This window comes from Magnolia sinica, chromosome 1 (assembly GCF_029962835.1).
Source record: "Magnolia sinica isolate HGM2019 chromosome 1, MsV1, whole genome shotgun sequence".
NCBI lineage: Eukaryota > Viridiplantae > Streptophyta > Magnoliopsida > Magnoliales > Magnoliaceae > Magnolia > Magnolia sinica.
In genome coordinates this window covers 11,355,785-11,499,963 of record NC_080573.1, presented here as the reverse complement: position 1 = coordinate 11,499,963, position 144,179 = coordinate 11,355,785, and the positions used below count along the sequence as shown (strand labels likewise).

At 39.4% G+C, this 144,179-nt stretch overlaps 3 protein-coding genes and 1 non-coding gene across 5 annotated transcripts in view; 1 reads left to right on the top strand and 3 right to left on the bottom strand.

Moving 5' to 3' along the window:
• LOC131239861 (ankyrin repeat-containing protein BDA1-like) overlaps nt 1–3,895 on the bottom strand; it is a 7,113-nt gene extending 3,218 nt beyond the window's left edge. Inside the window, exon 1 of the mRNA XM_058237756.1 lies at nt 3,282–3,895. Coding sequence (XP_058093739.1) covers nt 3,282–3,845 — 564 coding nt within the window. The 5' untranslated portion in view covers nt 3,846–3,895. The remainder of the gene's footprint in view (nt 1–3,281) is intronic.
• A 34,148-nt stretch (nt 3,896–38,043) lies between these two features.
• Nucleotides 38,044–133,214, bottom strand: LOC131239866 (ankyrin repeat-containing protein BDA1-like). Of its 2 annotated transcripts, none has more exons than XM_058237768.1 (2): nt 132,588–133,214; nt 38,044–38,958 (listed from the first exon to the last, which is right to left on the bottom strand). In XM_058237768.1, the coding sequence occupies exons 1-2, from the start codon at nt 133,185–133,187 to the stop codon at nt 38,272–38,274; spliced, it is 1,287 nt and encodes a 428-aa protein (XP_058093751.1). In that variant the 5' UTR covers nt 133,188–133,214; the 3' UTR covers nt 38,044–38,271. The 2 variants fall into 2 exon arrangements, with proteins under 2 accessions (XP_058093751.1, XP_058093757.1); XM_058237774.1 differs by lacking the exon at nt 132,588–133,214 and adding an exon at nt 43,436–44,028.
• On the bottom strand, nt 71,284–71,390 carry LOC131223409 (small nucleolar RNA R71). Its single transcript, XR_009160443.1, has one exon. It is a non-coding gene; the product is annotated as a small nucleolar RNA R71 (small nucleolar RNA).
• On the top strand, nt 92,480–93,603 carry LOC131239880 (fatty acid desaturase 4, chloroplastic-like). The gene has a single exon (XM_058237783.1). The coding sequence runs from the start codon at nt 92,510–92,512 to the stop codon at nt 93,419–93,421; it is 912 nt and encodes a 303-aa protein (XP_058093766.1). The 5' UTR covers nt 92,480–92,509; the 3' UTR covers nt 93,422–93,603.
• Nucleotides 133,215–144,179: the final 10,965 nt, after the last annotated feature.

Genomic DNA, 144,179 nt, shown 5'->3' with positions numbered 1-144,179 from the left:
ATTAGGGATGTGGATTTCCTCCCAAGGCTTTTCCACAGAAGTTGTAAGGAATCTGACTCCATCCCATAGACATTGGATCCATTCATTGCTGTCAAAAGTAGGCCCGGTCATATCAAATATAAAATTAGGGACGCATATTGCCTGTAATGAGTCTTGACTCTGTCATACATGCTGGACCCCTTTATTACCGTCAAAAGTAGGCCCGGTCATATCAAGTGTAGAAATTGGGGATGCAGAATTCCTACTAAGGCTTTTCGTAGAAGTTGTAAGGAATCTAACTCCATCCTACACGCGTTGGATCCATTCATTATTGTCAAAAGTGGGCCTGATCACATCAAGTTTAAAATTAGGAGTGCGCATGACTTGCCAAGACTTTTTGCAGCTGTAATGAGTCTTGACCCGTCGAACATGTTGGACCCATTCATTACTGTCAAAAGCAGGCCAGTCATATCAAGTGTAGAAATTGGGGACGCGGAATTCCCGCTAAGACTTTTCGCCGAAGTTGTAAGGAATCTAACTCCATCTTACACGGATTGGGTCCATTCATTACTGTCAAAAGTAGACCCGAACATATCAAGTTTAAAATTAGGGACGCACATTGCTTGTCAAGACTTTTAGCAGCCGTAGCGAGTCTTGACCTGTAGAACATGTTGCACCCACTCATTGCTGTCAAAAGCAGGCCGGTCATATCAAGTGTAGAAATTGTGTACACGGAGTACCTGCTAAGGCATTTTGTAAACTTTAGGTGAGGCTCTCTTAAGATAGATTTAAAACTCAAGTGGGCTGCATGAGAGAAAATAGTAGAGATTAAACAACCATTCTTGAGACATTCATGTGGTTACAGAGTTTTGTATATAGGCTCTTTTTTCTTTTATTTTTTTTTTTGTTTTTTTTAAATTCATCCCAATGAAAATGACTTTACAAAGTGTATGTACGTATTGGGGTGGACAACGGCTAGCTTCCCAATGCAAGAACTTTATATGAAAGCCTTTGCCTTTGTCAATACAGATATTGGAAGCGAGGCGCCACCCAAGTGCTCAGGAAAGCATGACAGCTATGACCATGGGATCTGTGATTTTATGACTAATAAAGTAGGGTATATTCCATTGAATGGTTCAAATGACTATATATATATATATATATATATATATATAGAGAGAGAGAGAGAGAGAGAGAGAGAGAGAGAGAGAGAGAGAGAGAGAGAGAGAGAGAGAGAGAGAGAGAGAGAGAGAGTCATGCTCCCCTGCGCACCTACGCACGTGCGCACCTTTGCACACGTGTCATGGGTGTCTAATCTGAACGGTCCATGTGATGCGTAATCCCATGAAACCGCATATGAAAAATTTTCACCCTAATCTAAAATTTTGGTGGGCCATAGCAAAGAGAAATGAAAATCAAGGGAGGAAACTATTTTAATTTTTTATGGCCCATAAAAGTTCTAGATCAAAGTAAAACTTGGTCTTAGGGGGTTTCACGAGGTGCTGCTTCACATTAACTGTTCAGATTTTGGATCTACATCACGTATGATGGGTTCTCAAAAAAGTTCGTATGTAATAGGTACGAACTAGTTCGCAGGTGAGCGTTTCCGTGTGTGTGTGTGTGTGTGTATATGTGTGTGTGTGTGTGTGCGCGCGCGCGTGTGCGTGCGTGTGTGTGTGTGTGTGTGTGTGGGGGGGGGGGGGGAAGGGTACTATGCGCTCGACCTCACGAGTCCGTCCCATAAGGTTGAGCTGTGTGGGCCCCACCGTGATGCGTTTCGAACATCTACCCCATCAGTCGGATGCACCATTCCATCGTGGGCCTAGGTCTCAAAAATCAAGTCAATCGGTGACTTGTGTGGGCCACACCACATACAGAAGTGGAGAGGGGCCGTGCACCATTAAAACATTTATAACCATTTTTTGGGCTCACCGAGATATGGTTTGCAAATCCAGCCCATCCATTATGTGTGTCCTACTTGGATGAGGGTTCAGACCAAGTTTCAGACACTTGCAATTTTTAGGTGAGCCCCACCAAGTGCTTTTATAGGTTTTAACGGTGTCTTCACATGATTTTAGATGGTATGGCCCACCCGAGTTTCGTATACGGCTGATTTTTGGGATATCCCATAATTTAAAGGGGACCCATCAAATGCATAGTGTTGATGGTCGACATGCATCACGGTGGGCCCCACACAACTCGACCTCATGAGAGCTTATCTTGAGGTCAAGCGCATAGTACCTTTTCCCTATATATATATATTCTGAATAATTTATTAACGAGGTCTCCGGCCAAGGACACGGATTGGCTACTACCCAACGAGGACCTGGCTGGAGATGGAACGGTCCAGTCAAGCTTTGGGCACTGTGAGGCTGGCTGTTATGTATGTGTTTTATCGTGATGGTTCACCCATTTTGACTGATTATTTCAGATGAACCAAAAATTGTAGTAGATCGATTACAAAGTAGACTATACTAAAGAAAACAACGGGAATTAAATGCTTACCACTGAAAATCTCTTGGGCCATAGAGTTTTGGATTAACCTAATATTTATCTTATCCTTTCATCTAGTCCTATATAACCTTATGAATAGATTGGATGGTAAATAAATATCATGGTGGGTCTTAGGAAATTTCTAACCAGGATTCATTGTAACCACTGATTCCTATGGTGCTGTCTATTAAAGCCCTCGGTCTGCCTTTTTGGAATCAAATCAATGTAAACGTGGACCAATTACAATGCATTAGAATATGAATTTTTTGTCCGTGGCTAGCGCAGAATCTAGATTCTTTATGCTCAAAATGGATTCACAACTTAGATAATAGACATATATCACAGTGGCCCTGCAGATGGGTTGGACAATATTAGGTGATGGTCCACCCAGTGAGTAATTTCTAGCTTATTAAGTTCAAGTAAATCTAATCCGTTCAATATATTAGCACTGCCACGAGAAGCAATTTATAAAAAAATCGGCCATATCCAGTCATTAAATGGTCCTTAATTGCATTTATCTATTTATCAATGTTATAAACTGTTTTCTATGGTGTGGTTCACTTGATGTGTAGATAGGGATAAACGTTTTGTATGAACTGATTCGCGTAGGGGGAGCAATCTTTTAGGAGGATTCGATATCACAAGAACTGAAAAGATTGGAAGTTATCCAGTGGTTGCACCATAAACAGTGGTCCAGCCAGTTGTACTTGAGATCTCTTCATCATGGAACTCATCAGCGATGCTGCTGGCTCGGCAGAAGAGAGATAGAGAGAGAGAGAGAGAGAGAGAGAGAGAGAGAGGATCCATACCGGAATATCCTTCTTCATTGCAGCGAGATGAAGAATGGTGTTTCCATTCGCATCCTTTCGATTCACAAGCTCTTTGTCATCGTCCAAAGCCAACCATTCCTTCAGTTCATCATCCTTATTATTATATTTCACATAAAGGTGTAGGACCGTCTCATCTCGATCCGTCATGTCTCGGATCCACTCGGCTTTGATTCCCTTGAACACCTTCAAGACATTGATATGACCTTTCATCGCTGCTGCATGGACAGGAGTCCACCCTTTTGAATCTCGATCATGTGAAACATCAACGATTAACGGCAAGAGCTCACTTACGATATCGGCAGACCCGTTTGCCGATGCCATGCGCAGAGGTGAGAATCCTTGGGCGCTCAATACGTAGGCGAGCTGGGGCTTCCGACGTAGGATTTCTCTGGCAAATTCGACGCTCCCACGTTGAATTGCAATGTGCAAAGGAGTGATCTGTGATACAAAATCAGGCAAAAACCTATCAAAAATGAGTTCATTTTCGTTTCGCAGGGAAGTCACGTCCCTCGTCTGTAATATTTTGTAGATTTTCGAATCCATCTCTCTCTCTTTATCCCTCCCTCTCTCTCTCTCATCGGTCGAAACCCTCTCTCTCTCACTCAAAGCCTTCTCTTTCGCACTGAAAACCATCTCTCTCTCTCTCTCTCTCTCTCTCTCTCTCTCTCTCTCTCTCTCTTTTACGTATATTGTCCCTGCATTAATCAGGTTTTTAAAGAATTCGTGGCGAGCAACGTAAGATGAATTTGGACATATAGCGTTCCCATCCTTAATTTGATACTCTGGCAGAGGGTGACAGTTGATATGCACGCACTTAAGACCTGTACGCAAAGTAGTGTGTGAAGTTAATTTACACCGTTCAGATTATGGGGGTTACTCTAAAAAAGTCATTAAACGGAAATCAAAATTCATTCAAAAACCTATCAAAAATGTGTTCATTTTCTTCAAGTAATTTTCCCAGGGAAGTCCCGTCCCCCGTCCGGGAAGTCCCGTCCCCCCTCGGTAATTCTTCGTAGATTTTCAAAACCATCTCTCTCTCTCTCTCTCTCTCTCTCTCTCTCTGTCTCTCTCTCTCTTTCTCTCTCTCTCTCTCCCGGCTTTTACGTATATCGTCTCCGGTTTAATTGGGTTTTTGTAGAATGCGTGGCGACCAACGTATGATGAATTCGGACATACGGTGGATATTTTTATAAAGCGTCCACACCCTTAATTCGATACTCCGGCAGAGCGTTATGGTTGATATGCAGCTGGCACTCAAAATTAACCTGTACGCAAGTAATGTGTGAAGTTAAATTACACCGTCCAGATTATGGGGCTTACTCTAAAAAAGTCATTAAACTGAAATCATATTGGTAAAATATCTGTGACCACTGATTTAAGCTAACTTGTTTGTTGAATTCAGACCGTTGGATGGTTTCCATTTTCACCTTCCACTGGAAGTCGACCAATCGAATAGCCAGTACCTACCCAACCAAACTAGTGTAAAATTTAGGTTCTGACCCGCCTAAATTGGACCTCAGAGTTTAGATTCTTCAGTTTTAGTAATTTAAGTGCTTACGTGTCAATTCTTTGTGCCTGCGTATCAACCATCACAGACGCCCGGAGCATAAAAAAAGTTTTTCTCAACCATTAAAAAAAGGCCATGATATTCTTCTGCTTTCGTGGAAAAAGGGCGGTCGAAAGCCGATCATCTAGTGGGTCCCACATAGATACTTGGTCAATAGAGCAGGCCACTCTGCCAATTAGGTGGGACTGACATAAAAGAAATGAACGCGGTTGAGAGAAATTGATCAGTGGTCCATATTTAGCGCACACGTGTGGCCTGCCTGAGCAGGGTATGTTCCTGGTGGACTCCATCTCATCGATGTGCAATACTTGGAACGTGTGCAGGCACACGTGTTTCAAAGGCCTCCATCCATCTGACGCTAGGAGATATTTAAGAGATGACCTCCGCATGTGCGAGATCTGTGGTAACTTGCAGGTGAGTCCTTCCAAAAACATTCACAGTCTAAGAATTAAGTGGGACCTACGGCGGAAACCAAACCGACAGATGTTGTGAGCCACAAATGCTCGCTGACCTAGAAGCATTTTAAAATGATCATTTTATATATCTTAGTTTGATAACTCATGAAAGGACTGAGATTTCTCTCTTTCTCATTTTATGTAATTATCTTGTATCTCTTAAGATAAAAGGAAATTTTTATTGGACAACTGTAACACCAGCCATGCCTAACGTTTTATTTTTATTTTTTTTCAAAACGGCTCAGGGGAGAGAAGATATTTGAGATGGAAGAGTAACAAGGCCAGAAACTATAATATTAGAGCTGCATGCATTTGAAATAATATAGTCATACCAATAATTAAACACATGCATTTGAAATAATATAGTCATACCAATAATTAAACAAACTAAGAAAAAGCAAACTTAGATAGTTTGGTCATATGCAGTGGAAACAAGATCAAGATCCATACTGGTTAGTTATGAGTTATAACTTTTTTCTTTTTATGTCACACTCACGCCATAAGTTATTATGAGTACTTATTTTTTTCACACTCATGCTACAGTGGGATTTCACCACCTATGGGTACTTGAACCCTTGACCAAGTGTTAAAACTCCTATAAGAGTCTACCACCGGTGCAAGAGCAAAGACCAGATGAGTTGTTGATGCAAAGATGAACGTGATGAGGATAACTACTCCGAATCCACGGAGCTTCTTTGGACTCCTCACAGAGACTTCTCGAATCCACGAGGAAAGAAAGCAGAAAATAGAAATAAATTCTAATAAATTTGAAATTGATTAATTAATGAATAAAAACGAGTTCACAACCCTTTAAATAAGGGTACAAAGCAATGTGAAAGAAATTAGAATCAAACTACAACTCAAACTCTTAGAATCCACGACTTACTATAAATAGTAAACTTACTATTTATAGACGGTCGTGATGTCTACTAGTGCGCAAGGTTTTCGGCCAAAAATAGTAAGTGTCCTATTTGGCTTCACCAAACCGTTCTCCTAATTATTCTAAGCTCTTTTCACGTTGGGCGCAACTCCTAAAGCCTGACGGATGAAGAGTTATAATCAAACTAAAACTTATTATTTATAGTAAAAACGAAATTAAAACGGGAAAACGACCATCGATCCAGGGGTTTTTCACAAATGCGGCTTGTGCAACCCTGCATAGCAGGGTTGGTTGGCTAAAGTAGCTCGTTCTACTGCAAAATCATGTATTTTATGCTCGATAACTCATTTCAGATTGTGAGATACGCCCATCCTTAAGTTGATCATAGTTTGGACATGATTGGTTTCCCGATTTAGAAACTTCATGAACTCGATCCAATAATCCTAGTATCCAACAAGTTTTAAATCAGAAGCCTATTCCCATTGCACACTCACACTCCTTATATGAGATAGGGCAAAGAGACCAACTCCTTTTGATGCCTGAAGGTGGGGACCTTACATATCTATTCCTCATAAGGCTTCTCACATAAGATGATCACATAACCTAATTAATTGGAATAAGGTTTAAATGATGAATGATGATACTTAATTCAACTGAGATAAAAGGTAAAATTAATGTTGTGTTCTACTATTCGTACTAGGGATGTAGTCGTCAAATTATTGTTATATTTCTTTGAAATTTAGGTTAGAATCTAATTGAACTACAATTTAGAGACTAAATGCCTAGATACTTGTTTCTTTGTTTTATTTTATTATTATTATTTTTTTATTTTTAAATGTCAATAAGCTAGTCACGGCATAAGTAGATCAAAACATGTCTAAAGTACATCACGGATTCATAAGGTCCTAGGGGACTAGATTATGTGTTTCCCAATGTGCAGCTTGGATGGATCCCAAACTGTGAGGTCCACCATGATTATCTACCTTAAATCTACTCCATCCATCTATTTTGACCGTTCATTTTAAGTTATGAGAATAAAAATTAGACAGTTCTAATACTCAAGTACTGCATCACAGGAAGCATGGATCATAAAACTCACTTTTGAAACTTCCAGGGGAGCCACCGAGATGTTTATTTGCCATCTTATAAGATCATAAGGTCAGATAAATGGAAAACACAAATATCAGCTTGATTCAAAACTTTTGTGGCTCAAAGAAGTTTTTAATGGACGGCATGGATAAAAGACATGTACTTATGGTGGCCCAACAGAGTTTAGTCAGTACGATGAAAGCATTAAACTCATTAGGCAATCCGTTTTGATTGGGTGAGCCGCACATCTCCACACCGCAGCCCTAGACTGAAATCAGTCGAAGATCCGGTCTTCTCATCAGGCATACCACAAGTTTAATAAATGGACATTTGACCTGAAATCCATTTTTAAAAAAATCAAAGTACCTGAATGTAAAATTCTAGGTTTTTATTTATTTATTTAATGTATTCCTTTTATTTATAAATGTTGTGCTGGTGTAGCATAGATGATGTGGCCCAATGAGATTTCAGGGCACACGAAATCTCTATGCCTTGGAAACAGACCATCTGAGAACTTTGAAGGACTAGAATCCTCACCAACTGGGAAATAAAAATTGTGAGATCCGCAAGTGGTCCACATCACAAGAAACAATGGGAATGGAACGACCAGCCATAGACTTGTGTGTAGGGCCATTATGGTTGGTATTTTTCCAAATGACTTAATAAGGGCTACTGACTCAACAGGACTAAGGAAAGATATAAAAATAAGCTTGATCCAAATTTCAGGTGGACTACACCGTGTTGCTTTTATCACATCCACTCCATCTATCATATGGGCCCATCAATGTTATACCAGGGCCCCAAAAACATACAATCAAAAACTCAGGTGGGCTACACATATGGGATGAATGTGGAGTGGATGCCACACTTAGGGCGTGTTTGGACGGGCGGATTAGGTGGGAGTGGGTTGTATTAGGGTGGATTGCATAGCTTTTAATGTCATAAATGAGTTTGTTAGTGGATTACATGCAATCCCACTGGATTGCTATATCCAGCGGCCCAGCTAGTGCCATGTTTGGACAGGTGGACGGGATGGGATTTCAAAACCAAATCAGTGCGTTTGGCCGGGCATGACATTGTATGGGATTGATATACTTGTGCCAACGTTACTTAGAAAGGGGCGGTTATAACCCCATTCACCATGACCTATACTTCTTTCCAAATTCTCTTTGTTTTTCTAATTTTTCTAATTTTACTTTTTTTAAAAAAATATTTTTTATATATGTTATAATACTCTTTTATTTATCATTTTATTGACTGGAAAGGATTTCAGAAACTCATGCTTATGAAATTTTAAACAATGTTTGAAATTATTGTCCAATACCCAAAGCTAGTTTTCGGCAGGGTAATAGTTATCTTTTTATTCATTGGTGCAAGTGAGAGGTTTATCATAAGTTTCTCTTATACTATACTAGAATTATAAGAGTTTCAATATGAGGTTATAGGTTCAAGTGCCCATTGTGGTGATATCTTAATGTGGTGTGAGTGTGTGGTGGGTATGTGCCATGTTAAAAATAAAAATAAAAAAATAAAAATAATAATAATAATAATAATGGGCCACAAGATCTTATGATACATATGTGATATTAGGGGCCTTCACAAAAAGTTTAAAATGCACCGCTTATGTCCAACATCTACATAATTACTATCGGAGTAAAGACTATGTATTCACCTCTTAGGATGACTCTCAAACATAATTATTGATTTAAATCATCTGAAAGCAACTTTAATGGATAATGAATATTTTTATGAACATCTCTATTTTGTAAGTCTTTCCAGTGGGATGCTTGAACAAGGATGTAAGCCTTCCCTTTCAAAAAGAAAAACTCAATCTCATTATTATCTTGAGAGGAAAAGTAAAAAGATAAAGCAGTGTTGTACCCGCTCGCTAGTAGACACGGACGCATGACAATATTATATTGCAAAGAGGGGAAATGATGACATTGACATGCCATTCTTCGGACCTACTACAGTGATAATTGAGGGAGCCCTGAGATGGAGGAAACGGTGGAATGCAGCTTTATGATTAGGATGACTCTCAAACATAATTATTAATTTAAATCATCTAAAAGCAACTTTAATGGATAAAGAATATTTTTACGAGGCTTTATGATTAGGATAACTCTCAAACATAATTATTAATTTAAATCATCTAAAAGCAACTTTAATGTATAATGAATATTTTCATGAACATTTCTATTTCGTAAGTCTTTCTGGTGGGATGCTTTAACAAGGGGTAAGCCTTCCTTTTCAAAAAGAACTCAATCTTATTATTATCTTAAAGGAAAAATGAAAGAGCGTGTTCGACCGCTTACTAGTAGACATGGACGCATGACAATGACATGCCATTCTTAGCACCAAGGTGGGTGGGACCACTGACAGTGGGGCTCACAGTGATGTATGTTCCTTAAATCTACACTGTCCAACCATTTTGACAACTACTTCTAGGGCATGATCCAAAAAATGAAGTTGACCTAAATCTTAAGTGGATCACACCATAGAAAATTGTTGTGATTGAATCCCTACCATTAAAAATTCTATGGCTTCCACTCGAATATTTATCTGTTGATAAGGTCACAAAGACCCAGATGAAGAGACCACATGGATATCATATTGGTCCAAACCTTTTGTGGTTTAAAGTTTTTAATGGTCAATTACCACTGTTTACTGTACCATGGTCCATCTAAGATTTAGATTTATTTCATTTTTTTAGATCATGTCCTAAAATGAGCTTTCAATATAGATGGACAGTACGGATGAAGTCACATACATCAAGATGGGCCCCACAGTTGGTAGGCACACCCAACCGAAGCCACGCCCGGAATGGTGACATTGAAGGGTTGTGCTAGAATTGTTGCAAAAAGCTCATAGAAGGCTTTGGCATGCATGTAAAAAGCTTTGCACTTTTGGATTAGACATGGAGACGCGGACATCACCGTGGGGCTGCTGTGGGGTTGTATGTTGTGCTACTAGTTTGTTTGGTGTCTCAAATATCTTGGGAAGTAGATTGCTTGTCCCTGTGGTGTGGTAAGACATGGGCAAAAGTTCTACAAGGCTCGCTGTGATATATGTTGTTTATTCACACCGTCCATCCATTTTACTACCTCATTTTAAGCATCAGCTCAAAAATGACATAGATCCAAAGCTTAAGTGAACCACTCCATATAAAACAATGGAGCACAGATCCGTTGTTTCCTGGAGTCAGGAACTCCCCGACTCCAGGGTTTTCATTGGTCGAGCTCCACCCTAGTGCCATGTAGGAAAATTTTTAATAAATTAAAAAAAAAAGAAAATTCTATCAAAATAGCGAACGTAGACTGACGGAGAGAGACGCCGATTGCGTCCTACCACCGCCCAAACATTACTGTGAAAATAGCTAATGAGGATCGAATGCCCCCTGTTGAAAGAAATTGATCAGTGATCAGTGGTCCATATTTATTGCACACGTGTGGCCTGCCTGAGCAGGGTATGTGCAATATTTGGAACGTGTGCAGGCACACGTGCTTCAAAGGCCTCCATCCATCTGACGCTAGGAGATATTTAAGAGATGACCTCCGCATGTGCGAGATCTGTGGTAACTTGCAGGTGAGTCCTTCCAAGAACATTCAGTCAAAGAATTAGTGGTACCTCTTGCGGTGGAAACCAAACTGACAGATGTTGTGAGCCACAAATGTTCGCTGACCTAGAAGCATTTTAAAATGATCATTTTATATATCTTAGTTTGATAACTCATTAAAGTACTGAGATTTCTCTCTTTCTCATTTTATGTAATTATCTCGATCGTATCCCTTAAGCTAAAAGGAAATTGAATTTTATTGGACAACTGTAACACCAGCCATGCTCAACATAACAGAAATTAGAGTGAAGATATTGAGATGAAAGAGTAACGAGGCCAGAAACTACAGAATTAGAGCTGAATGCATTTGAAATAATATAGTCGTACTAATAAATAACAAACTATGAAAAAGCAGACTTATATAGATAGTTTGGTCACATGCAGTGGAAACAAGATTAAGATCCATGCTGGTTAGTTATGAGTTGTTATAACTTGAAAGCTATATATAAAAGAGTAAGAGGAAGGACAAGGAGATTAATATAGTGGCAAGAAAAGACTTGATGACCAATGATCTAACTAAAGGTATGATCGCAGTCTAACAAGATTCATGTAGCTAACCCAATTAATTGGAATAAGGTTTAAATGATGAATAATGACTCTTCATTCAACCGAGATAAAAGGTAAAATTAATGTTGTGTTCTGGTATTCATATTACGGATGTAGTCTTCAAATTATTGTTATATTTCTTTGAAATTTAAGTTAGAATCTAATTGAACTATAATTTAGAGACTAAATGCCTAGATACTTGATTCCTTGTTTGTTTGTTTGTTTGTTTTTTTTTTTTTTTAAAATGTCAATAGGCTAGTCATGGCATAAATAGATCAAATCATGGCTAAAGTACATCACGGATTCATAAGTTCCTGGGGGAGTAGATTATGTGTTACCCAATGTGCAGCTTGGATGGATCTCAAACTGTGAGGCCCACCGTGATTATGTACCTTAAATCCACTCCATCCATTCATTTTGACAGCTCATTTTAGGACATGATCCCAAAAATTAAGTAGATTCATGGAGCACATCTCAGGAAACAGTGGTGATTGAATCCTCACCGTTAAAAACTTCTTTAGGGCCACCGAAATGTTTATTTGTCATCCTACCTTTTGATAAGGTCACAGAGACCTGAACAAAGGGTCCACACAAATTTCAGCTTGATCCAAAGCTTTTGTGGCTCAAAGAAGTTTTTAATGGACGGCGTGGATAAAAGACATGCATTCAAGGTGGCCTAACAGAGTTTAGTCAGTACGGTAAAAGCATACTAACTCATTAGGTAATCCGATTTTGATTGGGTGAGCTACCGCACATCTCCACACCGCAGCCCTAGACTGAAATCAGTCGAAGATCCGGTCTTTTCATCAGGTGGACCACAAGTTCAATAAACGGCAATTTGACCTGAAATCCATTTTTTAAAAATCAAAGTACGTGAATGTAAAATTCTAGGATTTTATTATTATTATTATTCATTTTATTTATAAATGTTGTGCAGGTGTAGCACAGATGATGTGGCCCAATGAGATTTCAGGGCACACTAAATCCCTATGCCTTGGAAACAGACCATCTGAGAACTTTGAAGGACTGGAATCCTCACCAACTGGGAAATAAAAAATTTTAGATATGCAACTTAAGTGGTCCACACCACAAGAAACAATGGGAATGGAACGACCAGCCATAGACTTATGTGCGGGATCGTTATGGTTGGTATTTTTCCAAATGAATTAATAAGGGCTACTGACTCAACAGGACTAAGGAAAGATATAAAAATAAGCCTGATCCAAAATTTAGGTGGACCCACACCGTGTTGCTTTTATCACATCCACTCCATCTATCATATGGGCCCATCAATGTTATACCAGGGCCCCAAAAACATACAATCAAAAACTCAGGTGGGCTACACATATGGGACGAATGTGGAGTAGATGCCACACTTAGGTTTTTCAGTGGTTCTTTCATCGTGTTTATATTCCATCCATCTTGGTCATGTGCTCTTCACCATGACTTATACTTCTTTGCAAATTCTTATTGTTTTTCTAATTTTTCTTTTTTAAAAATATATATATATATATATATATATATATATATATATATATATATATATATATATATATATATATATATATATATATATATATATATATATTTATATATGTTATAATACTCTTTTTATTTATCATTTTATTGACGGGAAAGGATTTCAGCAACTCATGCTTATGAAATTTTAAACAATGTTTGCAATTATTGTCCAATACCCAAATCTAGTTTTGGGCAGGGTAATTGTTATCTTTTTGTTGATTGGTGCAAGTGGGAGGTTTATCGTAAGTTTCTCTTATACTACTACTAGAATTATAAGAGTTTCAATATGAGGTCATTAGTTCCAGTGCCCATTGTGGTGATATCTTTATATAGTGTGAGCGTGTGGGGGTGTGAGTGTCATGTAAAAATAATAATAATAATAATACTAATAATAATAATAATAATAATAATAATAATGAGCCCAAAAGATCTTATGATACCTATGTGATATTAGGGACCTTCACAAAAAGTTTAAAATGCACCGCTTATGTCAAACATCTGCATAATTACTATTGGAGTAAAGATGATATATTCACCTCTCTTATTCTATGATTAAGATGACCCTCAAACATAATTATTAATTTATATCATCTAAAAGCAACTTTAATGGATAATGAATATTTTTATGAACATCTCTATTTCTTAAGTCTTTTTGGTGGGATGCTTGAACAAGGGGGTAAGCCTTCCCTTTGAAAAAGAACAACTCAATCTCATAATTATCTTAAAAGGAAAAAATAAAAATATAAAGCAGTGTTGGACCCACTCGCTAGTAGACACAGGCGCATGACAATATCATATTGCAAAGAGGGGAAATGATGACATTGACGTGCCGTTCATGGGACCTACTACGGTGATAATTGAGGGAAGCCCTGATATGGTGGAAAAAGTGGAACGCAGCTTTATGATTAGGATGACTCTCAAACATAATTGTTAATTTAAATCATCTAAAAGCAACTTCAATGGATAATGAATATTTTTATGAGGCTTTATGATTAGGATGACTCTCAAACATAATTATTAATTTAAATCATCTAAAAGCAACTTTAATGGATAATGAATATTTTTACGAACATTTTTATTTTATAAGTCTTTCCAGTGGGATGCTTTAACAAGGGGTAAGCCTTCTTTTCAAAAAGAACTCAACTTTTTTATAATCTTAAAGGAAAAATCAAAAGATAGAGCGTATTGGACCCGCTCGCTAGTAGACAGGGACGCATGACATTGACGTGCCGTTCTTAGCACCTAGTACGATGATAATTGAGGGAAGTCCAGGGGTGGTGGAAACGGTGGAGCGCGGCTTTGGTGGATCGGATCCACCAAGGTGGGTGGGACCACTGACTGTGGGGTTCACAGTGATGTATGTTCCTTAAATCTACACTGTCCAACCATTTTGACAGCTACTTCCAGGGCATGATCCAAAAAATGAACTTGACATAAATCTTAAGTGGATCACACCATAGAAAACTGTTGTGATTGAATCCCTACCATTAAAAATTCCATGGATTCCACTCGAATATTTATTTGACATCCAATCTGTTGATAAGGTCACAAAGACCCAGATGAAGAGACCACATGGATATCAAATTGGTCCAAACCTTTGGTGGTTTAAAGTAAGTTTTTAATGGTCAATTACCACTGTTTACTGTACCATGGTCCATCTAAGATTTGGATTTATTTCATTTTTTTATTAGATCGTGTCTAAAATGAGCTTTCAATACAAATGTATGGTATGGATGAAGTCACATACATCAAGATGGGCCCCACAGTTGGTAGGCACACCCAACCGAAGCCATGCCGGGAATGGTGACATTGAAGGGTTGTGCTAGAACTGTTGCAAAAAGCTGCATAGAAGGCTTTGGCATGCATGTAAAAAGCTTTGCACTTTTGGATTAGACATGAAGACGCGGACATCACCGTGGGGTTGCTGTGGGGTTGTAGGTTGTGCTACCGGTTTGTTTGGTGTCTCAAATATCATGGGAATTAAGTAGATTGCTTGTCCCTGTGTTGTGGTAAGACATGGGCAAAAGTTCTATAAGGCTCGCTGTGATATGCGTTGTTTATTCACACCGTCCATCCATTTTACTACCTCATTTTAAGCATCAGCTCAAAAATGACATAGATCCAAAGCTTAAGTGAACCACTCCATGTAAAACAATGGAGTGCGGATCCTGTGTGTTCCTGTAGTTAGGAACTCCCTGACTCTAGGGTTTTCATTGGTCCAGCTCCACCCTAGTGCCACGTAGGAAAATTTTTAATAAATTAAAATAAAAATCTATCAAAATAGCTAACGGAGACTGATGGAGAGAGACGCTGATTGCGTCCTACCACTGCCTAGACATTACCATGAAAATAGCTAATGAGGATCGAATGCCCCCAGTTAAAACTTCCCCAGGGCATTCAATCCTCCCTATTTTTCTGGGTCCACTTTAGCTTTAGATTTACTCATTTCTTAGCTCATAAAATGATGAAGCAAAATGGATGGAAGCATAAAACACATACATCATGGTGGGCTACATAGTGCATGTGCTCACTGCGGCAGGCACTACTGACAATCTACTTCTTACATCACTTGGCTACCTGATGTAAGTCATTGTGGGGCCCACTGTGCTGTATGCGATTTATATCCATGCTGTCTATTCATTTTTGGGGAAGCAGATCCCAACAGCTCTTTACACCACGTATCCTACATGTTGTGGGGTCACCACGCAATCTACTTCCATTCAATTGCGGGATGTAGCAAGGTAGCTATTGGTCGGTGCTCTATGGGCCCCACCATGATGTATGGGTTTTAACTACACTGTCCATCCATGAGCCCAAAAATGAGGTAGATCCAAATCTCAGATGGACCACATCACAAGAAAACATTGATGATTGAACGACCACCATTAAAACTTTCTCAGGCTGACCATAATTCATATACCGTGCATCCAGCCTGTTGATTAGGTCACTTAGACACTTGTTTTCTTCATTTAATTTTTTTAAAAGAAAAAGCTCCCACATAAAACTTTGATGGAATAGGCTATAGAACCACACTTGCAAGCACCAATAAATAAATAAATAAATAAAATTGGGCCTCAACTCAAATGTAAGCCTACAACTCAAACACTCAACAAATGGACGTCAAAACATCCACATGAAGAAATGCCTAAAAAACAACAAAACACTAAATACAATGCACTAAGGAGGCTCTTGGCCAGCTCCCAAACCTAAGTCAAAACATCCACATGAATGAATGCCTAAAAAAGAACAAAACACTGGATACAATGCACTAAGGAGGCTCTTGGCCACCTCGCAAACCTAAACTATCACATAACAGCCTCTGACATGCGACATAGCTATCAAAACACAAACCCTGCACCCTAATCATCATACGTACATTGCATCATGGCCAGGACTCCATTTACCTACATCACTAACCTTGCACCCCCAATCCTCATAAGCATTGCATCGAGAAGAAAACATACCACACCATTAAGCTGCACAGGACAACATGGATTAAACACGTACAGCATGGCTGGCCCACGGAGCACCAATGCAGCGTCAGCGGACAATCGGCATCCTCAACTGCAGGTCTCTGTGGATCCATAGGTTTCATTGTGTTTTGACGCAGATTGCTTGCGAGTTCTTGCTTTCAAAAGCTAGATGGGATTCAATATGATGTTTGTGAAAAATCCACCATGTCCATCCTTTTTTCCGGCTCATATTATTACATTAGCCAAAAAAATGAGGATACTCAGGTGGGCCACACAACAAGAAAAAATGGGGCTAAAATTGTAACGATCTTGATTTTTGAGGCCTATATGAGAATCGAACTAACCAAATTGATAAATTAATTTTGTAGTTATTGATAAAAACAAAGCACTTAGACTAGTCAGTAGAGGTAGCTTTGGTGGAGGGAGAAGTCAAAGGATTGACTCCTAACAGTATAAGTTTTTTTTTTTTTTTTCAAAAAAGTCGTAAAACCCTAATGGAAGTTTTTAGAACTAGAGCTCTCTCTATTTAAAGGGAAGAACCGCAGGAAATTCTTACCAAAAATAAAATAAAATTCCCAAACTCATAAGAGCAATCGTAAGAGGGAGAGAGAAGGTCTGTGAAGGAGAAATCCACTGGTAAGTTTCATCTTCCTTCTTTATTTTTCTTATTTTCCTAGCTAAAAGAGTCCCTACTCAAAACAATGATCATTGTTTTGAAATGCAAGAAAGTTTTGATGAAAGAAAGTAGTTTTTGTACAAGTTCCTGTAATACAAAAGATCGGCTATGAGAAATCAAGTCGTTTTCTTCTAGGAAATCAAATCAATTGATCTTAAGGCCAAATCATATTAAGTCCTCAAATTCTAGAGTAATCCGACTAATGGATTTCAGCCCTCAAATTCTAGAGTAATCCGACTGATGGATTTCTCACAAAGATCCACGAGTTTCGTAGATAATAATGGATTTTCACTAAAAGACACTTTTTATTGACAATATTATATTTCAGGTATTATGGATCCAAGTGAACCTATGTTTAATCTAAATTGGATGATGAGAGAAACCAATAGATTGGTTAGGCCCGAGTCCAAGGATCTATTAAAATCACAAAACTAAGAAAAAAATGAGAAACCTAAAGTTGTTTATGAAAAATTGGATAATGTAACAGGCAGAACCCGTCCGACTTCATTCGATCGTTCGAAGATGTCGATTTTTATCCAGTAACCAAAAGTTATATTTCATAACTTGGTTCGATTGATTGAACTCCAGGTTCGATTGATCAAGGGAATCCTCGATCAATCTCAATTGATCGAGCTTATTCAATTGATAACGGTCAAATTTGTCAATCAAACAAACTAATTTGCTTCAACCAAGCTCGATCAATCGATTGCATTGATCGACAGTTCTTGTTGTTTCCTAAATTTAAATTAAAGAATTAATGTTGGATCATCTTGCTTGAATCAAATGTGGACTCCTCTTGTTGGAATAATGTGATTGAATTGTGGTCTACTAAATAATCTTAATAGGGATTTAAAGCATAGTTTCTAAACAATTGATTATTTGAAAGATTCAACTATACTATAAATAGGTGAGTAAATCCCAATGTGTCTCATACTGACACGATTAAGATAGATGATGTGATTGATTGTGATTGTTATGTTTGATGTAGTTGCTATGTAATTATTGAAGTGCTGCATTATTTATGATCCTTGCTTTCCGATATATGCCTTGAAAGATTTTGTTGAATACTGAACATGCAAACATGTCAATCATTAACTAGACATGATGATACATAGATCTGTTGTTCCCCTTAGAGAGAGATGTATCTGATTGAATTTACATATCGATACATAGACAATAAGCATACAATACATGCATGCATCCATCGTGATTGCGTGCACACCTTACCACTTAAGTTCCTAGGGAATTTTCTTGGATGGTTATGTTTGGTAGATTTGTTGTCACGATAGTGGAAGCCTAATCATGGAACATATGTATGATTACCTATGCCTACCTAGATGAATGTGGTACATATTATATATGTTTATCTATGATGAATGTATGAAGGGTACAACTTTTGGGTTGATGGATATCCAACCCAAGCAAGTGGACGATCATCCCACTTGGCATGCATCTCATGACATCTTTGCATCCATGCTCATACTGAATACATATCTATTTATTTTATTTATGCTATCATATATTGTGTTACTTATGAACCATGTTGTATTCGCTCATTAGCCCGGCGAACTAACGTTGTGCATTAACAACTGTACAAATGCAAACGAGATAGGAAATCCAAGTTAAGTGCCAACAAATAAAGTTGGGTTGGAGGATGATGCTCAAAATCAATAGTCGCATTTGGCTTGAGAATTCATTAAGATATTTAACTTCCATTCTCTTTATTTATTATTACTTAGATTAAATATATTTTTTATTAGCTTGTTAGTACACCCACTGTAAGTTCCCACTTCACTGTTAGCCACCTACTTAGATTAAACATGAGAATTAATTATAGTGTGACTTTGTCGGGCTCTGATTGATTATTTTAATTAAATAAAATTCCAAATGGGTGGACGTAAACTGATTTTGATCATTTATCATATGATTGTACACTTAGTGCACAATTATATATGAATGCTATGGATTGAGAATCAACAAAAAAATGTGTAATCAAGTGAGTATATGAATGTTAACATGGTGACAACATACAATGCATTTAATTGTGCTTCAAAGTAACTGTTTGATTATGAGAATAATGTACACTTACTGTATGAGTCTATGAGTCATAGATTGTAACTCAGGTATGAGGTTGCACACTCATAATCCAAAGTGTGAGGTATGACAAAAATGGCCACCGTTGAAACATTAATGGACCACGAAAGTTCCATACCAGGCTAATATTTTTCAATTTTCAATTCTTCCCGGTATAAGTGACCTCATACACAGTTTAAATGGCATAGAAACAACAAGGTGGACCTTGAAAAGGTTTCAAGGGTAAGCATTACCCTCCCTACTCTTTTCCACTTGAGTTTTAAATCTACCTCTGTAACAACTCCAAATTTTTCCGATTCCTTAAATCTTTAAATTTTATTTTTTATTTAAAAAAAAAAAAAACAAAGAGATCAAACTAGTTGCAACCTCCCTTATCATTATCTTATCCATCTTATCGAGTAACTCTCTTTTATTTATAAGGATGGACATTTCTCGCCGATCATAAAGAGAATATATATATATATATATATAAAGAGAAAAGATAAAATAGAAAAGGAGGGAGATTAGTAGAAGAACGACTTGCAAAGATTAGTACTTATTTTTACATATGTGGCCCGATCAATTCCGTCCATTAGGTTCTAAGGATCAAAATATGGAAAACCTCCAAAAATCAGGCTAAATTAACATTTTGGTATGCCAAAATATACAAAATAGAATTTATGATGCATTCGCTGTTGAAATATCCATCAAAGCCGTAGGGAGTTCCGATGGAGATACCAATTATTTTGACCATTAAAAAATAATTGTGTAGACCAATGAACAACTTAGATCTTACATAGACAGTTAGGAGGATCTGAAATATGAAATGTATTGTTTTAATAGTGGAAGAACGGTCGGTGTTATTCATGGTAGTATGGCCCATCAGTATAATGAATCTACCTCATTTTTTTACCAATGTTCTAAAACAATGTGGGTAAAATGATGAATAGGATAAATCTTATGTACACATATTATGTATGGACCATCATCAAAAAATATAAAATGGGTGTAAAAACACTCTAGCATGAAGTGAAGTTGATTTATTCACGGTACCGGAATTAGTCCGGATTGATGGGCCTTCTATGTTGGGCTTTCTTGATGTAAGTTTCAAATCTGTACCGTCTAATAATCTTGTCACTTAATAAGAGTCATGTGGTTGAAAAAATTATTTGAAATAAAACTCACGTAGACCACATCGCCTTAAACAGTGAAAATTAAATGGGCACCTTTGAGTATTCATGTGTGCCACAAAAGTGTTATTTCGAGGAGATTTTTGGGCTCGTCTTTTATGAGGAGATTACCCATCTCACCCATGGTTTAGATTATCATGGGACCCATAAAAAAAAATTAAATAAATAAATAAGTACAAAAAATAAAGTTTAGTTTTCAGCGTTGAAACCAAGCGCGGTTTCTAACGATTAGAAACCATCTTGGGTCATCAGATTGTGGACTCACAATGATATATAGATTATATCCACTCCATCCATTTGATTTGGAAGGTTACTATGGGTTAAGAGTGTAAATTTGGGACGTATCCAAAATATATGCGACCCACACAGAAAGAAAATAATGGTAGTTATACAATAATCGTTTAGGTTATTACAGGTCCTATAAATTTCAGATTGGATTGAAAATTTTTCTCAATGGTTAATATAGTGATGGTAACCATATAATCAGTCCAGATCCCTGTAAGTGGGACTCACATTAAAAAAAAAAGTGTGTTAGATATATATGATTTAATGTATTTCCGCATTCGAATGCACGATAAAACTTATATAAGTTACATGCATGTTTAAGACAAAATATACATAGGCTAAATTATGTATCATTATGACATGCTATTAGAAAATCTAAGCCATCCATGTGGTGGGTCATCTTATAAGATATCTAGCGTGTCTTTTTTGCTGAGATAAATAAGATAAACCCTATCTATTAGGTATGTTACCTTGTAAAACGTAAGTATGACTCCCATGTATGACCTTAATTAGTAATTAAAACAAATCAAATACTTTATGAACTTTATATGTGTGTGTGTGTACTATTATGGTGTATTGCATAAGGATTATTTATAGGTATTCTCTGATCTGCTCCATCGGATTTCTCTCTAAATCATCAGGTGAGTAATCCCAACATGTTTCCTCTCCATATGATTAAAATAATTTGTTGTTGTGAATGACTTGATTGAATTGATTATAAACTGATTAATGTTGAAATATTGTTGGATTATGAATATGTGAAATACCTCTCACAGGGAGAGATGTATGTGACTGTTGATATGATTACTGTTGCAACAAACATTCATACCTAACATCATTAACACACTTGTGCAATTACCTAGGGGACAGCCCAGTGTACCCATTAGAAGCCCACTATATGTGGAAGCCTGCCCAATGGGGGGATGCGGGCCTTGCCCATGCCTACCAATGATAGAAGCCTGCCGAGTGAAGATGCGGGTTGTCGATATCCAACTCAAGCAAGTGGACGGATTCTATTTATACATACTTGATGCATGATCAAAATTCATTCACAGCATGCACTTTAATTACATTATTAATTTGCATTGTATTCTGATTTTTATGCTTTACTTTTATATATTATTTTAATTGTATCGTGCACGAACCATGGTGGGTTCACTCACTAGGCCTAACCAGCTAACGGTTTATTGATGTAAAAACCATACAGATGGAATTGAAGCAGATACAACAGCTCAAGAGCAAGAATATGAAGTCAAACCAGTGGATGATCTACAGGATCAGTGGCCATATTTAACTGAAGACGAGCTTACGTTGTTGGATCAGTAGAATAATTAAATGGGACATGTGTTTTCTATTATTATTTTATTTTTGTTTTAGAATAACTTTGAATTTAGATTTTATATTTATTTTTAAATAACTTGATGATTCTAATGACTTAATAAAAGTCTCAATTTAGTTTTCCTGATTTTCTTTTGATGTGTGGTGATGAATGTTTGCGAATGGATTAAGTTGACATGAATGTATTGATAGAGGTTAATGGGAACATAGAATTCAGATTATATTGTGACCCACTGGTTTAAGTACACTAAGTGTACGAGTCATGGACTGTAACTCAGGTCTGAGGGTGCACACTCAGTACCTGAATTTCAGGATGTGACAACCTCATTTTTTTACTATATTATAATATAAGCAAACAAATGGAGAAGATTTCTCACAAACATCACATTAGGCCCACCAAGATTTTGGATCACAGAAACTTACCCTGCACACGTGCGGTAGGCAATCTAGATCTTTACCCAACATGGTGCAGCCTTGACGCGGTCAGATTTGATTGGGCTCATTTTTAATAGAAGGTGCGTGGCTTACGAAGTGGATTGGCTGGTGTACCTCACACCAGATATGTAGCTGATGTATTGACGTCAGCAAGTTCTGTGGGTCTAATCATGAGGTATGTGTTACATCCAAACCGTCCATCCATTTGAAGAGCACGTCTCAAGGCTTGACACAAAAAATAAGACATATCTAACTATCAAGTGGACCACACTGCAAAAAGCAGTGGGGGATTGAATGTCTACCATTGATACCCTACTGGGGGTCACAGAAGTTTTGGATTATTATGATTTTTTTTTTCCTCTTCATCCAGGTCTTTGTGACCTTATGAACAGATTGGATGGAAAATTTGTTTTTCCATTGTTAAATGGCAAAGGCCAAAATCTAACTGGATAAAGCTCAACGTGGATGGCTCTTCCAGGGGAAATCCAGGACTTTCTGGTTGCGGGGGAATCATGAGAGATGACAGAGGCGATCTAATTTTTGCTTTTTCCAAAGCTTACGCCATAGGTTCCAATTTCCTAGCCGAAACCAAAGCAGTGATACACAACCTCAAACTCTGCTTAGAAAAAGGTTTCAACAAAATCAAGGTTGAGAGTGATTCTAGTTCGGTGGTAAATCTGCTTTCCAAGGAGGCCCCCTCCCCCTCCTGGATTATACATTATTGGAAACTTAATTTCGACCGCATAAAAACTCTCACCACCGTTTCCTTGAAGCACAACCCGAGAGAAGCCAACAAAGTGGCTAATATTTTGGCTCGTTTGGGCAGCGAGTCCCAATTAAACAGATTCTTCTATTCTCCAGCTGATTCGCCCCATCTTTCCCAAGGAAGCTGGTTATGGATCGTATAGATCTCAGATCAGTCAGGACCTCCTAAGGATCCCTCCCCTCTTTAGTCTCGAATCGTTTGGGTCTCTTTTTCCTTTTGTCTCCAGTTTCATTGTTTACGATAGGCAGGTCCCCTCCCTTTTTGTAATGGTGGCCCTACCCGAATGTGTATTTGGCTCTCATGCTTTTCTTCTTTAATGAATATATTTGCTCCTTAAAAAAAACCAACAGGATTTACCAATCCTATAACCGATCATAGGAGAATTATGAAGATTAAAAAGGATTCTATCACTCTACCATGCCTAAGAGATGATGGTGAACAACAGGGCTTATTAATTTCATAATCTCAAATCAAGAAAGGAAGATATTCAAAGCAATTGCAGATCTATTATAATTTGAGTCACAACAAACCATTAAACACTAAAAATATTCCTTAATAAATAACTAGAATCCATAAGGTTTAATAAAGCATGAATCAAAACAAAACAAACATCCCAATCACGCTACAAGCTTTACCCGCTAAGGGATTTAGCCAACCATAGACATGATTGAATCTAAAACCCTAGAAGAAAACATTAAAAACTGAGAAAAAGGGAAGAAGAACTATTGGGAAGTGGCTCCACCCTTTTGTTCTACTTCTCCAAACCGTAGATATCCTCCAAAGTGTCTAGGAAACCCATATTTATAAACTAGTTTCTACAAAATTGCAAAACCAGATCAAATTTACGCACTCTGCGTAACTTTACGTAACTCGTTCGATGACATTGAACTGCCTTCGATGTCATCGAAGGTGGCTTGAATTCGGAAGTCGTGCCCGCTGCGTAAATTCTTTTGCACTGCATAACTTTTCATGTCATCGAACATATCTTCAATGTCATCGAACATGTCTTCGATCAATCGAGAATGTGCTCAGAACAGTCCAACGAGTTGCTCTATAATTCTTCAGAAAATTCGATGCCATCGAACAGGATTCGATGTCATCGAGCAGCTCTTCGATGTCATCGAGGAAGTTTTCGAGTTATCGAGAAATGTCTTTAATTTGTCCAGCGACCAACTCGATTTCTATGCATAAATTCAATGTCATCGACTTGTGTTCGATGTCATCAAACGGCAGTTGATGACACAGTCAGTGTGATTTCTGCACTTGTTTTTTCAATTTCCTTCCTTCTTCACTTAGTTTTCTTGAATCTTGGGGTCTTGAAAGCTTCAATCTTGGTCTCCAAAGATCCATTATTTACCTTGGTAATTCTTAAGTATTAAATCAATGCTTTTAGCACTCTTTTCAATCTAAGCTCTTAAATTCACCTTGCAACACAAACATGAGTAAAATAGGACATTAAGCATTATTATGTTCATAAAACCAAGATATAAATAGGAGATAATATGTAATATTTGACCCTCAACAGTATGTGACACGAAAGAGAGGGAATACGGTGGACCAGATCACATTAATGAGCTATCTAGCCTCGCCAATACTCTGGCAGCACCCGCCTGGTTGTTGCTCCATGTGAAACGATTATCCCCGAACCCAACATCGATCAGACCTACATTGTTGATTGCATTTGAGAAGTCCACAGAATTAGATCTATCAGAATCTCTACGACTCCTTCTTTCTAAGGCTTCAACGATCGCATTGAAGTCTCCACACACTGCCCAAGGCCCCTGCACTGAAGTAGAGAAGGCTACCAAGCCATCCCAGAGGACCCTTCTATTATTCCTAATGCAGCTAACATACACAACTGTAATATGAATAGATGGCTGGAAATTTTGCAGAGTGACTACAAGTGTTAGGGATTAGTTAGACATATTTAAAACTGAGAAAGAGAAATAGTTCTTAAAGAAAACCCAGATCTTCCCACCCTCCTCTCCATTAGAGTAGGAGGAATGGAAACCCAGAGAGAGGCCTACTCCCACTCTCTTCTCTTCTCTAAGCATAGGCTCGAGGATGGCTACAATCCAGGGATTATGACTCCCGATTAGTCTTTTCGTTGTCCTTATGGTGCGCTGATTACTAATACTACGAGCATTCCACACAAGGATTTTATTCATCCGTGACACAACTAGAATTCACAGCCCTTCACTTTAGCCTACGCAATCTGGATTCCCAATCTCCCCTCGTGTAATGAATCTTCTTCTTTCTTAGAACATTCAACGTTGTCTTTTCTCGGGGGGTATGTTGCTGATCTGACTTGGAATGATTTAAGATTTCCTGGTTTTGTGCTGATTCATGCACTCTGGAATCTCTCTAACTTTGGGAAGGAAAGACTTCCAATTCATATGATTCGAGGGAGTTTAGAAGATTGTCCTGCACTTGCTGACTCCTGCGACGTGCTACTTCGAGGTTCGCTGTTGAATGAATCTCCTTTTGTCCATCGGGTCAGATGGAGGCTCCTGATGAGACCCCTGAACTGGATGGAGATTGAGAGATTGATAAACTTCTGCAGTTTCTTACGGTTGAATGAAGAGATCCCTCTAAATTTCTTCACCTTGATTCTTCCTAATCCTTGGTTGGTTGAGGGGAGAGTTTCCCACTGATCTTGAACGATGTAGGTGTCTTTCCTGTTTATCCTTCTCTGGGTGATATGCCTCAGCTGGCATAGCTAGGGTAGCCTGATCAGGGTGTGTTTTGGAGGATTCGCTGAATAGGATTTGGGGGCAGTTGGTATCTGTGGCAGTTGGAATTCCTATGTTGCTCATATTGGGAGGAGCCATTTGGATGGAACAATTTGAAATGGCTTTGTTGAATTTAGAGCAGCGATGGACTAGAATGGCTTGGCTGTTTCCCTTTATTTCCATGAGTTATCCTTTGATCTGAGGAAGGACTGCAACATTGAGCATTGGAGGCCTCTGCGATAACGTTGGATTCCTCTAAGACCTTGCGTTAAACATCTGGAGGGCGAGGTTGAATGTCAACTGATGGTATTCCACAAACCTCTGGCAGGTAGATTTGAATCTCGTCTGATGGATTTCCACAAACATCTGGAAGTCAGAGATGGTTAATTAACTCCAAGTCGTCATTGACCATCTCACAAACATCTTCCGGGTGTCTTATAATGCCAGAAGAATTTTTCCTTTACTTTCTCTCCACCCAATCTCTGGTACTTTCTGAGACTGTTGATTCTGTGAAAGGGGTGGGTTGGGCTGGAGGAGGGAATCTTGCCTTTACTAAAGATTCCATTTTCGCATGAATAGGGAATATGTAATCTGCCACATGTAATTTCAACACCCGCTTCAAGTTAGCCCCTAGGCGGAGGATGACCTTGATTCGAGCATAAACCTGGAAAATCCCGAACCTACTGATCAAATCTATCTGGGCTACACTAAACGTCTAGGATGACTAACTCCATCCACGCATGGGCAGGTATACCGAACAGCCTAAGCCAGATCCCCTCTCCACTTATCACCTCTTATGAGGACCACTTGATAACTGATTCTAACCCCATTTGCTTGTGTAATGAAGAATCATTCAGGAAGTCAATGAATTCGGGCTTCATTTTGAGAGTGATCAGAAACTTGATGGGAGAAATTCTAGTGACATCAATAGAAGAGGCGGCGAATCTCGATGCTCTAATGGCTCCGATTAATCTCAAGATGGAGATTCTTAGTCCTGTCGCTATTCCAATTAGCCCTAATTGGAGCTCCTGTAGTCTAGTAGCCACCGCTCTCGGGTCTACTACTGAAGTTATTTCCTCATCCGGCTCTGTCTGTTGAGTTAGAAGTTTAGCTGTCGGGGCTACCATTGCCAGGTAGGAGAGGCCAAAGGGCTTGACCAGCACATGTTTGTCCTGGCATTTCTGTATATTCTCGGTAGATGGAGAAGCCCTAGCTTTTGCCCTTCTAGCTGATACCACCCTACCATCTATGTGTCGGTCATTGAGGATATCCATGGCCGCCTTTGCATCTTGCTTATACCTGAATTGAACAAAAGCATATCCGCTTGGTTTCTTGGTGCCTGGGAGTGTTGGGATATAGACATCTAGAACTCTCCCATATCTATTGAAGATGACTGAAAGGAATATTTCCAACGAAAAGGTTAAAATCCTTATTGTTGGGTATTTAGGGAAAGATATTTCCAAATGATCTACTTCGCAACCTTGGGCCAACCGAGTTACGGTACCTGAGGGTAGCTCTTTGAGATGGAGCTCGATCCCTCTGTCTTCCGGGCGATCTTCCTCTCATTTGGGCGATCTTCCGAGCGATCCATTCGTCTTCCGTGCGATCTTCCTCTCTTCGAGATGGAGCTTGATCCTACTATGAAAATTTGAATAGACGTTGTGGATCTAAGAAATACATTATGTGCGGCTTATAAAAATTTCCAAGCAGATCTGCAGTGTGGACCATCCATGGAAAATAGTAGTAAATTTACTATTTATAGAAAAAATATGCGAATAACATGATTAAGCCATGTACGACACTTACTATAAATAGTAAATTTACTATTTATAGTAAGTTACGAATTTTACGGAGCTTTAGTTGTAGTTTGATTCCGAAACTTTTCCCACGGCTTAGTATCCCTATTTAAAGGGCCCTGAATTCATTTATTTCATTCATCGATCAAATTACGAATTTTATAGAATTTATTTCTATTTTTCTTACTTTTTTTCTCATGGATTGGAGAAGTCTTTGTAAGGAGTCTAGAGAAGCTCCTTGGATTCGGAATAGTTATCCTTTAGGAAAATGGTGATTGACTTCATCACATTCATCCCTGCGTTAGAACTCCACTCCATACTAGCCTCATTTGTTCTCCATATATGGTGATCCCATAACCTGTTGGGCATCCCATCGGCCCTTTAGGTGGGTCCACTATCCATATTCCCTGACAAGAAAACTGGGCCTACGCACACTTTATGGGACGCGGATCCGCATACCCATACTTAGGAGGCAAGGATCTACATCCCCTTTAGGCCAGCATTGAAAAGAAGGGGCTCCTTTTGAATTTCATTTTTTACTGGTGCTACTTTCTGATAACGCAACAATTCCATGTCCATATCCCCTTTTATCATGAGTTGGATCCCATGGCATTCATCTGTTAGGTGCGCAGACCATTGAGATTCCTTGGCTAGAAACCAATTGGACGTCAAGCTCAAAACAGGCTCTGACTCTGAGGGGCCTACTGTGATGTATTGATTTATCCACAGCTTCCATATATTTGTCCATGTCATTTTAGGACATAGGCTCAAAAATGATACAAATTTACAGTTAAAGTGGATCACAGTGGGGATTAAACGCTCACTATTAGAAAGTTCTTGGGACTGAAATTTGGACCGTGGGCCTAAATTACGCCCATTTGCCAGTTGGCCTGGTTTGGTCCATTGTTTAAGAGCCAGTCAGTCTAGCCCGTTCAAGCAGGAGTACTGTGACCCATGCTATCATTCTTAACCAAGGGAGGAGAGCAAACCAGGAAAAAAAAAAGGGGCAAAAAGGAAAAAGAAAATCTTACGCTGATCATAACAGATGGGTCCATATTTACAATATTCATATATGTGATTCCCTCATATTTGATTCTGATATTTCAAATTATGATTGATTTTGAGTTGTGTAACAACATAGATTGGATCACTATAGCTATAAATCCTAACAAAATGGGTCCACCGTATAATGCATGGCCCAAAACTAACAATAACCATAATATCATACCTATCCGATCTGGCCCAACAAACTTGGACCGTTGATCATCGGGTCCTTAATTATCCATTCATGACAACTGATCAGATTGGACTACATGATGAGTATGATTTCGTGGCTATATACCACCTAGAATGGAGACGGCCTGGATTGAGTTACATGTGTGCCCACTGTACGGATCATGATTGTGGGCATGGGATGATTCAAGGGGACTGCCTATGCTCCATCTCCACATCCGCGTATGGGGCGCCCTCATTCGGTGTGGGTCCTCCCGTGAACGGATTGGCTACTCCCCCTGCCACTAGCCTGGTGGTAGGTGCTTTGTGGGCGCCACCATGATGTATGTGTTTCATCCATGCCGTTCATAGATTTTTACAGATCATTTTATGGGAATACCAAAAATGAGAGGAATATAAATCTCAGGTGGACCACACCACAGAAAAACAATAGTGATGGGATATCCACCATTAAAATCCTCCTGAGGCCCACTGTACTGTTTATTTGACATCAAATCTGTTGATTAGGTCATACAGACCTAGATGAAGGAAAAAAATAAACATCAGCTTGATCCAAAACTTTTATGGCCCCAAAAAAGTTTTTAATGGTTGACATTCATACAGCACTGTTAAAATGTGGTCCATTTGAGATTGTGATATACCTCGTTTTTGGTGTCATATCCTAAAATGATATAGAAAAATAGATAGATGGCATGGATGAAACACATATATCATGGTAGGGCCACAGAGCATCGACCACCAGCCATTGGCTGTTGGCTGGGGAGTAGCCAATCCGTTTCCGGTCCTCCCATTACCACCTTCCTCAGCCATCAAATCAGTCGGTGTCCTCCTGCAGAGATGATTGGAGCTAAAAGACCAATGACCACCTTCCCGATCCACCCGATCAGTCTATATGCTCTGAAAGACCAGTAATCGAGCCGGCCTCATACCTGACTAATCAAAATCTGCACGTTTTTCAGAATTTGTTTCCTTATCTGATTATAACTCTTTTTTAATTATGTTGTAGAGTTTGTTTAAGATTATTTAAACATGTTAAACTCAATTTTTTTAATCAATCAATAAGAATTCTCAGAAATTAGTTTATTTCTCTTATGGATATGAGAAATTTCTTTTTGGATTCAAAAGAGCCTTATGGATTCATGGCATTTATTGATTGAGGAATATAGTGATCGACCTCCTCACGTCCTTCCCTATATGACAAGTACACCGTAGCACCAGCCCATAGAGTCCCAATCAGAGCTGGAGACTAGTGAACCTTTATAGGTGCAAGAAGTAGAGGAAAAGCTCCCGAGGAGCCAGATCTTGCACAAAAATGGCTGGCTGGGGCTCAGTCTCGGGCAATGTATAATAATTAAAGGCTGGGCTTGGCCTGTTTCTTTTGGCCCATCGCAGTCTTGGGCTGAGCCTAGGTTTTCCTTTCTGGGCCTGTCTTGGACTGATCCAAGTCTCTTAGATGCCTCTATTTGTAACAGGCATTTGAGAGACAATTCCCACTTGTAAAGGAGTCGCCATTGAAGCCCCAACAGGAATGGGCTTATGGGCCAAACGGCCCAGCCTCTGTGTTTTCAAAACTTGGGCATGGTTCTACTTAGCCATGGCCATTTCAGCAGAGATTGCAGTTGGAGCTACTCCCTTTTGCCTCACCAAGAACAGCCACTCTTCTCAAATGGACGATGGGCATCCCACGCTCGGAATAAGAAGGTAGGCTTAGAATTACCATGAACAGAGAGATGCCACACAATCACAATGATCCAATAGTGTGATCTAAACCCACGATCTTGTGGGCCCATTTAATTATAGAGGTACTACCTTGGACTCATGTTTCTCACTCTTCCCGTGTGTTAAAAATCTCCATATTTGGGTGATTCTATCCATTGTAAATCTGAATTTTATGACAGTAGGCCACTGATCTATGGGTTACAGTAATCTAATCTTGGAAATGTGTATGGAATCATCCATCAGTTGTTGATTAGTCCAAATCAACAGTAAAGATTCCCAAACCATGGGTCCTATATGTAGAAACAGTGCAGCATAACAATATTCATGTTCTTTCTCTCTTCTTTAAACTTACAATTACATGGTTAATATATTATATATTATTAATATTTTAATAGAAAGGTGGGAGCACACAACCTGAAACTTTGTTGATATTGGAAAAACAAGTACATCTCCTCAGGTGGGCTCCACAAAAACCAAGCCCCACCAATTGAATACTCAGCTATATACCATCTAAAAGAAAAAAAGGAAAAAAAAAAAAAAGAAACAGAAACTGTGAAACAAAACAAAGATGATCTAACCCCAATCTAGGATGCAAACAACAGATAGAAAAAAAATAAATTAGACTCCTAATCACCATAAAACCTTAGCATCAACCGCAGTGTCCACGGCCAACAGCCCCAGCAAACTGAGCCTCTCCCTCAGACACATCCCTGGCAAGTTTGAGAAACTTACTTAGTCCCATCTACTCTCCTTGTATTGCCCTTTGTTTGGTCCACTCCAACATTCTTGTATTCACCTTCTCATTATTAGGACCCTGCAATCTCTCACTTGGTCCATGGGTTGAGCTACCGAAATGGTCCCCACATGTGGGATCAGCGAACCTCACCGAGTGCTTGCCCTGATTCCACGAGGGACAAACCGCATATTGACCCAGCATTATGTATTGTAGGAGCCTGGTTCTCTGCAAGTCCTAGAATAAGCTATTGCCAAGTTCTTATTGTATGAGGCTGGTTCTCTGCTAGTCCTAGAATAAGCTATTGCCAAGTACTCCGTGTGTGGCCCACTCGAATATTCCCACCATGAACACCCCAAAATCCAATCTGATCTGACTATCATGTAGGCCACCGGGTAAATTCGAAGGAATTTTGAGGGTTTGTCAGGTACCGTATTGTATAAACTTTACTTCTATATATATATATATATATATATATATAGAGAGAGAGAGAGAGAGAGAGAGAGAGAGAGAGAGAGACATGCTTGCATGCCTGTGCAAACGTGTCATGGGTGTCTAATCCGAACGGTCCATGTGATGCGGCATCCCATGAAACTCCAACGGACTAATTTTCACCTTGATCTAAAACTCTAGTGGGCCATAACAAAGAGAGATGCAAATCACATGAGGAAACTGTTTTCGTTTTCCATGGCCCACCAAAGTTTGGATCAAAGTAAAAGTTGGGAATTGGGGGTTTCATGGAGACGGACTGCTCAGATTTTGTATTCACATCAAGTATTATGAGTTCTCAAAAAGTTTGCAAAGTTAGCCTCCCTGTTCACAGCTGAGCGTTTGATGTGATACAGCACCTCATGAAATCTCTAGGCCCAACTTTCACCCTGATCCAAAACTCCAGCTATAGCAATGAGAGAGGAGAAATCAAGGGAGAAAAATATTTCCTTTTTTCTTGGCCCACTAAAGTCTTGGATCAGGGTGAGAGTTAGGCTCTGGATATTTCATTGGGTGTTGGATCACACACACATAAGATATATTTTGTAAATTATATCTCAGCCAGTAGGTAGAGAAAGAAAATAGCGATGGACTGGAATCCTTTACAATTGTTGAATATAGCATGTAGAAAGGCACCCAAGTTTTGTGGTCCTATGTGTGATACCCACTCCGTCCGTCCATCTGTGCACTCTCTATCTACCTGGCATCTGTTACATCCACCAGGTGCACTTTTTTTTCTTTTTTCTTTTTTTTTTTAATGATAGCTAGGGAGCAAAAATTTAGTTAGATATGCAACTCAGGTCGTCCACGCCTACTGAAACAATGGGAATGGAATGCCAACCATAGACTTATGTGTGTGGCCACTGTGGTTCGTATATCTCATCAAATGCGTAAATAAATGAAAGTTATAAAAATCAGCCTTATCTAAAAAGTCGAGTCGTGACGTGGATCACTCGGCTTGAAATCTCCCCTTAGACAACGTCCCAAGTGCAATAGGTTTTCAGAGCAATCGACTTTCAGGATACAACGACTATGACGTGGTTTTAACGATGCACTCACTATACGCGGGCTTGAACCACCTGCCGTTTAACCCGAAAGTGCTGAGTTAACGATGAACTCAACAACCAAAACTCGTAGATCAAAAAACAAAGAGAGTTTTCACAAGAGTAGAAAAGATTTTCGTTATTCTGAAAAATGGAACAGAACTCCTTATATAGACTTCGAAATGGTGTATTAAGCACTCTTTCGAAAGGGTTTGCTCTATTGGATTTAAACCCAATATGTGCGACTAACCGATTGATCACATCTCTCTGATTTGAAATGAAAAGGCATGAGTACGGGTACACTTTGGCACAAATAAAGTCTCGCGAGTACTCATACACACACACACACACCCATACGAGTACACTCACACTCGCACCTGCACACCCGCAGCTCGACACGGCATGGTGGCATAACCCCATAGGACTAAATTCATTTGCCCCCTGAATGGGGCTCAAGTCCTAATGCAAAAAGCCTATGTTATATATAAGAAAATCTTCTTTGACAAATCGTACGTGTGACTATACCCGCAATTCAAAAGTAACAAAAATTTTAAATTTGGAGGAAAACCAGAATATTTAAAATTTTATTTTTTTAATATAAATTTTGCAACAAAATACAACATACCATACCTATTAGCTACCGTGGATAATTCATTCCCTGAAAAGCAAATAGGGTAACCGTTCTTAAATTGTGATCAACTGTCTTTTGAAATTAGGCCGTTGCTTATTTTTCATTTCAACCATCCGTTAAATATGCACCAATAATCAAGTTATACGATAGAGTCAAAATCACTTTTAGTTGAAAATCGATCTAAGTTCGGTACGATAATTTAGACTGTTTAATTTTAGTTACCCGTACGTGACATGTAAAATTTCTGAGTGCATGCGTATCAACCATCCCACTCTACCAGAGTATCAAAGCTTTTCTCTCAAAAGAAATGAATAGGTGGAAAAACCTTTTTAAGCCTTTCATTTCTTTATCACTCTCTGGCCCACTCGGCCATCAGGACAGAAAACAAAAACGAACGTGCCACGACTAAACACGTCAGAGCAAGCCGTAACAAAACCTAACACGCGCAAACCATCCTCAGACTCGAGTATTGAATTGCGATGACCTTATTTACTGTTAAGATTAGTCAACGGACGCGGATTGTATGCTAATACAGCCAGTCGAGAGTTGCTATTGGACGGTGCTTTGTGGGCACCACCAAAGATACTGACAATATGAGAAATTGACGATTGTAGACGCAACTTTTTATCCATTTTCTTTTCATAGAGAGTCCAAAACTTACCTTCCCAACTTAGACGTTGGACGTACGGACGAGCATTTGAGGACCAAAATACCCCCGCCTTCCTTTCGGAAGCGGATTGGCTGGTGTGCGAAAACGAGCGCTGACGCTCGTGGGCCCCACCATGATGTATGTTTTGTATCCATGTCTTTCATCCATTTGGAGAGATCATTTTAAGATAATATCCAAAGAACGAGTTAAACCCAAATCTCCAGTGGACTCCAACACAGAAAACAGTGGGACAGTGACGCCCACCTTAAAAACTTCTGAAGGCCATAAAGTTTTAGATCAAGCTGATATTTGTGTTTTCCCTTATTTCATGGCTTTTTTAACTTTTTAACAGGTTAGATTTCAAATAAACATTACGATGGGCCTTAGGATAGTTTCAACGGTGGGAATCACTCTCCCCACTGTTTTCTTTGGTGGGGTCCACTACAGATTTTTATTTGGCTCATTCTTTGGTTCATACTCTAAAATGATATCTCAAAATGGATGGATGCTGTGGATATGACACATACATCATAGTGAGCCCACAGATGACGTCACTTCAGTAGCCGACTCGCTGCAACCTGTCAGTATCTAATCCGCGTCGGAAAAGGAATGGCTACTCCCCCTGCCACCAGTTCCGCGGGCCCCACCATAATGTATGTGTTTCATCCATTCCGTTAATCCATTTTTACGTATCATGTTATGACTAGATCTCAAAAATGAGAGGGATATAAATCTCACGTGGACCACACCACATGAAAAAAGTGGGGATTGGATATCTACCATTAAAGCCCTCCTAAGGCCCACTATACTGTTTATTTGACATCCAATCTGTTATTACGCCATACAGGCCCAGATGCAGAGAAAAAACAAAGATCATCTTGATCCAAAGGTTTTATAGCCCCCAAAATGTTTTTAATGGTCCACCCTCATTCAACACTGTTTCCTGTAATGTGGTCCACATGGGAATTGGATATACCTCATTTTTGGAATCATGCAGTAAATTGATCTGTAAAAATAGATGGACGGCATGGATGAAACACATACATCGTGGTCGGGCCCACATAACACCGACCACCAGTCATTGGCTGGTGTCAGGGGGAGTAGCCAATCCGTTTCCGCCGCGTCCGAGCGTCATCGCTCGTCTTCGCACACCAGCCAATCCGCTGCTGAAAGGAAGGCCGGGGTATTTTGGCTTCAAATACTAGTCCGTACGTCCAACGTCTAAGTTGGGAAGGTAAGTTCTGGACCCTTCAAAAAAGAATCTGGGTAAAAAGTTGCATCTACAGTGGTCAAATTCTCCTGACAATAACGACCGGCATGTGCGGCTGTGATTTAAGATAGCTCATCATTGGGGTCCACGGGGTTTGATCAGAAGAAAGTTCTCCAGCAAATCTAGGCCGCTTATTTGTATTATTCTATCCATTTTCAGAGCAATAATAATAAAATCATTTATATCGTCCACTTAGCGTGTTGTTTGAAGCGTAGATCGTTCATTTTAAGTTCCATCTGATCAACGGACCTTCTCAATAAACCTTTATTTATCACTTGTTGGAACTATTCCTAAGCTGATCTGCATACCCTATTTTTCAAATCTTTTACTTCATTAAACGTCTCATGCATGATTTCAACATCCTTATCTCTTCAATGCTCATCCTTTGCTCATGCTGCAAATGCTGCAAATAATCCAAAGTAATTGTAATGCTAATTGATGGGGATGACCGAAAACAAAAAATAATAATAATAATTGAGTGAAATCAAAACTTAAAAAGTAAAGAGAATTAAGAGATAAGGGGCACCAAATATTTCTATAATTTGAGAAATTGAGTACTTCATACGATAAGCTTTTTTCTACACTAAAATACAAAATAAGACATAACTCTCCCACACTTTCTTATCTTATGCGAGAAACTCACTTGAGAAAGTCTTTGGTCTTTATATAAACTTCTCCTTTTAATGACAAAACATCATCCAAAAGAACATCCATGTAAAACTAAGATTAACACCTTTTAAGCAAAAAAAAAATAATAATAAAAAAAAAAATAATAATAATAATTGAAAAAAAATTTGAAAAAAAGTAAAAAAGAAAAAGAAAAAGAGAGAGATGGAGAGGCATTTCCTATTAAGAAAACGCATGTGTTGCATACACGTTTCACATGCAATCACCCCCACCTCAATGCACAATGTGCGTATGTGATTGATCATGCGTCTTGGTTCCTCACCAATTCGCTACGATTACATTTGTTGGCAGTCAAAAGAATTACTATCATTTGCAAAGAATTATGAGTTGTGGTGCACTGCATTCCACCTTTGCGATTGACTCTTATGATATCACTACCTTTTCTTCCATCAGTTTGGTCTGAAGATCAGGACATGCTACTTGCTTTCTTCATCCCACTTGATTTTTCTCTCTTGGGCTAGAGGAAGCATGGGACCACGGCATTCTTGAATGACAGGGCTAGGGTTATCAATCTGCAAAGCTCGCCCAATATGCTTTCAGGGCGGGCCTACTTGGAGCCAGTCTTGGGTTCGAAAAATAATTTCAGCCCCTTTAAAAATCAGGACAGGCTTAATTAGCTTCATTCAGATGCCTGTCAACTCTGCCGAGTCTGGTGTGGCCCGGCCCATCTTCAGCTTTTGCAAAGGTCCTGAGATACTGTAGACAATTGGATCCTATGGGCCCACTCATCCGGATCGTCTTTCAAAATCATTCATTTGAGCGGACGCTACAAAATTAAAACGGGCCGAACCTATCAAATACTACCATTATACCGCCCACAACAACAAATACACTCAAAGACTGAGGTCACCCAATCTCTGAATCCAGATGACAAGCAAGGCCTCAGCCAACACAAGTCCTGGACCTCCAAAGAAATGGTAGAGGTATATCCACCACACTCCATGGTTCCAACAAAGGCCACCAACATAAGAGCCTATGACCAACAAAACTGACAGTGAGGATAGGAAATTCTGTCATGCTGAATTGATTTGGATACCTCGCTTCACTCCTGCATTCCTCAAAGAAATTGAAACCTGTTCTTTATTCCAATAGTTCCGACGCCTGCTAGGTCTAGCATCAAAAGTCCCCACACTAATTTAGGAAACTCCTCTCTACTACTGTAAGTACCTGTTACATCCATTTCCATTGCCAATCCAAACAAGATTATCTGCTACTGAATTGCTTTCTCTAAGGATATGGGGTATTGTGAAGGAAATGGTTTCAAATTCCTGTTTTAATTCCCTCAAGATGTATCAAATCTTCCATGATATGGAATTGAGATTTCATTTCTTACCCAGTTCACAATGATTTGAGACTCGGACCTCCAACATGATGTTTTGGAGACCCTCATGAGATTTACAAAGCTTTACCCCATCCAGAAGTGTTCTCGCTTACGAGACATTATTAGAGACCCTGCTATATTGATGATGGAACGCATATAACAAGTTCCTTTTGTGATCTCGACAAACACCATCTGCCCCCATCTCCCAGGTTCTCTCTCACAGAGCCATCCTTTTTTAGCTTCACCCAATCAATTGGCGATTTTCCATCGCGTGACAGTGATTTCCCTTTTTCATTAAAATTTATAATTTCCCACAATTGCTTGAAGGCCCACAAGCTTCCTGAAAATGATATGATTATCCCACAATAAAGTGTGGAATGATTCACCCAACATTTTGAAGCATGATAATTTACCCTCTAAGTTAGTCCAAAAGCCACACACAATAACAAATTCGATCCAAAAGCCCAACGCAGAAGATCATAAAAGACTATAATACTTTAATAGCATGTTAAATCATAAGATACGACGTTGTGAAAACTATAACTTGTTTATTTCATTGACAATAAAAGAAGCGTACAGAAGATGTGAGACACTAGAAATTATAACAGACACACATGAATCCATCTAAATAACTACCCATGATACGTATCATGTACTCTAATAACATACATTATGGCAAGAATACGATGGATGGAAATGACATGATTCAAGAACGTTGCTGAGTCGCCAGCTCAACATTGCTGCCCCTGTTTCTTGCTACTGTCGCCTCAGCCAATAACATTTAGTCATCAAATAGAAAATGGAGACTAAGAAACAGATAAATAAAGAGCAAGCAAAGAAAATTAGATTCGACGCATTCAGTTCCCAGCCTATATCATGTGGAAGTCCTTTAGGTGTGTGAACGTTGTTGCAAAGGTAAATCATCACTGACACAAAAGAGAGTGCTAACAGTAGAATCTGCAGCATAGGAGAAACTACTTTTTCACGATATACAGGTTTTACGGGCGATGCGCCTATTAAGATTAGGAACAAGGACATGAAAAACACCAGAAGGTTGAATGACTGGAATGTATGGAACTGCTTAGGCTCCTTATCAGCCAAAATGGATGTGCCGGCGGTATGAGAATTTTTGTTATTTAAGGTGTTGTTGAAACCCATATTCAAATCATCTTGCCAAAGACCGCCTGGTGGGACGAGGGCTGCTTGGAAGGATAGGGTTGCAGTTAGTGTGCCCACCAATATCAATACATTCTTTAATTGGTTATCTGATTTTTCTGTGGACATTTCCCAGGATCTTTCAGCTCCTTTCTTTCGGAGTTCCTTCACCATGTCTTTGTCTGCTGTGTTACTAGAACAAGGTGCGAAGACATCCAAGGCTGTGAGACCATTCATGTTCATGGCGTTTATCTCCACTCCAGTCTCAGGGCTCAAGTACGTTATCATCTGCATTTTTTTTTATCATGTTGAATCAAGGAACGGTCTTATGGATAAAAAAAAGTTAAAAAAAATCAAAAATCAAAAATAAAAAATAATAAAAATAAAAATAAAATAAAAATAAAAGAAGAAGAAGAAGAAGAAGAAAGAACCGTCTTATGGCTCTGGCTTGTTTACTGGTGGGACATGCACCATTATTACGTGCATGGTTCATTCATCAGGTATGCCGCCGTTATAAAAAAAAAAAATGAAAACAAAGAAAATGAGGTTTTGAGCTAGGGCACATGGTGTGGTGCTTCTGATTAATGGTATGGATTTGCACACGTGTTACATTCTTCTGTGAGCAAGATGTTGCATGATTATTTACTTATAAAGGGCTTCTTTAGTTTTCAAATTACAATGGCTGTAAATGGGCAATGGTTATTTACTCTTGTTAATGTGTCGTGACATTACCTACAATATTTAACTACAATGATAATATAAAATTGATAGTTTTATATTATGAAAACGTAATGATTATAATTTATTATTTTACCTACTTCCCATATCCTATACAAGTGTATTTGACTCTTGAATAATGAGTTATGATTCCTATTTCAACAAACTCTTGAAGAATGTAATGATGGCTCATTTACTTTGTATTTCACACAAATTTGATTACCAAATACACCAACTCTTTTCATTATTTATTATTTGTTTATTTATTTATTGATTAACTTGCACTGACCTCATTCAACTGATGGTTTACTTTGATAAAGAAGTCCTCTAAGCAGTTATAATGCTTGTAGTTGCATTCGGACAATTAGACAGTCCAATCCATTGATCTAAATTGTTCATTGTCTAACATATATTTCATGGGTTGCCAATATGTAAACCTAGCACTAATCTGACAAACACTACCATTTGATCAATGACCTTTAATATATGGAGATTTTTTTTAAAAATCCAAAAATCGATCCACTCAACAATTTGATCTATGTATTTTAAGGTCCTCGTAAGAATTACTAATGATTCTAAAGAATCATTTTTGTTCGACAATGGTAACCAGATACATCCGTTGATTGGAAAAGCAATGATTATAGAAAATAAGGCAAAATCAAAGATGGAGTGGATGGTCGGATCAGTTTGATGTTTGCATGAAGTTCATAAATTGTTTAGAAGTTTTTTTTTGGGCACAGGCACTCACACACCCCACACACGCCGGTGCACTCACACCATATGAGTGCTCAATCCCATGACCTCACGTTGAAACTCTTGTGAGTTTATCACTGAGCCATAGGGTAACACCACAATTGTATAGAGGTTAATAGACAGATCAAATTGATTGATTGGACTGTCCAAGTGAAATTATTGCACCTAAGAGCACTATGACTTATAATGCTATCAAGAAATATTTAATTTACTGGGTATATACCACTAAAGTGTGATTATCATACAACGGCTAATTCATGGTAGGAATTGTGGATTGGGCACCCAGTAAACTTTGTGGGGCCTACCATGATGTATGCATCTTATCCACACTGTCCACCTGTTTTACCAGTTCATTTTAGGGCATGAACCAGAATTGAAGCATATCCAAATCTCAAGTAGACCACACTATATGAAACGGTTGGGATAATGACATCCACAGTTGAAACCTTCCTAGGCCCACAGTGATATTCATCTTTCATCCAACCTGTTCATCATGTCCCAAAGATATGGATGAAGGGAAAATTCAAAGATCAGCTTGATCCAAAACTCTACGTGCCCCCCGAGATGTTTTCAACGGTGGGAGTTCAATTCTCACGGTTTCCTGTTATGCTGTTTGCTTGAGCGTTGTATATGCTTAGGTACCGGGCTCATGCACTAAAATGAGCTGGAAAACTAGATGGACAGCTGGATAAGACACACACATCATGGTGGGCCCACAGAGTTTACTTAGCACCTAATTTGCATCCCTCACAGAAATAATAAAAATGTACGGTTCAAATAATTGAAAAATACAAGCATGTGGACCTGTGGGTGGCAACAGACAGCTGAATCCTGACTCATGGTAGAGGCAAAATGTACTATTTTATAATTTATTCTTTAATCCGAAGGTAGAAAGAACGAGGTGAACAAGGGTAATTCCGACTGGGTCTCACACACTATAGATCCATTCATTACTCTTAACAGTAGGCCTGGTCATATCAAGTGTAGAAATTAGGGATGTGGATTTCCTCCCAAAGGTTTTTGGCAGAAGTTGTAAGGAATCTGACTCCATCCCACAGACTTTGGATCCATTCATTACTATCAAAAGTAGGCCCGGTCATATCAAATATAAAATTAGGGATGCATATTGCGTGTAATGAGTCTTGACTCTGTACAACATGCTGGACCCCTTCATTATTGTCAAAATTAGGCCTGGACATATCAAGTGTAGAAATTGGGGACGTGGAATTCCTGCTGAGGCTTTTTGTAGAAGTTGTAAGGAATCTAACTCCATCCTACATGCATTGGATTCATTCATTACTGTCAAAAGTAAGCCCGATCATATCAAGTTTAAAATTAGGAATGCACGTTGCTTGTCAAGACTTTTTGCAGCTGTAACGAGTCTGGACCTGTCGTACAAGTTGGACCCATTCATTACTGTCAAAAGTAGACCAATCATATCAAGTGTAGAAATTGGGGACCCAGAATTGGGGCCGTGGAATTCCTGCTAAGGCTTTTCGCAGAAGTTGCAAGGAATCTAACTCCATCTTACACGCATTGGATCCATTCATTACTGTCAAAAGGTATGCCCGTTCATGTAACTTTAAAATTAGGGACGCACGTTACTTGTCAAGACTTTTTGCAATTGTAAGACAAGTCTTTTTGCAATTGTAACGAGTCATGACCCGTCCAACATATTGGACTCATTCATTACCGTCAAAAGCAGGCCGGTCATATCAAGTGTAGAAATTGGGTACACGGATTACCTGCTAAGGCATTTTGTAGAAGTTAGGTGAGGCCCTCTTAAGATGGATTTAAAACTCAAGTTAGCCACATGAGAGAAAATAGTAGAGATTAAACAGCTACTCTTGAGACATTCATGTGGTTACAGAGCTTAGGCCTTTTTGGAAAAAGAAAAAAAATTGTTTTCAATTCATCTCAATGAAAATAACTTTACAAAGTGTATGTACGTATTGAGGTGGACTCCGGCTACCTCCCCGATGCAAAAACTTTATGTGAAAGCCTTTGCCCCTATCTAGATATAGATACTGGAAGAGAATTAAAGGAGAGCAGCACCCAAGTCGGGCACAGGGAATCAAGACAGCTATGACCGTGGGGTCTGTGATTGTATGACTAATAACGTAGGGTATATTCCATTGAATGGCTCAAATGACCATTCGTTTTTTATGAATAATTTATTAACGAGGTCTCCGGCCAGGGAAACGGATTGGCTACTACCCAACGAGGACCTGGCTGGAGATGGAACGGTCCAGTCAGGCATTGGGCTCTGTGAGGCTGGCTGTTATGTAGGTGTTTTATCCTGATGGTTCACCCATTTTGACTGATCATTTTAGATGAACCAAAAACTGAGTTGATCGAATACTAAGTAGACCACACTAAAGGAAACAACATGAATTAAATGCTTACCACTGAAAATCTCTTGGGGCCATAGAGTTTTGGATCAAGCTAATATTTATCTTATCCTTTCATTCAGTCCCATGTAACCTTAAGAATAGATTGGATGGTAAATAAATATCATGGTGGGTCTTAGGAAATTTTTAACCAGGATTCATTGTAACCCGTGCTTCCTATGGTGCTGTCCATTAAAGCCTTCATTCTACCTTTTTTGGAATCGAATCAATGTTAGTGTGGGCCACCTACAATACATTAGAATATGAATTTTTTGTTTGCGGCAAGCAGAGAATCTAGATTCTTTATGCTCAAAATGGATGTACAACTTAGATAATGGACATTTATCACAGTGGCCCTGCAGATGGGTTGGACAATATTAGGTGATGGTTGACCCAGTGAGTAATTTCTAGCTTGTTAAGTTCAAGTAAATCTAATCCGTTCATTATATTAGCACTGCCATGAGAAGCAATTTATAAAAAAAATCAGCCCTATCCAGTCATTAAATGGACCTTAATTGCATTTATCTATTTATCAATGCTATAAACTGTTTTCTATGGTGTGGTTCACTTGATGGGTAGATAGGGATAAAAATTTTGTACTAACTGATTTTCACGTTTGGGGGGGGGGGGGGGGGGCAATATTTTAGGAGGATTGGATATCACAAGAACTTTTATCACAAGAACTTAAAAGGAGGGTTGGATATCACAAGAACTTAAAAGGTTGGAAGTAATCCAGTAGTTGCACCATAAACACTGGTCCAGCCAGTTGTACTTGAGACCTCTTCATCATGGAATTCATCAGCGATGCTGCCGGCTCGGCAGAAGAGAAAAAAATAAGAGAGAGAGAGAGAGAGAGAGAGAGAGAGAGAGAGAGAGAGAGAGAGAGAGAGAGAGAGAGTCCATACCTCCATATCCTTCTTCATTGCAGCGAGATGAAGAATGGTGTTTCCATTCACGTCCTTTCGATTCACTAACTCATCGTCCCGACCCACCAAACCGATCAACATCTTCAGTACATCAAGCTTATTATATTTCACACAAAGGTGTAGGACCGTCTCATCTCGATCCGTTATGTCTCGAATCCACTCTGGATTGGTTTCGTTGAACACATTCAAGACATCGACGTGACCTTTCATCGCAGCTGCGTGGACAGGAGTCCACCCTTTTGAATCTCGATCATGTGAAACATCAACGATTAACGGTAAGAGCTCTCTTACGATATCGACAGACCCGTTTGCTGATGCCATGCGCAGAGGTGAGAGTCCTTGGGAGCTCAATACATAGGCGAGCTGGGGCTTCCGACGTAGGATTTCTCTGGCAAAGTCGACGCTCCGATGTTGAATTGCAATGTGCAAAGGATTCTGTGAAACAAATTCCGTCAAAAACCTATCAAAAATGGGTTCATTTTCTAGAAGTAAGTTTTGCAGGGAAGTCACGTTCCCCGTCCGTAATATTTCATAGATTCTCAAATCCATCTCTCTCTCTCTCTCTCTCTCTCTCTCTCACGTATATTGTCTTTGGGTTAATCGGGGTTTTATAGAATGCGTTCTCTCTCTCTCTCTTACGTATATTGTCTTTGGGTTAATCGGGGTTTTATAGAATGCGTTTTCTCTCTCTCTCTCTCTCTCTTACGTATATTGTCTTTGGGTTAATCGGGGTTTTATAGAATGCGTGCGACGGTGGATTTTTTCTAAAGCGTCCACACCCTTAATTTGATACTCCGGCAGAGCGTGATGGTTGATATGCAGCTGGCACTCAAGACCTGTATGCAAGTAGTGTGTGAAGTTAAATTACACCGTCCAGATTATGGGGCTTACTCTAAAAAAGTCATTAAACTGAAATCATATTGGTCAAATATCTGTGACCGCTGATTTAAGCTAACGTGTTTGTTGAATTCATACCGTTGGATGGTTTCCATTTTCACCTTCCACTGGAAGTCCACCAATCGAATAGCCAGTACCTACCCAACCAAACTAGTGTAAAATTTAGGCTGTGACCCTCCTAAATTGGACCTCAGAGTTTAGATTCTTCGGTTTTTGGTAATTTAAGTGCTTACGTGTCAATTCTTTGTGCCTGCGTATCAACCATCACAGACGCCCGGAGCATAAAAAAAAGTTTTTCTCAACCATTAAAAAAGGCCATGATATTCTTCTGCTTTCGTGGAAAAAGGGCGGTCGAAAGCCGATCATCTGGTGGGTCCCACATAGATAGAGCAGGCCACTCTACCAATTAGGTGGGACTGACATAAAAGAAATGAACGCGGTTGAAAGAAATTGATCAGTGGTCCATATTTAGCGCACACGTGTGGACTCTATCTCATTGATGTGCAATACTTGGAACGTGTGCAGGCACACGTGTTTCAAAGGCCTCCATCCATCTGACGCTAGGAGATATTTAAGAGATGACCTCCGCATGTGTGAGATCTGTGGTAACTGGCAGGTGAGTCCTTCCAAGAACATTCACAGTCTAAGAATGAAGTGGGACCTACGTCGGAAACCAGACCGACAGATGTTGTGAGCCACAAATGCTCGCTGACCTAGAAGCATTTTAAAATGATCATTTTATATATCTTAGTTTGATAACTCATGAAAGGACTGAGTTTTCTCTCTTTCTCATTTTATGTAATTATCTTATATCTCTTAAGATAAAAAGAAATTTTTATTGGACAACTGTAACACCAGCCATGCCTAACATTTTATTTTTATTTTTTTTCAAAACAGCTCAGGGGAGTGAAGATATTTGAGATGGAAGAGTAACAAGGCCAGAAACTATAATATTAGAGCTGCATGCATTTGAAATAATATAGTCATACCAATAATTAAACACATGCATTAGAAATAATATAGTCATACCAATAATTAAACAAACTAAGAAAAAGCAAACTTAGATAGTTTGGTCATATGCAGTGGAAACAAGATCAAGATCCATGCTGGTCAGTTATGAGTTATTATGACTTTTTTCTTTTTTTGTCACACTCACGCCATGAGTTATTATGAGTACTTATTTTTTTCACACTCATGCTACAGTGGGATTTCACCACCTATGGGTACTAGAACCCTTGACCAAGTGTTAAAACTCCTATCAGAGTCTGCCACGGAGCAAGAGCAACGACTAGATGGGTTGTTATAACTTGAAAGCTATATATAAAAGGGCAATAGGAAGGGCAAAGAGACCAATATAGTGGCAAGAAAAAGACTAGATGACCAATGATCTAACTGAAGGTGTGACCGTCGTCTAACAAGATTCATGTAGCAAACCTAATTAATTGGAATAAGGTTTAAATGATGAATGATGACACTTGATTCAACTGAGATAAAAGGTAAAATTAATGTTGTGTTGTAGTATTCGTACTAGGGATGTAGTCGTCAAATTATTGTTATATTTCTTTGAAATTTAAGTTAGAATCTAATTGAACTACAATTTAGAGACTAAATGCCTCGATACTTGATTCTTTGTTTTATTTTTTATTATTTATTTATTCTTATTATTTTTTTTTAAATGTCAATAGGTTAGTCATGGCATAAGTAGATCAAAACATGTACTATATCCGGCGGCCCAGATAGTGCCATGTTTGGACAGACGGACGAGATGAGATTTCAAAACTAGATTGCGTTTGGCCAAGCATGGGATTGTATGGGATTGATATACTTGTGCCAACGTTACTTACAAAGGGAGGGTTATAACCCCATTCACCATGACTTATACTTCTTTCCAAATTCTCTTTGTTTTTCTAATTTTTCTAATTTTACTTTTAAAAAAAAAATATATTTTTTATATATGTTATAAAGGATTGCAGAAACTCATGCTTATGAAATTTTAAACAATGTTTGAAATTATTGTCCAATACCCAAAACTAGTTTTGGGCAGGGTAATAGTTATCTTTTTGTTCATTGGTGCAAGTGAGAGGTTTATCATAAGTTAATTTCTCGTATACTATACTAGAATTATAAGAGTTTCAATACGAGGTTATAGGTTCAAGTGCCCATTGTGGTGATATCTTAATGTGGTGTGAGTGTGTGGCGGGTATGTGCCATGTAAAAAAAAATAAAAAATAATAATAATAATAATAATGGGCCCACAAGATCTTATGATACATATGTGATATTAGGGGCCTTCACAAAAAGTTTAAAATGCACCGCTTATGTCCAACATCTACATAATTACTATTGGAGTAAAGACTATGTATTCACCTCTTAGGATGACCCTCAAACATAATTATTGATTTAAATCATCTGAAAGAAACTTTAATGGATAATGAATATTTTTATGAACATCTCTATTTTGTAAAGTCTTTCCGGTGGGATGCTTGAACAAGGATGTAAGCCTTCCCTTTCAAAAAGAAAAACTCAATCTCATTATTATCTTGAGAGGAAAAATAAAAAGATAAAGCAGTGTTGTAACCGCTCGCTAGTAGACACGGACGCATGACAATATTATATTGCAAAGAGGGGAAATGATTACATTGACGTGCCGTTCATGGGACCTACTACGGTGATAATTGAGGGAAGCCCTGATACGGTGGAAACGGTGGAACGCAGCTTTATGATTAGGATGACTCTCAAACATAAATGTTAATTTAAATCATCTAAAAGCAACTTTAATGGATAATGAATATTTTTATGAGGCTTTATGATTAGGATAACTCTCAAACATAATTATTAATTTAAATCATCAAAAAGCAACTTTAATGTATAATGAATGTTTTTATGAACATTTCTATTTCGTAAGTCTTTCTGGTGGGATGCTTTAACAAGGGGTAAGCCTTTCTTTTCAAAAAGAACTCAATCTTATTATTTTCTTTAAAGCAAAAATGAAAGAGCGTGTTGGACCCGCTCACTAGTAGACATGGACGGATGACATTGACATGCCATTCTTAGCACCTAATATGGTGATAATTGAGGGAAGTCCAGAGACGGTGGAAACGGTGGAGCGCGGCTTTGGTGGATCGGATCCACCAAGGTGGGTGGGACCACTGACAGTGGGGCTCACAGTGATGTATGTTCCTTAAATCTACACTGTCCAACCATTTTGACAACTACTTCTAGTGCATGATCCAAAAAATGAAGTTGACCTAAGTCTTAAGTGGATCACACCATAGAAAATTGTTGTGATTGAATCCCTACCATTAAAAATCCTATGGTTTCCACTCGAATATTTATTTGACATCCAATCTGTTGATAAGGTCACAAAGACCGAGATGAACAGACCACATGGATATCATATTGGTCCAAACCTTTTGTGGTTTAAAGTAAGTTCTTAATGGTCAATTACCACTGTTTACTGTACCATGGTCCATCTAAGATTTGGATTTATTACATTTTTTTAGATCATGTCCTAAAATGAGCTTTCAATACAGATGGACGGTACAGATGAAGTCACATACATCAATATGGGCCCCACAGTTGGTAGGCACACCCAACCAAAGCCACGCCCGGAATGGTGACATTGAAGGGTTGTGCTAGAACTGTTGCAAAAGGCTCATGGAAGGCTTTGGCATGCATGTAAAAAGCTTTGCACTTTTGGATTAGACATGGAGACGCGGACATCACCGTGGGGTTGCTGTGGGGTTGTAGGTTGTGCTACTAGTTTGTTTGGTGTCTCAAATATCATGGGAAGTAGATTGCTTGTCCCTGTGGTGTGGTAAGACATGGGCAAAAGTTCTATAATGCTCGCTGTGATATACGTTGTTTATTCACACCGTCCATCCATTTTACTACCTCATTTTAAGCATCAGCTCAAAAATGACATAGATCCAAAGCTTAAGTGAACCACTCCATATAAAACAATGGAGTGCGGATCCTGTGTTTCCTGTAGTCAGGAACTCCCTGACTCTAGGGTTTTCATTGGTCCAGCTCCACCCTAGTGCCACGTAGGAAAATTTTTAATAAATTAAAATAAAAATCTATCAAAATAGCTAACGGAGACTGATGGAGAGAGACGCGGATTGCGTCCTACCACCGCCCAGACATTACCATGAAAATAGCTAATGAGGATCGAATGCCCCCAGTTAAAACTTCCCCAGGGCATTCAATCCTCCCTATTTTTCTGGGTCCACTTTAGCTTTAGATTTACTCATTTCTTGGCTCATAAAATGATGAAGCAAAATGGATGGAAGCATGAAACACATACATCATGGTGGGCTACATAGAGCATGTGCTCACTGCGGCAGGCACTACTGACAATCTACTTCTTACATCACTTGGCTACCTGATGTAAGTCATTGTGGGGCCCACTGTGCTGTATGTGATTTATATCCATGCTGTCTATTCATTTTTGGGGAAGCAGATCCCAACAGCTCTTTACACCACGTATCCTACATGTTGTGGGGTCACCACGCAATCTACTTCCATTCAATTGTGGGATGTAGCAAGGTGGCTATTGGTAGGTGCTCTATGGGCCCCACCATGATGTATGGGTTTTAACTACACCGTCCATCCATGAGCCCAAAAATGAGGTAGATCCAAATCTCAGATGGACCACATCACAAGAAAACATTGATGATTGAACGACCACCATTAAAACTTTCTCAGGCTGACCATAATGTTCATAAACCATGCATCCAACCTGTTGATTAGGTCACTTAGACACTTGTTTTCTTCATTTAATTTTTTTAAAAGAAAAGGCTCCCACATAAAACTTTGATGGAATAGGCTAGAGAACCACACATGCAAGCACCAATAAATAAATAAAATTGGGCCTCAACGCAAATGTAAGCCTACAACTCAAACACTCAACAAATGGACGTCAAAACATCCACATGAAGAAATGCCTAAAAAACAACAAAACACTAAGTACAATGCACTAAGGAGGCTCTTGGCCAGCTCCCAAACCTAAGTCAAAACATCCACATGAAGGAATGCCTAAAAAAGAACAAAACACTGGATACAATGCACTAAGGAGGCTCTTGGCCACCCCCCAAACCTAAACTATCACATAACAGCCTCTGACATGCGACATAGCTATCAAAACACAAACCCTGCACCCTAATCATCATACGTACATTGCATAATGGCCAGGACTCCATTTACCTCCATCACTAACCTTGCACACCCCCAATCCTCGTAAGCATTGCATCGAGAAGAAAGCATGCACCATTAAGCTGCACAGGACAACATAGATTAAACACGTACATCATGGCTGGCCCACGGAGCACCAATTCAGCGTCAGCGGACAATCGGCATCCTCAACTGCAGGTCTCCGTGGATCCATAGGTTTCATTGTGTTATGACGCAGATTGCTTGCGAGTTCTTGCTTTCAAAAGCTAGATGGGATTCAATATGATGTTTGTGAAAAATCCACCATGTCCATCCTTTTTTTCCGGCTCATATTATTACATGAGCCAAAAAAATAAGGAGGATACCAAGGTGGGCCACACAACCAAAAAAAAAAAAAAAAAATGGGGCTAAAATTGTAACGATCTTGATTTTTGAGGCCTATATGAGAATCGAACTAACCAAATTGATAAATTGATTTTGTAGTTATTAATAAAAACAAAGTACTTAGACTAGTCAGTAGAGGTAGCTTTGGTGGAGGGAGAAGTCAAAGGATTGACTCCTAACAGTATAAGTTTTTTTTTTTTGCCAAAAAAGTCATAAAACCCTAATGGAAGTTTTTAGATCTAGAGCTCTCTCTATTTAAAGGGAAGAACCGTTGGAAATTCTTACCAAAAAAAAAAATAATCCTAAACTCATAAGAGGAATTGTAAGAGGGAGAGAGAAGGTCTGTGAAGGAGAAATCCCGTAGTAAGTTTCATCGTCCTTCTTTATTTTTCTTATTTTCTTAGCTAAAAGAGTCCCCACTCAAAACAATGATCATTGTTTTGAAATGCAAGAAAGTTTTGATGAAAGAAAGTAGTTTTTACACAAGTTCCTGTAATATAAAAGATCGGCTATGAGAAATCAAGTCGTTCTCGTCTAGGAAATCAAATCAATTGATCTTAAGGCCAAATCATATTAAGTCCTCAAATTCTAGAGTAATCTGACTAATGGATTTCAGCCCTCAAATTCTAGAGTAATCCGACTGATGGATTTCCCACAAAGATCCACGAGTTTCGTAGATAATAATGGATTTTCACTGAAAGACACTTTTTATTGACAATAGTATATTTCAGGTATTATGGACCCAAGTGAACCTATTATTAATCTAAATTGGAGGACAAGAGAAACCAATAGATTGGTTAGGCCCAAGTCCAAGGATCGATTAGAATCACAAAACTAAGAAAAAAGGAGAAACCTAAAGTTGTTTTTGAAAAATCGGATAATGTAACAGGCAGAACCCGTCCGACTTCATTCGATCATTCGAAGATGTCGATTTTTATCCAATAACCAAAAGTCATATTTCATAACTTGGTTCGACTGATCGAACTCGAGGTTCGATTGATCGAGGGAATCCTCGATCGATCTCAATTGATCGAACTTATTCAATCGATAACGGCCAAATTTGCCCATCAAGCAAACTAATTTAATTCAACCAAGCTTAATCGATTAACGAGCAGGATTCGAACAATTAAAAGAGGCCTCGAGCTATCTTGATCGATTGATTGCATTGATCGACAGTTCCTATTGTTTCCCAAATTTAAATTAAAGAATTAATGTTGGATTATCTTGCTTAAATTAAATGTGGACTCCTCTTGTTGGAATAATGTGATTGAATCGTGGTCTACTAAATAATCTTACTAGGCATTTAAAGCATAGTTTTTAAACGTTTGATTATTTGAAAGATTCAACCATATTGTAAATAGGTGAGTAGATCCCAACGTGTCTCATACCGACATGTTTAAGATAGATGATGTGATTGATTGTGATTGTTATATTTGATGTACTTGCCATGTAATTATTGAACTGTTGCATTATTTATAATCCTTGCTTTCTGATATATGCCTTGAAAGATTTTGATAAATACTGAACATGCAAACATGCCAATCATTGACTAGACATGATGATACATAGATCTATTGTTCCCCTTAGAGAGAGATGTATCTGATTGAATATACGTATCGATATATAGACATTGAGCATACATTACATGCATCCATCGTGATTGCGTGTACACCTTACGACTTAAGTTCCTAGGGGATTTTCTTGGATGGTTATGTTTGGTAGATTTGTTGTCAAATGCCCACGATAGTGGAAGCCTAATCATGGAACATATATATGATTACCTATGCCTACCTAGATGGATGTGGTACATATTATATATGCTTATCTATGATGGATGTATAAAGGGTATAACTTTTGGGTTGACGGATATCCAACCCAAGCAAGTGGACGATCATCCCACTTGGCATGCATCTCATGACATCTTGCATCCATGCTCATACCGCACATACATATCTATTTATTTTATTTATGCTATCATATATTGTGTTACTTATGAACCATGTTGTGTTTGCTCATTAGCCCAGCCAACTAACGTTGTGCAATGACAACCATACAAATGCAAATGAGACAGGAAATTCGAGTTAAGTGCCAACAAATAAGGTTGGGTTGGAGGATGATGCTCAAAATCAATAGTCGTATTTGGCTTGAGAATTCATTAAGATATTTAACTTCCATTCTCTTTATTTATTATTACTTAGATTAATTTTTTTTTATTTTTTTTCATTAGCTTGTTAGTACACCCACTGTCAATTCCCACTTCACTGTTTGCCACCCACTTAGATTAAATATGAGAATTAATTATAGTATGACTTTGTCGGGCTTTGATTGATTATTTTAATTAAATAAAATTCCAAATGGGTGGACGTAAACTGATTTTGATCATTTATCATATGATTGTACACTTAGTGTACAAGTATATGAATGCTATGGATTGAGAATCAACAAAAAATTGTGTAATCAAGTTAGCATATGAATGTTAACGTGGTGACAACATAGAATACATTTAATTGTGCTTCAAAGCAACTGTTTGATTATGAGAATAATGTACACTTACTGTGTGATCAGTCTATGAGTCATAGATTGTAACTCGGGTATGAGGTTGCATACTCATAATCCAAAGTGTGAGGTATGACAAAAATGGCTACCGTTGAAACATTAATGGACCACGAAAGTTCCATACGAGGCTAATGTTTTTCAATTTTCAATTCTTCCCAGTGTAAGTGACCTCATACACAGTTTAGATTGCATAGAAACAACAAGGTGGACCTTGAAAAGGTTTCAAGGGTAGCCATTACCATCCCTACTCTTTTCCACTTGAGTTTTAAATCTACCTCCGTGACAACTCTAAATTTTTCCGGTTCCTTCAATTTTAATTTTAATTTTAATTTTTTTTTTTTAAAGAGATCAAACCGATTGCAACCTCCCTTATCATTATCTTATCTATCTTATCCGAGTAACTTTCTTTTCTTTATAAGGATGGACATTTTTCACCGATCATAAAGAGCATATATATATATATATATAAGAGAAAAGATAAAAGAGAAAATGAAGGAGATTAGTAGAAGAACAGCTTGCAAAGTTAGTACTTATTTTATTTTATTTTATTTTAGATTTTTATTTTTATATGTTATTATGCCTTGGGTCTACATGATGGACGGTGTGGATTTATCATGGGTACAATGCATGTGCACATATATCATATGTGTGCATATGCATGATGCACCTTGGAGCACCTTGCGTATGTAACAAGAAAACAAAGGAAACATTTTTTGTTTATTTTACTTGAATTACATATTTGACTTATTTTGCATATGTGGCCCGATCAATTCCGTCCATTAAGTTCTAAGGATCAAAATATGGAAAACTTCCAAAAATCAGGCTAAATTAACATTTTGGTAGGCCAAAATATGCAAAATAGAATTTATGATACATTTGCCGTTGAAATATCCATTGGGGCCATAGGGAGTTCTAATGGAGATACCAATTATTTTGACTATTAAAAAATAATTGTGTAGACCAATGAACAACTCGGATCTTACATAGACAGTTAGGAGGATCTAAAATAAGAAATGTATATGTTTTAATGGTGGAAGAACGGTCGGTGTTATTCATGGTAGTATGGCCCATCAGAATAACGAATCTATCTCATTTTTTTTTTACCAATGTTCTAAAACGATGTGGGTAAAATGGTGAATGGGATAGATCTTATGTACATATATTATGTATGGACCATCATATAAAAATATAAAATGGGTGTAAAAACACTCTAACATGAAGTGAAGTTGAATTAGTCCCAATTGATGGGCCTTCTATGTAGGGCTTTCTTGATGTAAGTATCAAATCTATACCGTTTAATAATCTTGTCACTTAATAAGAGTCATGTGGTTGAAAAATTTATTCGAAAGAAAACTCATGTGGAACACATCGCCTTAAACAGTGAAAATTAAATGGGCACCTTTGAGTATTCATGCGGGGCCACAAAAGTATTATTTCAAGGAGATTTTTAGGCTCGTCCTTTATGAGGAGATTACCCATCTCACCCATGGTTTAGATTATCATGGGACCTATTAAAATAAATAAATAAATACAAAAAATAAAGTTTGGTTTCCAGCATTGAAACCAAGTGCAGTTTCTAACGTTAGAAACCATCTTGGGCCATCAGATTGTGGACCTACAGTGATGTATATATTGTATCCACTCCATCCGTTTAATTTGGAAGGTTATTATGGGTTAAGAGTGTAAATTTAGGACATATCCAAAATGTGTGCGACCCACATAGAAAGAAAATAATGGTAGTTGTATAATAATCGTTTAGGTTATTACATGTCCCACAGATTTTAGATTGGATTGAAAATTTTTCTTAATGATCAATATAATGATGGTAACCATATAATCAGTCCATACCCCTGTAAGTAGGACCCACATAAAAAAAGTTTGCTAGATATATATAATTTAATGTATTTCCGCATTCGGATGCACAGTAAAACTTATATAAGTTACATGCATGTTTAGGGCAAAATATATATAGGATAAATTATGTATCATACATGCTATTAGAAGATCCAAGCCATCCATATGGTGGGTCATCTTATAAGATATCTAACATGCCTTTTTAGTTAAGATAGATAAGATAAACCCTATCTATTAGGCATGTTACCTTGTAAAACCTAAGTATCACTCCCATGTATGACCTTAATTAATAATCAAAACAAATCAAATACTTTATGAATTTAATATATATATATATATATATATATATATATATATATATATATATATATATATATATATATATATATTATGGTGTACTGCATATGGATTATTTATAGGTATTATTTGATCCGCTCCATCGGATTTCTCTCTAAATCATCAAGTGAGTAATCCCAACATGTTTCCTCTCCATATGATTAAAATAATTTGCTGTTGTGAATGACTTGATTGAATTGATTATGGACTGATTAGTGTTGAAATATTGTTGGATTATGAATATGTGAAATACCTCTCACAGGGAGAGATGTATGTGACTGTTGATATGATTACTGTTGCATCAAACATTCATACCTAACATCATTAACACACTTGTGCAATTACTTATGGGACAACCCAGTGTACCCATTAGAAGCCCACTATATGTGGAAGCCTACCAAATGGGGAGATGCGGGCCTTGCCCATGCCTACCAACGGTAAAAGCCTGCCGAGTGCAAATTCGGGTTGTCGATATCCAACTTAAACAAGTGAACGGTTTCTATTTATACCCACTTGATGCATCATCAAAATTCATTCACAACATGCACTTTAATTACATTATTTGCATTGTATTTTGATTTTTATGCTTTTCTTTTATGTATTATTTTAATTGTTTCATGCACGAACCATGGTGGGTTCACTCACTGGGCCTAGCCAGCTAACGGGTTATTGATAGAAAAACCGTACAGATGGAATTGAAGCAGATACAACGACTCAAGAGTAAGAATATTAAGCCAAACCAGTGGATGATCTACAGGATTAGTGACCATATTTAACTGAAGACGAACTTACGTCGTTGGATTAGTAGAATAATTAAATAGGACATGTGCTTTCTGTTTCTATTTTAGAATAACTTTAAATTTAGATTTTATTTTTATTTTTAAATAACTTGATGATTCTAATGACTTAATAAAAGTCTCAATTTAGTTTTCCTGATTTTCTTCTTATGTGTGGTTATGAATGGATTAAGTTGACATGAATGTATTGATAGAGGTTAATGTGAATATAGAATTCAGATTATATTGTGACCCGCTGGTTTAAGTACACTAAGTGTACGAGTCATAAACTATAACTCAGGTCTGAGGGTGCACACTCAGTACCTGAATTTCGGGACGTGACAACCTCATTTTTTTACTATATTATAATATAATAAAAATGGAGAAGATTTCTCATAAACATCACATTAGGCCCACCAAGATTTTAGATCACAGAAACTTACCCTGCACACGTGCAGTAGGCAATCTAGATCTTCACTCAACATGGTGTAGCCCTGAGATGGTCAGATTTGATTGGGCTCATTTTTAACAGAAGGTGTGTGGCTTGCGAAATGGATTGGCTGGTGTACCTCACAGCAGCTATATAGCTGCTGTATTAAGGTCAGCAAGTTCTGTGGGTTTGATCATGAGGTATGTGTTATATCCGAACCATCCATTCATTTGGGGAGCTCATCTTAAGGCTTGAGACAAAAAATAAGACAGATGTAACTATCAAGTGGACCACACTGCGAAAAGTAGTGGAAGATTGAACATCTACCATTGAAACCCTTTTTGGGGTCACAGAAGTTTTGGATCAATATGAAATTTGTTTTTCCTCTTCATTTAGGTCTTGTGATCTTATGAACAGATTGGATGGAAAATAAACTTTATGGTGGGCCCTACGAATTGTTTAACGGTGAAAATCATTATCTCCACTGCTATTTGTGGTGTGGTCCAAATGATCTTTGGATATGATTCATTTTTTGGAGAATGCTCTAAAATGATCTCTAAAAATAGATGAACGGTGTAGATATGATAAATACATCACTGTGGGGCCATGTAACTTTGATCTCCTTTGAACCATTTGTACAACTCAGGTCCACGAGCGTTAGTGCTCGTCTTTGCAGAAGCGGATTGGCCGGTGTACCTCACACCAGGTATATAGCTGCTATATTGACGTCAGCAAGTTTTGTGAGTATGATCATGAGGTATGTGTTATATACAAACCGTCCATCCATTTGACGAGCTCATCTTAAGGCTTGAGACGAAAAATAAGACAGATCTAACCATGACCACACTGCAAAAAGCAGTGGGGGATTGAACATCTACCATTGAAACCCTTTTTGGGGTCGCAAAAGTTTTGGATCAACATGAAATTAATTTGTTTTTTCTCTTAATTCAGGTCTTTGTGAACTTATGAACAGATTGGATGGAAAATAAATGTTATGGTGGGCCCTACAAATTTTCTAATGGTGAAAATCATTATCTCCACTGCTATTTGTGCTGTAGTCCAGATGATATTTGGATATGATTAATTTTTTTAGATAATGCTCTAAAATGATCTCTAAAAATAGATAAACGTTATCGATATAATAAATATATCACTGTAAGGCCATGTAACTTTGATCTCTTTTGAACCATCCGTACACGACAGGTACCCACAGCAGCTATATAGCTGGTGTGAAGTACACTAGCCAATCTGCTTCCCTGACTTCGCACGACACGTACCTACAGCAGCTATATAGCTGGTGTGTGGTACACCAGCCAATCCGCTTCCATGGCTTGGGTGGATCCCCAAGGTAAGTGGGACCCCGACGTGCTTAAAATTTCTGAGTGCAGGTGTATCACCTCTCTACAAGAATGTGAAAATCATATCTCTAAAAAAAAATGGTTAGGTAGATGGTCGTTTTAAAGCATTCAATTATTTAGCTCTTGGTTAGGTGAAAAGTTCTTTCAAGGTCGTCGTTTGCTTAGCAGTGTCGGCCCACTCAGTCATCAGGACTGAAAAAGCAAAACCAACGTGCTACGACTAAAAGCACGTCTCAATCGCCATAACAATTAAGACTCGACTGCCCATGTGCCTGAAATACTATATTTCGGTACTGTAATGATGGGATCCAGTGCACATGTGGTGCGGGTTTGTGTAGGGTATGGATGTATTAAAAAATATAAAATAATAAAATAATAACAAACGGAAGAATAACAACTACCTAATACACGCAAACCTCGTACACACGTTGGCATTGTATTAACTGTATTTAATGATAGATTTCGGTCCACGGACGCGGATTGCGTCCTACCCCGCCCGTCTCTAGCCACGAACGGGCAGTTCTATGGGCGGGCTCACTGTGATGTATCGTTTATCCATGCCGTCCATCTCTTCTCTTGGAACATTTTAAGGTTATGCAAAAAAAAAGAAAAAAGAAAAAAAAGAAAAAAAAAAGGGCATATCCAACGCTCGAGTGGACGACACCAAATAATAAGGTTGGGTTTCATTAAATGCAAAAGCATAAAATGGTATTTGCATTAAATGCTAGAGTCATATGTGGTGTGGTCGGATCTGCTTAATTTTTGTGTTTGTACCTTAGAATGATCTGAGAGGAGTGACGGACGGCGTGGATAAACCGATGCATCACAGTGGGCCTGGCCATTGCATTAAATACAAAAGTCATCTGTGGCGTGGTCTACTTGAGCGTTGGATCTACCTCATTTTTGTGCTTAAATTATAATGATCCGAGAGGAGTGATGGACGGCGTAGATAAACCGATACATCACAGTGGGCCGGGCCACAGAACCGCCCGTTCTCTCCCTTTCATTACTGGGAAAAGATATGGTGCCTCTGGATGCACGGAATTTTCGTGCTTCCATATCATATACCATACATTTGGCGCATGTGTATGATAATCGGGACCATACATTCCACTCTCTCTGAAACTGATTGGCCACTAAGAAAACAATTGATTTGATGAGATTATCCCAACCATTTAATCAACTGTTCAACAGTGTATCTGAGTCGTTTCTGAATTTGGAATTTTCTTCGCTTACGTATTAAAGTAATAGGATTATCCATTTCTAAACAGCGGGATCATTTGCCTATCGTCAACTCCTGATTACAACTATTGAATGAATAGTCCTACTCTTGTCGCTGTGAGCTATGTGAGTGGCAATGACAGGAGACACGTCCACCCATTGTATTTTTTTTAGCTGGTAGCTTGTTAGTACACAACATCACTGATAGCCACCCCCACTTGGGAATCGATACCAAGACCTCGATGTTGAGACGAGGTATCTTTCACTCAGTTTACCGCTTGAGCTATGGATCCAATCTAATCAATGGTCCATATCCTGTTAGTATGTCTCATTTGGAAGACTTTGGATCAATGGTCCCCAAGTTTTTTGTATCCTTATGCCGGAAACGCTCACCTGCGAACCAGTTCGTACGTACTAGGTACAAACTTTTTTGAGAACCCATCATATGTGATGTGGATCCAAAATCTGAACCGTTCATGTGAAGCAGCACCTCGTGAAACCTCCCGGGCCCAAGTTTTATTTTGATCTAAAACTTTGATGGGCCATGAATGATGAAAACAGTTTCCTCCCTTGATTTTCATTTCTCTTTGCTATGGCCCAGCAGAACTTTATATCGGGGTGAAAGTTCTTCATACGGGGTTTCACGGGATTCCGCATCACATGGACCGTTCAGATTAGACACCCATGGCACGTGTGCAAAGGTGCGCACGTGCATAGGTGCGCAGGGGAGCATGACTCTCCTTGATGCAAATGTTGAGAATTTTGGCTAAAATGATATTTTTCAAAATTTAAAATTTCTCTCTCAAAATATTTTTTAAAAATAGTGAAAATACTTTTCTATATCACTTGGAGATGAAATAAAAAAAATTTAGCTTATAAAATATCTAATGGATTATTTACTGGTGAAATGGAAAGAGAACTTTGGGTTGCATTCTGCATTTGGAACGGTCGCACACCTAGTTAGCACACTTTGCACATATGCATTGCATCGCTATGTCATGAACCACCGTAAAATAGTCCATAGCCTACGAAGTCTGCCAGAGACAGAATATCTTATACGTGCTTCAGCTAGATTCTGATTCAAATAATAGCGAACTTGCAAAATGGATCTCTTTATATCAAAGAGATTCATTGTTCCTACACCTTAATTGTCATCCGACGAAAAGATCATAATCCACTTTTGGTAAAAGAGCCCGATTGTGGGTCCATGGAATTTTGAAAAATCCAAACATCTCAAATATATAGAAAGGTAAGAATTTGTCGAACCAACCGCATGCAGACTCGAATTAGGCACTAACCTAGTCAGTCCTTACTTAGGAATATTGGTGGGGTCTCTAAGGGGCTACTGTGTTGTACGGGTTTCGTCCACACTGTCCATCCATTTTTGCATATAATTTTAGGTAATAAACCCAAAAAATGAGGCAGATATAAGGCTCAAGTGGACCACACTCCAAGAAGCAACAGCGAAAATGACATCCACCGTTAAAGCCTTCCTATGGCCCACCGTGATGGTTAATTGCCATCCAATCTGTTCATAAGGTCGCATAGACCTGGATGGAGGGAAAACCCAAATATCAGCTTGATCTAAAGCTTTTGTGCACTCAAAAAGCTACAATGTTAGGTGTTTAATCCGCACTGTCTAGTCCACTTGAGCATTGGAACAGTCTGAATTTTGGGCTATTATAAAATGACATGAAAAAATGGATGGACAGTGGGGATAAAATCCATACATTACAGTGGCCCCTCAAAGCCTCTGTCTGTTCCTAGCTAGCGGCGGACACTTCAAGGGGACAAAACTCCCATCTTACACGTGATAGGTGGTAGGGGATTGAAAAGAACGTAAAGAAATAAGCGCCAAGAAGCATTTATTTCAACGATTTACCTACCATTTTACATCACTAAAAGAAGGAAAACAAGAGAAAACAAAGCATATCTTTTTTCCACTTTCTTACCTTATGCAAGAAACTCCCTGAGGAAAAACACCCTCTCACTACATGCATTTTCACATTTATAGACACCCAAGAGGAGAGCAGTTCTTAAAACAATGTGAGTATTTTCAATTTCAAGGTTAGAGCTATCCATGGGCCAACTGGCCCAATTAGCTTTTGGGCCTAGCTTGGGTTCGAATACTAGGTATAAGGGCAAGGACTGGAGTAGCGGGGTTGGTTGGCTAAAGTAGCTTCTCCTACCCCAAAACCATATATGCTACATTGAAAAACTCATTCCGGTTTGCAAGATATAACTATTTTGAGGTTTTGACGGTCCTGATCACTTTCGCCTCCGATCAGGCCTTTTCTGGTCCATTTTGGCCATGAAAATGTCCGCAACCCACTCTACATCTCATAAGGGCTAGGACCGAGCCTACAATTTAAACCCAATTAATAACTGGGATGGGCTGGGCTTTATACTGGTGCCCATCAGCCTAGCCCGAGTCTAGCCCGTTTAGAATTTCAAGGACATTTTGCATATATCATCCATGATGCGTACCCTTAACCAAAAGCCCAAATCTTATACCCAAATAGGTAGCAGGAATCGGGCTTGGGAGACATTATCATCGAGGACCAGGTGCAGGCCCGTTTGTTTGGGCCCATCACAGGCCCGAGCCTGACCCGTTGATATCCCTAGTCAGGGTTGAATATAGATCCACAATGACCAGAGCTAGTGAGCTACTGCCATTGCTCTCAAAGAGAGCTCACTACTTAGTATCAAGAGAACCATTTCAGCAGTTTTAACCTCTTGAGTATGTTGCAAATCTTTTCTCATGGGGCTAATGTTTGTTGAACTCCATATGAACAAATATACTATGTATATTCATTTGCATGAAGAAGATCAATTTGAAATTTTCATGAGGATAATTGAAACTAGTCTTTCTTATAATCAAGAAAAATCCGAAATTGAAAATACTCACCTTGTTTGCAACAATGACCCCTTTCAGTTTAGTAGGGAGCTCTTGAGAATTAAAAATTAAAATAAAATGTTGGAGTTGTTAGAACTTTCCAGTGTAGAGAATCAGATACGATTACATGTAACTGCCACTAAATTCATCACAATTGTCGCCTTTGACTATCTCTCAGCAATTTCGGGTTCGGTTTGAATGGCAGATTTGCAAAAACTTTTAGAGTCAGCTGTCCATTAAAAATTCCTTTAATTCATCCTCTCTATTTACAAAACTCAGTCGCCAGCATTGTCTCGCTAAAGGGCATGCAATAAAAATAGGGTAATGGAAATGATGTAGAGCGGGTTGTGGACACTTTCATGGCCAAGATGGACCAGAGAAGGCCCGATCAGAGGTGGAAGTGATCAAGACTATCAGAACACTAATGCCGGTGTATCTCACAAACCGGAATGAGCTATTTGTATAATATATGATTTTGAGGTAGGAGAAGCTACTTTAGCCAACCAACCCCGCTCTGCTGGGTTCCCCGCTCTGAATTTGCGAGATTCCATTAGATTGACAGTTGAAAGTCCTTTTTATTTTCATTTTTACTATTCATAGTAAGTTTTAGTTTGATCATAACTCTTCATCCTTCAAGCTTTAAGAGTAGTTTGCCCAACATGAAAAGGGCTTGAAAAATTTAGGAGAATAACATTGTTAGGCCAAATTGGACACTTATTATTTTTGGCCGAAAACCATGAAGTCTAGTAGAAATTATGACCGTCTATAAATAGTAAACTTACTATTTATAGTAAGTCACGTTTTTAGGGAGTTTGATTCTGAAAATTCTTCCTATGATTGATCTCACTATTTAAAGGATTGTAAATTCGTTTTTATCATCAATCAATTAATTTTAAAATTTCTTAGAATTTATTTCTATTTTCCCTTGTGAGTTCGAGGAATCTCCGTGAGGAGTCCGGAGAAACTCCATGGATTTGGAGTAATTATCCCCTGACGAAGATAGTACTTGACCTCATCACAACCATCCCTACATAAGGAAGGGAAGATGCCAAGTAAGCTACCAAGCACAAAGCACCCACAGACATGAAGGACGATGCTCTGATAGTTGCTGCATGAAATAGCAGGCAACACACAGATCATATTCACCAACCACCATTGACATGCCAACATAATCATGTCCAATATTGCATTTTAGCGAAGAGTACATTTGATTGCAACAAATACCATGCATGGACTTTCATGATTAATTAGTCTGTATTTGGTTACACGATATTTTTGTGGATTAATCAGTCTAATTTGGTGCATGATATTTGTTTGCAACCAAACTCATCCTAATTTGGTGGAAAATATCATGATATTTTGTGCAACCAAACGCACCCTTAATAATTGTGTATTGTCTGAGGAGGTAAATTTGCAATGAGTCGAGGTCTCTACAGCGTACACTGCCGGCGCCACACAAACTTACTACACACTGTTAAGATGCAAAACTCTACCTCATGATAGCGTAAACATGCTACAAAAGGAGAATTTTAAATTTTTGATAACTTGCACATTTAACTTACTCCCCTCCCTTTCACAACATTACATACATACATACCTACGACACACTGTTAACAAACCTACAAGAGCATACTAGGAGTGTTCCAATGGCAAACCCAAGCTTTTCTATCTCTATGTGATAAGTTGAGATAGGGCGTACACATTTGCTTTTCCCACTGCACACATGCACGTCAGTCTAGACTTCGTGAAACCTTTGTTGGAATGTTGGTCCCAAAGTGGTCAGGCGATCGATCATAGCCATCAAAGTTATCCTTTTTTGTGTGTCTGTCAAGGAACCAATGGAGCCAAATTGGACGGCTTGGATTGAACATATGTTATACCACAAAAGACTTTGCAGAAATTGTAATTTACATATTTTATTTATAAAAATAGGAATATATAGAAGAGATAAGAGATAAGTGATAGATTTATAGAAATTTACAGAGATATTAATCGATACACGGGAATCCAACTCACTAATTATCTATTGTAAATGTTGTACTTTAATGTTTTTTTCTAAAATTTAATGCACTCTAAGAGAAGTAACTTGGTTTTGAAAGGTACAGTGAGCATTTATTCAAAAGCAAAAGAAAATTTCATTGGTAATATTGTGAGATAATGATGAGTAGTATGAGAAAAGCTAATATTGTTGATATCTTCTGGGATATAAATCATTGGAACTTCTAATAACTTGCAGATGATCTACAGTGTCACTTCTGATATGCAGGATTTCAACCAGTACTGTTCTTCTGATGGATACATACTTTTGGTGCTGGGAGTTTAGCTATTGTTGGAAGTTTAACCGTTGCTCTTCCTGTTACCCTGTATATTCTTAGAGCAAATTAAAAACATATCTTACCATAAGGCCAATATGGTAACCAGGTCCGGTCCAAAAGACTGAAACAATAGACTAAAAGTATATTGGTCCAACACTATGTTAAGTCATAAAGTGACAACTTAGCTCTTTTTTTATTAATAATACCAGAAATATATAAAAGACGTGAAAGAGTTGTAAAGATCTTAGTAAATACATATGAATCCATCTAGCAAATATGTATGCGAAGAATATGATGAATGGTATGACATGATTTAGGAATGATGGAGTCTCCATCTCAACATTGCTAAATCTAGCTCTTGCAAGATATCTAGCTCTCACCAACCTCCCAATTAACAAGGCAATTTCACCCCAAGCAAATTAAAAGGAAAAGAAACACAATTATTGCAGCAAGGACACTCAAACAACTCGGTATATGGCGCATTCTTTTTGGTTCATGAGCCGTGTTGCAAAGATGGAGTAGGGAGGGACATGATGAGGTTGATCACCATCTTCCTCGGGGAATCAATACTCCTAATCCATGAAGTTCTCTAGACTCCTTAGAGAGCTTGCTTCCTCGAACACACGAGGAGTAAAGGCAGGAATAATTCTTTATAATTTTGAAATAATTTGGTTGATGTTAAAAAAATGAAATTACAACTCTTTAAATAAGGAGCGCAAACCTAGGATAGAGTTTAAAACTTAGACTCCAACTCAAACACTCTAAAAAACGTGACTTACTATAAATAGTAAACTTACTACTTATAGACGGCTTCTATTCCTACTAGACATCATGGTTTTTTTACCAAAAATAGTAAGTGTCCAATATGGCCCAACCACATTATTCTCCTAACTTTTCTTAGCCCTTTTCATGTTGGGCACAACTTCTACAACTCAAAGGATCAAAAGTTATACCTAAATTAAAACTTACTACTTATAGTAAAAATAAAATTAAATGAATCTCACAAATCCAACATGAGCAACCCGACATAGTGGGTTGGTTGTCTTAAGTGGGTTTTCCTACCTGAACCATATATAATATGTCAAAAAACTCATCCGACTGATTTAAGGTCCTGACAGTCCAGATCGTTTTCGCCTCTGATCAGGCCTTCTCTAGCCTATCTTTGCCATGAAAGTGTCTGCAACACACTCTACGTCAAAAGACAAAACATCACTGCCATTGAAAAGAGAGCAGGCGTAAGGTAAACAATAACTGTAGAAGACATGTCCCGGACAAATCTGCTTTTGCAAAACCATGCACTCATTAGGTTCATGCTCTGGGATGCCAAAAACACCATCTCGTTGAATATATAGAATGCATAGAACGGCTTGGGTTCCTTTAAGCCAAAATGGATGTGCCCGCGATGTGATTTTTCCCATGTGAGGTATCATTTGTGTCCACGATGATGTCATCTTGCCAGATTAAAGACAGCCGGAAGGGGTGATGGTCGCTTGGAAGGATAATATTAGGGTTAGTATGCCCACCACTATTATCATACTCTAAAACTCGTCAAACTGACTTCATGCCCAGCTCAGCAAGGATGGGTAGATTGCTTTGCATTGTAGTTGACAGTGCTGATGTGGTGTACTAAATTCCTGGACCTGATTAAGTGTGGGTTGATATCTCATGGTCTAGTCATCTCCCAAACTCTTCTAGCTCCCTTCCGTCTGAGGATCAACGCTATCTCCATGTCTCCTGATTCACTTGGATAAAGGGCTAAGACATTCAAGGCTATGAGACAATATATTCATGTTCATGGTGTTTATCTCCACTCTACCTAGCCTCATAGCTCAAAAACTTTGTTGTGGGAAAAACCGAATCGGTACCTATAAGTGATATGCCTCCAAGCTAAGGAGGACCCTCCGAGTTGGGGTGACCGAGGTCCGAGCAAAAGGGCCATCGGCATGGGACGAACAATTCCTCCAGCTCAGAGAGGAGCCGCTGAGTTGAGCTGTCAGATGAAGGAGCTCGGTAAGAGAGGACTCACCCCCCTAAGAATGTCTACGACAAAGGTAAGAAACCCGTGGGGAAGGAGCTTGGACTTTGAGCCCCGAGCTTCCAGCATCACAGACTGACTAGATCGACCACTGCTAGAGAGGCCGAAGAGATAATGATTCAGCTTGATTTCAGTTGAAGATCACTCCAACTTATTCGAGATAGGAATCCTGCCAAATTAGGGGGCCTCCAGCATAGCACAGTGGGATTCAGAGGTCCAAAACCTTCTCCCACACCTTATATATATGACCACAGACTGCAAACCAAGGGAGGAAAAAAAGAAGTGATGCATCAGATCTATCGGAGGGTGATAATAAGGCAATAATTAAGTCATCTCAGTTTTACATCAACCTCATCTATTGTACAGATTTAGACAATAACAAACTTCATCATTTGCATATGTTTATTTTTATTTATTTATTTTCATGTTGAGTCAAGGGAAGGTCTTGTATAATATGTTTATTGGTGGGAGATGCACTAGCAGTACGTGCATGTTATGAAGCAGGTTCACTCATCAAGTAGTCCACCATAAAAACAGAAAAAGAAAAAAAAAAGAACAAAAATAAACAAAGTGAATGAGTTTTTGGGTTAGGGCACAAGGGGTGGTGTTTCTCATGAATAGTATGAAAATTGCACAAATGTGACATTCATGCAACCAAACCTCATATACACGAAGCATTTTACTAATTTGTTTATTTATTTACTAATAAAGTTGTGCCAACCTTTGTTAACGTATGGTTTACTTTTGAGAAATGTTCAGTGCACTCAGAGCACTGCAAGTTATACTGCTACTAGTTGCATTGGGACACAGTCCAATCAATTGATCCAAGCTATTCATTAGGTCTTACAGATATTTCATAGATTACCATGTAAACGTAACGCAATCTGACAAATACAAACCATTTAACCAATGACAAGATTTCTTACGTACCCAAAAATAGTTCCCTCTCATGATTACTTAAGTTTCTAAAAGAATCATTTTTGTTAGGTGTTCACACCCCAAGTGCAGGGTTGTGATGTAGTAATAAACTCGGTAAGACCGAGGTCGAATCCACAGGGACTGAAACCTGTACGTTATCTGAAAATAACCAGATCTAGAACTATGCTAAGATGAAATCTAAACCAATTGTGATTTGAGGAATAATGGTGAAATATTAATCTAAACTTAAAGAATTCAGAGAAAGGGAACTAGGGATTCAGAGGATCCACTTGTAGAGATCAGGGATATCTGATGCCTGCTTCATGGATATTATACTGAACTTACTTAATATAGTTTTCAAGAGATGAAAGGTATCAGAATTAGGTATGATTCCATCACAAATCCATGCCTAAGAGACAAGGTAAACAACAGAACTTAGACTAATCCATAACCAACTAAAAAAATGTATGAGTGTTAGGAAGGATTCCATCATCCAACTATGTCTATGAGACGATGGCGAACAACAGGGTTCCGAACATCAAAATAAAAGGAAAGGAATTATTCAAGCCATCACAGATCTACTGTAATTTAAATCACAACAAACCATTAATGACTAAAAGAATTTCTTAAATCAAACTAGAGTCAATCAGTTCAGTTTAAATCAAACCTGTAGAAGCTCCCATCACGCCACAAGCTTCACCTCTTAGCCCTAGCTAAGAGGTTTAGCTACACATGGATAGACTAGATCTCTCAACAGCAAAGAGCGAAAAATAGGATATCTCATGGTCTAGTCATCTCCCAAACTCTTTTAGCTCCCTTCCGTCTGATTGATCAACGCTATCTCCATGTCTCCTGATTCACTTGGATAAAGGGCTAAGACATTCAAGGCTATGAGACCATATATTCATGTTCATGGTGTTTATCTCCACTCTACCTAGTCTCATAGCTCAAAAACTTTGTTGTGGGAAAAATCGAATCAATACCTATAAGTGATATGCCTCCAAGCTAAGGAGGACCCTCCGAGTTGGGGTGACCGAGGTCTAAGCAGAAGGGCCATCGGCATGGGACGAACAATTCCTCCAGCTCAGAGAGGAGCCGCTGAGTTGAGCTGTCAGATGATGGAGCTCGGTAGGAGAGGACTCACCCCACCAAGAATGTCTACGACAAAGGTAAGAAACCCGTGGGGAAGGAGCTTGGACTTTGAGCCCCGAGCTTCCAGCATCATAGACTGACTAGATCAACCACTGCTAGAGAGGCCGAAGAGATAATCATGCAGCATGATTTCAGTTGAAGATCACTCCAACTTATTCGGGATAGGAATCCTGCCAAATTAGGGGGCCTCCAGCATAGCACAGTGGGATTCAGAGGTCTAAAACCTTCTCCCACACCTTATATATATGACCACAGACTCCAAACTTTTGAGGGTCAAATATTGCATATCAGACCCAGTTATTGCATGGATTTACAATCATTGATACCGTTTAATAGCCTGATTTAATCGTGTTTGTGATGCAGAGTGTATTTACAAGCATGAACTGAAAAATGGTGCTTAAACCATGGATTTAACGCTTTGATGACACCCAAGGCAAGGGACGAACTCCAGGGGACCAAGATCGATGGAATTACACACCAGGGATCCGAGGAAATCAAGCCATTCACGTTAAAGAGGCCCGATAATGGTGAAAAATGCAAGATTACATAGTTCTCGCCATCTGATTGGCTCAAAACTTCATACATGGCCTGAGGGCCATAAATTAACCGTACATATCAAATTTCAGCCCTCGGATCACTATAGAAGTGCCCCAACTGACAGATCAGCCCATAAACCATTAATTCTAGCCCGCCTGATATCTGGATATACTCCAATTTTGGTCACAACCAATTAAATTAGATGGGAAACCAGATGGACAATGTGGATTTATCAAAAGAAGCAAGGTGGGTCCCACTTTACGCGTGTGTGTGTGCACAGCACACGTAGACCCGAGCCGCACCGAGCCAACAAACGCGGGTCAGTAGCGCTGACCCGCATCTCCTTCCCAAATACGGCAATTGCCGTTTCACGCGGCAAAACAGACGGACGCTGTCCGTTTTTGCGGATGCAAGTGGGCCCCACCCATGGCCTGTACGGATAATCCAATCCGTCCATCGTGTAGAGGGCCACGAATTCATTGAACCCATGCTGAACTTTTGGACCCATGCAATCATACGTGCACGATATAGAGGCCATAAGTGGACTACCCTGCAACGTTCAAATTGATGTTTGGATGATTTCTTCTCTGATTCTTAATCAATGGACATGAAAAACCATCCGTTTCTTATCGAAATTTCAAGGGCAATCTAATGGACGGGGTGGATTTTCTTGAAACACCTCTGTGGGGCCCACCGATTACGTCAGTGCTGGACGTGCGAAAGGCTACGCACGTCCGCGAAATCGGATTTTCCAGGCAGTTGTGGCCACCATCTTTGATCATATGGCAGATCTGAACCGTCCATCGTGTAGGCCAGTCAAAATACTTTCAAGAGACGCTGATTTTACAGAAATAATGCAAGGAACGCGAGAGTTATGGAGCCCCGAACTCGGCTCCGAAAAGGCTTTCGCTGCGCATGCGATAGCTTTCCAAATCCGATTTCCACCACTCCAAAAGCTATAAAAAGAGTTCCAAACGTGGAGAAGATGGTATGCTTGAACAGGGGACGTCAGATAGAGAAAGAGAGGCGGAGAGAGAAGTGTTTAGAATTTTTATGTATTTTTTCTTTATTTTTCTTCTTTTTCCTATGATTATGTTAGGCTAAATCCCTTAGCTAGGGCTAAGAGGTGAAGCTTGTGGCGTGATGGGAGCTTCTACAGGTTTGATTGAACTGAACTGATTGACTTTGTTTTGATTTAAGAAATTCTTTTAGTCATTAATGGTTTATTGTGATTTAAATTACAGTAGATCTGTGATGACTTGAATAATTCCTTTTCTTTTATTTTGATGTTCGGAAACCCTGTTGTTCGCCATCGTCTCATAGACATGGTTGGATGATGGAATCCTTCCTAACACTCATACATCTTTTAGTTGGTTATGGATTGATCTAAGTTCTGTTGTTTACCTTGTCTCTTAGGCATAGATTTGTGATGGAATCATACCTAATTCTTATACCTTTCATCTCTTGAAAAATATATCAAGTAAGTTCAGTATAATATCCATGAAGCAGGCATAAGATCTCCCTGATCTCTACATGTGGATCCTCTGAATCCCTAGTTCTCTTTCTCTGAATTCTTTAAGTTTAGATTAATATTTCACCATTATTCCTCAAATCACAATTGGTTTAGATTTCATCTTGGCCTAGTTCTAGATCTGGTTATTTTCAGATAACGTACAGGTTTCAGTCCCTGTGGATTCGACCTCGGTCTTACCGAGTTTATTATTACATCACAACTCTGCACTTGGGGTGTGAACAAGTTTTTGGCGCCGTTGCTGGGGATTGACGGCTACATTTCCTGAAAATAACTGGTTTTAGGATTAGTTTAAGATTAGGACTTTTCTGATTTTTAGGATTTATTTTAGAATTTTCTAATTCCAGGTTTTCCTTTAATTTTTAGAAATCTTCTATTTAAATAACTTTCTATTTTTAGATAGTTTTCCTTTTTTAGAAACTAACCCAACTTTCTTATTTTGTAGGATTCTGAGATAGGTTTCTAAATTAATAATTTCTCTCTTCCTTACTATTTCTAGATTAGGATTCCTTTTTAGTAAGTTTCTAATTCTAACTCTTTTAGAATCTAATTTTGTTTCCTATTTTATTTTTAGAAATTTTCTATTTTAAGACTTTCTGTTAAGAAACTAACTTTTCTGTTTTGTAGGCTTATTAGAAATTTCTAAATTCGGTACACTCTTTCTAAATTTCTACTTTCTAATTTAGGAATTCTTCCTTGCTTCTTTTATTTCTATATTTCTCTTCTTAGGAATTTTATAGGTTTGCTATTTTTAGAAACTAACTTGTTTTGTTCTATTTTGCAGGTTTCAATTTAGGGACTCCAATTTGGTAACTTCCTTCCAACCCTCATTCTCTGTTTAGATTTTTATTTTCCTTCTTAGGATTATGTTTAGAATTTGATTGAAGGCTGCGAGTGTTTCATGCCCAAGTGGACTCGTGACAACACTCGACGTCTCTTGACTGAAGGAGGATTAGTTGAGGGGTTAACTGTCCATCGTAGGACTAGACACCGCTCGAAATCCCCTGAGTTAATTGAGGATATGGCTGAAAATCAACCTCTTCTACCCTAACCTAGGGTAGAAGATCTTCAGGATGAGAATGAGGTGCATCAAGCACCCCCGCCTCGTACCTTATGAGATTACTTACAACCGGTGGGGGTGAGTATGCCCCCATGCATGGTTTTTCCTAAGAATGAAGGACACATGGATATCAAGCCGGGGGTGATCCAACTCCTCCCTAAATTTCATGGGCTTGAGTCAGAGAATCCTTACTTACATTTAAAAAAATTTGACGAGATCATAGCTACCTTATACTTTCTTAACGTGTCTGATGACACGGTCAGGTTGAAACTCTTTCCCTTTTCTTTGAAAGAGAAAGCCAAGACGTGGTTACATTCATTATGTCCTCGATCAATCGGCAGATGGAATGACATGACAAGGGAGTTCATTAAGAAGTTTTTTCCATACCATAAGACGAACACCCTAAGAAAGTCGATCATGAACTTCGCCCAAAGGGAAGATGAAACATTCTTCCAATGTTGGGAGCGGTTCAAAGATCTTGTCAGTTCATGCCCACAACATGGTTTTGAAACGTGGCGCATCACGAACTTTTTCTATGATGGACTGATCACCAAGTTAATCCTTTAATATCAAACTGAAACCTCAATGTGTAAGCGAGATGTGGCATGTGAAGTCATGACTCAATCAATGTTTAAAACTTCAAATCATGGATTAACAGTTCGAACTTAACTGTGAAATCTAACAGATAACTAAGTTCAAGAGTAGTAAATCACCAACATTCCGTATCCTGTAATTCTAAATCAAAGATGGCCGTCAAAATCACATCGAATTTACAAGAAATTTTAGAAAATTTTTGAAAAAATTTCACAATATTTTTGCTCAAGACCAAGAAAACATTGATTAGGTTACCTAATCTCCCACCCCCAACCTAAAATCTACATTGCCCTCAATGTAAACGAAATAAGCATACAATGCATATGGGACAACGAAAATGAAAGAGGAGTGATGGAAAGATAGTACATGGATGGAGAATCAAGAGGCTTTCTCAAAAATATCAACGTAAAAGCGAGTCAGCACAAGAGAGAAATCAACAAAAGCAAAATAACAAAAATAAAATCACAAAACAGATCCTACCTATACCACTTTCGCAGGTGCTCTCGATTGCATTTAGTATATGCAACAAGCCTTTAAACCCCTAGGTTGCCCCTAGTGGACGAGTTGTAGTTTCGTGAGGGTTTGCAGTAATGTTACCCACAAACATGGAACTAACTAACTAGAAAAATGAAATGAATTAAAAAGCTGGGTTGCCTCCCAGGAGTGCTAAGTTTAACGTCTTCAGCCAGACCAAAGCAACTACCCTAGTCCTATGCAAACAGAAAACTTACCTATACCTCCATCAGACTAGGAGATCATTCCTGATATCCTGAGATCAGTCAGAGGCATGGACATGTCCTCTGAATCAAATTTCTCGACAAATGGCTTTAAGCGATGTCCATTTACTTTAAACTCCTTGCCATTGTCGGGGTCTCTTATCTCGACGGCCCCATGAGAGTAAGCAGTGATAACAGTAAAAGGGCCGGTCCAACGAGATCGAAGCTTACCCGGAAAGAGATGTAATCGAGAGTTATACAAGAGGACTTTTTGGCCTGGCGTGAATGATTTTCGTAAAATATGTTGGTCATGAAACGCCTTCATCCTGTCCTTGTAAATTCTTGAGTTCTCATAAGCATCGTTCTGGATTTCTTCGAGTTCATTTAACTGAAGTTTGCGTAGCGAGCCAGCGTTGTCCAAATTGAAATTCAAACTTTTGATCGCCCAGTAGGCTCTATGTTCCAACTGCACAGGCAAGTGGCAAGCTTTCCCATAGACAAGTCTAAAGGGAGACATTCCAATAGGGGTTGCCCGCTTGTCTGTGGGTGGTATGGGGTGCTCACCTTATGAGAGATACCGTATTTCTTCATTAAACTCTCAAATGGTCTATTACAAAAGTGTGAGCCCCCATCACTAATGATAACTCGAGGCGTTCCAAATCGGGAAAGGATGTTTTCTTTCAGGAATTTAATGACCGTGCGATGGTCATTAGTTCGACACAGAATCGCTTCGACCCATTTAGTGACATAGTCTACGGCAAGCAAAATATATAAATTCCCAAAAGATTGGGGGAATGGCATCATGAAATCGATACCCCAGCAATCAAATGCCTCTATGATAAGAATGGGATTCAAGGGCATCATATTTCGACGGGATAATTCTCCCAATTTCTGACAACGCTCACAAGCTCTGCAAAACTCATGAGTGTCCCTGAACATAGTGGGCCAATAGAAGCCACACTGCAGAATTTTTACCATGATCTTTTTTGCAGAAAAGTGACCACCATAGGCCTGTGAGTGACAGAAGGAGATGACACTCTGATGCTCATCGTCTGGCACACATCTCCTCAAGATTTAGTCTGGGCAATATTTAAACAAGTATGGATTATCCCAGAAGAAGTTACGCACCTTGGTAAATAATTTCTTCTTATCTTGTGCAGTCCAATGTGTCCGTATGGAACCTGTGGCAAGATAATTAGCGATATCAGCGAACCAAGGCGAATGGGAGACTCTGAACAACTGTTCGTCAAGAAGCATGTCATTAATCTGCGTCGTCTCAAAGGAATTAGAGGGATTAAGGCGAGAAAGATGGTCAGCCACTACGTTCTCTACTCCCTTTTTATCTTTTATCTCTAGGTTAAATTCCTGGAGTAGGAGGATCCATCATATCAGGCGCTAGCATCATTCTTAGACAGAAGATACTTAAGCGCTGCATGATCAGTGTAAATAATGATCTTGGATCCAATCAAGTAGGACCTAAATTTGTCCAAGGCGAACACTACGGCTAGGAGTTCCTTTTCCGTAGTCGAGTAGTTCACTTGGGCAGGATTTAGAGTCTTACTTGCGTAATGAATAACATAGGGTTTCTTATCTTTTCTCTGTCCTAGAATTGCCCCAAGAGCATAATCAGACGCGTCGCACATAAGTTCAAAAGGAATGCTCCAGTCAGGTGGCTGTATGATGGGTGCACTAGTCAATATGCCCTTAAGCTTAGTGAAAGCTTCCTGACATGGTTCAGTCCACTCGTATGGTGCATCCTTTTGAAGTAGATTATATAGAGGACGAGAGATGAGACTAAAGTCCTTTATGAATCTTCTGTAAAACTCGGCGTGTCCTAGGAAGAATCGCACGTCCCTTATGTTCTTGGGTGGAGGTAGGTTAGAGATAAGATCGATCTTTGCCTTATCCACCTCGATTCCTTTGGATGAAATAATGTGTACAAGGACAATTTCCTTCTGAACCATGAAATGACACTTCTCCCAATTAAGTACCAAGTTCTTTTCTTCACATCTTTTCAGCACACATTTAAGACTTTCCAAGCACTCCCTAAAAGATGGACCGAAGACAGAAATCGTCCATGAAGACCTCTAAATATTGCCCTACCATGTCAAAAAATATGCTCATCATACATCGCTGGAAGGTGGCAGGAGCATTACATAGTCCAAACGGCATCCTTCGGTAAGCAAAGGTGCCGTAGGGACATGTAAACGTAGTCTTTTCTTGATTTTCAGGGGCGATCTCTATCTGGTTGTAGCCCGAATACCCGTCAAGGAAACTGTAATAGGAATGACCAGCTAACCTTTCCAAGATCTGATTAATGAAGGGCAAAGGAAAGTGGTCTTTCCTCATGACGGTATTTAATTTTTTGTAGTCAATGCACATCCTCCAACCAGTAGTGACTTTAGTCGGCACGAGTTCATTATTGGCATTGGCTACGATGGTGATCTCGGACTTCTTAGAAACCACCTGAGTTGGACTCACCCATTGACTATCAGATATAAGGTATATGATACCCATATCCAATAGTTTAAGAACCTTGGCCTTAACCACTTCCTTCATGTTTGGATTTAGTCTACGTTGTGGTTGCCGAGCGGTCTTCGCATTATCCTCAAGATATATGCGGTGAGTACAAATCGAGGGGTCGATTCCCTTGAGGTCCGCGATTGTCCATCCAAGGGCTCCCTCCTTATGCTCAACGAGAGTAGATATGAGCATACTCTCTTGTTCTTTCTCAAGGTGGGCGAAATCACCACCGGGTATGTCTCATCTTGACCTAAGTATGCATATTTTAAATTCAAGGGGTAAAGGTTTTAGGTCAAGCTTCGGTGGCTTGAGGTTAGTCGGTAGAGGCACTTCATCGGTTTGGGGTAACTCTTAAATGTGGCCTCCACCGGTTAACTTTAAATAGTGTAGTATCAAGATGGCACACGTCTTCCTAATTATGTCATCATCAAACTCATGGGAGTGGGCCAGCACGTCTCTAGAGGATCAGAGGATAAGGATGTCCTGTCATCCACGAAAGTTTCGATCATGTTAATATCGTAGATATCGTCATCTTCCTCTATTCGTCTCTATGTTGAAAAGATATTCATTTCTAATGTCATATTCCCAAAGACATACTCATGACATCATTCCTGCAATTGATAATTGCGTTTGAAGTGATCAAGGAATGGGCGACCAAGAATGACGGAATTCTGAGTGCTCATGTTATTGATGGGTATCCGGGATGATGAAATCAACTGGGTAGTAAAATCAATCAACCTGGAACATACATCCTCAATTATCCCTCTTGGTATACGAACAGAGCGATCAGCAAATTGTAGTGTGGTTAAGGTGGGTTTTAATTCACTTAAGCCCAACTATTTGTATACCGAGTAGGGGATAAGATTAACGCTCGCTTCTAAGTCAAGAAGTGCGTGATCCAAGTTTGATAGTCCCCAATTACACATGATATGGTTGGGCTATGAGTCTTTGAAATTTTGCGGCACATCTTGCTTTAGGATGACACTCACTTTCTCGATCGGAAGATTTTGTTTTGTATCTTTTGCGTTTTTGGTGCTAAGCCCTTTAAAATGGATCAAGGGAATCGACCCCTCGATTTGTACTCACCGTATATATCTTGAGGATAATGCGAAGACCGCTCAGCAACCACAACGTAGACTAAATCCAAACATGAAGGAAGTGGTTAAGGCCGAGGTTCTTAAACTATTGGATGTGGGTATCATATACCTTATATCTGATAGTCAATGGGTGAGTCCAACTCAGGTGGTTCCTAAGAAGTCCGGGATCACCATCGTAGCCAATGCCAATAATGAACTCGTGCCGACTAGAGTCACTACTGGTTGGAGGATGTGCATTGACTATAGAAAATTAAATAACGTCACGAGGAAAGACCACTTTCCTTTACCCTTCATTGATAAGATCTTGGAAAGGTTAACTGGTCATTCCTATTACAGTTTCCTTGACGGGTATTCGGGCGACAACCAGATAGAGATCGCCCCTGAAGATCAAGAAAAGATTACGTCTACATGTCCCTATGGCACCTTTGCTTACCGAAGGATGCCGTTTGGACTATGTAATGCTCCTGCCACCTTTCAGCGATGTATGATGAGCATATTTTCTGACATGGTGGGGCAATATTTAGAGGTCTTCATGGACGATTTCTCTGTCTTCGGTCCATCTTTCAGCGAGTGCTTGGAAAGTCTTAAATGCGTGCTGAAGAGATGTGAAGAAAAGAACTTGGTACTTAATTGGGAGAAGTGCCATTTCATGGTTTAGAAGGGAATGTCCTTGGACACATTATTTCATCTAAAGGAATCGAGGTGGATAAGGTAAAGATCGATCTTATCTCTAACCTACCTCCACCCAAGAACATAAGGGACGTGCGATCCTTCCTAGGACACGCCGGGTTTTACAGAAGATTCATAAATGACTTTAGTCTCATCTCTCGTCCTCTATGTAATCTACTTCAAAAGGATGCACCATACGAGTGGACTAAACCATGTCAGGAAGCTTTCACTAAGCTTAAGGGCATATTGACTAGTGCACCCATCATACAGCCACCTGACTGGAGCATTCCTTTTGAACTTATGTGTGACGCGTCTGATTATGCTCTTGGGGCAGTTCTAGGCCAGAGAAAAGATAAGAAACCCTACGTTATTCATTACGCAAGTAAGACTCTAAATCCTGCCCAAGTGAACTACTCGACTATGGAAAAGGAACTCTTAGCCGTAGTGTTCGCCTTGGACAAATTTAGGTCTTACTTGATTAGATCCAAGATCATTATTTACACTGATCATGCAGTGCTTAAGTATCTTCTGTCTAAGAATGATGCTAAGCCCCGCCTGATACGATGGATCCTCCTACTCCAGGAATTTGACCTAGAGATAAAAGATAAAAAGGGAGTAGAGAACGTAGTAGCTGACCATCTTTCTCGCCTTAATCCCTCTGATTCCCTTGAAACAACACATATCAATGACATGTTCCCCGATGAACAATTGTTCAGAGTCTCTCATTCACCTTGGTTCACTGATATTGCTAATTATCTGGCCACAGGTTCCATACCGACACATTGGACTCCACAAGATAAGAAGAAATTTTTCACCAAGGTACGTAACTTTTTCTGGGATGATCCGTATTTGTTTAAATATGGCCCAGACCAAATCCTGAGGAGATGTGTGCCAGACGATGAGCATCAAAGTATTATCTCCTTTTGTCACTCACAGGCCTGTGGTGGTTACTTTTCTGCTAAAAAGACCACGGCCAAGATTTTGTAGTGCGGCTTTTACTGGCCCACTATGTTCAGGGACACTCACGAGTTTTGCAAAGCTTGTGAGCGTTGTCAAAAATTGGGAGCGTTGTCCCATCGAAATATGATGCCTTTGAACCTCATTCTTATCATCGAGGCATTTGATTGCTGGGGCATCGATTTCATGGGGCTATTCTCCCAATCTTTTGAAAATTTATATATTTTGCTTGCCGTAGACTATGTCACTAAATGGGTAGAAGCAATTCCATGTCGAACTAATGACCATAACACGGTCATTAAATTCCTGAAAGAAAACATCATTTTTCGATTTGGAACGCCTCGAGCTATCATTAGTGATGGGGGCTCACACTTTTGTAATAGACCATTTGAGAGTTTAATGAAGAAATATGGTATCTCTCATAAGGTGAGCACCCTATACCACCCACAGACAAGCGGGCAAGTTGAGATTTCCAATAGGGAGATCAAACACATTTTGAAAAAAACGGTTAACCCTGACCGTAAGGATTGGTCAATTTGATTGACCGATGCCTTATGGGCGTACTGTACTGCTTTTAAAACCCCTATTGGAATGTCTCCCTTTAGACTTGTCTATGGGAAAGCTTGCCACTTGCCTGTGGAGTTGGAACATAGAGCCTACTGGGCAATCAAAAGTTTGAATTTCAATTTGGACAACGCTGGCTCGCTACGCAAACTTCAGTTAAATGAACTCGAAGAAATCCGGAACGACGCTTATGAGAACTCGAGAATTTACAAGGACAAGATGAAGGCGTTTCATGACCAACATATTTTACGAAAATCATTCACGCCAGGCCAGAAAGTCCTCTTGTATAACTCTCGATTACATCTCTTTTCAGGTAAGTTTCGATCTCGTTGGACCGGCCCTTTTACTGTTATCACTGCTTACTCTCATGGGGCCGTCGAGATAAGAGACCCCGACAATGGCAAGGAGTTTAAAGTAAATGGACATCGCTTAAAGCCATTTGTCGAGAAATTTAATTCAGAGGACATGTCCATACCTCTGACTGATCCTGTTTACCAGGATTGATCTCCTAGTCTGATGGAGGTATAGGTAGGTTTCCTGTTTTCATAGGAATAGGATAGTTTCTTTTATTCTGTTTTAGGATAGACAGTGAACTTCGCGCTCCTGGGAGCCAACTCAGCTTTTCTTTCTGTTTCATTTTCCTAATCAGTTAATTCAATGTTTGTGGGTAACATTGCTGCAAACTCTCACGAGACTACAACTCGTCCACTAAGGGTAACCTAGGGGTTTAAAGGCTTGTTGCATATGCTAAATGCAATCGAGAGCACCTGCGAAAGTGGTATAGGTAGGATCTGTTTTGTGATTTTATTTTTGCTTTTATTGATTTCTCTCTTGTGCTGACTCGCTTTTACGTTGATATTTTTGAGAAAGCCTCTTGATTCTCCATCCAGGTACTATCTTTCCATCACTCCTCTTATATTTTTGTTGTCCCATGTGCATTGCATGCTTTTTTTTTTTTTTTTTTACATTGAGGACAATGTAGATTTTAGGTTGGGGGTGGGAGATTAGGTTTCCTAATCAACATTTTCTTAGTCTTGAGCAAAAATTGTGAATTTTTTTTAATTTTTCTGGACTTTCTTGTGAATTCGAAGGGATTTTAATGGCCATCTAGGGCACTTGGAATTTCAAGATACGTGATGTTGGTAATTTAAGACGCTTGGATTCAGTATCTGTTGGATTTCATAGTTAAGTTTGAATTGTTAATCCAAAATTAAAAGTTGTAAACATTGATTGAGTTATGATCTCACATGTCACATCTCGCTTTCACATTAAAGTTTCAGTTTGATATTGAAGGATTTACTTGGTACTCACTAAGCTTGAAAGGAACTAACCTGAGAAATTGAAAGGATTGGGCGAATGGTCTACATCATAGGTTTGCTCCATATAGGTGTAGATTTAATTCCCTATAAATGATATGTGAAAATTTTGGGTGTACAGTCTTCATCATAGGTTTGCTCCCTCTAGGTGAGGATTTGATTCCCCTTCTTGGTGTCACTTTTAATGGAAAAATCAAAAGTTGAAGGAATGAAAAGATGATTTGTGAGGCAAGTTTTGGTTATCATGAATCTTTTTATTGGTTACCAGTGATATCCTGAAATAGAGAAGTGAATTTTAATGATGATAAGCTGAGATTATAATGTATGCTCATATATCTCAATGATTAGAATTTTTTCTAATTAATGGAATAATACTTTGAACTTGATTAGGAAGTTTACCGTGTGCTTGAGTCTAGGAGAAAGTAATATCCAACATTCATAAATCTGAGAATTCTCATATCTGGATTATTCTACAAAAATCACTCGAGTTTATAGAAATTGTTCTGTAATTCTCAACTTACTTTTCGCATATTTTGCTCGGGACTAGCAAAATGCTAGTTGGGGGTTGTGTTGAGGGTCAAATATTGCATATCAGACCTAGTTATTGCATGGATTTACAATCATTGATACCGTTTAATAGCCTGATTTAATCGTGTTTGTGATGTAGAGTGTATTTACAAGCATGAACTGAAAAAGGGTGCTTAAACCATGGATTTAACACTCTGATGACACCCAAGGCAAGGGACGAACTCCAGGGGACCAAGATCGATGGAATTACACACCAGGGATTCGAGGAAATCAAGTCATTCACGTTAAAGAGGCCCGATAATGGTGAAAAATGCAATATCACATAGTTCTCGCCATCTGATTGGCTTAAAACTTCATACATGGCCTGAGGGCCATAAATTAACCGTACATATCAAATTTCAGCCCTCGGATCACTATAGAAGCGCCCCAACTGACAGATCAGCCCATAAACCATTAATTCTAGCCCGCCTGATATCTGGATATACTCCAATTTTGGTCACAACCAATTAAATTAGATGGGAAACCAGATGGACGATGTGGATTTATCAAAAGAAGCAAGGTGGGTCCCACTTTACGCGTGTGTGTGTGCACAGCACACGTAGACCCGAGCCGCACCGAGCCAACAAACGCGGGTCAGCAGCGCTGACCCGCGTCTCCTTCCCAAATACGGCAATTGCCGTTTCACGCGGCAAAACGGACGGACGCTGTCCGTTTTTGCAGACGCAAGTGGGCCCCACCCATGGCCTGTACGAATAATCTAATCCTTCCATCGTGTAGAGGGCCACGAATTCATCGAACCTATGCTGAACTTTTGGACCCATGCAATCACACGTGCGCGATACAGAGGCCATAAGTGGACTGCCCTGCAACGTTAAAATTGATGTTTGGATGATTTCTTCTCTGATTTTTAATCAATGGACATGAAAAACCATCCGTTTCTTATCGAAATTTCGAGGGCAATCTAATGGACGGGGTGGATTTCTTTGAAAACACCTCTGTAGGGCCCACCGATCACGTCAGCGCTGGACGTGCGAAAGGCTACGCACGTCTGCAAAATCGGATTTTCCAGGCAGTTGTGGCCCACCATCTTTGATTATATGGCAGATCTGAACCGTTCATCGTGTAGGCCAGCCAAAATACTTCCAAGAGATGCTGATTTTACAGAAATAATGTAAGGTACGCGAGAGTTATGAAGCCCCGAACTCGGCTGCGAAAAGGCTTTCGTTGCGCGTGCGATAGCTTCCCAAATCCGATTTCCACCACTCCAAAAGCTATAAAAAGAGTTCCAAACGTGGAGAAGATGGTATGCTTGAACAGGGGACGTCAGATAGAGAAAGAGAGGTGGAGAGAGAAGTGTTTGAAATTTTTATGTATTTTTTCTTTATTTTTCTTCTTTTTTCTATGATTATGTTAGGCTAAATCCCTTAGCTAGGGCTAAGAGGTGAAGCTTGTGGCGTGATGGGAGCTTCTACAGGTTTGATTGAACTGAACTGATTGACTTTGTTTTGATTTAAGAAATTCTTTTAGTCATTAATGGTTTGTTGTGATTTAAATTACAGTAGATCTGTGATGGCTTGAATAATTCCTTTCCTTTTATTTTGATGTTCGGAAATCCTGTTGTTCGCCATCGTCTCATAAACATGGTTGGATGATGGAATCCTTCCTAACACTAATACATCTTTTAGTTGGTTATGGATTGGTTTAAGTTCTGTTGTTTACCTTGTCTCTTAGGCATGGATTTGTGATAGAATCATACCTAATTTTTATACCTTTCATTTCTTGAAAAATATATCAAGTAAGTTCAGTATAATATCCATGAAGCAGGCATAAGATCTCCCTGATCTCTACAAGTGGATCCTCTGAATCCCTAGTTCCCTTTCTCTGAATTCTTTAAGTTTAGATTAATATTTCACTATTATTCCTCAAATCACAATTGGTTTAGATTTCATCTTGGCCTAGTTCTAGATCTGGTTATTTTCAGATAACGTACAGGTTTCAGTCCCTGTGGATTCGACCTCGGTCTTACCGAGTTTATTACTACATCACAACCCTGCACTTGGGGTGTGAACACAAACCAAGGAAGGGAAAAAAGAAGTGATGCATCAGATCTATCGGAGGGTGATAATAAGGCCATAATTAAGTCATCTCAGTTTTACATCAACCTTATCTATTGTCCAGATTTAGACAATAACAAACTTCATCATTTGCATATGTTTATTATTATTTATTTATTTTCATGTTGAGTCAAGGGAAGGTCTTGTATAATATGTTTATTGGTGGGAGATGCACTAGCAGTACGTGCGTGTTATGAAGCAGGTTCACTCATCAAGTAGTTCACCATAAAAAAAGAAAAAGAAAAAAAAAAGAACAAAAATAAACAAAGTGAATGAGTTTTTGGGTTAGGGCACAAGGGGTGGTGTTTCTCATGAATAGTATGAAAATTGCACAAATGTGACATTCATGCAACCAAACCTCATATACACGAAGCATTTTACTAATTTGTTTATTTATTTACTAATAAAGTTGTGCCAACCTTTGTTAACGTATGGTTTACTTTTGAGAAATGTTCAGTGCACTCAGAGCACTGCAAGTTATACTGCTACTAGTTGCATTGGGACACAGTCCAATCAATTGATCGAAGCTATTCATTAGGTCTTACAGATATTTCATAGATTACCATGTAAACGTAATGCAATCTGACAAATACAAACCATTTAACCAATGACAAGATTTCTTACGTACCCAAAAATAGTTCCCTCTCATGATTACTTAAGTTTCTAAAAGAATCATTTTTGTTAGGCAAGGTTAACTATGGTATCCATTTGTTAAAAGAGTGATGGCTATAGAAAACAAGGCAAAATAAAAGATGGATTGGATCATGGGATTAATGTGATTTTTTAATATTGGTAGTCCTTGAATTGTTCTTGAGTTAACAGATAGTTCATTTCTACGTGGTAGTGTGTACAGTGACATGTCACACAGCTAGCTTCAACTAATGTGATGCTACCACGTGTTGACATATTTATATAGAACTTTAGATAAAAAGTACTCACAAAGCACAAAGAAAATTTGTAAGGATCCAAAGGACATCTCCACCGAAGACATGTCATGATAAGACACAAAGCACATAGAGAGATCATGAGGATCTAAAGGACATCTTGATGTAGAGTAGGTCGCGGAGAGTTTCATGGCCAAGATGGATCAAAAAAGGACCGGTCGATGACAGAAGTGATCCGGACCATTAAACCTTAAATCGGGCGTATCTCGCAATCCAGAATGAGTTCTCGGACATAAAATATATGATTCTAGGGTATGACGAGCTACTTTAGTCATCCAACCCGGCAAATCCAAGTTGCGCAAGCCAGATTTGTTAAATACCATCAGATTGACGGTCATGTTCCTATTTTAATTCCGTTTTTACTATAAATAGTAAGTTTTAGTTTGATTATAATAATTCTTCATCCGTCGGGCTTTAGGAGTTGCGCCCAATGTGAAAGTGCTTAGAATAATTAGGAGAACAATGTGGTAAAGCCAAATAGGACACTTACTATTTTTGGCCAAAAACCTTGCACCCTAGTAGACATCACGACCGTCTAGTTTACTATTTATAGTAAGTTGCGAATTCTAGGAGTTTTAGTTGTAGTTTGATTATGAAATTTCCCCCATTGCTTAGTAACCCTATTTAAAGGGTTGTGAACTATTTATTTCATTCATCAATCAAATTATGAATTTTATAGAATTTATTTCTATTTTTCTTACTTTTTTCCTCGTGGATTCGAGAAGTATCTATGAGGAGTCCAGAGAAGCTCCGTGGATTCGGAGTAGTTATCCTTGAGGAAGACGGTGATCAACCTTATCATGTTGTAGACACCCCACCCAAGCTAATATCTTGAGAAGGCAAAGACAATCCAAGAACCATGATCATATCCAAACCCAAACCCTAACCCTAATCCGAACCCGAACCCTGATCCGAACCCGAACCCTGATCTGAACCATACCCTAAACCAGACCCTAACCCAAACCTTAGCCTAAAATCCTAAACCTAGCTTAACCATTGCTTAAACCCTAATCCGAATCCTAAAAACACCGTTAAAACCGAAACACACAAATCAGTACAAAAACATACCCATTTGAGCCCAAAACCCCAAAAGAAGATTCCCGGACGAGCTAGAGCACTAAACAAAGCCCACTGACTAAATCCTGAGCCAAACCAGGCCCGGGCAGTAGTCGGACTACCGTGGGTGGTAATCTGACTGCCGCCCCAGTACGAGACAACTGTCTCCTCCGAGCAACAACCGTCCCTCGTCCCAAAGTCAACTTTCATATATATTTACCCCTCTAGCCTACCTTATTTACCATCTTACCAACCTCCAAGAGCCAATGAGAGCACGCCATGTGGCATTCTTCTCTCCTCAACCAATCTCAAGCTGCTATGTCAGCTTTTACCCTTCATCAGCCTAGCAATTACAGCAATGCCATCAGAAAAGGTTGTACATAGCCCTCTCCTCTTCACATTAGATAACAACTTTCACTAAGAAAAATCCAAGTGAGAGAGAGGGAGAGAGGAAGAGAGTGAGGGTGAGAGGAAGCCTCCTCCCTACCTTCCCAACCATTCCAATCCCCAAAGTCTAACTCGGATTGATCATGGCACAATATATGTCTTAGCTTGCTCAAGATAAAGCCAAAGATCCATTCATCTCATATACAAGCATTCATCATGACATCTATTCTCTTCTCAATCCCCCTGCTTTTCTAGATTTCTAGTGAACGTATGCTATGTGACTTGCCGTACATTGAATCCTGTCACAACAGAAATTCCTAGAATCTAGTCCATTTTTCTTTACTTTTGCATAGGCATCATCATATCCGCCTTCTAAAAACATTCTCGAACGTATGCTCTGTGGCTTGCCAAATTCTAAAGACATCAGAAATCCACGTGTACCTAGTCGATTCCGACCATATCATTCATTCCTTGAGATTTCCTTACCACACCAAATAGAGACCGTACATTCGTACGAGCAGAGAGGGTGCTTAACACCTTCACTCTCTGTAACTAATGACCCTTACTTGTAATCACCGGATCGCAAACCAGGAGTCAATTTAAGGAAGAAGAATCTTCAGATTTCTCTAATTAACCTTATATATTCCACGGGTTCTAGCCGACTGCGAGATTTTGAGATTAAGTGGCTAGTGGCGACTCCAAGACAGCATCAACAATCCAAATCAGCTCAACCCCCATCATCATAGCCAAAAACATAAAAGTGCCTGGGCGCTAAGTTCCTGCGTTCACACATGTTCATCCCTGCGTCATATCTCCACCAGAGACATGTCACAACAGGAGGTTTATAACACCTAGAAATGCATGTACAACTGAAATCCTAGAGACGGTCACCCACCCAACAACATGTGGTAAGAAGATATTGGTTACTCATTCACGGAGCATTAAAAGAACATGTGTAACCCAATATAACATTTAAGGTGATGATGCACACTAACACATGGCCAGATTTGATTGGTCACATATATTTACAAATTTGTAAGTGGTTCAGTAGTAAAAGAAAACTGTCTAGAAAGGGAAATACAAATAAATACAGCAACATCTTGACAAGTTGGCCTCGTCTTGAATTAGAAGCATAATAGTCTAAGTTCGCTAATCAACTGGTCAATCAATCCCGAAAGTGAGCTACCCAACGTCACTGCCTATCCAAGTCTATAAAAGCGACAAATAATGAAGAGCTCTAAGCCCTCCCCAATTCAAACAAACACAACTTCACACTAACGTTGCCTATCTATCTTAGCTTAACTTAGCCAAGTTTAGTTTATCCACTTCTATCCAGCACAATGTTGCCGCCAGTTCAAATCAATTAGCGAAGTTTAGTTTAGTCTCTCCACTTCTATCTAACATATCGTTATAGCAAGTTGGAAATAGCATAAATTTTAAAAGCTAGGGCACAATAAATACATTTGTTATCATGTGTGGAAGTTTGTCCCACATCTCAACATTACAATTCAAATCAGAGACATAATAAAGTCAAATGTCATAGAAAATTATAAGAGTATTGTAAACGGGTTATACAAATCTTTAAAAGATGAACTTCATAGAGCTTTGTCTTGATTGCTGATGGTCTTAAAGTTGGTTCATTATGTGTCAAGGGAGAAGAAATCGAACTGACTATAACATACTAAGATCAACTTCTTTCCAATATCACCATTACCATTGCACTATAATTCTGCATTGTATGTAACAAGTTAGAGTAGACAAGGCCACAACTTATTTTTCCAGATTCTAAAGTAATTTTTATTAATTCAATAATTCTGTAGAAAAAAAAAAAACAAGAATATCAAATGATATACAATACAATTCTGAATTTTCTCGCCCCATTCACGCTAACTGCATTTTCATAATGTTGAGATAAGAACACAAAAGATGCTTATGTCACCTTAGGATCTGCCTTTGTTAGAGTATACAGTCCTCGATGTGCACGTGTTGCAGTATATTTGAGTTGTTAGAGTATACAATCTAGTCATAGACCATTGTCTCCAAGGATATGATGCACCACAGGATGACTGAATATGTTTGCACTCTCAAACTCAAATATACCATCACATACATGACATCAAGGACTGTATACTCTAACAAGCCCAAATCACAATTTAAAAAGGTCCCATGATCCAAAGTAACAACTAATCTTTGCTTGACACTCCACTCAATAAGTCACCTCATACACCCATTGAAACGAATCATTTCACATAGTCGGACCAAGCAATCCATACTTGGCTCAACGAAAAGCATAAAGAATGCTGCAGAACTAGACCGAAGGGGTTTTCCTGTGAAGGGAAAAAGATTAAAATGGTTTCCTATCAGCTTTAGGAGATCTATGCCTAAGAGTTCAAATCACTTGGAAATTATCTCTAGCAAACTCGGTAGCAATTCATGTTCAGTAATTCACAGGACCATTCAAGTTTCATTGGGCAGAGATCATTTCCAACTCTCTGCTACATAAACACTTCTTAGATTGGCAAGAAACATTCTAAGTATTTCTAATGATTTTATCACGATTCGAAGAGCATAGAAAAATAATAGACTAAACAACAATAGTGTTGTAGGTTTGGAAAGTACAAAGACCTACACTAGACTGACCTGGAAAGAGAACTGCATTAGATACAGGGATGCTTTGCAATAATTTAACTTGTAAATGATTCAAGATACTAATGAAAAGAAGGGTAGGTAAATACCATTCAGACTCATTTTCTCCTCACAATTGTCAGGCATGCCAAATCTTCGGTGGCCTGACGATGAAGCAGCCATTGGCAGAGACGGATGGAAACAGAAACCATTGGCAATATCTACATTTTAGGGAGGTGAATGAATGAGAGGAAAAAGACTCGGAAGTGACAAATAAAATGAAAAATATTACACGCCATTTCTTGCAGGAAAGGCAACAGTGTACCAGATGCAGCTTGAAAGCTAGCTATCCATTGCCCGAATTGAAGGTCATAAATATGAACCTAATCATCCTGGTAAAAAGAGATCCAGAAGTTCAGTTACTTGCATTTATTATATTATCTGAAGTTGGAGCGCAACAACAGAAATCAGAAGATAAGTACCTGCCCACCTGTACCAAGATGCCTGCCACAAGGCTCAATATCAAAGAATATCCATTGATTTGTGAACTCGGACAATCTGTATAACCTAGTGCAGGGTCCAAACAAAAAATGCAAGCACTTCAAAGTTGTTCAGAGCCAACCAACTTAATTCTGTTTAGTAACTGACATTAAACAAGCATTAACCTGCATGGCAACTATAAAAGCAATATATTGTAGGAAAAAAAGAACATAAATCCATTTGCAAGGACATGGTATTGCCTTGTGAAACATATGTCACCCTCTCATGCAGGGGAGCTAAAGAGTTATTTATGTCTATATATTAAGCACCAGCATGGAAAACAAAAATTGCTCAATAGCTCAATGAACTTTCAGGTGGTTAGTCTAGGCAACACTTGATATGTGCATGGACACGAGTGATAAAACGGGTAGGGACAGTTGACCCATCAGGATTTTGGCATGGCCCACTATTGGAAAGGCTTGGGCCTGATTTCTATGCCTATGCTTCAATCAACCCATTTCTACAAATTAGGCCCCTGGTATGGTGATCCAGATCGTTGATCTTATGTTCCCTACTCTTGATGGGGGATTCTACAAATTAGGCCCCTGGTATGGTGATCCAACCCTGTCCTACCAAGATCTGACTGCCTATCAATTGCATCACTTGGAATGAGATATGGTCCTATGGATCTGACATATCCAAACATCCATTCATTGCTTGTACAGAGCTTTAACATAATAATTTTAAAAAAAAACATTTAATCTCAGATTCAAATCATAGTAACAAGGAAATCAACAAAACCCTAGAAATGTAAGGGAGAGGGAACCTTTGAAGAGGAAGAAGCCTCAATGTTAGGGGGAGTGAGGGCGAGGGAGAACCAGTGGAGGCAGTGCTGCTGAAGATCCGGTGTTGTTGAAGGAGGTGTGAGGGCGCGGGAGCTTGAGAGAGGGAGAGGGAAACAGCGAGGGAGAGGGAGAGGGAGACGGCGCTGACAATGGGAACGGAGAGAGAGAGAAGGGATTGGGGAACAGAGAGAGAGAGAGGGAGGAAGATGAGAGAATAAGGAATGGAGAGAGAGAGAGAGAGAGAGAGAGAGAGAGAGAGAGAGAGAGATGGCTGGAGATTTGGGCGCGGCTTTGTTTTGAGCGCACGCTCATTTTTAGGCGTAAGGGATCCATGGACGGTCCTCTCAGGGGCTCCGTGGGGCCCACCCATGATGTATTTTCTTAATGCATTCCATCCATTAATTTTACTAAAATATTTAATTTCATAATTTCAAAAATAAAATATATTTAAGGCCCAAATGGACCACACCATATGAAGTACACGTGATTTAATCTCCATGTTTCCTACCGTGTGGTCCACTTTTGCCTTTGATCTAGCTGGTTTTTGTTTTCATGCCCTAAAGTAATATTTGAAAATACATGGATGGCTTAGATAGAACACATATATTTTTTGAGGCCCTATAGAGCCCCTTACACCATCGTTAATTAGTAATAGTGTGGCACCTTTCCAGTTATAGAGGAAATCTATAGAAACTATAGCTATGATTTAAATTCGTAGCAAAAAGCTAGCATGATCTGTATCCTTTGCTCCTTTTTTTGGTAGTGCTCCCTAGTGCTCCAAAGCTTCTATGAGACTCCTTCAATGATGGAGATGATGATCTAAGGGTTGGATTGAGTGGGATTAAGGGTGAAAGAGGGCTGAAAAATGTGAGGTCCTTGCTTTCTTACTTGGGATGTCCAAGCTCTTGGTTGCAAATGAGGAAGAAAGGGAGGGAGAGAGTGATGTAGGGATGGCAATGATGAGTTTGTAAGGTAATTATGAGTTTGTAAGAAAGCATGGAGAAGAGAGGGCATGCTTGCCATCATGAGGTGTAAGAAGCATGAGTGGCTAGGGTGATTCCATGCATCCTAGCCTAGGTAGGCTAGGGTGATGTCACCATCATGATTGCTTTTGTAGAGAATCTACTTTATTTGGAATCTCTGGCCTTGCAATGTGCAATCTACAACCAGGTTATGCACGGGTCATATCTCTTAGTCTATGTATCGTATCGGCACACGAGACGTGACGTTAGAACCGCAGCGATGGTGCGGTTGCAATGGCATAGATTTCGGATCGAGTCGATTCGGGTCTACAGATGCGACTTAATGTAGTGCGCAAACGCTATCTATAGGTTGCAGGTCGCCGAAATTCGACGGAAAAGATCGCTGGATCCTAAGGAATAGTGAGATAGTAGGACACGGGCCTTATAAGTCATGAGTTTAAGTATCCGTTTTGGTGTGTTAAAAAGAAGTATGATGAGTCACCCAACAGAAGTTCATAGAGCTAAAACTTAAGCCTGTTTGGTAGCATGGATTTGGAACACCCTAGATTTGGAATCCTCCCACTATGTTTGGCATTCTAAATTTAGAATTTCCCGTAATCCAAAAGTAGCTATGCATAGTATATTTTATAGGAATTTAAATTTAATTTCTAAATCAACTTTAATATCTCTAATTAGTGTAAGTATGTAATGTTTGACACAATGGTTGTAATAAATCCATAGAAATATATACTTTGCCTAAAAATGATGAAATTCTAAGTTTCGGATGAGCTACAAGTGTAGGATCGCATCCAAATGATTAACTAATGATTTTTAACTATTGATTTACATGGATAGTATTTGGATGAAGCAAATCATCCTATTAAAGTAATTACAGTAATGTCGTTGATAATCTAATTATTTTGGATATCATCAGTGAGCCACGTGCCCAATAAATTATTAGCATGTAATTCTATTTTTCACCTTGGATTTCAAACCTTGTCTTTGAGACCCTAGAAATATATTAGGAGATTTGAAATCCCCTCCAATCCCCCTAAATCCATCTTGCCAAACGATCCATTAAAAGTTTGGAACTTTGCTGCACGTAACGCAGCAAAAAGCAACACGATTCTTGCACTATTTGGCCGTGAATGGAGTGCACAAGTAAGGCTGTCAATGGGCTGAGTTTAGATGGTGCCAAGTTCACTCCAAACCCGACCACATAATAGAAATCAAGCCAGGTGTGCCCTGAGCTTGTCATGAGCCCAAAATGGACATGCTCGAGCCTGACTCAATAAGCTAAATACCCATTTTTGAGATGTCTCTGGATTACGATCAATAACTTAAATCGTCTTAAGGGCAGGCTTGATGGAAAGATTCTGCATATGAAACTCACTCTCTCTATTTTTTATTTGGAATTCGGAACTAATGACGCCATGTACAAGGGATCCCATCCCTACTTAAGGAAAGAGTCTCATCCAATCTTACTCTATTTCAATCTTAAATTTAATTTTGAATTCATTTCTAAATATTAATTTTAGAATTCAAATTAAACATAGAGAGAAATAAAAAAATGCAAACGGAAAAATAGCTGAGGAACCCACCATTAGTAGTTGACCACACGTAGACCACATGGGCATTTGTCCAACAAAAATATGATGGCTCATTAGAGGAATGGGTGGATCTTATTCATGCTTGCCTCAGGTAACGGTCAGTTATTAGTGTAAGTCAGGCTAGCGCAGTCCTCACAATAAAGAGGCTACAACTGGAAATAGATGAAAGGTGACGATTTCTTTGCCGGTGGCTTTTTTCATGAGTGGTGTTTAGGACCTTAGCGTGTTGGGTGAGTGGCCTCACCTAGTCCACTCAAGCAATTCCTGCGAGAATGACCATTAGGAGGGGGGTTTTTGGTCCTTCTCCCAAAAGAAATGAATGTAAAAGGCACTTGAACTGGGAAACGGATTGGCTACTCTCGGTCTCTCCCTGCCACCAGCCCCGTGGCCGGTGGTCGGTGCTCTGTGGGCTCCACCATAATGTATGGTTTTAATCCATTCCGTTCATCCATTTTTACAGATCATTTTAGTTTTAATCTCAACAATGAAACGAATATAAATATCAGGTTGACCACACCAAAGGAAAACAATATTTATTGGATATCCACCATTAAAATCCACCTAAAGCCCACTGTACTGTTTATTTGACATCTAATCTGTTGATTAGGTGATACAGGCCTAGATGATGGGAAAAAACAAAGATCAGCTTGATCCAAAACTTTATGGTACCCAAAATGTTTTTAATGGTCTACGCTCGTTCAACACTTTTTCCTGTAATGTGGGATTGGAATATAACTCATTTTTGTCCTTATTCTATAAAATGATCTGGAAAAATAGATGGACGGCATGGATGAAACACATACATCATGGTGGGGCCCACAGATCACCGACCACCAGCCATTGGCAGGTGGTAGAGGGAGTACCCAATCCGTTTCCCTTGAACTGACATGTACTATGGGGCCCACTTTGACGTATGTATTTTAAATCCATCCCGTGCACATGTTTTTACAGATGATTTTAGCGTATGATTATAAATATGAAGTAGATCCAAAGGTCAAGTGTACCACGCCATAGGAAAAAGTGGGAGTAATGACACCTTAAAATCTTTCTAAAGTACACTGTGATGTTTATTTGCTATCCAACCTGATGATTAGGTCACTCAGATATGGATGAAGAGAAAACACAAATATAAGCTTGATCCAAAACTTTTGTACCCCCAAGATGTTTTAAATGGTGGTCATTCAATCACCACAGTTTCCTGTGGTGTGATTCACTTGAGATTTGAATCTACTTCATTTTTGGGCTCATGTACTAAAATGATCTGAAAAAACGGATGAACGGCGTGGATAAAACACATAAATCACGGTGGGCCCCACAGTGGCAAGATTACAGGGCGATCCGCTTCCCTTGAACTCTGTCCAAACCCTTAAAGTCAGACTGCTACGACAACCTTATACACGTGGCTCCAATCACTCGAGTCTTCCACGCACTTCCACATGGAACAAACGTGTGACTCTCACCAATACACGTTCGCGCGATGTTCCTCGTACCACGTAGGCACACCCAAAACCAGTGCTACTTCCTACACTTTCTTTTATCACCACACATTCCTTTCATTCCTCTCAACGATAGCTCCTACTACCCTTTTTATTCATTGTCTGCGCCCATCCATACCCCATTCCATACCGCCCGTTCTCAATGTCAGTCTTGCCTCAGCAATGGCACCCCTTGAGGCGCCCATATCACACCCACACGTGTCGCTACCTTGGCCCACCATGCATACGTGCCGTGATCACCACCACCACTCCCCAAAGAGACCTTTCTCTCATCGAACCACACGTGCCAACATCACCCACTTTAGCTACGACCACGCCAAGAACGCATTCTGCCAGCGAACCTAGCCTACGTTCTACATGGACTCACCGAGCCTGGGTCATGACCGGGTGCACCTCCGTTCTTGTTTCACTAGCGAAGTCCACGGTCGGAGCCACGGGTTCTGGCACGTGGCTCGAACCATTGCTCGCGGGCTTGCTTGGGTACGTACTAGCAGACTTCGGCACGGGTGTATATCACTGGGCCATTGACAACTACGGCGATGCATCGACACCCATTTTCGGTTCCCAGATCAAGGCCTTCCAAGGACACCACAAGTGGCCCAGGACGATCACACGGCGGCAATTCGCCAACAATCTCCACTCGCTCGCACGTGCCACAGCATTCGTGCTTGTGCCCATCGACTTACTGCCTAGTAATGGGATTTTGCACACGTTCGTTGCAGTGTGCTCGGGCTGCATCATGTTTAGCCAGCAGTTCCATGCATGGGCCCACAGTACCAAGAGCCAATTGCCACCGTTGGTTTTGGCATTGCAAGATGCAGGCGTGCTGGTCTCACGTGCGAAGCATGCGGCACATCACCGTTCCCCCTACAACAACAACTACTGCATCGTTAGCGGCGTGTGGAATGAGTTCTTGGATGACCGTAGATTTTTTGAGGCTATGGAGATGATCGTGTTCTTTAAGTTCGGAGTGCGGCCACGATCATGGAGTGAGCCTAACTCCAATTGGATGGAAGATGCTGATGCCACGTCAGCACAGATTGTACATGTGTGATCCAATGGTGGACAGCAATTACACGCATGAAAGGTCACACGAGTGGAATAAGTGGCCCATTTTTTGCATGTTCGAGTTCTGTAAATCAGCTTTTCATGCAAATGTCTTCATTGATTTTGATTGTCCAATAAATGTTAATACGAAAATTGATATTTTATTACAAATCAAAGTTTCATGTTGGACGCGGTATTGAAAATCATTTATTACAAACGTGCCATTGTGTAGGTCATCCGTACCATGAAAACGGTAGGCCCCACCATGATGATGGCCCTTCTCCAAAATCAGGCTGATCTGCTCATTAGGTGGACCACACCTGTATGTTAAGTAACGCTGTTGGTTGTCCATTGATAATGGTGCGGACCTCACCCGACTGCTTTTTCTGTCAAGTGATGTTCATGGTGGGACATTCCGTTTTCATGGTACACGTACAAGTCGGACAGAAAGGGCATGTTTCTTTGCTCCTTGAAGGATTGAGGGCTTGGTTTCCACCGTTAAATGGCACATGCGGGATTGATCTGGGCCACTCATCAATATGTAGCGTGTAATGTTATAGCTTGAATATGGATGAGCAAATATTGCTTCTGTAGGCATACGAATGCCTGCACCAGTGAAATACAAAAGGTAACGAAGGAATCGATATTGGCCGGGATCCTCCCATACCTAAGTTAAGTATAAGAGAAATGAGCATTGAGTTATTGTTATGAATTATTTGCATACCTTCTTCACTAAACATGAGGGTTATTTATAAAATATTTTGGCAGCTACTAAGCTTGCGTATCTCAACAGGATATGCTAAATGGTCTAAATTTGAATGAGGATTTTCTTCTGAAAATATGTAAGCGGCATGATCTTTAGTTAGGATCTCATCAATTTTATCCTTCCTTACTATGATACAGGATTCTCTCTGAGTATCCTTATTCCTATGTCGAGGTCAGTTTAATCAGCTCGATGGATAAGTCCTATCATCGAGTTTTGCCTTTGAACAACTCGGCTCAGGAGGTAGGTCATTCCTCGGAGCTAATTAGTTTCGGGCCTGAGCTTGGTATTAGCTTTTTGGGTCGGCTCATCTTGCACAATGGATACGTTGATGACTTGAGGAGCCCGTTCAAGCGAATCTCGGTTAGTGTTATTCTAAGATTCCCTCCTGTGTGGCCTGTTGCTACTCGTAATACGTCACTTTGATTTTCCCCATAACATATGCCGTGAATATTCCATATGACACAAATAATGGGAGTATACTCATCAGGTGGGCCATGCATCTATGTTAAATCTGAAATGTTGGATCTTTTTAACTGTGATTTTGTCTCATACGAGTGTAGTCTGATCTCCCTCATCAACGGACCAAAATTATTTTTGGTCAAGGGTATGTTGTGTCACAGTGTACACTACCTGATGAACGGTCCTGATCTTTGCATGCATCCGATGGAAGGAATGATTTCCCACCAAGGGTTTTAACTCGGATGAGATCTCCTTGATGGAAAATCAATGGCTCTCAAGGCTTATTTATTTATTTAAATTATGGTGAGGCCCAGATGGAAGGACCAACCAGCTTCATATATGGCAAACTTTTTACAACCTAGGCTTTTTTGGGCGGGGCAGCAACACCTCATAGGCCCGCCTATCATATCCGATACAGATGACGGCTCTCATGGGGTTTGTCTCTGTCTTTCTCAGCCAGTGAGTCAGTGACATAGCTTAAAAGACACGTACGCAACTTGCCTGCAATCATTGTGAAAATATCGCCGAGATTTTGAATATCTCACGATATCATGGTAATATAATTTTACCAAATTTCTAATGCAAGATTTTCAAAATTAAAATTTTAGAAGTTTATATAATTTTGAAACTTCTTATGATAATATTTTATTTTTAGCAATAATTTCCTGATAATATTGCGAGTAAACGCCATAATAGGAAGACCTCCCGGTAAATTCCCATGCCGAGAAATTGCCGATCGAGTACGAGATTTGTGGCTGTGCCTGTGACCCGGGTTAAAGCGTGCTATGGGGTCCACCGTGATCTTTTTGTTACATCCACTCCATTCATCTGTTTCGGTAGCTCATATGAAGTTATGAGTCCAAATATAAGGGAGTTTCGGTAGCTCATACGAAGTCATGAGTCCAAATAGGAGGGAGATTCAAAATCAAGTGGGCCACACTACAGGAACCAGTGGATGTTGAACGCCCTCCATTGAAATTTTATAAGAGGAAGAAAGAAGTTTTGGATCATGATGATATTGGTGTCCATTTGGGAATCACCTTATGAATGCATTAGATGGCATATAAACATCACGGTGGTCCCTTCTACCGTAGGAAGGTATAAACTGTGGATGTTTACATCTCCACTTTTTCCTGTGGTGTGGCCCACTTGAGCATGTTTACATCCCCACTTTTTCTTGTGGTGTGGCCCACTTAAGCTTTGAGTCTCTCTCGAGTCTGGGCCGATATCCTAAAATGAGGTCTCAGCTCGATGGCTGAGGTCAGTGCTTTGCCACCACTTGGGTTGGTCCCATAGGTCGGGCCGACACCATGAGGTCTAGTAGGTGCTCTGAACCTTCTTTGGATAGCTTCTTATAATAATCTCTTCTCTATATTCCAGGTATCAGGTCAGTCCAATTTTACTCATAACACCGCCCACTGAAGTTAATTTTCCTTGCAGTAATTTCTGTCCTCCCATAATTCCCATGCAATAAAGTGTGGAATGATTCACACAACATTTTGAAGCATGATAATTCACTCCCTAAGTTAGTCCAAAAGCCACACACAATGATAAATTCGATCTAAAAGTCCAACAGAAAAGTTTATAAAAGACTATAATACTTTGATAACATGTGAAATCATAAGAGATTACATTATAGAAACTATAACTTATTTCATAGACAAGAAGAGAAATGTATATAAGACGTGAGACACTAGAAATCTTAACAGACACACGTATATCCATCTAAATAGCTATCTACGATATGATAGATATCATGTACTCTAAGAACATACATTATGGCAAGAGTACGATGGATGGAAATGACATGATTCAATTCAAGAACGTTTCTGAGTCCCCGTGTCAACATTGCTGCCTCTAATTCTTGTTAGTGCTCGCCACACCAAACGATAAAAATACTCGTAAGATAAAATGATGTATGAACCACATATATACACAAGGGCATCTGGAAAGATCTTTGAAGACATCACATACAGTCCCCGGCCTATTTCATGTGTAAATCCTTCAGGTCTAAATCCTTCAGGCGTGTTAACCTCGTTGCAACGATTAATCATCGCTGACACAAACCCGAACGTTGAAATAACAATCAAACACTCAGTATTAAAAAGTTTCTGGCAAAATCCACCTCTGACCGAAGACATTGCGCCTCTTAAGATTACTAATAAGGATGTGTAAAACAGAAAAAAGTTGGTTACCCGGAACGCTAGGAACGTCGAAGGATCCTTCTCAGCCAAAATGGATGTGCCCGCGGTGTGATTTTTATTATCCGAGGAGTTGTTGAAACCCATGGTACAGTTGTTGAAACCCATGGAACAATTGTTGAAAACCATGGTAAAACCCATGTTAGAATCATCTTGCCAAAGACCACCAGGTGGAACAAGGGCCGCTTGGAAGCATAGGGTCGCAGTTAGTGTGCCCACCAATATCAATACATTCCTTAGTTCTTTAGCTGCTTTTTCTTTAGCTGCTTTTTCTGTGGACGTTTCCAGTGAATTTTCAGCTCCCTTCTTTCGAATCAGTTCATTCACCATTTTCTTGTCTGCTGAGTTACTATGACAAAGTGCGAAGACATCCAAGGCTGTGAAACCATTCATGTTCGCGGCGTTTATCTCCACACCAGTCTCAGTGCTGATCAAGTACGTTATCATCTGCATTTGAAAATAAATAAATAAATAAATAAAAAATCATTTTGAATCAAGGAACGGTCTTATGGAAAGAGAAAAAAGAAAAAAAAGAAAAAGAAAAAGAAAAAGAAATGTCTTATGCATGGCTCTGGTTTATTTACTGGTGGGACATGCACCATCATTACGCACATGGTTCACTCATCAGGTATGCCGCCATTAAAAAAATGAAAACAATGAAAATGAGGTTTTTGGGCTAGGGCACATGATGGTGGTGTTTCTGATGAATGGAATGGATTTGCACACACGTAACATTCTTCTTGTAACCAAGCCACTTACCAAAATTTCCTCACGTACATGAACAAGATGGTGCATGATTATTTTCTAAAAAGGGCCTCTTTGGTTTTCCAATTACAATGGTTGTAAATGGACGATGGTGATTTACTCCTGATAATGTGTGATGACATTACCTACATTTTACTACAATAATGATTTTGCTACATTACTTGTTTATCACTGAAATCGCCACATAAAATTGATAATTTTATATCATGAAATTGTAATGATTCTAATTTAATTTACCTACTTTTCATGTGCATTTGACTCTTGAGTAACGAGCCATAATTCCTATTTCAACTAACTTAAAGATTGTAATGATGGCTTCTTTGCATTTCCCACGAAATTGGAAAACCAAATGCACACCAACCCTTTTCATTATTTATATATATTTATTTATTGATAAAACTTGCACTAATCTTATTCAACTGATGGTTTACTTTGATCAAGAAGTTCTCTAAGCAGTTATAATGCTTGTAGCTGCATTAGGACAATTAGACAGTCCAATCCATTGATCTAAACTGTTCATTTGTCTAACATGGAGATTTAACCTAGCGTTAATCTGACAAATGCTACCATTTGATCAATAACCTTTAATATGGAGATTAGAAAAAAAAATAAAATCTAAAAATCGATCCACTCAACAATTTGATCTAAGGTCCTCACAAGAATTACAAATGATTCTGAAGAAAAGGAAGAGAGAGAGAGAGAGAGAGAGAGAGAGAGAGAGAGAGAGAGAATCCATACCCACTTATCCTTCTTCATTGCAGCGAGATGAAGAATGGTGTTTCCATTCACATCCTTTTGATTCACAAACTCATTGTCAGGACCCACCAAAAGGATCAACATCTTCAGTGCATCATGCTTATTATATTTTACACAAAGGTGTAGGACCGTCTCATCTCGATCGGTCATGTCTCGAATCCACTCTGTATTGGTTCCGTTGAACTCTTCCAAGACATCGAGGTGACCTTTCATCGCAGCTGCGTGGACAGGAGTCCACCCTTTTGAATCTCGATCATGTGAAACATCAACGATTAACGGTAAGAGCTCTCTTACGATTTCGACAGACCCGTTTGCCGATGCTATGCGCAGAGGTGAGAATCCTTGGGAGCTCAATACGTACGCGAGCTGGGGCTTCCGACGTAGGATTTCTCTGGCAAAGTCGACGCTCCCATGTTGAATTGCAATGTGCAAAGGAGGGATCTGTGATACAAAATCAGTCAAAAACCTATCAAAAATGAGTTCATTTTCTTCAAGTAAGTTTCGCAGGGAAATCACGTTCCTCGTCCCTAATATTTTGTAGATTTTCAAATCCATCTCTCTCTCTATCCCTCCCTCTCGCTCTCTCTCATCAGTCGAAACCCTCTCTCTCACACTCAAAGCCTTCTCTCTCTCTGTCAAATCCCTCCCTTTTGCACTGAAATCCATCTCTCTCTCTCTCTCTCTCTCTCTCTCTCTCTCTCGCTTTTACGTATACTGTCCCTGCATTAATCGGGTTTTTATAGAATTCGGGGCGAGCAACGTACGATGAATTGGACATATAGCGTTCCCATCCAGATAGTTGTATGCACGCACTCAAGACCTGTACGCAAAGTAGTGTGTGAAGTTAATTTACACCGTCCAGATTATGGGGATTACTCTAAAAAAGTCATTAAACGGAAATCAAATAGGTCAAATAGCTGTGACCGCTGATTTTAAGCTAACTTCTTGTTGAATTCATACTGTTGGATGGTTTCCATTTTCACCTTCCACTGGAAGTCCACCAATTGAATAGCCAGTACCTACCCAACCAAACTACTTTAAAATTTAGGTTGTGACCCGCCTAAATTGGACCTCCGAGTTTAGATTCTTCGGTTTTAGTAATTTATGTGCTACGTGTCAATTCTTTGTGCCTGCGTATCAACCATCACCTACTGCCGGAGTATAAAAAAGTTTTTCTCAACCCTTAAAAAAACAAAAAAAAAATTAAGGCCATGATCTTCTTCTGCTTTCGGGAAAAAGGGCGGTCCCAAGCCGATGATCATCTGGTGGGTCCCACGTAGTTACTTGGCCAATAGAGCAGGCCAGCCTGCCCATTAGGTGGGACAGATACAAAAGAAATGAACGTGGTTGAAAGAAATTGATAAGTGGTCCATATTAAAAGAAATGAACGTGGTTCAAAAGAATTGATTAGTGGTTCATTTTTAGAGCACACGTGTGGCCTGCCTGAGACTGGATCGGCCTGATTATTGAGGCAGGGTATGTGCCTGGTGAACTCCATCTCATCAATGTGCAAGATTTGGAACGTGTGCTTGCACATGTGCTTCAAAGGCTTCCATCCATCCGAGGTTAGGAGAGATTTTAGAGATGACTTCCGCAAGTGCGGGTGAGTCCATCCAAGAACATTCACCGTCTCAGGATCTAAGTGAAAACCAGCCACAAATGTACGATGACTAGGAAGCATTTTAAAAATGGCCATTCTTAAGATAACTCATGACAGTATAAGGATTTCTTTCTCTCATTTTATGTGATTGCCTTGTATCCCTTAAGTTAAAAGGAAAATTTTATTAGACAACTATAACACCAGCCATGCTCGACATAACAGAACGTTGGTATGTTAAGAAACATGTTAATGGGACACCAGCCTATGTCCAACGTCCACCTAATTACTATCGGACTAAAGATGATGCACACATCTCTCTGATTCTATGATTATTATAACCCTCAAGCATAATTATATTGATTTAAATAATCTAAAAGCAACCTTAATAGACAATGAATATTTGTATTAACATTTATATTTTGTGAGTCTTTCTAGTGGGATGCTTTAACCAGGGGTAAGCACTCCTTTTCAAAAAGAAGAACTCAATATCATTATCATGTTAAAGGGAAAATGAAAAGATGATGGGAACGGTGGAGTGCAGCTTTTTTTTTGGTTAGCTTGTTAGTACACACCGATGTCATACACACACTCCATGTTAGCCACCCCCACCAGGGATGGATACCAAGACCCCAAGTGTTGAAACGAGGTATCTCCACTCAGTCTGCCAAAGCTATGGATCTGGGTGTGTGCCGTGTGAAGCGCAGCTTTGGTGGATCCTCGAATCCACCGAGGTGGGTGGGACCCCTGATTGTGGGGCTCACAGTTATGTATATGCCTTAAATCCATATTGTCCAAACCATTTTGACAGCTCACAGGGCATGATCCCAAAAATGTAGTTGACCCAAATCTTAAGTGCATCACACCACAGAAAACTGGGGTGATTGAATCCCTACAATTAAAAATTTCATGGTTCTGCCAGAATATTTATTTGACATCCAACCTGTTGATAAGGTCACAAAGACCCAGATGAAGAGACCATACGGACATCATATTGATCCAAAACTTTTGTGGCGCAAAAGAAGTTTTTAACGGTCAATTACCACTTTTTCCAATACTATGGTCCATCTAAGATTTGGATCTTCTCCAATTTTTAGATTATGTCCTAAAATGAGCTTTCAATATGGATGGACGGCGTGGATGAATTCACATACATCAAGGTGGGCATACCACAGTTGGTGGGCACACCCAACCGAAGCCACACGCCCGGAATGGTGACATCGCCCCGGGGTTGGCAGCTGTGCCAGAACTGTTGCTAAAAGCTGCATAGAAGGCTCCCACATGCATGTAAAAAGCTTTGCGCTTTTGGGTTAGACATTAAGACGCGGACGTCCCCATGGGATGTAGGTTGTGCTACCAGTTTGTGGTGTCCCAGATATCATGGGAAGTGGATTGCTTGTCGGCACCCACCACAAGGCTGTCCGTGTGGCAAGACATGGGCCAAAGTTTTGTAGAGCTCACTGCGATGTATGTGCTTTATTCACACTGTCCATCGATTTTGCTAGCTCATTTTAGGCATCGCCCAAAAATGAAGTAGATATAAAGCTCAATTAAATCACACCACACAAAATAATAGGGCTTGAATGTCCACTGTTAAAACTTCCCTAATACCCATCATAATGTTTTATTTGCCATCTGATGCAGGGAAGGACGTGAGGTCAAGCACATCTTCCTCAACGGAATAACTGGTCCGAATTCACAGAACTTCTCTGGACTCCTCACAGAGATTTCTCGAATCCACGAGAAAAAAAGCAAACAAAATAGAAAATAAATTCTATAAAATTCAAAATTGATTAATAAATGAAATAAACGAGTTCACAACCCTTTAAATATGGATATCAAGTAATGGAAGAGAAATCAGAAGCAAACTACAACTAAAACTCCTAGAATTTACAACTTACTATAAATAGTAAACTTACTATTTATAGATGGTCGTGATGTCTACTAGCGCGTAAGGTTTTCGGCCAAAAATAGAAAGTATCCTATTTGGCCTCACCAAGCTGTTATCCTAATATTCTAAGCTCTTTTCACGTTGGGCGCAACTCCTAAAGCCCAATGGATGAATAGTTATAATGAAACTAAAACTTACTATTTATAGTAAAAACGGAATTAAAATGGGGAAATGACTGTCAATCTGGTGGGATTTCGCAAATCCAGCTTGTGTAACCCAACATAGCAGGTTGGGTGGCTAAAGTAGCTCGTTCTACCCCAAAATCATATATTTTACATCTGGTAACTCATTCCGGATTGCAAGATACGCCCGATCTAAGGTCCGACGATCCGGATCACTTCTGTCGTTGATCGGGCCTTTTCTGATCCATCTTGGCTATGAAGTTGTTCGCAACCTGCTCTACGTCACCATCCAACCTTTTTATGAGGTCATGAAGACTTGGATGAAGGGAAAACACAAATATAAGATTGATCTGAAACTTCTCTAACCATAAGAAGTTTTGGTTGGTGGGCATTCAATCCTCCTTATTTTCTGTGTTCCACTTCAGCTTTGGATATGCATCATTTTTGGGCTCATGCATTGAAAAATGAGCTGGCAAAATGGATGAAAGTGTGAAACACATACATCATGCTGGGCTACATAGAGCATGGATCAGGTCATGCTCCCCCTATGGCGGGTGCCACTAGCAATCTGCTTCTTACATCACTTGGCTACGTGGTGTAAGGCATTGTGGGGCCCATCATGCTATACATGTTTTATATCCATGCTGTCTATTCAATTTTTTGAAAGCAAATCCCAACAGCTCCTAACGCCATGTACCTACATTTTATGGGTAGAGGTGTACATGAGTCGAATCGAGTCGAGTTTGGCACAGCTCGACTCGGCTCGGCCACTAGCTGACCCTAGCTCGAACTCGGCTTGGCTCGGTCCTTGAGCCTGACTAACCAGCTCGGCTTGGTTTGGTCAGCAGATCAGGCCAATTCGAGTCGAGTTCGTCTGTGCAACATTTTCACAAACACATGAATTGCACTTTCAAATTCTCATTGTATGTAAAACAACAGTACTGGTTTTACAGATATTTCATCAAACACCTTGTATATAACATCAAAATCAAGAAAAACAGATATTTGTTTCATATACACACCTTCCTTGCCACCAGCCGACACTTCATAATTGAGTCATTTCATTAAACACTTGAGAAACATCAATATCAAAGTAACCGAGTCATCGAACTGGTTTGATTCGAGTTGGGGTTCGATCCGAGTCGAGTCGAGCTCGGGCAAGCTCGAACTCAGTTCAAAAATTTTTCGAGCTAAAAAAATATGCTCGACTCAGCGCGAACTCAGTTTCGAACCAAGTTGAATCGAGCTTTTTCGAGTCGAGTCGAGCGAGCTAACCCAGCTAACTCGGTTTGTGTACAGCCCTAGTTATGGGGTCACCACACAATCTCCCTCCATCCAATTGTAAGACATAGCAAGATGACTTTTGGTTGGTGTTCTATGAGCCCTAACATGATGTATGTGTTTTAACTACACCATCCATCCATGAAACCAAAAATAAGGTAGATATAAATTTCAAATAGACCACACCACAAGAAAACATTGGTGATTGATCCAAATATAGGCAAACCACACCGTGTCATTTTTATCACATCCACTCCATCTATCATGTGGGCCCATCAATTTTATGACCTAGGGCCCAAAAACATATGATCAACAACTCAGGTGGGCTACACATATGGGACCAATGTGGAGAAGATGCCACACTATGCGGGATGCTTTGCACTCCCAATGCTGATTGTGCAGGGGTTATCTCATGTTAATCAAATCAGTCTAATGCATGATTGATCATATTATGTTTATAATGTATAATAACGCTTGATTGAATCTAAGACATCATTGTTCCCCTTGAATGAGTCTACTTATAACCGTTAATGCTACGATCCTACAAGACTCATGAGCTGATATGGTGGTATGTGACACCATATTCGAGTTGTCAGTCTACACTGGGGTGATGAGCCTTCCCTTAGTAACCATTGAGCAATAATGAAAGCAACTTGCTCGTCGTGTGTGATTGGATGGGATGATGAGCCCAAAAATGAATTAAGGGACACGAGTGAATAGTCGCTATGAGTGTTATAAGCCTTGTGATCTGGATAAGATCACCCGTGATATAATTGTTGTACCCTAAATTCTTCGATATACTGAATGAATAAGACGTAATACATACATGACTAATTATGCATAATATTCACACTTATTGGTAATGCTAGTGACGAGCAACATTACACTAGGATAGTTAATTTGTGAATGGAGTCGTAGTCACATGATGAAGGAGTGTTGGTATTTGCGAATAGGCATTGGAGTTACTTGTTGAGGGAGTGTTGGATTATAAAGCTCATACATCATTTCATTATAACATTCATGCACCTAACAAGATTAGATATAGAAAATGTTTGTTTACTTGTGTTATCATTATCAACACTAATTGAGTTTATAACATGTGCAACTTAGAATAAATGGAACCACTAAGTTGATTACTCACTCTCACTCTGGGATGGTATTTTTAAACACCAACCAAATATTATTGTATATGTAGGGGTCATTGAGGCAAACACATTTGAGGATGCATAGATAGATCCAAAGGAGTTCTCCTACTTTTGGCTTTCCAATGGATAGTTGTTACTGGCTCGCCTCACGGTTGTACTCGACAGATATTCTTTTGTTAGATAGATTATATATGGTCATGAAACATTTTATGTTTATTTTGGAACTATACATTTGGGCCCCGGCTGTAGACCCTATGCTTTAAATGGATGTATATTGTATATTTTGAGATTGTTACTTGCTTTAGATACATTCATTTCAGAGTATATTTTAATGTTTAGCGTAGTTCTATTATTGCTTGAATATCAGATTAAAAGTATAATTAATTCATGCTTTCACAAAGGATAAGTGACACTTGGAATATCGTGGATCGAGTAATTGCTCGACCCCTGAAATTTGGGCGTTACATCATTAAAAATTTCTTAGAGGCCACAAAAGTTTTGGATGAAGCCGGTATTTGTATTTTCCCTTCATCTAAGTCCATTTGGCCTAATCAACATACTGGATGTAAAATAAACATTATAGTGGGCCTTAAGAAGTTTTTAATGGTGGGTGTTCAATTACCACTGTTTTCTTTAAGTGTGGTATGTTTGAGATTTGAAGTTGCTTAAATTTTTACTCATGCCATAAAATGATCTTTAAAAATAAATGGACAACATGTATAAAACACAAATTATGGTGCTCTACTAGCTATGTAGTATGCAATCCACATCTGTGCGGGGGTGGATTAGGTGTCAACCGAGTTACATGTTAGTATTGGGTGTTGCCGGAAACAATGACCATTGAACGCCTACCATTAAAAACATCCCAGGGCCCATCTTAATGTTTATTTGTCATCCAACTCTTTTATAAGGTCACATAGACCTGGATGAAGGGAATAGACAAATATTAGCTTGATCCAAAAAAAATCTTGCCCCCAAAAGGTTTTTAATGGTGGGAATTCAAACATTATGATGATGGTCAGAAGAAGTTCAACTAAGAAAGACACTAGTGGGAGAGATTAGATAAGATCCAAGTCCAAAAGGCATAAAATAGGTATGTATTGTAATAACGTAAATAATGGTCACTTGCATAAAAATTGTAGACTTATCAAAACAAATTAAATCAGAAAAATTATAAATGTGATTTGTATGATCAAACATCATATTCAAAGGATTTTCACGAAAATTTATTTGAGAAAGACAATTCATTCGAGGACAGGGAAGTGTTGTCTGCTATGTCTCTACGAGAGAATCTGAGCCATCAATGGATCTTAGATGTAGGTACTTCATTTTATATGACTCCACATAGAGATTATTACTACACATATCAATCATGTGATTACAGCACAATTTATACGGGCAATGATACTACGTGAAAAGGAGACAAATTTGATGGTTTAAAACCATCGATTTATAGCAAAGTCAATGGACATAGGCTTTGAGAAAGGCCATTGAAAAATTTGATGTTGAAAACAAAATTCGACATTACAAAACTGACTTATATTTTTCGTTGGTCCAGTTGAGGCATCGAGTTAGAGATTCGGTAGAGAAAAAATTTGGCTTTTCGAAATTGTTGATTAAACTGCTGATTATTTTTCATCGTTTCGTAGGAACAATTGAATGAATTTTCAATGGGGGTGAAATTCGATGGTAGAAGTCGCCATTCTGGGATCATTATTTGATGGCTGAGAACCATTGTTTTGGGCTGAAATTTTTTATAGTCAACGACAAATGTCGGCGAATTTTATTTGGATATAAAAAAGATGGTCAAATTCTAGTGAATTTAAAGCCTCAGGGCTATGGCTATGCCTATAAGCCTGATAAACACATTTTATATTATTTAAAATAAACGCAATCCATCGTACACCTAATAAACACATTTTATATAATTTCAAATTACTATATAATCCACAAGTTTGTTCGTTTTCAAATTAAATAAAATACCAAAATACAATTAAAGTACATTTTATTTACTCTTTTTTTTTTCTTTTTTACACACGCACACATACCCCCACACACTCACGCCTTAGTGGAATTTCACCACCTATGGGTACTCGAACCCTTGACCAGGTGTTGAAACTCCTAAGAGTTTACCACCCTAGCAAGAGTGAGGACCCAAGTACATTTTATTTACTCTCATCCAAACATATTTTATACAATCTACAGATAACTATATTCCAATGCATTCCAATTCCTCTCATTTATTTTTATGCAATCAGAATATTTTGATTTCAAATGCATTTTATTTACTCCCATCCAAACATGATTAAGAAAGCCATTTACTCCCAATTCATTTACCTTTAATTCCATTTCCCATTAATCTTCATTTACAAGCTCGCAAATGAGCCTTAAGGGCCTATTTGATTTTCCAAATCCATTATAAATATCTTGTATATAAGCAATTATTACAATTTCACATTGTTTGAAAAAACGTAGGTATTTATGCTTCAAAAATCGGTAAAAAATGATTGGTTTACATTTTTGGGCCCTCATGGGATGTATAGACATGGCTGTGCCATCCATCCATTTTAACAAAACATTTTTAGGCATGAGCCAAAAAATGAGGCGGATCCAACACTCAAGTGGCCCAGGAAAGGCACCTTCCATATACATAAACATAATTAGAATAAATACAGAAAAAAAATTAAAGAAAATTTTCTTTCATTATACTAAAAAAGAAAGTCAATTACAAGGTGCCAAAACAAATATAGAGGCTAAAAAAAAAACTGCTAGGTCGTATGAAGGTGGAGGACTCTCTTGCTCAGGGACAACCATAGAGGTGCCTTCCTTGTCAGTAGCTTGATCAACCGTGACCTCAACAATGGCCTCCTCAACAACAACTTTCCTAGCCAAGCCCGCCTCATTGTCCATCCATTATAGGTTAAGCTTGGGAAATTTCCCCTAGACCTCCCCCCAGCAGTTCACAAAGCTCACATTAAAGACATATTCCAATTCATCCTTGTGGGCCTCGGAGACCTTGCAGGCTTTTACCGCCGCTGCCTCCTTCACCGAGATGCTGACCTCCTTTTCAGCCACTCGGGCCTCTGCCTCAGCCGTCCTAGCCCTTGCCTTAGCCACCTTGGCCTCTAGCTCAAAAACCTTAGTCTTCAGATCGGTATTCTCCTGCCGTTTTGTCACCAGCTGAGAAAAAAACATTCACCAATTGGGAAACGCCGGCCTCGTGCTCCTCTTTGGACATCCTTAATACGTCACTCAAGGACTCGGCCTAGGCATGGAATGCCTCCTGAGCTTATATGGCTATCATCAGCTCCTTAACCTTTCCCTCAAGGTTGGCCCTAACAGTGTCGAGTTGGCAGTCTGACTCTTTAAGCCAGGCCTTCAAGTCGAGTGAGAACTGCCTGACCGTAATGGACCCATGGGCCTCCTACAATGGACAAAAAAAAAAAAACTAAGATCAAAAGAAGGATGTTGAAAAACAAAGTACTTATGTGACTCACTAGGTTATTGACTTACCTTGACGGTTGAGCTTGCCATTGCTACAAGAAGCTGCTTCAGACACAGTGACAAGAGGGAATCCACCTCCTCCTCGGGCACATAGCCCCGACCCCAACTCGTGAGCATGGCTAAGTGCCTCATAATAGAGGAGGAAGAGCCCCCTGTTGTGCCATACTCAAGGGTCAAGCTCTAGTGCTTGGAAGCACCCCCAGTGCCCTAACCCTCCTCGTCTCGGGCCTACTCAACCATTAGGGAGGGCATGTCAAGATCGACCACCTCACGCGGTAGAGCCTCCTCCAACCGTTGTTGGATCCTCTACTAGGGTAGCAACAGCCTTGGAATCTTCCAAGATAACCATGGGGATAGCATTAATGGTAACCTCGGTCATTGGATGATTAGCTGAGGAGGCTGCAGCCACTCCCGAGGGGGCACTGGGACTAGCTGGAGGAGCTACAGTGGCCGGTGTTGTCTTCTTCGTGACAGCCCTTGGTCTGTCCATCTTGGCCCTAATATGCATCTTTCTCGGCTGTGGATGACCAGACATTGCTGTAAAGACAAAAAAGGAAAAGTCAAGACGAGTGAAAATTTAGCTATCAATCAGTAACAAACCAAGTCAGGAGATTTACTGGCTGGAGCAAGGCTGAACTAATGAAGAAGCTAAGGAGTGACCAACCTTCTACAGTCTCACTGGTTGGCAAGCTGTTCTTGATCGATCCTAATCTGATGCTGGTAATAGACAGAGAGGCTGGGCTGTGATCTAGGAAAGCCGCAGAAAAAACAATCTAACATTATTGTTAAAAGAAAAGGTAAATGAAGCATTAATGCAACAGTTCGGTATGTGTTTTGAATTGGCATGGCATAGAGGTCGGGACTCAAGACTGTAACTCTCTAGCTCTACAAATGGAGCTTCTCATTCTCCATATGTGAAGAACCATTTGTCCTTCCTGCCTTTATTGGAGGACGGATTTTTGGTAATAATGGCCTGATCCTTGCCCGACCAAGAAGAGAAATAATACCAGTTATGAGAGTCAGACCTACTCTTAGTCTGGTACAAGTAAAGGAGCTCATTCACTATGAGCTCAAAATTTCTGACCAGCTATAGCGAACGTAGCAGCCGAATATATCTCGCCAAATGTTAGGGTTCAGCTGCCCCAAGGTGACTCTAAGGCAACAAAGTACCTCTCTCACCATAAGGTGGAGAGGCAGACAAAGGCCACAAGAGAAAAATGTTAAGTAAAGATCAATGACCTCCCCTTGAGAGGTCGGCTAGGGACTTCCCCATCTTGGGGGAGGTGAAGCCTCATCGAGTTGGGAATCATAAATTCTGACCTAAGGGCTTGCAGATCAGTCGCCCTCAACCTAGTTCGAGGGCAAAGTGATTTTTCTCTGAGCTAAGGTAGACCCTGAGCTGAGGGCGACCAAAGTCCAAGGGCAAACGCCATCAATACGAGATCAACTATTCATCTAACACATAGACAAGCTTCCGAGTGGAGATGAGCCCATAAGCAAAGGAGCTCGAGCCCAAGCTCCCACCACTTCAAGCTGACTAGTTTGAACACCATCAGAGATGGTTCGAGAAACCTAAGCCTGGAAAAGGAGGGCTCGGCCTATTCTCGGTCGAATATTATGCCGATAAAGGTAGGCTTGACGATATCTTCAAAGGCAGTTTCCTATTGAAGCAGGGACCCTTTAGCATTTCCCATAAATGCACGACGATTTCAAAAGGGACAAAGACCTTAAATATACCACCCTCTTAAATCATAAAAGGTATGATCAAAACTCCAATTTAAGCATCAGATGATCTATCACCTAACTTTAGTATTAGAGGGTCTTTAGCCAGCCAACGGCTCCCTCCGCTCATCTTCTTCCTAGTCTTTGCAGGAACATCGGAGGCCGACGATAGAACTCCACTCCATGCTATCCTCATTTGTTCCCCAGAATCTGGTGATACCAAAACTTGTTGGGCATCATGTTGAGTGCCAAATATTACATATTTTGCCCTGCTTATATCTTGGTTTTATGAACATGATAATTCTTAACGGGTATATTTTATACATGTTTATATTGCGAGGTGAATTTGTGAGCTTGGATTGAAAAGAATGTTAAAAGCATGGATTTGATGCTCAAGAATCACCAAGGCAAGGGATGGATCTTAGGAGACCAAAATTGGAGATTTCAAGACCCCAAGATTAAAGAAAATCAAGTGGAGAAGGAAAGAAGTCGAAAGTGCAAATTATAGAAATTCAGAGAAATTGAACTTCATTGTCGATTACATCAAAGTAAGTGCTCGATAACATCAAAGATAGTCCGATTACATTGAGAATTACATGAAAATCGACTTTGGTTGCTACACAAATTGGATGCATTTTTCGATACATCGAAGCCCTATTCGATAGCTCGAAAATATGTTTGATGACATCAAAGGCAACTCGATGACATCAAGATTTTTAAAGATTTCTGGAGCAACTCGCTAGAACAATCTAGACACTTTTTCGATCACTCGAACACACTTCGATGACATCGAACATCTGTTCAATTACATCGAAGGTATGTTCATTGACATGAAGAGTTACGCAGTGCGAAAGACGTTATGTAATGCATAAAGGTGCGATTTTCGGATTCGACTTACACTCGATGACATCGAAGGTGTTATGTAGAGTGCGTAAATTTGAGGTGGTTTCCAAAGTCAGTCGGACTAAGGCTATAAATATGAGTTCTTTGAGGAGTTCAAGAGATGAATTAGGTCATAAGGAGCAGAGCCAAAGGGTGGAGCAGTCTCTCAAGAGCTTTTATTCTTTCTTAATTTATTTTTCATGTTTTGTTTAAGATTTTTAGTTTTAATCATGCCTAAGATTAACTAAACTTCTTAGCTAGGGCTAAGAGGTGAAGATTGTAGCGTGTTGGGATATTTATCTTGTTTTGATTCTTGTTTATATTGAACTTCATTGAATTGTAGTTTCAATTTAAGGAATATTTTCAGTTTTCTATGATTTATTGTGACTCAAATTACAATAGAAGTTGTGATAGCATTAAATATCTTCTTTTCTGTTTTGGTATGGTAAGATTGGTAAAACTCGTGATTCAACATTGTTTCCCAGGCATGGTGGATGCATGAATTCCCATTAAATCATCATGATACTTATTCATGTGTGGACTAGCTCAATGAAAGATTCAAATTTGATTTAATTACTTCATTTTCCAACTGGATAGGATAAGACTCCAATTCCAGTTGTGTTTATTAAATCAAGTGAGGTAACATTTTGATAGCTACAAGTGGATCCTTGGCGCTCTAGTTTTATTTTAGATTGTTAATATTTTATTCACAATTACTCTCTTTTATTCCATATTTTAGTTTAGATCTCATTTTATTCTAGTTATTTTCAGAATACGTACAAGTTTATAGTCCATGTGGATCGACCTCGGTCTCACTGAGTTATTACTATATCTCGACCCTGCACTTGGGGTTGTGAACACATCCCATCAGCCCTTTAGGTGGGCCCACTATCTAGATTCCTTGATTACAAAACTGGGCCTACACACACTTTATGGGATGCAGATCCGCATAGCCATACTTAGGGGGCAAGGATCTACATCCCCTTTATTAGGCCAGCATTGAAAAGAAGGGACTCCTTTTGAATTTCATTATCTACTGGTGCTACCTTATAATGCAACAATTCCATGTCCATATACCCTTTACCATAAGTTGGATCCCATGGCATTCATCTGTTAGGTGTGCAGACCATCGAGATTCCTTGGCTAGAAATCAAGGACGTCAAGCTCAAAACAGGCTCTGACTCCGACGGGCCCACTGTGATTTATTGATTTATCCACAGCTTCCATCCATTTGTCCATATTATTTTAGGATATAGGCTAAAAGATGATACAAATTTACACTCAAGTGGATCACACAATGAGGATTAAACACCCACTACTAGAAAGTTCTTGGGAGTGCGGAAGTTTTGAATCAAGTTGATTTTTGTATCTTGCCTTTATAAATATCTGTGACCTTATGAACAGATTGAATAGAAAATAAACATCATCGTGAGCCCTAAAAAAGTTTATCACCACTGCTTCTCATGAGGTGTTCCAGTTGATCCTTATATCTGCCTCATTTAAAAAAAAAAAAAAATTGGCTTATATATACTCTAGAATGGTACGGGAAAATGGATGGACGGTGTGAGACAAGCAGGGGTAGTACCCAATCCGCATCCAGAAATCAGGCTGATGCATTCTTGGGGATACTACCTGCCTCCCTTTTAAGTAGGCCAGCGTCGAAGGGAAAGAACTCATGGGGGAGCCTTCTTGTTCAATCACATGTTGCTTTCTGCCTGTATTTTTACATCAATAAAGTTACAGGTGCTGTGAGTTTTCTTAGGGAGTAAAAGAAAAGAAAAGAAAAAAAAAAACAGATAGAGAAAAGTAAACTGATAATGCTCACGCCATCATGTGTGGAAGCTTTGCTGAGAGGTGGAATATCAAACCCATCCATTAGGCAGTTCTGACTGATAGAAGTTGTCTTTGAAAATAAATTTGGTCCATTCATTAGGTGATCCATAATGTCAGAAACAGTTGGACGGACATGATTTGTTTTGTTAGCTCCGGCCCACCTGAAGATTGGACCGACCTGATTTTTGGATGAAAGCACATAAATAGTGGTACGTCTCTGATGAATGGACTAGATCTCCCGCCAATGTGCCAGGCCTGCAAATGTGTGGTGCATGCATCCGCAGCTTGTATAAGCATGTGCTTATTAGTACTAACTTGATACTCGGGCGAAGTGATGGTTGATATGTGACACTTTGACGTTGTTTAACCGTTCAAATTCGGATATCTATTACCTTCCTTGGATAATTCATGCCCTTAAAATCAAATACGATGACCTATCTTAAATTGTGATTAATGAATATCTGGTTTTTTGAATTAGGCCGTGGGTTATTTTTCATTTCAATGGAGCGAGCCCACTGTGATGCATGTGCCTTAGATCCACACCATCCAACAATTTTGAAAGCTCATTTTAGAGCGTGCTTCCAAAAACGAAGCAGATCCAAATCTTTTTTATTTTATTTTTTAAAACAAAACTTCAATTTCCATTCACAGGTGCATCCAAAATTTACATTTGGAATCCAAAATTTACATTTGGACTTCCCCGGGAGAAAAAGTACATGGGGAACGCCTATCATAACCAACTCGGGAGAGAAGAAAACAAAAGAACGTAAAAAACTGAAAGACCGGGAGAAGGCCAATAGCCACTCTAAGGCTCCCTGACCGCCCTCAGCCCCACCGTATCTAGGAAGAGGAGCCCTTTGAAATGTGGATGGAGATCAACAAGATGAACACAGAAAAAAAGAGATTGGCTATCGCTCCCCAAGCGTGCTAAGGCATTAGCTAGAGCGTTACCTTCCCTGAAGATATGCCGAAACTCGACCTGACCTCTAAGCCGAAGTTTCTCTATCTTGATGAGCCGGTATCTCCATTTCCAACCCAGGAGGGCGTTCTCGTTCATGACCTTCACCACTAGCTGAGAGTCAAATTCAACTACCACTTTTGAATAGCCCATGGAGAAGCAATGGGAAAGTCCATGAACCGCACGAAGCTCGACATTCATGTTCGAGCACACCCCATAACCTTCCGAGAAGGCAAAGAGAAGCTCACCCTTGTCTCCTCTACAGACGCCTCCACCACCAGCTTTACCTGGATTACCTCCAGAGGACTCGTCAACGTTAACCTTAACCCAATCCCTATTCGGTTTCAACCATTTAACCACTAAAGATTGCCTCACTGACATTGTATCTCCTTCAGACGATGGAAGACTTCGGGACGCTGCATCTCCCTCATTGAGCACTCTATTGGAACCGCTGATTATGGACATCCACCAGATGACGCGCACTATCAAAGCTGCTGGAGTGGGGGCCTTCCCATCATAAACTGCATCATTTCTGAACTTCCACAGCTCCCATAAAATCAAACAAGGAACCAACTTCTGGATGAGAGGAATACTCACCCCGTCAGTGGAAGAACTCCACCACTGCGTTAGCCTAGACTCAACTGAAGTTGCCGGCATTACGTTGATACCAAACATCACCCCGAAGTGATTCCAGGAGGCCATTGCCATCTCACTCTCTAGAAATAAATGAAGAATCGTCTCACTTGAGGGGCCCTGATTTGAGCTAACACCACAACACACACATTTTGATGCCAATGGAATGCCCTGGGCTTGAACGACTCCATCCACTGGCACTGCTTTATGAAGAACTTTCCAAACAAAAAGGGGAATCCTTAGGGGAAGCTTCGTATGCCACACCCACCTCGCCCAACCTTTACGGGGCAAGCTCAATTTGCAATTATCCCAAACCGAGTTGACAGAGAACAGGCCCGAAGTGGTGAATGGCCAAAACGGGCTATCAGGGCCTTCTGATAAACAGAAGCCTTCTTGAAAAATGAGTCTACAACTTCCTAAGGGAGGAAATCGAAGACCACTGATGGAGGACTAGGGTCATTCATATCCAAGAAGTGTCACACCTTCAAATACAGCAACTCAGAAGGAATAGGGGCAATAGCTAAAAGATGTAGGGGGCCTAGACCTGTCCATTTTGCACACACAGACTAGAATCTCCCACTCCTATCTTCCATTGCACCTGGGACTCCAAGTGGGGTAGATGATGAAGAATTTTCTTCCATAATGGAGAAGCAAAGCTATCCGACCACCCCAAACCTGAGGGGGATAGATCCTGTCCATATTTCGCCAAAATAAAGGAGCTCCACAAACTTTCTTCCACCCTGAATTTTATTCCCAGGCAATCGCATGACCTCTGAAAACTTCCTGATACCGAGTCCTCATTCTTTTGGCTAAGCAATTGACTTCCATCTTTTCCAATGAAGTTTCCTCTTACCATTTACCCATCCCTAAAAAAGTTGGCAAGATGACGCTCCAAAGACGAAAGGACCAGCGCAGGAAGGCATGGACTGGGATGCTTCCTAGAACATGATTAACCAAAACTGCTCTGCCTACTTGAGAATGGCACCTCACCCGCCACCCTCTAATTCAACCCTCAACTTTGTCAATCAAAGGCTGGAAAGCGCTAGCTTTCAACCTACCAACTGCCAAAGGAACTCTGAGATAAGAGAGAGTTACCGAGGACTTGGAAATTCTGAGGAATCTCTAGATAGTCCTAACTTCGGAGGCAGGGATATTATTAGAACAGAAAAGAGCACTCTTTCTAAGATTTATACTTTGGCCCAAAGCAGCTTGGTATGCGTCCAACAAAGCCTTATTGGCCCGAAGAGAAGCTTTACCCCCATTGAGGAAAAGGAGCATATCGTCCTCATATAGAAGGTGTGAGATCTTAGGACTCCATCTCCTGAGGTTGAAGGGTTGTCAAAGACCCTGAATCACCAGATTTTCCCTCCTCAATCAACAAGCGGGCCGAAGCCATTCAAATTTCAACGGATATGGACCAAGCATGACTCTTTTCTCCAAATGGTTAGGATGACATGGAACAAAGTCGAATCCACCCACCCGATTTGCAACGTGCTCTCTAAGCTTAAACGTGTTAAGCAGGCACTTAAGGCCTGGAATAAGGAGATCTTCGGGAACATTTTTGAGCAAGTGAGTCAAGCAGAACACGTTTTGGTAGAAGTTGAACTTAAAATACAAGATCCAGGGGCGTCTTCAGGTCAAGACAGTAATCTTCAGAACATTTTCATTACTCAGCTAGAGATAATGCAAGAAATTTTTTGGAAACAGAAATCCAGGATCAACTGGTTGGAAGAGGGTAACAGGAACACCAAGTTCTTCCACGCTGCAGCTACAGAAAGGCGAACGAGAGCAGTGATAAGCAGCATTGAGATGGAATCGGGGTAGATTGTGGAGGACCCAGAAGCGATCAAAGGGGCAACAGTGACCAATTTCAAAAATCAATTCACACCAGATTTATGTGCGGCAGGGCAGGAAATTCTTGACATGCTCCCCTCGCTAGTCACGCAGGAGGAAAATGAAATGCTTATGGCCCCCTATCGATCTTGGAGGTCTAGCTTCAGGTCCTGTCCATTCCCATTGATGGTGCTCTTGGTCCAGACGGATTCTCAGGAGCCTTTTTCTCCAGTTGCTCGGACGTCGTGGATCGTGACCTCCATATGGTGGTTTCATTTTTCTTCCAAGGTGGGAAACACCCCAGGGCTGTTACGTCATCGCTTATCGTTTTGATTCCTAAATCAGCAACCCCTAAGAGATTTTCTGATTTCCTCCCGATTAGTCTTTGTAATTGTCTCTACAAGATCTTCTCAAAAATCATTACTTCCAGGTTGAGTCAGGTTCTCCCCTGCTAATCTCGCTAGAACAAGGGGCCTTTATTCAGGGCAAATGAATTTTGGAAAACATAGCCCTCTCTCAGGAGTTGTTCAAGGAGATTAACAGGAAGGTTCGGGGTGGGAACATAGTGCTCAAGTTGGAAATAGAGAAGGCCTATGATAGGATAGATTGGTGCTTTCTCAAGAAGGTTTTGAAGCGGTTTGGGTTCAGCTCTCTGTGGGTAGATATGGTCGAAAATTGTTGGGTTAATAGTTGGTTCTCAGTCCTAGTTAACAGACAAGCTGTGGGGTTCTTTAAATTGTCTAGAGGGCTACGTCAGGGGGACCCGCTATCTCCTAGTTTATTTATCCTTTGTGTCGAAGTGTTGAGTAGGGGAGAGGGGTGTGGTCTGAGCTAACATGAGGGAGGTGCATGTTCACAACCCCAAGCGTAGGGTCACAATGTAGCAATAATCTCGGTGAGACCGAGGTTGAATCCACAGCGACTAATCTCGTGTGTATTTTGAGTGTAACTAGAAGTAGAACTAGAAGAAGATGTGAATCTAAATCAGGAAGAATTTGAGAGAGTAATTGTGATGTTGTAATTAAAACTTGTAAATTTAAAGGTGGGAACTAGGGTTTCCAAGGATCCACTTGTAGCTATTGGAAAGCTACCTTACGTGATTCAATAGATCTAATTGGAATCAAAGTCCTATCTTATCCAGTTGAAGAAAGGAGAGACGGTCAGATCTCTGAACTTCTCATGAACCTAGCCTTAATGGATGACAGTTGTGAGGATTGGAAGTGATTCCGTCACTAAACCATGCCCAGGGGACTATGGCAACCAACAGGATTTACCTTGAAAAATCCTCCACGATGCGATCCCAGTTGATTCCAATGTCAAGTCCAAGGGAGTTTCCCTCTCTTCCTCCTACATCTGCTATGATCCAGACTCGAGCCGCAATGAGGAGAGCCTCGACCACCTTTTCGCCAAAGGTCAGCTCACCAACAAGGTCTGACAACATTTCTCGTCCCTCTTCTCCATTTCTTTCCTTGAGGGCCAAAGTGCAGGAGGTCGTGCAGCCCAATGGTGGTTTGCAGCTAACCTCAGCTCAGCCATAGGGACCCTTAAAGGTCTGACCTCGGCTCTGGTGTGCTGAGAGATTTGGAGGGCCAGAAACGCCAAAAGATTCGAAGAGTTTCATCCTAAGCATGCCTCCGTCATCCAGAACATCTATGGTTGGCTCTCCCGCTTGGGGATCAACAACCATGTCCCTCCTTCTAATCAATGATCCTCCGATACCTTCAGAGATCTGGGTCTCTCCCTAAAACATCGCCCAAAACCTCCTTTTTCCATTGTTAAATGGCAAAGGCCAAAATCTAGCTGGATAAAGCTCAACATGGATGGCTCTTTCAGGGGAAATCCAGGACTTTCTGGTTACGGGGGAATCATGAGGGATGACAGAGGCGATCTGATTTTTGCTTTTTCCAAAGCTTACGGCATAAGTTCCAATTTCCTAGCCGAAACCAAAGCAGCGATACACGACCTCAAACTCTGCTTAGAAAAAGGTTTCAACAAAATCAAAGTTGAAAGTGACTCTACTTCGGTGGTAGATCTGCTTTCTAAGGAGGCCCCCTCCCCCTCCTGGATTATACATTATTGGAAACTTAATTTCGACCGCATCAAAACTCTAGCCATCGTTTCCTTGAAGCACATCCCGAGAGAAGCCAACAAAGTGGTGGATATTTGGCTCGTTTGGGCAGCGAGTCCCAATTAAATAGATTCTTCTATTCTCCAGCTGATTTGCCTCGTCTTTTCCGAGGAGAGCTGGTTATGGATCGTACGAATCTCAGATTGGTCAGGACCTCCTAAGGATCCCTCCCCTCTTTAGTCTCGGATAGTTTAGGTCTCTTTTTCCTTTTGTCTCCGGTTTCATTGTTTACGATAGGTAGACCCCCTCCCTTTTTGTAATGGTGGCCCTGCCCGAATGTGTATTTGGCTCTCATGCTTTTCTTCTTTAATGAATATATTTGTTCCTTAAAAAAAACCAACAGGATTTACTAATCTCATAACCGATCATAGGAGAATTATGAAGATTAGAATTAATTTCATAATCTCAAATCAGGAAAGGAAGATATTCAAAGCAATTGCAAATCTATTGTAATTTGAGTCACAACAAACCATGAAACACTAAAAATATTCCTTAATAAAGAACTAGAATCTATAAGGTTCAATAAAGCATGAATCAAAACAAAACAAACATCCTAATCACGCTACAAGCTTCACCCCTTAGCTTTAGCTTAGGGATTTAGCCAACCATAGACATGATTGGATCTAAAACCCTAGAAGAAAACATTCAAAACTGAGAAGAAGAGAAGAATAACTATTGGAAAGCGGCTCCACCCTTTTGTTCTACTTCTCCAAACCCTAGATATCCTCCAAAGTGCCTAGGAAACCTATATTTATGACTAGTTTCTACAAAATTGCAAAACCAGATCAAATTTACGCACTCTGCATAACTTTACGTAACTCGTTCGATAACATCGAACTGCCTTCGATGTCATCGAAGGTGGCTTGAATCTGGAAGTTGTGCTCGCTGCATAAATTCTTTTGCACTGTGTAACTTTTCATGTCATCGAATATATCTTCGATGTCATCGAACATGTCTTCAATGTCATCGAACAGTCTTCGATCAATCGAGAATGTGCTCAAAACAGTCCAACGAGTTGCTCTATAATTCTTCAGAAAATTCGATGCCATCGAACAGGATTCGATGTCATCGAGCAGCTCTTCAATGTCATCGAGGAAGTTTTCGAGTCATCGAGAAATGTCTTCAATTTGTCCACCGACCAACTCGATTTCTATGCATAAATTCAATGTCATCGAACGGCAGTCGATGACACAGTCAGTGTGCTTTTTGCACTTGTTCTTTCCATTTTCTTCCTTCTCCACCTGGTTTTCTTGAATGTTAGGGTCGTGAAAGTTTCAATCTTGGTCTCCAAAGATCCATTATTTGCCTTGATAATTCTTGAGTATTAAATCTATACTTTTAGTACTCTTTTCAATTCAAGCTCTTAAATTCACCTTGCAACACAAACATGAGTAAAATAGGACATTAAGCATTATCATGTTCATAAAATAAAGATATAAATGGGAGATAATATGAAATATTTGACCCTCAATAGTGCGTGACACGAAAGAGAGGGAATACGATGGACCAGATCACATTAATGAGAAACCTATCTAGCCTCGCCCATGCTCTGGCAGCACCCGCCTGGTTATTGCTCCATGTGAAACGATTATCCCCGAACCCAGTATCGATCAGACCTACATTATTGATTGCATTTGAGAATTCCACAGAACTCGATCTATCGGGATCTCTTCAACTCCTTCTTTCTAAGGATTCAATGATCACATTGAAGTCTCCACACACTGCCCAAGGCCCCTGCACTGAAGTAGAGAAGGCTGCCAAGTCATCCCAGAGGACCCTTCTAATATTCCTAATGCAGCTGACATACACAACTGTAATATGAATAGATGGCTGGAAATTCTGCAGAGTGACTACAAGTGTCAGGGATTAGTTAGACATATTTAAAACTGAGAAAGAGATATAGTTCTTAAAGAAAACCCAGATCTTCCCACCCTCCTCTCCATTAGAGTAGGAGGAATGGAAACCTAGAGTGAGGCCTACTCCCACTCTCTTCTCTTCTCTAAGCATAGGCTCGAGGATGGCTACAATCCAGGGATTATGACTCCCGATTAGTCTTTTCGTTGTCCTTATGGTGCGCTAATTACCAATACCACGAGCATTCCACACAAGAATTTTATTCATCCGTGACACAACTAGAATTCACAGCCCTTCGCTTTAACCTACGCAATCTAGATTCCCAATCTCCCCTCGTGTAATGAATCTTCTTCCTTCTTAGAACATTCAACGCTGTCTTTTCTTGGGGGGTATGTTGCTGATCTGACTTGGAATGATTTAAGATTTTCTGGTTCTGTGCTGATTCATGTACTTTGGAATCTCTCAGACTCTAGGAAGGAAAGACTTCCAATTCATATGATTCGAGAGAGTTTAGAAGATCGTCCTGCACTTGCTGACTCCTGCGACATGCTACTTTGAGGTTCGCTGTTGAATGAATCTCCTTTTGTCCATCGAGTCTGATGGAGGCTCCTGATGAGACCCCTAAACTGGATGGAGATTGAGGGATTGATAAACTTCTGTAGTTTCTTGCGGTTGAATGGAGAGATCCCTCTAAATTTCCTCACCTTGATTCTTCCTAATCCTTGGATGGTTGAGGGGAGAGTTACCCACTGATCTTGAACGATGTAGGTGTCTTTCCTGTTTATCCTTCTTTAGGTGATATGCCTCTGCTGGCACAGCTAGGGTAGCCTGATCAGGGTGTGTTTTGGAGGATTCGCTGAACAGGATTTGGGGGCAGTTGGTATCTGTGGCAGTTGGAATTCCTATGTCGACAGCTTACTCATATTGGGAGGAGCCATTTGGATGGAACAATTTGAAATGGCTTTGTTGAATTTAGAGCAGTGATGGACTAGAATGGCTTGGTTGTTTCCCTTTTTTTCCATGAGTTATCCTTTGATCGGAGGAAGGACTGCAACACCGAGCATTGGAGGCCTCTGCGATAACGTTGGATTCCTCTGAGACCTTGCGTCGAACATCTGGAGGCCGAGGTTGAATGTCAACTGATGGTATTCCACAAACCTCTGGCAGGTAGATTTGAATCTCCTATGATGGATTTCCACAAACATTTGGAAGTCAGAGATGGTTAATTAACTCCAAGTCGTCATTGAGCATCTCATAAACATCTTTCGGGTGTCTTATAATGCCAGAAGAATTTTTCCTTTACTTTCTCTCCACCCAATCTTTGGTACTTTCTAAGACTGTTGATTCTCTGAAAGGGGCGGGTTGGGCTGGAGGAGGGAATCCCGCCTTTACTAAAGATTCCATTTTCGCATGAATAGGGAATATGTTATCTGCCACACGTAATTTCAGCACCCGCTTCAAGTTAGCCCCTGGGCGGAGGATGACCTTGATTTGAGCATAAACCTGGAAAATCCCGAACCTATTGATCGAATCTATCTGGACTACACTAAAGGTCTAGGATGACTAACTCCATCCACGCATGGGCAAGTATACTGAACAACCTAAGCCAGATCCCCTCGCCACCTATCACCTCTTCTGAGGACCACTTGATAACTGATTCTAACCCCATCTGCTTGTGTAATGAAGAATCATTTAGGAAGTCAATGAATTCGTGCTTCATTTTGAGAGTGATCAGAAACTTGATGGGAGAAATTCTAGTGACATCAATAGAAGAGGCGGCGAATCTCGACGCTCTAATGGCTCCGATTAATCTCAAGATGGAGATTCTTAGTCCTATCGCTATTCCAATTAGCCCTAATTAGAGCTCCTGTAGTCTAGTAGCCACCGCTCTCGGGTCTGCTACTGAAGTTATTTCCTCATCCGGCTCTGTCTGCTAAGTTAGAAGTTTAGCTGTCGGGGCTACCATTGCCACGTAGGAGAGGCCAGAGGGCTTGACTGGCACATGTTTATCCTGGCATTTCTATATATTCTCGGTAGATGGAGAAGCCCTAGCTTTTGCCCTTCTAACTGATACCACCCTACCATCTATGCGTCGGTCATTGAGGATATCCATGGCCGCCTTTGCATCCTACTTATACCTGAATCGAACAAAAGCATATCCCCTTGGTTTCTTGGTGCCTGGGAGTGTCGGGTTATAGACATCTAGAACTCTCCCATATCTATTGAAGATGACCGAAAGATCTTCGATGGTACAATCGAAAGGAATATTTCCAACGAAAAGGCTAAAATCCTTATTGTTGGGTGTTTGGGGAAAGATATTTCCGGACGATCTACTTCGCAATCTTGGGCCGACCGAGTTACGGTATCTGGGGGTAGCTCTTCGAGATGGAGCTCGATCCCTCCGTCTTTTGGACGATGTTCACTCCCTAAGTATAGGGTTGTGATGTAGTAATAAACTCGGTAAGACCGAGGTCGAATCCACAGGGACTGATGCCTGTACGTTATCTGAAACCAAGTAGAACTAGAACTAGACTAAGATGTGATCTAAACCAAATAGAATTTAAGGAATAATTGTGGAATAATTATCTAAAACTTTAAGGAATTCAGAGGAAGGAAACTAGGGATTCAGAGGATCCACTTGTAGAGATCAGGGAGATCTTATGCCTGCTTCAAAAATCATGAAAATTAAACTGAACTTCTTCTGTTATAATTTTAAAGAGATGAAAGGTATATGAATTAGAATGGATTCCATCACCACACCATGCCCAGGAGACAAAGTTAACAAAAGAATTAAACTAATTACCAACCAATCAACATGCCATGAAGGTCAGGAAGGGTACCGACATCCAACCATGTCCAGGAGACGATGGCGAACAACAGGGCTTCCTGACGTCATAATCAAAATAAGGAAAAAGAAATACTCATAGCCATTACAAACCCATTGTAATTTCAGTCACAACAGGCCATTAAAAACTGAAAATATTCCCATAATAAAATTAAATCAAAAATCCATTCAATCTAAACAAAAGGCACAAGCAAATAGTTCTCCCATCACGCTATAAGCTTCACCTCTTAGCCCTAGCTAAGAGGTTTAGCCCAGCATAATTTCGATTAACTAAATCTCAAAAGAAAAGAAAAGGAAAAAAACAAAAACAAAAAAACAAACTCTGTCCTGTGCTTCACGCCCAAGCTCCCCGATCCCCTTTCCCTCTCTCATGTCTTTCTTTTATAAGCCAAAAGGACGTCGGCTCGGAGAGAGCGGAAGCTACTTACGCACGTTGCTGGAGTTAGAACCGTCTTTTCTTCGCAGTCCAAATCATAGCAGGAATAGATTTCTTACGCTATTTTTTCGATGGGGCCCATTCTTGAATTCAGACAGGAGATCCACTCCGTTCACCAGATTCTCCTCGAAATTTCGACCGGAGATAGTCGGTTTGGACTTGCATTCACGTGGCCCATGGGATATTTTACGCCACCGTCCAACCTGCGTTTAAACGGCCGAGAACCCATACTCTCTCCCTTTTGAAATTTCGTCACCTAGTTCTTGGTGAAGATAAACCACGTGAGTCACATGGACGGTCTGGATCAGTGATCAGACTGATGGGCAGGGCAGGGCCCACTGTAAAAACCCAGTGGATGGCACGTACGTCATTGGACGTTTCGCATGGCTCTATTTGGAAAGTTTACAAAAAATAGGTGGAGCTCACTTCTGATGGTATTTTCGAAGATCTACTCCGCTCATTATTTTCTTAATAAAGTATAAGCCCATGGGTCAAAGTATGAAGTAGATCCAAACTCTAGGTGGGCCACACAATCAACCTGTGATGAGTCAATACCGAACATTGAAGCAAACCTCTAGCTTACGTGCATGCATGCATATGGATTTCGTCATATTTACAGAATTGCCACTCTGCCTTCTAGAAACATCCGTCATTCGTTCCTCCCTACTGCACCATCCAAAAGAAGTGAAATTTGGCAAATATCCACCGTTTTTCGTGCTCTTTTCATCAGTTCAGTTTGGGTCCAGATCTCCCAAGGATGTCCAAGATGCTTTCTTAATGGTTATTGTCCTCTGATCTCTCTGTTGGGCCACTTCCACAAGGATCTAATGGCTGAAATTTGACGTGTACGGTTAATTTATGGTCCTCAGGCCATGTATGAAGTTTCGAGCCAAGTGGATGATGGAAACCTTGTGATCTTGCATTCTGACTAACTTTCAGGCCACTTAAGCTTCAGTTTCTCAATTTTCTCGGATCTCTGGCGTGTATATCCATCGATCTCGATCCCCTGGAGTCCATTCCTTGCTCTGGTGACTTCGGAGTGTTAAATTCATGCTTTTAATACTCTTTTTCAATCAAAGCTCCTTATTACATCTTGCAATAAAAACACAATTAAATTATAATATTAGGCATTATCGTGTACATAAAATCAGGCAGTAATCGGGGTCTGATATGCAATATTCGACCCTCAATACAACCCCCAACTAGCATTTTGCTAGTCCCAAGCAAAGTATGCGAAAAATAAGTCGAGAATTACTAGACAATCTCTATGAACTCAAGTGATATTTGAAAAGCAATCTAGATACAAAAATTCTAAGATGCATAACTATTGGGCATTACTTCCTCCTGGAATCAAGCGCACAATAAATTTCATAATCAAGTTTAAAGTATTTATGCATTAATTAGAACAATTCTAAACAATGAGTACCATGAGTGTGTAATGAAATCTCGGCTTATCATCATTAAGAAATCCAATAGATAATTTCTATGATAACATTGATAATCAAAAGAGCATTCAAGACACTCAAAACCTAAACCAGAACTTGCCTTACAATTCTTTCTTTTCATTTTTCTCGCTTTTGATTTTTCCATCGAGGGAGAGGAGAATCGAATGTGCACCTATAGGGAGCAAACCTATGGTAAAGATCGTACACCCAACCCTTTTCACATATCATCCATGGGGAATTAAATCTACACCTATAAGGAGCAAACCTATGGTGAAGATTATTTGTACAACCCTTTACAAAGGTATCTGTTTTTTTTTCTTTTTTTTTCGTAGGTATTTTCTTTTTCTTCAATTGATCATGACGGGCAAATTTTTCAGGCTGGTTCCTTACATGCTTAGTGATTACCAAATTAACCCTTCCATATCAAACTGAAACCTTTATGTGAAAGTAAGATGTGTCTTGTGAAATCATGACTCAATCAATGTTTAAAACCTCTAATCATGGATTAACAATTCAAACTTAACTGTGAAATCTAAAAGATACTGAATCCAAGAGTCATAAATTACCAACATCACTTATCTTGTAATTCTAAATCCAAGATGACCATCAAAATCACTTCGAATTCATACAAAATTTCAGAAAAATTTAAAAATTTTCACAATTTCTGCTCAAGACCAAGAAAACACTGATTAGGTAGCCTAATCTCCCACCCCCAACTAAAAATCTATATTGTCCTCAATGTAAAAGAAATAAGCATACAATGCACATGGGACAATAAAAATATAAGAGGAGTGATGGAAAGATAGTACCTGGATGAAAGAATCAAGAGGCGTTCCTAAGATATCTACGAGAGAGCGTGTCAGCACAAGAGAGAAACCAACAGGAGTAAAATAAAAATAATAAAAATAAAATCCTACCTACACCACTTTCGCAGGTGCTCTCGATTGCATTTAGCGTATGCAACAAGCCTTTAAACCCCTAGGTTGCCCCTAGTGGACGAGTTGTAGTCTCATGAGGGTTTGCAGCAATGTTACCCACAAACATTGAATTAACTAACTAGGAAAATGAAATGGAATGAAAAGCTGGATTAGCTACCAGGAGCGCTAAGTTTACCGTCTATCCTAAAACAGCATAAAGAAAACTACCCTAGTCCTAAGAAAGCAAGGAAAAACTACTGAGTCAAGACGCAAGGTTCCTCTTTCGGCCAGTATCTTGATAAGTTTCTTAGTAAGTTCCTCAATAGGATCATCCAAAAGCCCTTTTTGCAATAGGCTTGGATGCCTTGGAACATGACCTTCCAGAGAAACTTACGTACCTCATAAGAAATTTTCCGTTGAAGTGCTTGAGGTATCCATAGTATATACGATTCACCTGTGACAGAAGAAGTTTCAACGTTAGTATCCCATAGTAAATCAGAAACTACAAATAGATAAAGTTTAGAAAACTTCGCAAGAAGTAATGTAGTCTCAACACATTCCGAAGTATCAGACTTCGTTTCAATTTTTAGCTCCTCCTCCCTTAATGGTAAACATTCAACATCTGTGGAAGAAGGGGCTTCAGAGTAAGGGTTCTCTTGGTCAATGATAACTACAGAGATGTTGTCTTGCAAGGCATTCACTATGTCTCTTATCATGGGATGATTTGAATCTGCAAAGTGTGCCAAACAATCATCAAAAGAGTTGGGACATTCAGCTGAGGGTGACTCATTTTCCACATTGAAGTTTGTGATGATCTGCTCAAGGAGTCCATCATCTCTAAAAGTAGATGGAGGTATGCTCTCTTGCTCTAACCCTGCACAAACAATTTGAGGGTCAGGAGACGAAGTATTGATGTGAGGACTCTGTTCATTGATACTACTCAGAAGAGGCATTGAATCGTCAACATTCAACAGTTCAGATGGTGGCCTCAACTGGGTGGTTTCAAATTCCCAAGTTATATCGAGTAACTCGTCCATCTCCCGAATCATATCGTCATTCAATTCAGGGGAGTGGTCCAAATGTGTTTCACAAGAGTTAGAAGGGTCAGTTGTAAGGGGCTCATCCTCCACTTGTAAATTAGACATGTTAGGTGAGAGGAGTGATTCATTTTGACCGTTCTCTTCGTGTACTTCTCGATCATTAACCTGGACCAAACTTAAGATTGATTCCAGGGGAACTATGGCTGCACATTCAAGATCGTCATCCCAATACTCATCATATTCTAGTTCAGTGCAGTGCACACTTGGGGTGGGATCGCCTTCCTCACATTCTATTCTTAAATTCGATTGAGGTTCGAATAAACTAACCTCTACCTCATCACTGAGATCTTGTGTGTCATGTAAGGAAGGTGTGTCATCATTATTGTATTTGAAAGATATCCAAATCTCTTGACCATTCCTTTGAACCGTCATCGAGATCGACTCCTCAGGAAATTGAACCATATGTTCATTAATGGACTCCAACTCATTTGTAATTCCAGAGTTCTTCAAAAGCGAGTTAGGATCACTTTCCTCGCATTGTATTTCTGGAATGAATTGTGGCTGGAATGAATGAGCCTCTTCTGCCTTATTAAGGCGCGAATTAAGCGCTTCTAATGATTTTCTAATTTCCGCAAGACAGGCCATGTTACACTGAAATGAATCCTCTTGGATTGTTTCTGGTTGGGTCTCAAAGGTAGGGTATCCAAGAGAATACTCATTATAACATGTTGTTGGTTCATTTTCCCAATTTTGATGTTTCCACTGGTTATAGTTATACTGATCATACATGGGAGAATATGATGGTTGATAATAATCCTCATTCCCATAATTACGATCATATACGGCCCTATTAACCGATGGAACATAACGTTCTAGTCGGTTCTCAATATCGGTTCTCGATGGAGAGAAATCTTGAGGTATACGTTGAATTCCACAACCCTCAGGCATTTCCCAATATCTCCTATCCATCTCAGCGTATGCATGTACCCACGCTTCCATGGTAGAACCCTAACTCTGAGTCTAATCCTAAAGGAAAATCCTACAACAATATAAAAAGTACGTAGAGGAGAAGTTAGAAAGAAGTTACCAGATTGGAGTTCCTATGTTAAAATCCAAATTAGAAGTTTATGTCAGGATCCTACAAGACAGGAAAACATGTTAGTTTCTAAAAATAAAATAAAAAAAACTTTATCCTAAAGTTAGTAAAATCCTAATCTTAACCTAATTTTAAAACTAATTAATTCCAGAAAACATAACCGTCAGTCCCCGGCAACGGCGCCAAAAACTTGTTCACTCCCCAAGTATAGGGTTGTGATGTAGTAATAAACTCGGTAAGACCGAGGTCGAATCCACAGGGACTGATGCCTGTACGTTATTTGAAACCAAGTAGAACTAGAACTAGACTAACATGTGATCTAAACCAAATAGAATTTAAGGAATAATTATGGAATAATTATCTAAAACTTTAAGAAATTTAGAGGAAGGAAACTAGGGATTCAGAGGATCCACTTGTAGAGATCAGGGAGATCTTATGCCTGCTTCAAAAATCATGAAAATTAAACTGAACTTCTTCTGTTATAATTTTAAAGAGATGAAAGATATATGAATTGGAATGGATTCCATCACCACACCATGCCCAGGAGACAAAGTTAACAAAAGAATTAAACTAATTACCAACCAATCAACATGCCATGAAGGTCAGGAAGGGTACCGACATCCAACCATGTCCAGGAGACGATGGCGAACAACAGGGCTTCCTGACGTCATAATCAAACTAAGGAAAAAGAAATACTCACAGCCATTACAAACCCATTGTAATTTCAGTCACAACAGGCCATTAAAAACTGAAAATATTCCCATAATAAAATTAAATCAAAAATCCATTCAATCTAAACAAAAGGCACAAGCAAATAGTTCTCCCATCACGCTACAAGCTTCACCTCTTAGCCCTAGCTAAGAGGTTTAGCCCAGCATAATTTTGATTAACTAAATCTCAAAAGAAAAGAAAAGGAAAAAAATAAAAACAAAAAAACAAACTCTGTCCTGTGCTTCACGCCCAAGCTCCCCGATCCCCTTTCCCTCTCTCACGCCTTTCTTTTATAAGCCAAAAGGACGTCGGCTTGGAGAGAGTGGAAGCTACTTACGCACGTTGCTGGAGTTGGAACTGTCCATTCTTCGCAGTCCAAATCGTAGCAGGAATAGATTTCTTACGCTGTTTTTTCGGTGGGGCCCATTCTTGAATTCAGACAGGAGATCCACTCCGTTCACCAGATTCTCCTCGAAATTTCGACCGGAGATGGTCGGTTTGGACTTGCATTCACGTGGCCCATGGGATATTTTACGCCACCGTCCAACCTGCGTTTAAACGGCCGAGAACCCATACTCGCTCCCTTTTGAAATTTCGTCACCTAATTCTTGGTGAAGATAAACCACGTGAGTCACATGGACGGTCTGGATCAGTGATCAGACTGATGGGCAGGGCCCACTGTAAAAACCCAGTGGATGGCACGTTCGTCACTGGACGTTTCGCATGGCTCTATTTGGAAAGTTTGCAAAAAATAGATGAAGCCTACTTCTGATGGTATTTTCGAAGATCTACTCCGCTCATCATTTTCTTAATAAAGTATAAGCCCATGGGTCAAAGTATGAAGTAGATCCAAACTCTAAGTGAGCTACACAATCAACCTGTGATGAGTCAATACCGAACGTTGAAGCAAACCTCTATCTTACGTGCATGCATGCATATGGATTTCGTCATATTTACAGAATTGCCACTCTGCCTTCTAGAAACATCCGTCGTTCGTTCCTCCCTACTGCACCATCCAAAAGAAGTAAAATTTGGCAAATATCCACCGTTTTTCGTGCTATTTCCATCAGTTCAGTTTGGGTTCAGATCTCCCAAGGATGTCCAAGATGCTTTCTTAATGGTTATTGTCCCCTGATCTCTCTGTTGGGCCACTTCCACAAGGATCTAATGGTTGAAATTTGACGTGTACGGTTAATTTATGGTCCTCAGGCCATGTATGAAGTTTCGAGCCGAGTGGATGGTGAAAACCCTGTGATCTTGCATTCTAACTAACTTTCAGGCCACTTAAGCTTCAGTTTCTCAATTTTCTCGGATCTCTGGCGTGTATATCCATCGATCTCGGTCCCCTGGAGTCTATTCCTTGCTCTGGTGACTTCGGAGTGTTAAATTCATGCTTTTAATACTCTTTTTCAATCAAAGCTCCTTATTACATCCTGCAATAAAAGCACAATTAAATTATAATATTAGACATTATCGTGTACATAAAATCAGGCAGTAATCGGGGTCTGATATGCAATATTCGACCCTCAACAGGCGATCCCTTCATCTTCTGGGCAATTTTCCTCTCTTCGAGATGGAGCTTGATCCTACTATGAAAAATTGAATAGACGTTGTGAATCTAAGAAATACATTATGTGGGGCTTATAAAAATTTCCACGCAGATCTACAGTGTGGACCATCCATGGAAAATAGTAGTAAATTTAGTATTTATATAAAAATTAGGAGAATAACATGGTTAAGCCACATACGACACTTACTATAAATAGTAAATTTACTATTTATAGTAAGTTACAAATTTTAGGGAGTTTTAGTTATAGTTTGATTCTTAAACTTTTCCCATGGCTTAGTATCCCTATTTAAATGGCCGTGAATTCATTTATTTCATTCATCAATCAAATTAAGAATTTTATAGAATTTATTTTTATTTTTCTTACTTTTTTTCTCGTAGATTCGAGAAGTCTTTGCGAGGAGTCTAGAGAAGCTCCATAGATTCGGAGTAGTTATCCTTTAGGAAAATGGTGATCGACTTCATCACATTCATCCCTGCATTAGAACTCCACTCCATACAAGCCTCATTTGTTCCCCATATATGTTGATCCCATAACCTGTTGGGCATCCCATCGGCCCTTTAGATGGGTCCACTATCCATATTCCCTGACTAGAAAACTGGGCCTACACACACTTTATGGGACGCGGATCCGCATACCCATACTTAGGGGGCAAGGATCTACATCCCCTTTATTAGGCCAGCATTTTAAAGAAGGGACTCCTTTTGCATTTCATTTTTTACTGGTGCTACTTTCTGATAACGCAACAATTCCATGTCCATATCCCCTTTTATCATGAGTTGGAACTACTCTTGAGACATTCATGTGGTTACAGAGTTTTGTATTTGGGCTATTCTTCTTTTCTTTTATTTTTTTTTTTGTGTTTTTTCAATTCATCCCACTGAAAATGGCTTTACAAAGTGTATGTACGTATTGAGGTGGACAACGGCTAGCTTCCCAATGCAAGAACTTTATGTGAAAGGCTTTGCCCTATGTAGATACAGATATTAGAAGAGAAGCGCCACCCAAGTCGTGCTCAGGAAAGCATGACAGCTATGACCATGGGGTCTGTGATTTTATGACTAATATAGTAGGGTACATTCCATTGAATGGTTCAAATGACTATATATGTGTGTGTGTGTGTTTTTGTGTGTGTGGGAAAAGGTACTATGCGCTCGACCTCACGAGTTCGTCCCGTGAGGTCGAGCTGTGTGGGCCCCACCGTGATGTGTTTCGAACATCTACCCCATCAGTCGGATGCACCATTCCATCGTGGGCCTAGGTCTCAAAAATCAAGTCAATCCGTGACTTGTCTGGGCCACACCATATACAAAAGTGGAGAGGGGCCGTGCACCATTAAAACATTCATAACCATTTTTTGGGCCCATCGAGATGTGGTTTGCAAATCCAGCCCATCCATTACGTGTGTCCTACTTGGATGAGGGTTCAGACCAAGTTTCAGACGTATGCAAATTTCAGGTGGGCCCCACCAAGTACTTTTATATGTTTTAACGGCGTCTTCACATGATTTTAGATGGTATGGTCCACCTGAGTTCTGTATACTGCTGATTTTTGGGATATCCTATAATTTAAAGGGGACCCATCAAATGCACGGTGTTGATGGTCGACACGCATCACGGTAGGTCCCACACAGCTCGACCTCACGGGAGCTTATCTCGAGGTCGAGCGCATAGTACTTTTCCCTGGATATATTCTGAATAATTTATTAACGAGGTCTCCGGCCAAGGAAACGGATTGGCTACTACCCAACGAGGACCTGGCTGGAGATGGAACGGTCCGGTCAGGCTTTGGGCACTGTGAGGGTGGCTGTTATGTACGTGTTTTATCCCATGGTTCACCCATTTTGACTGATTATTTCAGATGAACCAAAAATTGAAGTAGATCGATTACAAAGTAGACCACACTAAAGAAAACAACGGGAATTAAATGCTTACCCATAGAGTTTTGGATCAACCTAATATTTATCTTATCCTTTCATCCAGTCGTATGTAACCTTATGAATAGATTGGATGGTAAATAATTATCACGGTGGGTCTTAGGAAATTTTTAACCAGGATTCATTGTAACCACTATTTCCTATGGTGCTGTCTATTAAAGCCTTCGGTCTGCCTTTTTTTGGAATCAAATCAAAGTTAACGTGGACCAATTACAATGCATTAGAATATGAATTTTTTGTTCGTGGCAAGCGGAGAATCTAGATTCTTTATGCTCAAAATGGATGTACAACTTAGATAATAGGCATATATCACGGTGGCCCTGCAGATGGGTTGGACAATATTAGGTGATGGTCCACCCAGTGAGTAACTTCTAGCTTATTAAGTTCAAGTAAATCTAATCCGTTCAATAGATTAGCACTGCCAGAAGAAGCAATTTATAAAAAATCAGCCCTATCCAGTCATTAAATGGACCTTAATTGCATTTATCTATTTATCAATGCTATTAACTGTTTTCTATGGTGTGGTTCACTTGATGGGTAGATAGGATAAAATTTTTGGTGTGGTGGCAATCTTTTAGGAGGATTGGATATCACAAGAACTTAAAAGGTTGGAAGTTATCCAGTAGTTGCACCATAAACACTGGTCCAGCCAGTTGTACTTGAGACTTCTTCATCATGGAATTCATCAGCGATGCTGCCGGCTCGGCAGAAGAGAGAAAAAAAATGAAAGGAAGAGAGAGAGAGAGAGAGAGAGAGAGAGAGAGAGAGAGAGAGAGAGAGGATCCATACCGGAATATCCTTCTTCATTGCAGCGAGATGAAGAATGGTGTTTCCATTCGCATCCTTTCGATTCACAAACTCTTTGTCATCATCCAAACCCAACAAGCCTCTCAAGTCCTTCAGTTCATCAACCTTATTATTATATTTCACATAAAGGTGTAGGACCGTCTCATCTCGATCCGTCATGTCTCGGATCCACTCGGCTTTGAACTCCTTCAAGACATGGACATGACCTTTCATCGCAGCTGCGTGGACAGGAGTCCACCCTTTTTGATCGCGATCATATGAAACATCAACGATTAACGGTAAGAGCTCTTTTACGATATCGGCAGACCCATTTGCCGATGCCATGTGTAGAGGTGAGAATCCGTGGAAGTTCAATACGTGGGCGAGCTGGGGCTTCCGACGTAGGATTTCTCTGGCAAAGTCAACTCTCAAATGTAGAATTGCAATGTGCAAAGGAGTATTCTCTGAAACAAATTCCTTCAAAAACCTATCAAAAATGGGTTGATTATTTCGAAGGAATTCTCCCAGGGAATTCTCGTTCCCCGTCCGTAATTCTTTGTAGATTTTCAAAACCATCTCCCTCAAATCCATCTCTGTCTCCATCTCTCTCTCTCTCTCGGCTTTTACGTATATATTGTCTCTGGGTTAATTGGGTTTTTGTAGAATGCGTGGCGACCAACGTATGATGAATTCGGACATATATACGGTGGATTTTTTAATTTTATAAAGCGTCCACACCCTTCATTTGATACTCCGGCAGAACGTGATGGTTGATATTCACGCACTCAAGACCTGTACGCAAGTAATGTGTGAAGTTAAATTACACCGTCCAGGTTATGGGGCTTACTCTAAAAAAGTCATTAAACAGAAATCATATTGGTCAAATATCTGTGACCGCTGATTTAAGCTAACTTGTTTGTTGAATTCATACCGTTGGATGGTTTCCATTTTCACTTTCCACTGTAAGTCCACCAATCGAATAGCCAGTACCTACCCAACCAAACTAGTGTAAAATTTAGGTCCTGACCCGCCTAAATTGGACCTCAGAGTTTAGATTCTTCGGTTTTAGTAATTTATGTGCTTACGTGTCAATTCTTTGTGCCTGCGTATCAACCATCACAGACGCCCGGAGCATAAAAAAAGTTTTTCTCAACCATTAAAAAAAGGCCATGATATTCTTCTGCTTTCGTGGAAAAAGGGCGGTCGAAAGCCGATCATCTGGTGGGTCCCACATAGATACTTGGTCAATAGAGCAGGCCACTCTGCCAATTAGGTGGGACTGACATAAAAGAAATGAACGCGGTTGAAAGAAATTGATCAGTGGTCAGTGGTCCATATTTATTGCACACGTGTGGCCTGCCTGAGCAGGGTATGTGCAATATTTGGAACGTGTGCAGGCACACGTGCTTCAAAGGCTTCCATCCATCTGACGCTAGGAGATATTTAAGAGATGACCTCCGCATGTGCGAGATCTGTGGTAACTTGCAGGTGAGTCCTTCCAAGAACATTCAGTCAAAGAATTAGTGGGACCTCTTGCGGTGGAAGCCAAACTGACAGATGTTGTGAGCCACAAATGTTCGCTGACCTAGAAGCATTTTAAAATGATCATTTTATATATCTTAGTTTGATAACTCATGAAAGTACTGAGATTTCTCTCTTTCTCATTTTATGTAATTATCTCGTATCCCTTAAGCTAAAAGGAAATTAAATTTTATTGGACAACTGTAACACCAGCCATGCTCAACATAACAGAAATCGGAGTGAAGATATTGAGATGGAAGAGTAACAAGGCCAGAAACTATAGAATTAGAGCTGAATGCATTTGAAATAATATAGTCGTACTAATAAATAACAAACTATGAAAAAGCAGACTTATATAGATAGTTTGGTCACATGCAGTGGAAACAAGATTAAGATCCATGCTGGTTAGTTATGAGTTGTTATAACTTGAAAGCTATATATAAAAGAGTAAGAGGAAGGGCAAGGAGATTAATATAGTGGCAAGAAAAGACTTGATGACCAATAATCTAACTGAAGGTATGATCGTCGTCTAACAAGATTCATGTAGCTAACCCAATTAATTGGAATAAGGTTTAAATAATGAATAATGACACTTAATTCAACCGAGATAAAAGGTAAAATTAATGTTGTGTTCTGGTATTCATATTATGGATGTAGTCATCAAATTATTGTTATATTTCTTTGAATTTTAAGTTAGAATCTAATTGAACTATAACTTAGAGACTAAAGCTAGATACTTGATTCCTTGTTTGTTTGTTTATTTGTTTGTTTTTAAATGTCAATAGGCTAGTCATGGCATAAATAGATCAAATCATGGCTAAAGTACATCACGGATTCATAAGGTCCTGGGGGAGTAGATTATGTGTTACCCAATGTGCAGCTTGGATGGATCTCAAACTGTGAGGCCCACCGTGATTATGTACCTTAAATGCACTCCATCCGTCCATTTTGACAGCTCATTTTAGGACATGATCCCAAAAATTAAGTAGATTCATGGAGCACATCTCAGGAGTACAGTGGTGATTTAATCCTCACCATTAAAAACTTCTTTAGGGCCACCGAAATGTTTATTTGTCATCCTACCTTTTGATAAGGTCACAGAGACCTGAACAAAGGGTCCACACAAATTTCAGCTTGATCCAAAACTTTTGTGGCTCGAAGAAGTTTTTAATGGACGGCGTGGTTAAAAAGACATGCATTAACTCATTAGGCAATCCGACTTTGATTGGGTGAGCTGCCGCACATCTCCACACTGCAGCCCTAGACTGAAATCAGCCGAAGATCCGGTCTTTTAATCAGGTGGATCACAAGTTCAATAAACGGCAATTTGACCTGAAATCCATTTTTTAAAAATCAAAGTACCTGAATGTAAAATTCTAGGATTTTATTATTATTATTATTCATTTTATATATAAATGTTGTGCTGGTGTAGCACAGATGATGTGGCCCAATGAGATTTCAGGGCACACGAAATCCCTATGCCTTGGAAACAGACCATCTGAGAACTTTGAAGGACTGGAATCCTCACCAACTGGGAAATAAAAAATTTTAGATACGCAACTTAAGTGGTCCACACCACAAGAAACAATGGGAATGGAACGACCAGCCATAGACTTATGAGCGGGATCATTATGGTTGGTATTTTTCCAAATGAATTAATAAGGGCTACTGACTCAACAGGACTAAGGAAAGATATAAAATAAGCTTGATCCAAAATTTAGGTGGACCCACACCGTGTTGCTTTTATCACATCCACTCCATCTATCATATGGGCCCATCAATGTTATACCAGGGCCCCAAAAACATACAATCAAAAACTCAGGTGGGCTACACATATGGGACGAATGTGGAGTAGATGCCACACTTGGGTTTTTCAGTGGTTCTTTCATCGTGTTTATATTCCATCCATCTTAGTCATGTGCTCTTCACCATGACTTATACTTCTTTCCAAATTCTTTTTGTTTTTCTAATTTTTCTTTTTTTTTAAAAAAATATATTTTTTTTATATATGTTATAATACTCTTTTTATTTATCATTTTATTGACTGGAAAGGATTTCAACAACTCATGCTTATGAAATTTTAAACAATGTTTGCAATTATTGTCCAATACCCAAAGCTAGTTTTGGGCAGGGTAATAGTTATCTTTTTGTTGATTGGTGCAAGTGGGAGGTTTATCGTAAGTTTCTCTTATACTACCACTAGAATTATAAGAGTTTCAATATGAGGTCATAGGTTCGAGTGCCCATTGTGGTGATATCTTTATATAGTGTGAGCGTGTGGGGGTGTGAGTGCCATGTAAAAATAATAATAATAATAATAATGGGCCCAAAAGATCTTATGATACCTATGTGATATTAGGGACCTTCACAAAAAGTTTAAAATGCACCGCTTATGTCAAACATCTGCATAATTACTATTGGAGTAAAGATGATATATTCACCTCTCTTATTCTATGATTAAGATGATCCTCAAACATAATTATTAATTTATATCATCTAAAAGCAACTTTAATGGATAATGAATATTTTTATGAACATCTCTATTTCTTAAGTCTTTCTGGTGGGATGCTTGAACATGGGGGTAAGCCTTCCCTTTTAAAAAGAACAACTCAATCTCATTATTATCTTAGCAGGAAAAAATAAAAATATAAAGCAGTGTTGGACCCACTCGCTATTAGACACAAACGCATGACAATATTATATTGCAAAGAGGGGAAATGATGACATTGACGTGCCGTTCATGGGACCTACTACGGTGATAATTGAGGGAAGCCCTGATACGGTGGAAACGGTGGAACGCAGCTTTATGATTAGGATGACTCTCAAACATAATTGTTAATTTAAATCATCTAAAAGCAACTTTAATGGATAATGAATATTTTTATGAGGCTTTATGATTAGGATAACTCTCAAACATAATTATTAATTTAAATCATCTAAAAGCAACTTTAATGTATAATGAATATTTTTATGAACATTTCTATTTCGTAAGTCTTTCTGGTGGGATGCTTTAACAAGGGGTAAGCCTTTCTTTTCAAAAAGAACTCAATCTTATTATTATCTTTAAAGCAAAAAATGAAAGAGCGTGTTGGACCCGCTCACTAGTAGACATGGACGCATGACATTGACATGCCATTCTTAGCACCTAGTATGGTGATAATTGAGGGAAGTCCAGAGACGGTGGAAACGGTGGAGCGCGGCTTTGGTGGATCCGATCCACCAAGGTGGGTGGGACCACTGACAGTGGGGCTCACAGTGATGTATGTTCCTTAAATCTACACTGTCCAACCATTCTGACAACTACCTCTAGGGCATGATCCAAAAAATGAAGTTGACCTAAATCTTAAGTGGATCACACCATAGAAAATTGTTGTGATTGAATCCCTACCATTAAAAATTCTATGGTTTCCAGTCGAATGTTTATTTGACATCTAATCAGTCGATAAGGTCACAAAGACCGAGATGAAGAGACCACATGGATATCATATTGGTCCAAACCTTTGGTGGTTTAAAGTAAGTTTCTAATGGTCAATTACCACTGTTTACTGTACCATGGTCCATCTAAGATTTGGATTTACTTCATTTTTTTTTTAGATCGTGTCCTAAAATGAGCTTTCAATACAGATGGATGGTATGGATGAAGTCACATACATCAAGATGGGCCCCACAGTAGGTAGGCACACCCAACCGAAGCCACGCCCGGAATGGTGACATTGAAGGGTTGTGCTAGAACTGTTGCAAAAAGCTGCATAGAAGGCTTTGGCATGCATGTAAAAAGCTTTGCACTATTGGATTAGACATGAAGACGCGGACATCACCGTGGGGTTGCTGTGGGGTTGTAGGTTGTGCTACTAGTTTGTTTGGTGTTTCAAATATCATGGGAAGTAGATTGCTTGTGGCACCCACCGTAAGGTTGTCCCTGTGGTGTGGTAAGACGTGGGCAAAAGTTCTATAAGGCTCGCTATGACATACGTTGTTTATTCACACCGTCCATCCATTTTACTACCTCATTTTAAGCATCAGCTCAAAAATGATATAGATCCAAAGCTTAAGTGAACCACTCCATATAAAACAATGGAGCACAGATCCAGTGTTTCCTGGAGTCAGGAACTGCCTGACTCCAGGGTTTTCATTGGTCCAGCTCCACCCTAGTGACATGTAGGAAATATTTTAATATATTAAAAAAAAAACTATCAAAATAGCTAACGGAGACTGACGGAGAGAGACATGGATTGCATCCTACCACCGCCCAAACATTACCGTGAAAATAGCTAATGAGGATCGAATGCCCCTGTTAAAACTTCCCCAGGGCATTCAATCCTCCCTATTTTTCTGGGTCCACTTTAGCTTTATATTTACTCATTTCTTAGCTCATAAAATGATGAAGCAAAATGGATGGAAGCATGAAACGCATACATCATGGTGGGCTACATAGAGCATGTGCTCCCTGCGGCAGGCACCACCGACAATCTACTTCTTACATCACTTGGCTACCTGATGTAAGTCATTGTGGGGCCCACGGTGCTGTATGTGATTTATATCCATGCTGTCTATTCATTTTTGGGGAAGCAGATCCCAACAGCTCTTTACACCACATATCTTACATGTTGTGGGGTCACCACGCAATCTACTTGATCCATTCAATTGCGGGATGTAGCAAGGTGGCTATTGGTAGATGCTCTATGGGCCCCACCATGATGTATGGGTTTTAACTACACCGTCCTTCCATGAGCCCAAAAATGAGGTAGATCCAAATTTGAGATGGACCACATCACAAGAAAACATTGATGATTAAACGACCACCATTAAAACTTTCTCAGGCTGACCATAATGTTCATATACCATGCATCCAACCTGTTGATTAGGTCACTTAGACACTTGTTTTCTTCATTTAATTTTTTTAAAAGAAAAAGCTCCCACATAAAACTTTGATGGAATAGGCTAGAGAACCACACATGCAAGCACCATTAAACAAATAAAATTGGGCCTCAACGCAAATGTAAGCCTACAACTCAAACACTCAACAAATGGACGTCAAAACATCCACATGAAGAAATGCCTAAAAAAACAACAAAACACTAAATACAATGCACTAAGGAGGCTCTTGGCCAGCTCCCAAACCTAAGTCAAAACATCTACATGAAGGAATGCCTAAAAAAGAACAAAACACTGGATACAATGCACTAAGGAGGCTCTTGGCCACCTCGCAAACCTAAACTATCACATAACAGCCTTTGACATGCGACATAGCTATCAAAACACAAACCCTGCACCCTAATCATCATACGTACATTGCATCATGGCCAGGACTCCATTTACCTACATCACTAACCTTGCACCCCCAATCCTCAAAAGCATTGCATCGAGAAGAAAACATACCACACCATTAAGCTGCACAGGACAACATGGATTAAACATGTACAGCATGGCTGGCCCACGGCGCACCAATGCAGCATCAGCGGACAATCGGCATCCTCAACTGCAGGTCTCTGTGGATCCATAGGTTTCATTGTGTTATGACGCAGATTGCTTGCGAGTTCTTGCTTTCAAAAGCTAGATGGGATTCAATATGATGTTTGTGAAAAATCCACCATGTCCATCCTTTTTTCCGGCTCACATTATTACATTAGCCAAAAAAATGAGGAGGATACTCAGGTGGGCCACACAACAAGAAAAAACGGGGCTAAAATTGTAACGATCTTGATTTTTGGGGCCTATATGAGAATCGAACTAACCAAATTGATACATTGATTTTGTGGTTATTAATAAAAACAAAGCACTTAGACTAGTCAGTAGAGGTAGCTTTAGTGGAGGGAGAAGTCAAAGGATTGACTCCTAACAGTATAATTTTTTATTTTTATTTTTTGCCAAAAAAGCCATAAAACCCTAATGGAAGTTTATAGAACTAGAGCTCTCTCTATTTAAAGGGAAGAACCGCAGGAAATTCTTACCAAAAAATAAAATAAAATCCCAAACTCATAAGAGCAATCGTAAGAGGGAGAGAGAAGGTCTGTGAAGGAGAAATTCACTGGTAAGTTTCATCGTCCTTTTTTATTTTTCTTATTTTCCTAGCTAAAAGAGTCCCTACTCAAAACAATGATCATTGTTTTGAAATGCAAGAAAGTTTTGATGAAAGAAAGTAGTTTTTACACAAGTTCCTGTAATATAAAAGATCGGCTATGAGAAATCAAGTCGTTTACGTCTAGGAAATCAAATCAATTGATCTTAAGGCTAAATCATATTAAGTCCTCAAATTCTAGAGTAATCCGACTAATGGATTTTAGCCCTCAAATTCTAGCGTAATCCGACTGATGGATTTCTCACAAAAATCCACGAGTTTCGTAGATAATAATGGATTTTCACTGAAAGACACTTTTTATTGACAATATTATATTTCAGGTATTATGGATCCAAGTGAACGTATGTTTAATCTAAATTGGATGACGAGAGAAACCAATAGATTGGTTAGGCCCGAGTCCAAGGATCTATTAGAATCACAAAACTAAGAAAAAATGAGAAACCTAAAGTTGTTTATGAAAAATTGGATAATGTAATAGGCAGAACCCGTCTGACTTCATTCGATCGTTCGAAGATGTCGATTTTTATCCAGTAACCAAAAGTCATATTTCATAACTTGGTTCGATTGATTGGACTCGAGGTTTGATTGATCGAAGGAATCCTCGATCGATCTCAATTGATCGAGCTTATTCAATCGATAACAGCCAAATTTGTCAATCAAGCAAACTAATTTAATTCAACCAAACTCGATTGATTAACGAGCAGGGTTCGAACAATTAAAAGAGGCCTCGAGCTATCTTAATCGATCGATTGCATTGATTGACAGTTCCTGTTGTTTCCTAAATTTAAATTAAAGAATTAATGTTGGATCATCTTGCTTGAATCAAATGTGGACTCCTCTTGTTGGAATAATGTGATTGAATTGTGGTCTACTAAATAATCTTACTAGGGACTTAAAGCATAGTTTCTAAACATTTGATTATTTGAAAGATTCAACTATACTATAAATAGGTGAATAAATCCCAACGTGTCTCATACGGACATGATTAAGATAGATGATGTGATTGATTGTGATTGTTATGTTTGATGTAGTTGCTATGTAATTATTGACGTGTTGCATTATTTATGATCCTTGCTTTCCGATATATGCCTTGAAAGATTTTGATGAATACTGAACATGCAAACATGTCAATCATTAACTAGACATGATAATACATAGATCTGTTGTTCCCCTTAGAGAAAGATGTATCTAATTGAATATACATATCAATACATAGACATTGAGCATACAATACATGCATGCATCCATCGTGATTACGTGCACACCTTACGACTTAAGTTCCTAGGGAATTTTCTTAGATGGTTATGTTTGGTAGATTTGTTGTCAAATGCCCATGATAGTGGAAGCCTAATCATGGAACATATGTATGATTACCTATGCCTACCTAGATGGATGTGGTACATATTATATATGCTTATCTATGATGAATGTATGAAGGGTACAACTTTTGGGTTGATGGATATCCAACCCAAGCAAGTGGACGATCATCCCACTTGGCATGCATCTCATCACATCTTTGCATCCATGCTCATACTGCATACATATCTATTTATTTTATTTATCCTATCATATATTGTATTACTTATGAACCATGTTGTATTCGCTCATTAGCCCGGTCAACTAACGTTGTGCATTAACAACTGTACAAATGCAAACGAGATAGGAAATCCAAGTTAAGTGCCAACAAATAAGGTTGGGTCGGAGGATGATGCTCAAAATCAATAGTCGCATTTGGCTTGAGAATTCATTAAGATATTTAACTTCCATTCTCTTTATTTATTACTACTTAGATTAAATATATTTTTTATTAGCTTGTTAGTACATCCACTGTCAGTTCCCACTTCACTGTTAGCCACCTACTTATATTAAATATGAGAATTAATTATAGTGTGACTTTGTTGGGCTCTAATTGATTATTTTAATTAAATAAAATTCCAAATGGGTGGACGTAAACTGATTTTGATCATTTATCATATGATTGTACACTTAGTGCACAATTATATGAATGCTATGAATTGAGAATTAACAAAAAATTGTGTAATCAAGTGAGTATATGAATGTTAACGTGGTGACAACATAGAATGCATTTAATTGTGCTTCAAAGCAACTGTTTGATTATGAGAATAATGTACACTTACTGTATGAGTCTATGAGTCATAGATTGTAACTCAGGTATGAGGTTGCACACTCATAATCCAAAATGCGAGGTATGACAAAAATGGTCACCGTTGAAACATTAATGGACCACGAAAGTTTCATACCAGGCTAATATTTTTCATTTTTCAATTCTTCCCAGTGTAAGTGACCTCATACACAGTTTAAATGGCATAGAAACAACAATGTGGACCTTGAAAAGGTTTCAAGGATAAGCATTACCCTCCCTACTCTTTTTCACTTGAGTTTTAAATCTACCTATATAACAACTCCAAATTTTTTCGGTTCCTTAAATCTTAAAATTTTATTTTTATTGGATACCCACCATTAAAAACATCCTAGATCTCACTGTATTGTTTATTTGTCATGCAACCTGTTGATTATGTCACGCACACTTGGATACAGAGAATATATATATATATATATATATATATATATATATATATATATATATATATATATATATATATATATATATAAGATAAAATAGAAAAGGAGGGAAATTAGTAGAAAAACGACTTGCAAAGATTAGTACTTATTTTATTTTATTACTATTTGACTTATTTTACATGTGGGGCCGATCAATTCAGTCCATTAGGTTATAAGGAGTAAAATATGGAAAACCTCCAAAAATTAAGCTAAATTAACATTTTAGTAGGCCATAATATGCAAAATAGAATTTATGATACATTCATCGTTGAAATATCCATTGGGGCCGTAGGGAGTTCCGATGGAGATACCAATTATTTTGACCATTAAAAAATAATTGTGTAGACCAATGAACAACTCGGATCTTACATAGATAGTTAGGAGGATCTGAAATAAGAAGTGTATATATTTTAATGGTGGAAGAATGGTAGCTTTTATTCATGGTAGTATGGCCCATCAGAATAACGAATCTACCTCATTTTTTACCAATGTTCTAAAACGATATGGGTAAAATGGTGAATGTGATAGATCTTATGTACACATATTATGTATGGACCATCATGAAAAAATATAAAATGGGTGTAAAAATACTCCAGCATGAAGTGAAGTTAATTTATTCACGGTACCAGAATTAGTCTAGATTGATGGGCCTTCTATGTAAGGCTTTCTTGATGTAAGTATCAAATCTTTACCGTCTAATAATTTTCTCACTTAATAAGAGTCATGTGCTTGAAAAATCTATTCGAAAGAAAACTCACGTGGACCACATCGCCTTAAATAATGAAAATTAAATGGGCACCTTTGAGTATTTATGTGGGCCACAAAAGTGTTAAGGAGATTTTTGGGCTCGTCCTTTATGAGGAGATTACCCATCTCACCCATGGTTTAGATTATCATGGGACCAATCAAAAAAATTAAATAAATAAATAAGTACAAAAAATAAAGTTTCGTTTCTAGCGTTGAAATCAAGTGCGGTTTCTAACATTAGAAACCATCTTGGGTCATCAAATTGTGGACCCACAGTGATGTATATATTGTATCCACTACATCCATTTGATTTGGAAGGTTACTATGGGTTAAGAGTGTAAATTTAGGATATATCCAAAATGTGTGCAACCCATACAGAAAGAACATAATGGTAGTTGTACAATAATCATTTGGGTTATTATAGGTCCCACAGATTTCAGATTGGATTAAAAAAATTTCTCAATGGTCAATATAGTGATGGTAACCATATGATTAGTCCATATCCCTGTAAGTGGGACCAACATATAAAAAAGTGTGTTAGATATATATAATTTAATGTATTTCCGCATTGGGATGCACGGTAAAACTTATATAAGTTACATGCATGTTTAAGACAAAATATACATAGGCTAAATTATGTATCATTATGACATGCTATTAGAAAA

Coding starts and splice junctions, on each gene's coding strand:
- LOC131239880 (XM_058237783.1), top strand. CDS start 92,510: ATGTCAGTCTTGCCTCAGCAATGGCACCCCTTGAGGCGCCCATATCAC.
- LOC131239866 (XM_058237768.1), bottom strand. CDS start 133,187: ATGGAGACAGAGATGGATTTGAGGGAGATGGTTTTGAAAATCTACAAA. Junction 38,959..132,587: donor CAATGAAGAAGGATATTCCG/GTATGGATCCTC, acceptor AAAAAAATGCAG/ATGATAACGTACTTGAGCCC.